Below are 140,948 nucleotides of genomic sequence, written 5' to 3'. Positions count from 1 at the left end.
GCAAAGAGCAGCTAATGAACAAAAAGAGTTATGACTGTATACTCAGTGAGATGTAGAGCACTTTGGAACCAGTGGAACAAGTGTATGGAGCTCAGGGAGGGAGGGAACAGAAAAGACAATGATAGACCATCAGCCAAGTTGCGTACCATAACATGGCAAGGTGGAGGAAAGTAGAATGTGTCCTGACAGCTGTTCAAAAGAGGGTCGTGGGAGGTACAGGGGGAAGGGATAATAAGGGAAAGGGATGAACAGACAAAAGTAAGGCACTCCCACAGAGGGAATACAGGGAGTAACCACTTTGAACATAAACATGAATATTAATTTTATACAAGGAGGAAAGTAATTGGGTAGCAGGTGTTTTGGGCTGCTTCGCTAGTTGGAGGTGTGAAGGCATCCTAGGAGATTAAGGGGACCATATATGGTACATGGGCTTCATATTTATATATGATGCAGAAGTAAAAAAAAGTCCTTCAATTGCTTCCAGTGTCCTGGGGAGAATCCTGATGAGTAGCTATTATGGGTGTCGTGTAAATTGTGCACAGTATGAAATTAATAGGAATCGTTAGTAGGAATCGCCTCCTGGACAATGTATATATCTTACTACAATATTTATAAAAATTATTTCGTTGAATCCCTTTATGTGTATGGATTTGGGGGAATAATGAGTGGAAGGGAGAACAGCTTTGACTCATGCATCTTAGGGGATCAGGACAGATTTACACTAAATTCAGGGATAGAAAACAGAAGTTTCTCTAGGATGAGGTTAGAAGAGATAGTGGGGATACCGCAGAGTTGGTGGGAAGGGGCGCTCCATCCAACTGGGGTCGTTATCACCACAACCTTTCACAACCCATGCAAATACATGGCCAGCAAGAATGTTAAGGGTATTGATCTCCATGTTTCTCTTCTGACCTGCTTTATGGGAAGTGTTACACCCTGTTTTTTGTGCATGAGGAATGAAGAAAAAGGGCAAACCTGACCATCAAAGACAAGAGTTTGCATGTGGATGACAAGTTCATTAACACAGGATGCCAAAGGAGCTCAGCCACAGTGTGAGGTAAGGCTACCCACATGGGTGAGGTGTTCACATATCTGCATGAAGAGGACCTGGTGGCAGTATTCAGTCCTAAACTGTGTTTGGTGGTGGTTGGAAAAAATCATTCCTCACAATACATAACAGCGAACACGTTCCGAGATGGCATGTCACTGTTCCAAATCCTTTGTGTCCTAAGAAACACGGAGATTGAAAGTGAGAGAGTTTGTCATGGAAGGTGATAGAGAGAGACAGAGAGAGTGACAGAGAGAGAAAGAGAGAGTGACAGAGAGAGAAAGAGAGAGTGACAGAGAGAGAAAGAGAGCAAGAGAGATAAATGAGAAGAGAAAAAGAGGAGACGAGAGAGTAGACAAGAGAGGTATATTTAGAGAGGAATAAAAGAAGGAAGGAATGAATATGAAAGTGAGCACTCTATGCCCTAGTGTGTGAATCTCCTTCCCCTAGGAAGACATACACTGATGGATGTGATGGATGAGTCCAAGTTTTATGAAGTCATTCAAGCTTTCCTACCCTTTGATATTAACACTCCAGTCTACCTTTTAACATAGGGCTGCCTTTTATGAATTTGTAGGGACATTAATCAGCACACAACACCAAAGAGAAGATTTTGAGTACAGTGTATATATTTTGTGGGTCAAGGAGAAAAAGAAGATCATATGGGAAATGGTAACTGTCTCGTATCTACTGCCTACACCCAGTACACGTTAAAGAGGCAAAGTCACTTCTAATTTATTGCCACAGTGAGAACATGAGGGAAGACAAACATGGGAACAGAGAAGGGACATCACTGGTGCAGCTGCGATGTAGGAGAGCAGAGAGAATCTATTAAGTCAAAAAGGAAGTGTGTAGGTTTTCCATCCTTCCATTGCTTCTTGTCTGATATTCAGGACTCTGTGAGTCTCGTGAGCCTCTTAGAGTCCAGGCCCGTGTTCCCTGCATCAATGAAGTGCCCTCACTGTTGTCCCTCACACACCTAAACACCCGTTTTTCCACTGTAGTCACAGAGCTCAGCTGTGGGAAGATGTGTTGCGTGGATGACTAACTCTCGTGGAGTATCAACTCGTCAGGGATGGGTTGTATTCAAAGTTCCCCCTCTATAGGCATGTCCTGTAAAGTGCAGCTCCTACCCTGAATTATGGAAGATACAACTGATGGCAGATCATCTAGCACTTTTGACGGAGTCCCCAGAGAATGCACAACAGAAGGACAGGGTGTAGGAGGGCTTCACCAGGCCAGGATCTGATAACTACATCTGCACTTCAGAGAGGGCTTCTGGGGACAGAGAGCCCCAGTCAGTAGTGAGTTCACATGCATGTTCCCCATGTCATCGAGCCTGAATCCCTGAGGCTTTCATATTTACAAGCCAGCAGCAGGAAACAAGGACACTCAAGTGTGTCAAGTTCCTATGGATGCCGTCGAGACTCTCCCAGAAAATTCCCAAAGTTTAAAAGAGTCGGAACCGAAATTTTTGGGCAGCTTCTCTGCTGATGTATTTGGCTATTTGAAGGGGTGATGTACCCCGCATATGAGTACACAGGAAGGAGTGCACTGTTTCCTGTTACCTGTCTCCTTTGGGAAGAGGCTGGTGGCTGCTCTTTGGAGAGCTCAGCCCTATCTCTCCTTCCAGCTGTACCATAGCCATGGTCGTGATCTGCTAGGAAGGAAGTGCACTTAAGGACATGAGCATACAGCCCGACAGGCACAAAACAAAACCATATACACATTGTAATACAGAGAAACACAATCAAATGTATACCCACATACAAACACATACACGTTTTAAACAGTTGGGCAGAGTGAAGGGGTCATAACTCCTAGGTTAATTTTCTGTAGTTGAAATCTAGGCCTGGAAATATGTCTCAAGTATATGGCATAAAATCCTCATGACCATGAGACCCTTAGTTGTGTCCCCAGTACCACTGAAAAAGGTGCAACTCATTCTGCACAGCTTTGTGTATTTCATTGACCGTCCTTTAACCATTAGTTGTTTATTGATTCGTTTGGGTTTTTTTTTTAATAAAGACATATTAGTAAGAGTGAAAATAGATTTAAGTTTCTTCTAGTGGTTAGAGTTGGTAAAGAGAAGTCACACAAGTTTTGATGTGAGACATTATGTTACGTGAGGTTTATGGATAAAGATGAGTGGATTGGGTGATGTCTGCAATCACAGGAGTCAGGTGAAGCTACATAAAAGTTTTGGGGAGTCACCATTCTCACTTACCTTTCCTCAGGCAACCAGGAATCTGCATCCTGTGTGAAACTGTGTGTCTACAATTTGTCAGGTTGAAATCATGCTGGCAGACACAATGAAGCCACATGAATTCATATTCAGTACTTTTTCCAGTTTGTTTTCAAAAACATGGCTCAGACTGGAGTAGAGCGGGAGGAGTATGGGGATATGTATGTGTAGGTTCTAAGTGGAATATTATTTTGTCTGACCTAGGCATGGTGGGGCACGGCTGAAACCCCAGCTCTTTGGAGTTTGAGGCAGATCGATTGGAAGTAGAGACCTTCGTGGGCTACCAAGAGACAGCAAGAAAACCTTGGGGGACAGAGTTAGACCTTTGGTAAGAAACCCACTACAACAGCATTAAAAGCCCCAGTTATCCTAAGTAACTCAGTTATGGAGTCATTTTGTAAAGTAGAGAAACTCGTGAGTTCCATCACAATGTGTAAAACAAGAAATGAAATGGTTTATTGAAACTAAGATAGCATTTTACAGGCCACAAAGGATTCACACTAAGCCTTACATACTTTGCCTTTTGCTTTTCTTTGCTCAGTTGTAGAAGTTATGGTTTGGATTGCACATTATTGTCAAATGTCTTTTCAACTGTACTCGTGACATTTCTGAAACATGTATCAAAGGTCTTGAAGGATAGGGCTTGGGTTATGGCTAAAGGAAGAGAAATAAATGCTGTGGAACTGACCAAAGTTAACTACAACCCAGCAGGATACTTCAACTTCGAAATTCAGTATAAACTACATAACTGTAAAATAGATAATGCATGTGGTAGGGTGTAAGTGTGGGACAAGGTATGGTAAAGGAGGGGATTCAGGCAAGAGAATGTGGTCCGTGGAATTAAAAAGCATTAGGAACGATAAGAAGGAAACATGCTGCAATTGCTCCAAGTTGACTAGGAAGGAGTTGAGCTAGACAAAACCTGGGGTAATGTAAGAGGCAAAATGAAAACATGCATGGAACTGTCAAAATGAATACCCTGTGTCCAAGGAATGTATCCTAATTTAAACATAAACCAACAAACAAATAAATCAATCAATAAGTAACTAAATAAATGGTTTGGGGGGAAATTGAAATCGGCATATGCGTGCTGAAGATTAATGTCCAGAATATTTCCGTTGGGAATCTTGTAGTCCTCTTGCCAAGAAAGCAAAAGTTCTCAGTCCAGTAGGCTCAAAAACACGAAAGAGAGCAAATATTCAGGTATTTCTTTGCGTTGGTGCTTTCCCTGTTCAGATTCAGAACTGTTCATTTTGTGCTTTTTTTTTCTATTTTTGTTTTGTCTTACTAAATCCATATGAGTAGAGAAAGGAGGTAGACACCCATGCCTTGAAATGATAGAACTGCCACAACACCACATTACCATTTGAAGCTGAAAGATTAGGAGATTGACGATGTTTCCCTTAGGTGGGATGCATAATGGTGATCATGTGACACTGCTGGGCCTCTTCAAAGTCCCTGGGGAGATGACTTTGCCCACGTGAATTTTCTCCAGTATCCTGGAAGGAAATGCAAATAAGAGTTGCTTTCTTTTCAATGCTATGGTGGAACTCCAGATGTCCAAGAAGAAAGGAAAACGTTCTAACTAATCTACATGTACTGTCTTGTGGGTGTTTTTTCCAGTGATTTTGTGGGGGGTTATTTCTTTGAGAGACAGTCTACCTATGCCATTACAAGTTTCTCTGAAGTCTTTAATGCAATCATCCTAATCCTATCAGATAGAATCTCATAATCTCTGAGATGGAAAGTTTGTGTGACAAGTTTCTTCACAGGTTTACTTGGACCAATTTAAAAGTACTTCCCAACTTGAAGAATTTATGTTCATTAAATACAGAGATAGAGAAACAACTAAGTGAAAAGAACCCCTTAACAATGGGTTCAGAAATATCTCAGAAACTCATAAAAGCTTGTCTATATGTGTTTGATGGTTTGGGGTTTGAAGTCAGGGCCCTGAGCTGAATATGCAGAGGCTTGGCCATGTGCCCAGCCTTAGAATTTCTTTCTTTCTCATATCATTCATAGTATTTTTTGCTAGTGCCCATTAATTGTACAATATGAGTGGTTTCACTATGATATCTGCATACATGCATATAATGTACTTTGCTTCCTCTGTCTCTCTTTACACAACTCAACTAAAATCTGCTTCAAATTTTGACTGCTTTTTGAAAAATAACTCTTTCTGTGTTTCAATAAGACTTTTTCTTTTGTGTATTCAATAGTCAAAAACTATTGTACATTTTCTCTTTGATGGTATTGGGGCTTTACATCAAGACCTTTTCATTTTTCTGCAGCTGCTTCACAATATTCCCAGACTTAGATTTCCCATAATTAACACAAACCTATATGAGTATGGCAATGTCACAGTTCCACCAGCTTATTTAATGGTTTATTTCATCTTTGCATTTTTTCCTTTCTTTATTGTACTATTTTTGTTTACTGTGTGGCATTGGGTTTGCCAACTGTATGGGCTTCCTTTGTAAATTCCATAATTTGCCCCATACTCTTTCCAGTAGAAGGAAATGCAACTGATTGGTTTTTCTCATTGTGATCTGGGCGTGAGGTCCGTAAACCATTGTGTCTCCCCTTGATCGTGTTTGTTGATATAGAAATTGGGGAAGGGACAACCTTGAAGTCTCAGGGATAAGGAAAGACCAAGCCCTTTGAAGCAGATAACATTGAGTTCTGGAAGGTGATTGGTGGAACTTGTGTGAACTGATGGGGCGTGGCAAATGGGGATAGAAAAAGGCCAAGCGCTCCAAAGGTCAGTCATTGGAGACTTCCTCAGAGGGAAAAAGGACTCCTCAGTTACTGGAAGTTCCAGCTAGAAAAATTGGGGATTCTTGCTCCTGCAGAAATGGAGGCTGCTCAACACCACTGGAGAGGTAAGTCTGAGTCTTATGTGTTTCCAAAACAGATTCTCTACTTTCAATTGTCCTGTTGCTAAAAGTCCTTTTGTGTGTTTTTGACCTTTAGCCCAGGGGGTGCCCTCTTGGGAAGATGCAGATGTTAATAAGCATGAGAGTGTGTTGGCAACAGACAAAGCTCCCAAGGAGAAATTCTGTGTGACTTGGAAGCAACCTTATGTGGTTGGTGCTGGGCTGCAGAACCTGGGGAACACCTGCTACATGAATGCCACACTGCAGTGTCTGACATACACAGCCCCTCTTGCCAACTATATGCTGTCCCAGGAGCACTCCCAGACCTGTTGTCCACTGAACACCTGCATGATTTGTATTTTGCAAGCTCACATGATAAGAGCTCTCCAGCACTCTGGGAAGGTGATCCAGCCTTTGAGGGCCCTGGTGACTGGTTTCCATAAATATAAGCAGGAAGATGCCCATGAGTTTCTGATGTTCGTTTTGGGTGCAATGCAGAATTCATGCCTGCCTGGGCACAAGGATTTGGATCCTCAGGCTGAGAACACCAGCCTAGTCTGTCAGCTCTTTGGAGGATACTGGAGGTCTCAAATCAAGTGCCTCCGGTGCCATGGCATTTCTGATACCTTTGACCCCTATCTGGATATAAGTCTGGATATCAAGGCAGCTCAGAGTGTCCAGGAAGCATTAAAATGTTTAGTAAAGCCTGAAAATCTGGATGGGGAAGAGGCCTATGATTGTGCTACTTGTTTAAGTAGAGTGCCTGCTACCAAGACACTGACTTTGAAAACGGTCCCCAAGGTTCTTATCCTTGTGTTGAAAAGGTTCTGTGATTTCACGGGTGTTAAAATCGGCAGGGTCGTGCAATACCCAGAGTGTATTGATATGCAACCGTATATGTCTCACCAGAACACAGAACCACTTGTGTATGTCCTGTATGCTGTACTGGTCCATGCTGGGTTGAGCTGCCACAGCGGGCACTACTTGTGTTACATAAAAGCTGGCAACGGACACTGATATGAAATGGATGATGCCAAGGTAACTCCCTGTGGCATTACATCTGTGCGGAATAGGCAAGCTTATGTTCTCTTTTATGTTCAGAAGAGTGAGCTCAATGGACACAGTATTGGTTTCTCTCATTGTGAGGAACAAAGTCTCCTGGAGGTGGCAGACCAGGACATGGGAGCGCAACAAAGAGAGCTTCACAGACCGTCCAACATGCAAGTTGGAGAATCCTGCGGGCACAAGGAAGATTCAGCAACAAAAGAAATCACCTTAGACCAGTGGAAAATCCTCCAACAACAAAACCGGCCAAAGTCTGAATTCAACATCCGGAAAATAGAAGGCACCCTGCCTTCCAATGGAATCATGATTCACCCGTCAAAGTACAGGGTGGGCATGAGAAAAAATCACACTGAAAAGGAAATTTACCTGCCTGCCCAGTGTTCCAAGGACACTGGCCACCTTCCTTGTGTGGGTGTGTGCCCCAGAGCTAACAAGAGGAAGAACAAGCAGCGCAAGAAGTCTCTCCTTGTATTCTCATGATTTCACTTCATGAACTGCTCTCCTTCAGGGGAAGAGACAACTGAACAGGGTCAGAGTGCTCCAGAGAGGGCAAGTGGGATTTGTGAGCATGATCTCTGTAAATGAGAAGCATTTATGTAAAGATCATGTGAAAACACATTACCAATTGTTTCAGAAAATAGACCTTTTGGTTTGATGTCTCGGGTTTCTTTTTCAATATCCTGTGGTGTGTAATTTTCTGTAGAGAATAGGCCCTGAGAAACGGCCCATTTTTAGTATATGTCTTTGAATGCTATAAAATTGTCAAAAGATACTGGTCAGTGAGAGCCTTGCATTGGATGAGTTCACTCAACATAAATTGATTAAAGTTTAAGAAGCTGATAGGAGTGCAGCAGATTTACATAAAAGGTATTTGGGTTCAGAAAACTTACTAATTTGTAGGATGTTTTCATTTTTTGTATTGCAGTTTTAAGTTCTTCCTTTTCTTTTTGTCTCACCAAATAAAGATTACAAAAAGATAATCCTTCCTGTGTACTTGCCTAAATACTGAGACCCATGTGCACACCCACTCTGCTTTGCCAACATGAGATGCTGACAGCAACATCTGGATATCCACTGAGCAGTTGCAGGTGAGCTGAGAGAAGTGCCCTGTGGTCAGCATTTGCCAGGGACACACAGGATGCAGTGCTGCCTGCAGTGATCCTGTGTGGACTGCAATCATATGTATGAAGGATTACAGGCACTGACGGGTGTGAGGGAAATGCTCTGGCTTATCCATGCAGTGATGTACACAGGAAATGTGTTTTTGCCAATGAATCTTGGTTTCTGCATTGATGGGCATCTTTTGTCTCATAAGAAGAAGATGAGTGCAAAGAGCAGCTAATGAACAAAAAGAGTTATGACTGTATACTCAGTGAGATGTAGAGCACTTTGGAACCAGTGGAACAAGTGTATGGAGCTCAGGGAAGGAGGGAACAGAAAAGACAATGATAGACCATCAGCCAAGTTGCGTACCATAACATGGCAAGGTGGAGGAAAGTAGAATGTGTCCTGACAGCTGTTCAAAAGAGGGTCGTGGGAGGTACAGGGGGAAGGGATAATAAGGGAAAGGGATGAACAGACAAAAGTAAGGCACTCCCACAGAGGGAATACAGGGAGTTACCACTTTGAACATAAACATGAATATTAATTTTATACAAGGAGGAAAGTAATTGGGTAGCAGGTGTTTTGGGCTGCTTCGCTAGTTGGAGGTGTGAAGGCATCCTAGGAGATTAAGGGGACCATATATGGTACATGGGCTTCATATTTATATATGATGCAGAAGTAAAAAAAAGTCCTTCAATTGCTTCCAGTGTCCTGGGGAGAATCCTGATGAGTAGCTATTATGGGTGTCGTGTAAATTGTGCACAGTATGAAATTAATAGGAATCGTTAGTAGGAATCGCCTCCTGGACAATGTGTATATCTTACTACAATATTTATAAAAATTATTTCGTTGAATCCCTTTATGTGCATGGATTTGGGGGAATAATGAGTGGAAGGGAGAACAGCTTTGACTCATGCATCTTAGGGGATCAGGACAGATTTACCCTAAATTCAGGGATAGGAAACAGAAGTTTCTCTAGGGTGAGGTTAGAAGAGATAGTGGGGATACCGCAGAGTTGGTGGGAAGGGGCGCTCCATCCAACTGGGGTCGTTATCACCACAACCTTTCACAACCCATGCAAATACATGGCCAGCAAGAATGTTAAGGGTATTGATCTCCATGTTTCTCTTCTGACCTGCTTTATGGGAAGTGTTACACCCTGTTTTTTGTGCATGAGGAATGAAGAAAAAGGGCAAACCTGACCATCAAAGACAAGAGTTTGCATGTGGATGACAAGTTCATTAACACAGGATGCCAAAGGAGCTCAGCCACAGTGTGAGGTAAGGCTACCCACATGGGTGAGGTGTTCACATATCTGCATGAAGAGGACCTGGTGGCAGTATTCAGTCCTAAACTGTGTTTGGTGGTGGTTGGAAAAAATCATTCCTCACAATACATAACAGCGAACACGTTCCGAGATGGCATGTCACTGTTCCAAATCATTTGTGTCCTAAGAAACACGGAGATTGAAAGTGAGAGAGTTTGTCATGGAAGGTGATAGAGAGAGACAGAGAGAGTGACAGAGAGAGAAAGAGAGAGTGACAGAGAGAGAAAGAGAGCAAGAGAGATAAATGAGAAGAGAAAAAGAGGAGACGAGAGAGTAGACAAGAGAGGTATATTTAGAGAGGAATAAAAGAAGGAAGGAATGAATATGAAAGTGAGCACTCTATGCCCTAGTGTGTGAATCTCCTTCCCCTAGGAAGACATACACTGGTGGATGTGATGGATGAGTCCAAGTTTTATGAAGTCATTCAAGCTTTCCTACCCTTTGATATTAACACTCCAGTCTACCTTTTAACATAGGGCTGCCTTTTATGAATTTGTAGGGACATTAATCAGCACACAACACCAAAGAGAAGATTTTGAGTACAGTGTATATATTTTGTGGGTCAAGGAGAAAAAGAAGATCATATGGGAAATGGTAACTGTCTCGTATCTACTGCCTACACCCAGTACACGTTAAAGAGGCAAAGTCACTTCTAATTTATTGCCACAGTGAGAACATGAGGGAAGACAAACATGGGAACAGAGAAGGGCCATCACTGGTGCAGCTGCGATGTAGGAGAGGAGAGAGAATCTATTAAGTCAAAAAGGAAGTGTGTAGGTTTTCCATCCTTCCATTGCTTCTTGTCTGATATTCAGGACTCTGTGAGTCTCGTGAGCCTCTTAGAGTCCAGGCCCGTGTTCCCTGCATCAATGAAGTGCCCTCACTGTTGTCCCTCACACACCTAAACACCCGTTTTTCCACTGTAGTCACAGAGCTCAGCTGTGGGAAGATGTGTTGCGTGGATGACTAACTCTCGTGGAGTATCAACTCGTCAGGGATGGGTTGTATTCAAAGTTCCCCCTCTATAGGCATGTCCTGTAAAGTGCAGCTCCTACCCTGAATTATGGAAGATACAACTGATGGCAGATCATCTAGCACTTTTGACGGAGTCCCCAGAGAATGCACAACAGAAGGACAGGGTGTAGGAGGGCTTCACCAGGCCAGGATCTGATAACTACATCTGCACTTCAGAGAGGGCTTCTGGGGACAGAGAGCCCCAGTCAGTAGTGAGTTCACATGCATGTTCCCCATGTCATCGAGCCTGAATCCCTGAGGCTTTCATATTTACAAGCCAGCAGCAGGAAACAAGGACACTCAAGTGTGTCAAGTTCCTATGGATGCCGTCGAGACTCTCCCAGAAAATTCCCAAAGTGTAAAAGAGTCGGAACCGAAATTTTTGGGCAGCTTCTCTGCTGATGTATTTGGCTATTTGAAGGGGTGATGTACCCCGCATATGAGTACACAGGAAGGAGTGCACTGTTTCCTGTTACCTGTCTCCTTTGGGAAGAGGCTGGTGGCTGCTCTTTGGAGAGCTCAGCCCTATCTCTCCTTCCAGCTGTACCATAGCCATGGTCGTGATCTGCTAGGAAGGAAGTGCACTTAAGGACATGAGCATACAGCCCGACAGGCACAAAACAAAACCATATACACATTGTAATACAGAGAAACACAATCAAATGTATACCCACATACAAACACATACACGTTTTAAACAGTTGGGCAGAGTGAAGGGGTCATAACTCCTAGGTTAATTTTCTGTAGTTGAAATCTAGGCCTGGAAATATGTCTCAAGTATATGGCATAAAATCCTCATGACCATGAGACCCTTAGTTGTGTCCCCAGTACCACTGAAAAAGGTGCAACTCATTCTGCACAGCTTTGTGTATTTCATTGACCGTCCTTTAACCATTAGTTGTTTATTGATTCGTTTGGGTTTTTTTTTTAATAAAGACATATTAGTAAGAGTGAAAATAGATTTAAGTTTCTTCTAGTGGTTAGAGTTGGTAAAGAGAAGTCACACAAGTTTTGATGTGAGACATTATGTTACGTGAGGTTTATGGATAAAGATGAGTGGATTGGGTGATGTCTGCAATCACAGGAGTCAGGTGAAGCTACATAAAAGTTTTGGGGAGTCACCATTCTCACTTACCTTTCCTCAGGCAACCAGGAATCTGCATCCTGTGTGAAACTGTGTGTCTACAATTTGTCAGGTTGAAATCATGCTGGCAGACACAATGAAGCCACATGAATTCATATTCAGTACTTTTTCCAGTTTGTTTTCAAAAACATGGCTCAGACTGGAGTAGAGCGGGAGGAGTATGGGGATATGTATGTGTAGGTTCTAAGTGGAATATTATTTTGTCTGACCTAGGCATGGTGGGGCACGGCTGAAACCCCAGCTCTTTGGAGTTTGAGGCAGATCGATTGGAAGTAGAGACCTTCGTGGGCTACCAAGAGACAGCAAGAAAACCTTGGGGGACAGAGTTAGACCTTTGGTAAGAAACCCACTACAACAGCATTAAAAGCCCCAGTTATCCTAAGTAACTCAGTTATGGAGTCATTTTGTAAAGTAGAGAAACTCGTGAGTTCCATCACAATGTGTAAAACAAGAAATGAAATGGTTTATTGAAACTAAGATAGCATTTCACAGGCCACAAAGGATTCACACTAAGCCTTACATACTTTGCCTTTTGCTTTTCTTTGCTCAGTTGTAGAAGTTATGGTTTGGATTGCACATTATTGTCAAATGTCTTTTCAACTGTACTCGTGACATTTCTGAAACATGTATCAAAGGTCTTGAAGGATAGGGCTTGGGTTATGGCTAAAGGAAGAGAAATAAATGCTGTGGAACTGACCAAAGTTAACTACAACCCAGCAGGATACTTCAACTTCGAAATTCAGTATAAAATACATAACTGTAAAATAGATAATGCATGTGGTAGGGTGTAAGTGTGGGACAAGGTATGGTAAAGGAGGGGATTCAAGCAAGAGAATGTGGTCCGTGGAATTAAAAAGCATTAGGAACGATAAGAAGGAAACATGCTGCAATTGCTCCAAGTTGACTAGGAAGGAGTTGAGCTAGACAAAACCTGGGGTAATGTAAGAGGCAAAATGAAAACATGCATGGAACTGTCAAAATGAATACCCTGTGTCCAAGGAATGTATCCTAATTTAAACATAAACCAACAAACAAATAAATCAATCAATAAGTAACTAAATAAATGGTTTGGGGGGAAATTGAAATCGGCATATGCGTGCTGAAGATTAATGTCCAGAATATTTCCGTTGGGAATCTTGTAGTCCTCTTGCCAAGAAAGCAAAAGTTCTCAGTCCAGTAGGCTCAAAAACACGAAAGAGAGCAAATATTCAGGTATTTCTTTGCGTTGGTGTTTTCCCTGTTCAGATTCAGAACTGTTCATTTTGTGCTTTTTTTTTCTATTTTTGTTTTGTCTTACTAAATCCATATGAGTAGAGAAGGGAGGTAGACACCCATGCCTTGAAATGATAGAACTGCCACAACACCACATTACCATTTGAAGCTGAAAGATTAGGAGATTGACGATGTTTCCCTTAGGTGGGATGCATAATGGTGATCATGTGACACTGCTGGGCCTCTTCAAAGTCCCTGGGGAGATGACTTTGCCCACGTGAATTTTCTCCAGTATCCTGGAAGGAAATGCAAATAAGAGTTGCTTTCTTTTCAATGCTATGGTGGAACTCCAGATGTCCAAGAAGAAAGGAAAACGTTCTAACTAATCTACATGTACTGTCTTGTGGGTGTTTTTTCCAGTGATTTTGTGGGGGGTTATTTCTTTGAGAGACAGTCTACCTATGCCATTACAAGTTTCTCTGAAGTCTTTAATGCAATCATCCTAATCCTATCAGATAGAATCTCATAATCTCTGAGATGGAAAGTTTGTGTGACAAGTTTCTTCACAGGTTTACTTGGACCAATTTAAAAGTACTTACCAACTTGAAGAATTTATGTTCATTAAATACAGAGATAGAGAAACAACTAAGTGAAAAGAACCCCTTAACAATGGGTTCAGAAATATCCCAGAAACTCATAAAAGCTTGTCTATATGTGTTTGATGGTTTGGGGTTTGAAGTCAGGGCCCTGAGCTGAATATGCAGAGGCTTGGCCATGTGCCCAGCCTTAGAATTTCTTTCTTTCTCATATCATTCATAGTATTTTTTGCTAGTGCCCATTAATTGTACAATATGAGTGGTTTCACTATGATATCTGCATACATGCATATAATGTACTTTGCTTCCTCTGTCTCTCTTTACACAACTCAACTAAAATCTGCTTCAAATTTTGACTGCTTTTTGAAAAATAACTCTTTCTGTGTTTCAATAAGACTTTTTCTTTTGTGTATTCAATAGTCAAAAACTATTGTACATTTTCTCTTTGATGGTATTGGGGCTTTACATCAAGACCTTTTCATTTTTCTGCAGCTGCTTCACAATATTCCCAGACTTAGATTTCCCATAATTAACACAAACCTATATGAGTATGGCAATGTCACAGTTCCACCAGCTTATTTAATGGTTTATTTCATCTTTGCATTTTTTCCTTTCTTTATTGTACTATTTTTGTTTACTGTGTGGCATTGGGTTTGCCAACTGTATGGGCTTCCTTTGTAAATTCCATAATTTGCCCCATACTCTTTCCAGTAGAAGGAAATGCAACTGATTGGTTTTTCTCATTGTGATCTGGGCGTGAGGTCCGTAAACCATTGTGTCTCCCCTTGATTGTGTTTGTTGATATAGAAATTGGGGAAGGGACAACCTTGAAGTCTCAGGGATAAGGAAAGACCAAGCCCTTTGAAGCAGATAACATTGAGTTCTGGAAGGTGATTGGTGGAACTTGTGTGAACTGATGGGGCGTGGCAAATGGGGATAGAAAAAGGCCAAGCGCTCCAAAGGTCAGTCATTGGAGACTTCCTCAGAGGGAAAAAGGACTCCTCAGTTACTGGAAGTTCCAGCTAGAAAAATTGGGGATTCTTGCTCCTGCAGAAATGGAGGCTGCTCAACACCACTGGAGAGGTAAGTCTGAGTCTTATGTGTTTCCAAAACAGATTCTCTACTTTCAATTGTCCTGTTGCTAAAAGTCCTTTTGTGTGTTTTTGACCTTTAGCCCAGGGGGTGCCCTCTTGGGAAGATGCAGATGTTAATAAGCATGAGAGTGTGTTGGCAACAGACAAAGCTCCCAAGGAGAAATTCTGTGTGACTTGGAAGCAACCTTATGTGGTTGGTGCTGGGCTGCAGAACCTGGGGAACACCTGCTACATGAATGCCACACTGCAGTGTCTGACATACACAGCCCCTCTTGCCAACTATATGCTGTCCCAGGAGCACTCCCAGACCTGTTGTCCACTGAACACCTGCATGATTTGTATTTTGCAAGCTCACATGATAAGAGCTCTCCAGCACTCTGGGAAGGTGATCCAGCCTTTGAGGGCCCTGGTGACTGGTTTCCATAAATATAAGCAGGAAGATGCCCATGAGTTTCTGATGTTCGTTTTGGGTGCAATGCAGAATTCATGCCTGCCTGGGCACAAGGATTTGGATCCTCAGGCTGAGAACACCAGCCTAGTCTGTCAGCTCTTTGGAGGATACTGGAGGTCTCAAATCAAGTGCCTCCGGTGCCATGGCATTTCTGATACCTTTGACCCCTATCTGGATATAAGTCTGGATATCAAGGCAGCTCAGAGTGTCCAGGAAGCATTAAAATGTTTAGTAAAGCCTGAAAATCTGGATGGGGAAGAGGCCTATGATTGTGCTACTTGTTTAAGTAGAGTGCCTGCTACCAAGACACTGACTTTGAAAACGGTCCCCAAGGTTCTTATCCTTGTGTTGAAAAGGTTCTGTGATTTCACGGGTGTTAAAATCGGCAGGGTCGTGCAATACCCAGAGTGTATTGATATGCAACCGTATATGTCTCACCAGAACACAGAACCACTTGTGTATGTCCTGTATGCTGTACTGGTCCATGCTGGGTTGAGCTGCCACAGCGGGCACTACTTGTGTTACATAAAAGCTGGCAACGGACACTGATATGAAATGGATGATGCCAAGGTAACTCCCTGTGGCATTACATCTGTGCGGAATAGGCAAGCTTATGTTCTCTTTTATGTTCAGAAGAGTGAGCTCAATGGACACAGTATTGGTTTCTCTCATTGTGAGGAACAAAGTCTCCTGGAGGTGGCAGACCAGGACATGGGAGCGCAACAAAGAGAGCTTCACAGACCGTCCAACATGCAAGTTGGAGAATCCTGCGGGCACAAGGAAGATTCAGCAACAAAAGAAATCACCTTAGACCAGTGGAAAATCCTCCAACAACAAAACCGGCCAAAGTCTGAATTCAACATCCGGAAAATAGAAGGCACCCTGCCTTCCAATGGAATCATGATTCACCCGTCAAAGTACAGGGTGGGCATGAGAAAAAATCACACTGAAAAGGAAATTTACCTGCCTGCCCAGTGTTCCAAGGACACTGGCCACCTTCCTTGTGTGGGTGTGTGCCCCAGAGCTAACAAGAGGAAGAACAAGCAGCGCAAGAAGTCTCTCCTTGTATTCTCATGATTTCACTTCATGAACTGCTCTCCTTCAGGGGAAGAGACAACTGAACAGGGTCAGAGTGCTCCAGAGAGGGCAAGTGGGATTTGTGAGCATGATCTCTGTAAATGAGAAGCATTTATGTAAAGATCATGTGAAAACACATTACCAATTGTTTCAGAAAATAGACCTTTTGGTTTGATGTCTCGGGTTTCTTTTTCAATATCCTGTGGTGTGTAATTTTCTGTAGAGAATAGGCCCTGAGAAACGGCCCATTTTTAGTATATGTCTTTGAATGCTATAAAATTGTCAAAAGATACTGGTCAGTGAGAGCCTTGCATTGGATGAGTTCACTCAACATAAATTGATTAAAGTTTAAGAAGCTGATAGGAGTGCAGCAGATTTACATAAAAGGTATTTGGGTTCAGAAAACTTACTAATTTGTAGGATGTTTTCATTTTTTGTATTGCAGTTTTAAGTTCTTCCTTTTCTTTTTGTCTCACCAAATAAAGATTACAAAAAGATAATCCTTCCTGTGTACTTGCCTAAATACTGAGACCCATGTGCACACCCACTCTGCTTTGCCAACATGAGATGCTGACAGCAACATCTGGATATCCACTGAGCAGTTGCAGGTGAGCTGAGAGAAGTGCCCTGTGGTCAGCATTTGCCAGGGACACACAGGATGCAGTGCTGCCTGCAGTGATCCTGTGTGGACTGCAATCATATGTATGAAGGATTACAGGCACTGACGGGTGTGAGGGAAATGCTCTGGCTTATCCATGCAGTGATGTACACAGGAAATGTGTTTTTGCCAATGAATCTTGGTTTCTGCATTGATGGGCATCTTTTGTCTCATAAGAAGAAGATGAGTGCAAAGAGCAGCTAATGAACAAAAAGAGTTATGACTGTATACTCAGTGAGATGTAGAGCACTTTGGAACCAGTGGAACAAGTGTATGGAGCTCAGGGAAGGAGGGAACAGAAAAGACAATGATAGACCATCAGCCAAGTTGCGTACCATAACATGGCAAGGTGGAGGAAAGTAGAATGTGTCCTGACAGCTGTTCAAAAGAGGGTCGTGGGAGGTACAGGGGGAAGGGATAATAAGGGAAAGGGATGAACAGACAAAAGTAAGGCACTCCCACAGAGGGAATACAGGGAGTTACCACTTTGAACATAAACATGAATATTAATTTTATACAAGGAGGAAAGTAATTGGGTAGCAGGTGTTTTGGGCTGCTTCGCTAGTTGGAGGTGTGAAGGCATCCTAGGAGATTAAGGGGACCATATATGGTACATGGGCTTCATATTTATATATGATGCAGAAGTAAAAAAAAGTCCTTCAATTGCTTCCAGTGTCCTGGGGAGAATCCTGATGAGTAGCTATTATGGGTGTCGTGTAAATTGTGCACAGTATGAAATTAATAGGAATCGTTAGTAGGAATCGCCTCCTGGACAATGTGTATATCTTACTACAATATTTATAAAAATTATTTCGTTGAATCCCTTTATGTGCATGGATTTGGGGGAATAATGAGTGGAAGGGAGAACAGCTTTGACTCATGCATCTTAGGGGATCAGGACAGATTTACACTAAATTCAGGGATAGAAAACAGAAGTTTCTCTAGGATGAGGTTAGAAGAGATAGTGGGGATACCGCAGAGTTGGTGGGAAGGGGCGCTCCATCCAACTGGGGTCGTTATCACCACAACCTTTCACAACCCATGCAAATACATGGCCAGCAAGAATGTTAAGGGTATTGATCTCCATGTTTCTCTTCTGACCTGCTTTATGGGAAGTGTTACACCCTGTTTTTTGTGCATGAGGAATGAAGAAAAAGGGCAAACCTGACCATCAAAGACAAGAGTTTGCATGTGGATGACAAGTTCATTAACACAGGATGCCAAAGGAGCTCAGCCACAGTGTGAGGTAAGGCTACCCACATGGGTGAGGTGTTCACATATCTGCATGAAGAGGACCTGGTGGCAGTATTCAGTCCTAAACTGTGTTTGGTGGTGGTTGGAAAAAATCATTCCTCACAATACATAACAGCGAACACGTTCCGAGATGGCATGTCACTGTTCCAAATCATTTGTGTCCTAAGAAACACGGAGATTGAAAGTGAGAGAGTTTGTCATGGAAGGTGATAGAGAGAGACAGAGAGAGTGACAGAGAGAGAAAGAGAGAGTGACAGAGAGAGAAAGAGAGCAAGAGAGATAAATGAGAAGAGAAAAAGAGGAGACGAGAGAGTAGACAAGAGAGGTATATTTAGAGAGGAATAAAAGAAGGAAGGAATGAATATGAAAGTGAGCACTCTATGCCCTAGTGTGTGAATCTCCTTCCCCTAGGAAGACATACACTGGTGGATGTGATGGATGAGTCCAAGTTTTATGAAGTCATTCAAGCTTTCCTACCCTTTGATATTAACACTCCAGTCTACCTTTTAACATAGGGCTGCCTTTTATGAATTTGTAGGGACATTAATCAGCACACAACACCAAAGAGAAGATTTTGAGTACAGTGTATATATTTTGTGGGTCAAGGAGAAAAAGAAGATCATATGGGAAATGGTAACTGTCTCGTATCTACTGCCTACACCCAGTACACGTTAAAGAGGCAAAGTCACTTCTAATTTATTGCCACAGTGAGAACATGAGGGAAGACAAACATGGGAACAGAGAAGGGCCATCACTGGTGCAGCTGCGGTGTAGGAGAGGAGAGAGAATCTATTAAGTCAAAAAGGAAGTGTGTAGGTTTTCCATCCTTCCATTGCTTCTTGTCTGATATTCAGGACTCTGTGAGTCTCGTGAGCCTCTTAGAGTCCAGGCCCGTGTTCCCTGCATCAATGAAGTGCCCTCACTGTTGTCCCTCACACACCTAAACACCCGTTTTTCCACTGTAGTCACAGAGCTCAGCTGTGGGAAGATGTGTTGCGTGGATGACTAACTCTCGTGGAGTATCAACTCGTCAGGGATGGGTTGTATTCAAAGTTCCCCCTCTATAGGCATGTCCTGTAAAGTGCAGCTCCTACCCTGAATTATGGAAGATACAACTGATGGCAGATCATCTAGCACTTTTGACGGAGTCCCCAGAGAATGCACAACAGAAGGACAGGGTGTAGGAGGGCTTCACCAGGCCAGGATCTGATAACTACATCTGCACTTCAGAGAGGGCTTCTGGGGACAGAGAGCCCCAGTCAGTAGTGAGTTCACATGCATGTTCCCCATGTCATCGAGCCTGAATCCCTGAGGCTTTCATATTTACAAGCCAGCAGCAGGAAACAAGGACACTCAAGTGTGTCAAGTTCCTATGGATGCCGTCGAGACTCTCCCAGAAAATTCCCAAAGTGTAAAAGAGTCGGAACCGAAATTTTTGGGCAGCTTCTCTGCTGATGTATTTGGCTATTTGAAGGGGTGATGTACCCCGCATATGAGTACACAGGAAGGAGTGCACTGTTTCCTGTTACCTGTCTCCTTTGGGAAGAGGCTGGTGGCTGCTCTTTGGAGAGCTCAGCCCTATCTCTCCTTCCAGCTGTACCATAGCCATGGTCGTGATCTGCTAGGAAGGAAGTGCACTTAAGGACATGAGCATACAGCCCGACAGGCACAAAACAAAACCATATACACATTGTAATACAGAGAAACACAATCAAATGTATACCCACATACAAACACATACACGTTTTAAACAGTTGGGCAGAGTGAAGGGGTCATAACTCCTAGGTTAATTTTCTGTAGTTGAAATCTAGGCCTGGAAATATGTCTCAAGTATATGGCATAAAATCCTCATGACCATGAGACCCTTAGTTGTGTCCCCAGTACCACTGAAAAAGGTGCAACTCATTCTGCACAGCTTTGTGTATTTCATTGACCGTCCTTTAACCATTAGTTGTTTATTGATTCGTTTGGGTTTTTTTTTTAATAAAGACATATTAGTAAGAGTGAAAATAGATTTAAGTTTCTTCTAGTGGTTAGAGTTGGTAAAGAGAAGTCACACAAGTTTTGATGTGAGACATTATGTTACGTGAGGTTTATGGATAAAGATGAGTGGATTGGGTGATGTCTGCAATCACAGGAGTCAGGTGAAGCTACATAAAAGTTTTGGGGAGTCACCATTCTCACTTACCTTTCCTCAGGCAACCAGGAATCTGCATCCTGTGTGAAACTGTGTGTCTACAATTTGTCAGGTTGAAATCATGCTGGCAGACACAATGAAGCCACATGAATTCATATTCAGTACTTTTTCCAGTTTGTTTTCAAAAACATGGCTCAGACTGGAGTAGAGCGGGAGGAGTATGGGGATATGTATGTGTAGGTTCTAAGTGGAATATTATTTTGTCTGACCTAGGCATGGTGGGGCACGGCTGAAACCCCAGCTCTTTGGAGTTTGAGGCAGATCGATTGGAAGTAGAGACCTTCGTGGGCTACCAAGAGACAGCAAGAAAACCTTGGGGGACAGAGTTAGACCTTTGGTAAGAAACCCACTACAACAGCATTAAAAGCCCCAGTTATCCTAAGTAACTCAGTTATGGAGTCATTTTGTAAAGTAGAGAAACTCGTGAGTTCCATCACAATGTGTAAAACAAGAAATGAAATGGTTTATTGAAACTAAGATAGCATTTCACAGGCCACAAAGGATTCACACTAAGCCTTACATACTTTGCCTTTTGCTTTTCTTTGCTCAGTTGTAGAAGTTATGGTTTGGATTGCACATTATTGTCAAATGTCTTTTCAACTGTACTCGTGACATTTCTGAAACATGTATCAAAGGTCTTGAAGGATAGGGCTTGGGTTATGGCTAAAGGAAGAGAAATAAATGCTGTGGAACTGACCAAAGTTAACTACAACCCAGCAGGATACTTCAACTTAGAAATTCAGTATAAACTACATAACTGTAAAATAGATAATGCATGTGGTAGGGTGTAAGTGTGGGACAAGGTATGGTAAAGGAGGGGATTCAGGCAAGAGAATGTGGTCCGTGGAATTAAAAAGCATTAGGAACGATAAGAAGGAAACATGCTGCAATTGCTCCAAGTTGACTAGGAAGGAGTTGAGCTAGACAAAACCTGGGGTAATGTAAGAGGCAAAATGAAAACATGCATGGAACTGTCAAAATGAATACCCTGTGTCCAAGGAATGTATCCTAATTTAAACATAAACCAACAAACAAATAAATCAATCAATAAGTAAGTAAATAAATGGTTTGGGGGGAAATTGAAATCGGCATATGCGTGCTGAAGATTAATGTCCAGAATATTTCCGTTGGGAATCTTGTAGTCCTCTTGCCAAGAAAGCAAAAGTTCTCAGTCCAGTAGCCTCAAAAACACGAAAGAGAGCAAATATTCAGGTATTTCTTTGCGTTGGTGTTTTCCCTGCTCAGATTCAGAACTGTTCATTTTGTGCTTTTTTTTTTCTATTTTTGTTTTGTCTTACTAAATCCATATGAGTAGAGAAGGGAGGTAGACACCCATGCCTTGAAATGATAGAACTGCCACAACACCACATTACCATTTGCAGCTGAAAGATTAGGAGATTGACGATGTTTCCCTTAGGTGGGATGCATAATGGTGATCATGTGACACTGCTGGGCCTCTTCAAAGTCCCTGGGGAGATGACTTTGCCCACGTGAATTTTCTCCAGTATCCTGGAGGAAATGCAAATAAGAGTTGCTTTCTTTTCAATGCTATGGTGGAACTCCAGATGTCCAAGAAGAAAGGAAAACGTTCTAACTAATCTACATGTACTGTCTTGTGGGTGTTTTTTCCAGTGATTTTGTGGGGGGTTATTTCTTTGAGAGACAGTCTACCTATGCCATTACAAGTTTCTCTGAAGTCTTTAATGCAATCATCCTAATCCTATCAGATAGAATCTCATAATCTCTGAGATGGAAAGTTTGTGTGACAAGTTTCTTCACAGGTTTACTTGGACCAATTTAAAAGTACTTCCCAACTTGAAGAATTTATGTTCATTAAATACAGAGATAGAGAAACAACTAAGTGAAAAGAACCCCTTAACAATGGGTTCAGAAATATCTCAGAAACTCATAAAAGCTTGTCTATATGTGTTTGATGGTTTGGGGTTTGAAGTCAGGGCCCTGAGCTGAATATGCAGAGGCTTGGCCATGTGCCCAGCCTTAGAATTTCTTTCTTTCTCATATCATTCATAGTATTTTTTACTAGTGCCCATTAATTGTACAATATGAGTGGTTTCACTATGATATCTGCATACATGCATATAATGTACTTTGCTTCCTCTGTCTCTCTTTACACAACTCAACTAAAATCTGCTTCAAATTTTGACTGCTTTTTGAAAAATAACTCTTTCTGTGTTTCAATAAGACTTTTTCTTTTGTGTATTCAATAGTCAAAAACTATTGTACATTTTCTCTTTGATGGTATTGGGGCTTTACATCAAGACCTTTTCATTTTTCTGCAGCTGCTTCACAATATTCCCAGACTTAGATTTCCCATAATTAACACAAACCTATATGAGTATGGCAATGTCACAGTTCCATCAGCTTATTTAATGGTTTATTTCATCTTTGCATTTTTTCATTTCTTTATTGTACTATTTTTGTTTACTGTGTGGCATTGGGTTTGCCAACTGTATGGGCTTCCTTTGTAAATTCCATAATTTGCCCCATACTCTTTCCAGTAGAAGGAAATGCAACTGATTGGTTTTTCTCATTGTGATCTGGGCGTGAGGTCCGTAAACTATTGTGTCTCCCCTTGATCGTGTTTGTTGATATAGAAATTGGGGAAGGGACAACCTTGAAGTCTCAGGGATAAGGAAAGACCAAGCCCTTTGAAGCAGATAACATTGAGTTCTGGAAGGTGATTGGTGGAACTTGTGTGAACTGATGGGGCGTGGCAAATGGGGATAGAAAAAGGCCAAGCGCTCCAAAGGTCAGTCATTGAAGACTTCCTCAGAGGGAAAAAGGACTCCTCAGTTACTGGAAGTTCCAGCTAGAAAAATTGGGGATTCTTGCTCCTGCAGAAATGGAGGCTGCTCAACACCACTGGAGAGGTAAGTCTGAGTCTTATGTGTTTCCAAAACAGATTCTCTACTTTCAATTGTCCTGTTGCTAAAAGTCCTTTTGTGTGTTTTTGACCTTTAGCCCAGGGGGTGCCCTCTTGGGAAGATGCAGATGTTAATAAGCATGAGAGTGTGTTGGCAACAGACAAAGCTCCCAAGGAGAAATTCTGTGTGACTTGGAAGCAACCTTATGTGGTTGGTGCTGGGCTGCAGAACCTGGGGAACACCTGCTACATGAATGCCACACTGCAGTGTCTGACATACACAGCCCCTCTTGCCAACTATATGCTGTCCCAGGAGCACTCCCAGACCTGTTGTCCACTGAACACCTGCATGATTTGTATTTTGCAAGCTCACATGATAAGAGCTCTCCAGCACTCTGGGAAGGTGATCCAGCCTTTGAGGGCCCTGGTGACTGGTTTCCATAAATATAAGCAGGAAGATGCCCATGAGTTTCTGATGTTCGTTTTGGGTGCAATGCAGAATTCATGCCTGCCTGGGCACAAGGATTTGGATCCTCAGGCTGAGAACACCAGCCTAGTCTGTCAGCTCTTTGGAGGATACTGGAGGTCTCAAATCAAGTGCCTCCGGTGCCATGGCATTTCTGATACCTTTGACCCCTATCTGGATATAAGTCTGGATATCAAGGCAGCTCAGAGTGTCCAGGAAGCATTAAAATGTTTAGTAAAGCCTGAAAATCTGGATGGGGAAGAGGCCTATGATTGTGCTACTTGTTTAAGTAGAGTGCCTGCTACCAAGACACTGACTTTGAAAACGGTCCCCAAGGTTCTTATCCTTGTGTTGAAAAGGTTCTGTGATTTCACGGGTGTTAAAATCGGCAGGGTCGTGCAATACCCAGAGTGTATTGATATGCAACCGTATATGTCTCACCAGAACACAGAACCACTTGTGTATGTCCTGTATGCTGTACTGGTCCATGCTGGGTTGAGCTGCCACAGCGGGCACTACTTGTGTTACATAAAAGCTGGCAACGGACACTGATATGAAATGGATGATGCCAAGGTAACTCAATGTGGCATTACATCTGTGCTGAATAGGCAAGCTTATGTCCTCTTTTATGTTCAGAAGAGTGAGCTCAATGGACACAGTATTGGTTTCTCTCATTGTGAGGAACAAAGTCTCCTGGAGGTGGCAGACCAGGACATGGGAGCGCAGCAAAGAGAGCTTCACAGACCGTCCAACATGCAAGTTGGAGAATCCTGCGGGCACAAGGAAGATTCAGCAACAAAAGAAATCACCTTAGACCAGTGGAAAATCCTCCAACAACAAAACCGGCCAAAGTCTGAATTCAACATCCGGAAAATAGAAGGCACCCTGCCTTCCAATGGAATCATGATTCACCCGTCAAAGTACAGGGTGGGCATGAGAAAAAATCACACTGAAAAGGAAATTTACCTGCCTGCCCAGTGTTCCAAGGACACTGGCCACCTTCCTTGTGTGGGTGTGTGCCCCAGAGCTAACAAGAGGAAGAACAAGCAGCGCAAGAAGTCTCTCCTTGTTTTCTCATGATTTCACTTCATGAACTGCTCTCCTTCAGGGGAAGAGACAACTGAACAGGGTCAGAGTGCTCCAGAGAGGGCAAGTGGGATTTGTGAGCATGATCTCTGTAAAGGAGAAGCATTTATGTAAAGATCATGTGAAAACACATTACCAATTGTTTCAGAAAATAGACCTTTTGGTTTGATGTCTCGGGTTTCTTTTTCAATATCCTGTGGTGTGTAATTTTCTGTAGAGAATAGGCCCTGAGAAACGGCCCATTTTTAGTATATGTCTTTGAATGCTATAAAATTGTCAAAAGATACTGGTCAGTGAGAGCCTTGCATTGGATGAGTTCACTCAACATAAATCGATTAAAGTTTAAGAAGCTGATAGGAGTGCAGCAGATTTACATAAAAGGTATTTGGGTTCAGAAAACTTACTAATTTGTAGGATGTTTTCATTTTTTGTATTGCAGTTTTAAGTTCTTCCTTTTCTTTTTGTCTCACCAAATAAAGATTACAAAAAGATAATCCTTCCTGTCTACTTGCATAAATACTGAGACCCATGTGCACACCCACTCTGCTTTGCCAACATGAGATGCTGACAGCAACATCTGGATATCCACTGAGCAGTTGCAGGTGAGCTGAGAGAAGTGCCCTGTGGTCAGCGTTTGCCAGGGACACACAGGATGCAGTGCTGCCTGCAGTGATCCTGTGTGGACTGCAATCATATGTATGAAGGATCACAGGCACTGACGGGTGTGAGGGAAATGCTCTGGCTTATCCATGCAGTGATGTACACAGGAAATGTGTTTTTGCCAATGAATCTTGGTTTCTGCCTTGATGGGCATCTTTTGTCTCATAAGAAGAAGATGAGTGCAAAGAGCAGCTAATGAACAAAAAGAGTTATGACTATATACTCAGTGAGATGTAGAGCACTTTGGAACCAGTGGAACAAGTGTATGGAACTCAGGGAGGGAGGGAACAGAAAAGACAATGATAGACCATCAGCAAAGTTGCGTACCATAACATGGCAAGGTGGAGGAAAGTAGAATGTGTCCTGACAGCTGTTCAAAAGAGGGTCGTGGGAGGTACAGGGGGAAGGGATAATAAGGGAAAGGGATGAACAGACAAAAGTAAGGCACTCCCACAGAGGGAATACAGGGAGTTACCACTTTGAACATAAACATGAATATTAATTTTATACAAGGAGGAAAGTAATTTTGTAGCAGGTGTTTTGGGCTGCTTCGCTAGTTGGAGGTGTGAAGTCAACCTAGGAGATTAAGGAGACCATATATGGTACATGGGCTTCATATTTATATATGATGCAGAAGTAAAAAAAAGTCCTTCAATTGCTTCCAGTGTCCTGGGGAGAATCCTGATGAGTAGCTAATATGGGTGCCGTGTAAATTGTGCACAGTATGAAATTAATAGGAATCATTAGTAGGAATCGCCTCCTGGACAACGTATATATCTTACTACAATATTTATAACAATTATTTCGTTGAATCTCTTTATGTGCATGGATTTGGGGGAATAATGAGTGGAAGGGAGAACAGCTTTGACTCATGCATCTTAGGGGATCAGGACAGATTTACACTAAATTCAGGGATAGAAAACAGAAGTTTCTCTAGGGTGAGGTTAGAAGAGATAGTGGGGATACCGCAGAGTTGGTGGGAAGGGGCGCTCCATCCTACTGGGGTCGTTATCACCACAACCTTTCACAACCCATGCAAATACATGGCCAGCAAGAATGTTAAGGGTATTGATCTCCATGTTTCTCTTCTGACCTGCTTTATGGGAAGTGTTACACCCTGTTTTTTGTGCATGAGGAATGAAGAAAAAGGGCAAACCTGACCATCAAAGACAAGAGTTTGCATGTGGATGACAAGTTCATTAACACAGGATGCCAAAGGAGCTCAGCCACAGTGTGAGGTAAGGCTACCCACATGGGTGAGGTGTTCACATATCTGCGTGAAGAGGACCTGGTGGCAGTATTCAGTCCTAAACTGTGTTTGGTGGTGGTTGGAAAAAATCATTCCTCACAATACATAACAGCGAACACGTTCCGAGATGGCATGTCACTGTTCCAAATCATTTGTGTCCTAAGAAACACGGAGATTGAAAGTGAGAGAGTTTGTCATGGAAGGTGATAGAGAGAGACAGAGAGAGACAGAGAGAGTGACAGAGAGAGAAAGAGAGAGAGAAAGAGAGCAAGAGAGATGAATGAGAAGAGAAAAAGAGGAGACGAGAGAGTAGACAAGAGAGGTATATTTAGAGAGGAATAAAAGAAGGAAGGAATGAAGGAATGAATATGAAAGTGAGCACTCTATGCCCTAGTGTGTGAATCTCCTTCCCCTAGGAAGACATACACTGATGGATGTGATGGATGAGTCCAAGTTTTATGAAGTCATTCAAGCTTTCCTACCCTTTGATATTAACACTCCAATTAGTCTACCTTTTAACATAGGGCTGCCTTTTATGAATTTGTAGGGACATTAATCAGCACACAACACCAAAGAGAAGATTTTGAGTACAGTGTATATATTTTGTGGGTCAAGGAGAAAAAGAAGATCATATGGGAAATGGTAACTGTCTCGTATCTACTGCCTACACCCAGTACACGTTAAAGAGGCAAAGTCACTTCTAATTTATTGCCACAGTGAGAACATGAGGGAAGACAAACATGGGAACAGAGAAGGGCCATCACTGGTGCAGCTGCGATGTAGGAGAGGAGAGAGAATCTATTAAGTCAAACAGGAAGTGTGTAGGTTTTCCATCCTTCCATTGCTTCTTGTCTGATATTCAGGACTCTGTGAGTCTTGTGAGCCTCTTAGAGTCCAGGCCCGTGTTCCCTGCATCAATGAAGTGCCCTCACTGTGTCCCTCACACACCTAAACACCCGTTTTTCCACTGTAGTCACAGAGCTCAGCTGTGGGAAGATGTGTTGCGTGGATGACTAACTCTCGTGGAGTATCAACTCGTCAGGGATGGGTTGTATTCAAAGTTCCCCCTCTATAGGCATGTCCTATAAAGTGCAGCTCCTACCCTGAATTATGGAAGATACAACTGATGGCAGATCATCTAGCACTTTTGACGGAGTCCCCAGAGAATGCACAACAGAAGGACAGGGTGTAGGAGGGCTTCACCAGGCCAGGATCTGATAACTACATCTGCACTTCAGAGAGGGCTTCTGGGGACAGAGAGCCCCAGTCAGTAGTGAGTTCACATGCATGTTCCCCATGTCATCGAGCCTGAATCCCTGAGGCTTTCATATTTACAAGCCAGCAGCAGGAAACAAGGACACTCAAGTGTGTGAAGTTCCTATGGATGCCGTCGAGACTCTCCCAGAAAATTCCCAAAGTGTAAAAGAGTCGGAACCGAAATTTTTGGGCAGCTTCTCTGCTGATGTATTTGGCTATTTGAAGGGGTGATGTACCCCGCATATGAGTACACAGGAAGGAGTGCACTGTTTCCTGTTACCTGTCTCCTTTGGGAAGAGGCTGGTGGCTGCTCTTTGGAGAGCTCAGACCTATCTCTCCTTCCAGCTGTACCATAGCCATGGTCGTGATCTGCTAGGAAGGAAGTGCACTTAAGGACATGAGCATACAGCCCGACAGGCACAAAACAAAACCATATACACATTGTAATACAGAGAAACACAATCAAATGTATACCCACATACAAACACATACACGTTTTAAACAGTTGGGCAGAGTGAAGGGGTCATAACTCGTAGGTTAATTTTCTGCAGTTGAAATCTAGGCCTGGAAATATGTCTCAAGTATATGGCATAAAATCCTCATGACCATGAGACCCTGAGTTGTGTCCCCAGTACCACTGAAAAAGGTGCAACTCATTCTGCACAGCTTTGTGTATTTCATTGACCGTCCTTTAACAGTTAGTTGTTTATTGATTCGTTTGGGTTTTTTTTTAATAAAGACATATTAGTAAGAGTGAAAATAGATTTAAGTTTCTTCTAGTGGTTAGAGTTGGTAAAGAGAAGTCACACAAGTTTTGATGTGAGACATTATGTTACGTGAGGTTTATGGATGAAGATGAGTGGATTGGGTGATGTCTGCAATCACAGGAGTCAGGTGAAGCTACATAAAAGTTTTGGGGAGTCACCATTCTCACTTACCTTTCCTCAGGCAACCAGGAATCTGCATCCTGTGTGAAACTGTGTGTCTACAATTTGTCAGGTTGAAATCATGCTGGCAGACACAATGAAGCCACATGAATTCATATTCAGTACTTTTTCCAGTTTGTTTTCAAAAACATGGCTCAGATTGGAGTAGAGTGGGAGGAGTATGGGGATATGTATGTGTAGGTTCTGAGTGGAATATTATTTTGTCTGACCTAGGCATGGTGGGGCACGGCTGAAACCCCAGCTCTTTGGAGTTTGAGGCAGATCGATTGGAAGTAGAGACTTTCGTGGGCTTCCAAGAGACAGCAAGAAAACCTTGGGGGACAGAGTTAGACCTTTGGTAAGAAACCCACTACAACAGCATTAAAAGCCCCAGTTATCATAAGTAACTCAGTTATGGAGTCATTTTGTAAAGTAGACAAAGTCCTGAGTTCCATCACAATGTGTAAAACAAGAAATGAAATGGTTTATTGAAACTAAGATAGCATTTCACAGGCCACAAAGAATTCACACTAAGCCTTACATAATTTGCTTTTTGCTTTTCTTTGCTCAGTTGTAGAAGTTATGGTTTGGATTGCACATTATTGTCAAATGTCTTTTCAACTGTACTCGTGACATTTCTGAAACATGTATCAAAGGTCTTGAAGGATAGGGCTTGGGTTATGGCTAAAGGAAGAGAAATAAATGCTGTGGAACTGACAAAAGTTAACTACAACCCAGGAGGATACTTCAACTTAGAAATTCAGTATAAACTACATAACTGTAAAATAGATAATGCATGTGGTAGGGTGTAAGTGTGGGACAAGGTATGGTAAAGGAGGGGATTCAGGCAAGAGAATGTGGTCCGTGGAATTAAAAAGCATTAGGAACGATAAGAAGGAAACACGCTGCAATTGCCCCAAGTTGACTAGGAAGGAGTTGAGCTACACAAAACCTGGGGTAATGTAAGAGGCAAAATGAAAACATGCATGGAACTGTCAAAATGAATACCCTGTGTCCAAGGAATGTATCCTAATTTAAACATAAACCAACAAACAAATAAATCAGTCAATAAGTAAGTAAATAAATGATTTTGGGGGAAATTGAAATCGTCATATGCGTGCTGAAGATTCCTGTCTAGAATATTTCCGTTGGGAATCTTGTAGTCCTCTTTCCAAGAAAGCAAAAGTTCTCAGTCCAGTAGCCTCAAAAACACGAAAGAGAGCAAATATTCAGGTATTTCTTTGCGTTGGTGTTTTCCCTGCTCAGATTCAGAACTGTTCATTTTGTACTTTTTTTTTTCTATTTTTGTTTTGTCTTACTAAATCCATATGAGTAGAGAAGGGAGGTAGACACCCATGCCTTGAAATGATAGAACTGCCACAACACCACATTACCATTTGCAGCTGAAAGATTAGGAGATTGACAATGTTTCCCTTAGGTGGGATGCATAATGGTGATCATGTGACACTGCTGGTCCTCTTCAAAGTCCCTGGGGAGATGACTTTGCCCACGTGAATTTTCTCCAGTATCCTGGAAGGAAATGCAAATAAGAGTTGCTTTCTTTTCAATGCTATGGTGGAACTCCAGATGTCCAAGAAGAAAGGAAAACGTTCTAACTAATCTACATGTACTGTCTTGTGGGTGTTTTTTCCAGTGATTTTGTGGGGGGTTATTTCTTTGAGAGACAGTCTACCTATGCCATTACAAGTTTCTCTGAAGTCTTTAATGCAATCATCCTAATCCTATCAGATAGAATCTCATAATCTCTGAGATGGAAAGTTTGTGTGACAAGTTTCTTCACAGGTTTACTTGGACCAATTTAAAAGTACTTCCCAACTTGAAGAATTTATGTTCATTAAATATGGAGATAGAGGAACAACTAAGTGAAAAGAACCCCTTAACAATGGGTTCAGAAATATCTCAGAAACTCATAAAAGCTTGTCTATATGTGTTTGATGGTTTGGGGTTTGAAGTCAAGGCCTTGAGCTGAATATGCAGAGGCTTGGCCATGTGCCCAGCCTTAGAATTTCTTTCTTTCTCATATCATTCATAGTATTTTTTACTAGTGCCCATTAATTGTACAATATGAGTGGTTTCATTATGATATCTGCATACATGCATATAATGTACTTTGCTTCCTCTGTCTCTCTTTACACAACCCAACTAAAATCTGCTTCAAATTTTGACTGCTTTTTGAAAAATAACTCTTTCTGTGTTTCAATAAGACTTTTTCTTTTGTGTATTCAATAGTCAAAAAGTATTGTACATTTTCTCTTTGATGGTATTGGGGCTTTATATCAAGACCTTTTCATTTTTCTGCAGCTGCTTCACAATATTCCCAGACTTAGATTTCCCATAATTAACACAAACCTATATGAGTATGGCAATGTCACAGTTCCACCAGCTTATTTAATGGTTTATTTCGTCTTTGCATTTTTTCCTTTCTTTATTGTACTATTTTTGTTTACTGTGTGGCATTGGGTTTGCCAACTGTATGGGCTTCCTTTGTAAATTCCATAATTTGCCCCATACTCTTTCCAGTAGAAGGAAATGCAACTGATTGGTTTTTCTCATTGTGATCTGGGCGTGAGGTCCGTAAACCATTGTGTCTCCCCTTGATCGTGTTTGTTGATATAGAAATTGGGGAAGGGACAACCTTGAAGTCTCAGGGATAAGGAAAGACCAAGCCCTTTAAAGCAGATGACATTAAGTTCTGGAAGGTGATTGGTGGAACTTGTGTGAACTGATGGGGCGTGGCAAATGGGGATAGAAAAAGGCCAAGCGCTCCAAAGGTCAGTCATTGGAGACTTCCTCAGAGGGAAAAAGGACTCCTCAGTTACTGGAAGTTCCAGCTAGAAAAATTGGGGATTCTTGCTCCTGCAGAAATGGAGGCTGCTCAACACCACTGGAGAGGTAAGTCTGAGTCTTATGTGTTTCCAAAACAGATTCTCTACTTTCAATTGTCCTGTTGCTAAAAGTCCTTTTGTGTGTTTTTGACCTTTAGCCCAGGGGGTGCCCTCTTGGGAAGATGCAGATGTTAATAAGCATGAGAGTGTGTTGGAAACAGACAAAGCTCCCAAGGAGAAATTCTGTGTGACTTGGAAGCAACCTTATGTGGTTGGTGCTGGGCTGCAGAACCTGGGGAAGACCTGCTACATGAATGCCACACTGCAGTGTCTGACATACACAGCCCCTCTTGCCAACTATATGCTGTCCCAGGAGCACTCCCAGACCTGTTGTCCACTGAACACCTGCATGATTTGTATTTTGCAAGCTCACATGATAAGAGCTCTCCAGCACTCTGGGAAGGTGATCCAGCCTTTGAGGGCCCTGGTGACTGGTTTCCATAAATATAAGCAGGAAGATGCCCATGAGTTTCTGATGTTCGTTTTGGGTGCAATGCAGAATTCATGCCTGCCTGGGCACAAGGATTTGGATCCTCAGGCTGAGAACACCAGCCTAGTCTGTCAGCTCTTTGGAGGATACTGGAGGTCTCAAATCAAGTGCCTCCGGTGCCATGGCATTTCTGATACCTTTGACCCCTATCTGGATATAAGTCTGGATATCAAGGCAGCTCAGAGTGTCCAGGAAGCATTAAAATGTTTAGTAAAGCCTGAAAATCTGGATGGGGAAGAGGCCTATGATTGTGCTACTTGTTTAAGTAGAGTGCCTGCTACCAAGACACTGACTTTGAAAACGGTCCCCAAGGTTCTTATCCTTGTGTTGAAAAGGTTCTGTGATTTCACGGGTGTTAAAATCGGCAGGGTCGTGCAATACCCAGAGTGTATTGATATGCAACCGTATATGTCTCACCAGAACACAGAACCACTTGTGTATGTCCTGTATGCTGTACTGGTCCATGCTGGGTTGAGCTGCCACTGCGGGCACAACTTGTGTTACATAAAAGCTGGCAACAGACACTGGTATGGAATGGATGATGCCAAGGTAACTCCCTGTGGCATTACATCTGTGCTGAATAGGCAAGCTTATGTCCTCTTTTATGTTCAGAAGAGTGAGCTCAATGGACACAGTATTGGTTTCTCTCATTGTGAGGAACAAAGTCTCCTGGAGGTGGCAGACCAGGACATGGGAGCGCAACAAAGAGAGCTTCACAGACCGTCCAACATGCAAGTTGGAGAATCCTGCGGGCACAAGGAAGATTCAGCAACAAAAGAAATCACCTTAGACCAGTGGAAAATCCTCCAACAACAAAACCGGCCAAAGTCTGAATTCAACATCCGGAAAATAGAAGGCACCCTGCCTTCCAATGGAATCATGATTCACCCGTCAAAGTACAGGGTGGGCATGAGAAAAAATCACACTGAAAAGGAAATTTACCTCCCTGCCCAATGTTCCAAGGACACTGGCCACCTTCCTTGTGTGGGTGTGTGCCCCAGAGCTAACAAGAGGAAGAACAAGCAGCGCAAGAAGTCTCTCCTTGTATTCTCATGATTTCACTTCATGAACTGCTCTCCTTCAGGGGAAGAGACAACTGAACAGGGTCAGAGTGCTCCAGAGAGGGCAAGTGGGATTTGTGAGCATGATCTCTGTAAAGGAGAAGCATTTATGTAAAGATCATGTGAAAACACATTACCAATTGTTTCAGAAAATAGACCTTTTGTTTTGATGTCTCGGGTTTCTTTTTCAATATCCTGTGCTGTGTAATTTTCTGTAGAGAATAGGCCCTGAGAAACGGCCCATTTTTAGTATATGTCTTTGAATGCTATAAAATTGTCAAAAGATACTGGTCAGTGAGAGCCTTGCATTGGATGAGTTCACTCAACATAAATTGATTAAAGTTTAAGAAGCTGATAGGAGTGCAGCAGATTTACATAAAAGGTATTTGGGTTCAGAAAACTTACTAATTTGTAGGATGTTTTCATTTTTTGTATTGCAGTTTTAAGTTCTTCCTTTTCTTTTTGTCTCACCAAATAAAGATTACAAAAAGATAATCCTTCCTGTGTACTTGCCTAAATACTGAGACCCATGTGCACACCCACTCTGCTTTGCCAACATGAGATGCTGACAGCAACATCTGGATATCCACTGAGCAGTTGCAGGTGAGCTGAGAGAAGTGCCCTGTGGTCAGCATTTGCCAGGGACACACAGGATGCAGTGCTGCCTGCAGTGATCCTGTGTGGACTGCAATCATATGTATGAAGGATCACAGGCACTGACGGGTGTGAGGGAAATGCTCTGGCTTATCCATGCAGTGATGTACACAGGAAATGTGTTTTTGCCAATGAATCTTGGTTTCTGCATTGATGGGCATCTTTTGTCTCATAAGAAGAAGATGAGTGCAAAGAGCAGCTAATGAACAAAAAGAGTTATGACTATATACTCAGTGAGATGTAGAGCACTTTGGAACCAGTGGAACAAGTGTATGGAACTCAGGGAGGGAGGGAACAGAAAAGACAATGATAGACCATCAGCAAAGTTGCGTACCATAACATGGCAAGGTGGAGGAAAGTAGAATGTGTCCTGACAGCTGTTCAAAAGAGGGTCGTGGGAGGTACAGGGGGAAGGGATAATAAGGGAAAGGGATGAACAGACAAAAGTAAGGCACTCCCACAGAGGGAATACAGGGAGTTACCACTTTGAACATAAACATGAATATTAATTTTATACAAGGAGGAAAGTAATTGGGTAGCAGGTGTTTTGGGCTGCTTCGCTAGTTGGAGGTGTGAAGTCAACCTAGGAGATTAAGGAGACCATATATGGTACATGGGCTTCATATTTATATATGATGCAGAAGTAAAAAAAAGTCCTTCAATTGCTTCCAGTGTCCTGGGGAGAATCCTGATGAGTAGCTAATATGGGTGCCGTGTAAATTGTGCACAGTATGAAATTAATAGGAATCATTAGTAGGAATCGCCTCCTGGACAACGTATATATCTTACTACAATATTTATAAAAATTATTTCGTTGAATCTCTTTATGTGCATGGATTTGGGGGAATAATGAGTGGAAGGGAGAACAGCTTTGACTCATGCATCTTAGGGGATCAGGACAGATTTACACTAAATTCAGGGATAGAAAACAGAAGTTTCTCTAGGGTGAGGTTAGAAGAGATAGTGGGGATACCGCAGAGTTGGTGGGAAGGGGCGCTCCATCCTACTGGGGTCGTTATCACCACAACCTTTCACAACCCATGCAAATACATGGCCAGCAAGAATGTTAAGGGTATTGATCTCCATGTTTCTCTTCTGACCTGCTTTATGGGAAGTGTTACACCCTGTTTTTTGTGCATGAGGAATGAAGAAAAAGGGCAAACCTGACCATCAAAGACAAGAGTTTGCATGTGGATGACAAGTTCATTAACACAGGATGCCAAAGGAGCTCAGCCACAGTGTGAGGTAAGGCTACCCACATGGGTGAGGTGTTCACATATCTGCGTGAAGAGGACCTGGTGGCAGTATTCAGTCCTAAACTGTGTTTGGTGGTGGTTGGAAAAAATCATTCCTCACAATACATAACAGCGAACACGTTCCGAGATGGCATGTCACTGTTCCAAATCATTTGTGTCCTAAGAAACACGGAGATTGAAAGTGAGAGAGTTTGTCATGGAAGGTGATAGAGAGAGACAGAGAGAGTGACAGAGAGAGAAAGAGAGAGAGAAAGAGAGCAAGAGAGATAAATGAGAAGAGAAAAAGAGGAGACGAGAGAGTAGACAAGAGAGGTATATTTAGAGAGGAATAAAAGAAGGAAGGAATGAAGGAATGAATATGAAAGTGAGCACTCTATGCCCTAGTGTGTGAATCTCCTTCCCCTAGGAAGACATACACTGATGGATGTGATGGATGAGTCCAAGTTTTATGAAGTCATTCAAGCTTTCCTACCCTTTGATATTAACACTCCAATTAGTCTACCTTTTAACATAGGGCTGCCTTTTATGAATTTGTAGGGACATTAATCAGCACACAACACCAAAGAGAAGATTTTGAGTACAGTGTATATATTTTGTGGGTCAAGGAGAAAAAGAAGATCATATGGGAAATGGTAACTGTCTCATATCTACTGCCTACACCCAGTACACGTTAAAGAGGCAAAGTCACTTCTAATTTATTGCCACAGTGAGAACATGAGGGAAGACAAACATGGGAACAGAGAAGGGACATCACTGGTGCAGCTGCGATGTAGGAGAGGAGAGAGAATCTATTAAGTCAAACAGGAAGTGTGTAGGTTTTCCATCCTTCCATTGCTTCTTGTCTGATATTCAGGACTCTGTGAGTCTTGTGAGCCTCTTAGAGTCCAGGCCCGTGTTCCCTGCATCAATGAAGTGCCCTCACTGTGTCCCTCACACACCTAAACACCCGTTTTTCCACTGTAGTCACAGAGCTCAGCTGTGGGAAGATGTGTTGCGTGGATGACTAACTCTCGTGGAGTATCAACTCCTCAGGGATGGGTTGTATTCAAAGTTCCCCCTCTATAGGCATGTCCTATAAAGTGCAGCTCCTACCCTGAATTATGGAAGATACAACTGATGGCAGATCATCTAGCACTTTTGACGGAGTCCCCAGAGAATGCACAACAGAAGGACAGGGTGTAGGAAGGCTTCACCAGGCCAGGATCTGATAACTACATCTGCACTTCAGAGAGGGCTTCTGGGGACAGAGAGCCCCAGTCAGTAGTGAGTTCACATGCATGTTCCCCATGTCATCGAGCCTGAATCCCTGAGGCTTTCATATTTACAAGCCAGCAGCAGGAAACAAGGACACTCAAGTGTATCAAGTTCCTATGGATGCCGTCAAGACTCTCCCAGAAAATTCCCAAAGTGTAAAAGAGTCGGAACCGAAATTTTTGGGCAGCTTCTCTGCTGATGTATTTGGCTATTTGAAGGGGTGATGTACCCTGCATATGAGTACACAGGAAGGAGTGCACTGTTTCCTGTTACCTGTCTCCTTTGGGAAGAGGCTGGTGGCTGCTCTTTGGAGAGCTCAGCCCTATCTCTCCTTCCAGCTGTACCATAGCCATGGTCGTGATCTGCTAGGAAGGAAGTGCACTTAAGGACATGAGCATACAGCCCGACAGGCACAAAACAAAACCATATACACATTGTAATACAGAGAAACACAATCAAAAGTATACCCACATACAAACACATACACGTTTTAAACAGTTGGGCAGAGTGAAGGGGTCATAACTCCTAGGTTAATTTTCTGTAGTTGAAATCTAGGCCTGGAAATATGTCTCAAGTATATGGCATAAAATCCTCATGACCATGAGACCCTGAGTTGTGTCCCCAGTACCACTGAAAAAGGTGCAACTCATTCTGCACAGCTTTGTGTATATCATTGACCGTCCTTTAACCATTAGTTGTTTATTGATTCGTTTGGGTTTTTTTTTAATAAAGACATATTAGTAAGAGTGAAAATAGATTTAAGTTTCTTCTAGTGGTTAGAGTTGGTAAAGAGAAGTCACACAAGTTTTGATGTGAGACATTATGTTACGTGAGGTTTATGGATGAAGATGAGTGGATTGGGTGATGTCTGCAATCACAGGAGTCAGGTGAAGCTACATAAAAGTTTTGGGGAGTCACCATTCTCACTTACCTTTCCACAGGCAACCAGGAATCTGCATCCTGTGTGAAACTGTGTGTCTACAATTTGTCAGGTTGAAATCATGCTGGCAGACACAATGAAGCCACATGAATTCATATTCAGTACTTTTTCCAGTTTGTTTTCAAAAACATGGCTCAGACTGGAGTAGAGTGGGAGGAGTATGGGGATATGTATGTGTAGGTTCTAAGTGGAATATTATTTTGTCTTACCGAGGCATGGTGGGGCACGGCTGAAACCCCAGCTCTTTGGAGTTTGAGGCAGATCGATTGGAAGTAGAGACCTTCGTGGGCTACCAAGAGACAGCAAGAAAACCTTGGGGGACAGAGTTAGACCTTTGGTAAGAAACCCACTACAACAGCATTAAAAGCCCCAGTTATCATAAGTAACTCAGTTATGGAGTCATTTTGTAAAGTAGACAAAGTCCTGAGTTCCATCACAATGTGTAAAACAAGAAATGAAATGGTTTATTGAAACTAAGATAGCATTTCACAGGCCACAAAGAATTCACACTAAGCCTTACATACTTTGCTTTTTGCTTTTCTTTGCTCAGTTGTAGAAGTTATGGTTTGGATTGCACATTATTGTCAAATGTCTTTTCAACTGTACTCGTGACATTTCTGAAACATGTATCAAAGGTCTTGAAGGATAGGGCTTGGGTTATAGCTAAAGGAAGAGAAATAAATGCTGTGGAACTGACAAAAGTTAACTACAACCCAGCAGGATACTTCAACTTAGAAATTCAGTATAAACTACATAACTGTAAAATAGATAATGCATGTGGTAGGGTGTAAGTGTGGGACAAGGTATGGTAAAGGAGGGGATTCAAGCAAGAGAATGTGGTCCGTGGAATTAAAAAGCATTAGGAACGATAAGAAGGAAACATGCTGCAATTGCCCCAAGTTGACTAGGAAGGAGATGAGCTACACAAAACCTGGGGTAATGTAAGAGGCAAAATGAAAACATGCATGGAACTGTCAAAATGAATACCCTGTGTCCAAGGAATGTATCCTAATTTAAACATAAACCAACAAACAAATAAATCAATCAATAAGTAAGTAAATAAATGGTTTGGGGGGAAATTGAAATCGTCATATGCGTGCTGAAGATTCCTGTCTAGAATATTTCCGTTGGGAATCTTGTAGTCCTCTTGCCAAGAAAGCAAAAGTTCTCAGTCCAGTAGCCTCAAAAACACGAAAGAGAGCAAATATTCAGGTATTTCTTTGCGTTGGTGTTTTCCCTGTTCAGATTCAGAACTGTTCATTTTGTGCTTTTTTTTTTTCTATTTTTGTTTTGTCTTACTAAATCCATATGAGTAGAGAAGGGAGGTAGACACCCATGCCTTGAAATGATAGAACTGCCACAACACCACATTACCATTTGCAGCTGAAAGATTAGGAGATTGACGATGTTTCCCTTAGGTGGGATGCGTAATGGTGATCATGTGACACTGCTGGGCCTCTTCAAAGTCCCTGGGGAGATGACTTTGCCCACGTGAATTTTCTCCAGTATCCTGGAAGGAAATGCAAATAAGAGTTGCTTTCTTTTCAATGCTATGGTGGAACTCCAGATGTCCAAGAAGAAAGGAAAACGTTCTAACTAATCTACATGTACTGTTTTGTGGGTGTTTTTTCCAGTGATTTTGTGGGGGGTTATTTCTTTTAGAGACAGTCTACCTATGCCATTACAAGTTTCTCTGAAGTCTTTAATGCAATCATCCTAATCCTATCAGATAGAATCTCATAATCTCTGAGATGGAAAGTTTGTGTGACAAGTTTCTTCACAGGTTTACTTGGACCAATTTAAAAGTACTTCCCATCTTGAAGAATTTATGTTCATTAAATACGGAGATAGAGAAACAACTAAGTGAAAAGAACCCCTTAACAATGGGTTCAGAAATATCTCAGAAACTCATAAAAGCTTGTCTATATGTGTTTGATGGTTTGGGGTTTGAAGTCAAGGCCTTGAGCTGAATATGCAGAGGCTTGGCCATGTGCCCAGCCTTAGAATTTCTTTCTTTTTCATATCATTCATAGTATTTTTTACTAGTGCCCATTAATTGTACAATATGAGTGGTTTCATTATGATATCTGCATACATGCATATAATGTACTTTGCTTCCTGTGTCTCTCTTTACACAACCCAACTAAAATCTGCTTCAAATTTTGACTGCTTTTTGAAAAATAACTCTTTCTGTGTTTCAATAAGACTTTTTCTTTTGTGTATTCAATAGTCAAAAAGTATTGTACATTTTCTCTTTGATGGTATTGGGGCTTTATATCAAGACCTTTTCATTTTTCTGCAGCTGCTTCACAATATTCCCAGACTTAGATTTCCCATAATTAACACAAACCTATATGAGTATGGCAATGTCACAGTTCCACCAGCTTATTTAATGGTTTATTTCGTCTTTGCATTTTTTCCTTTCTTTATTGTACTATTTTTGTTTACTGTGTGGCATTGGGTTTGCCAACTCTATGGGCTTCCTTTGTAAATTCCATAATTTGCCCCATACTCTTTCCAGTAGAAGGAAATGCAACTGATTGGTTTTTCTCATTGTGATCTGGGCGTGAGGTCCGTAAACCATTGTGTCTCCCCTTGATCGTGTTTGTTGATATAGAAATTGGGGAAGGGACAACCTTGAAGTCTCAGGGATAAGGAAAGACCAAGCCCTTTAAAGCAGATGACATTGAGTTCTGGAAGGTGATTGGTGGAACTTGTGTGAACTGATGGGGCGTGGCAAATGGGGATAGAAAAAGGCCAAGCGCTCCAAAGGTCAGTCATTGGAGACTTCCTCAGAGGGAAAAAGGACTCCTCAGTTACTGGAAGTTCCAGCTAGAAAAATTGGGGATTCTTGCTCCTGCAGAAATGGAGGCTGCTCAACACCACTGGAGAGGTAAGTCTGAGTCTTATGTGTTTCCAAAACAGATTCTCTACTTTCAATTGTCCTGTTGCTAAAAGTCCTTTTGTGTGTTTTTGACCTTTAGCCCAGGGGGTGCCCTCTTGGGAAGATGCAGATGTTAATAAGCATGAGAGTGTGTTGGCAACAGACAAAGCTCCCAAGGAGAAATTCTGTGTGACTAGGAAGCAACCTTATGTGGTTGGTGCTGGGCTGCAGAACCTGGGGAACACCTGCTACATGAATGCCACACTGCAGTGTCTGACATACACAGCCCCTCTTGCCAACTATATGCTGTCCCAGGAGCACTCCCAGACCTGTTGTCCACTGAACACCTGCATGATTTGTATTTTGCAAGCTCACATGATAAGAGCTCTCCAGCACTCTGGGAAGGTGATCCAGCCTTTGAGGGCCCTGGTGACTGGTTTCCATAAATATAAGCAGGAAGATGCCCATGAGTTTCTGATGTTCGTTTTGGGTGCAATGCAGAATTCATGCCTGCCTGGGCACAAGGATTTGGATCCTCAGGCTGAGAACACCAGCCTAGTCTGTCAGCTCTTTGGAGGATACTGGAGGTCTCAAATCAAGTGCCTCCGGTGCCATGGCATTTCTGATACCTTTGACCCCTATCTGGATATAAGTCTGGATATCAAGGCAGCTCAGAGTGTCCAGGAAGCATTAAAATGTTTAGTAAAGCCTGAAAATCTGGATGGGGAAGAGGCCTATGATTGTGCTACTTGTTTAAGTAGAGTGCCTGCTACCAAGACACTGACTTTGAAAACGGTCCCCAAGATTCTTATCCTTGTGTTGAAAAGGTTCTGTGATTTCACGGGTGTTAAAATCGGCAGGGTCGTGCAATACCCAGAGTGTATTGATATGCAACCGTATATGTCTCACCAGAACACAGAACCACTTGTGTATGTCCTGTATGCTGTACTGGTCCATGCTGGGTTGAGCTGCCACAGCGGGCACTACTTGTGTTACATAAAAGCTGGCAACGGACACTGGTATGAAATGGATGATGCCAAGGTAACTCCCTGTGGCATTACATCTGTGCTGAATAGGCAAGCTTATGTCCTCTTTTATGTTCAGAAGAGTGAGCTCAATGGACACAGTATTGGTTTCTCTCATTGTGAGGAACAAAGTCTCCTGGAGGTGGCAGACCAGGACATGGGAGCGCAACAAATAGAGCTTCACAGACCGTCCAACATGCAAGTTGGAGAACCCTGCGGGCACAAGGAAGATTCAGCCACAAAAGAAATCACCTTAGACCAGTGGAAAATCCTCCAACAACAAAACCGGCCAAAGTCTGAATTCAACATCCGGAAAATAGAAGGCACCCTGCCTTCCAATGGAATCATGATTCACCCATCAAAGTACAGGGTGGGCATGAGAAAAAATCACACTGAAAAGGAAATTTACCTGCCTGCCCAGTGTTCCAAGGACACTGGCCACCTTCCTTGTGTGGGTTTGTGCCCCAGAGCTAACAAGAGGAAGAACAAGCAGCGCAAGAAGTCTCTCCTTGTATTCTCATGATTTCACTTCATGAACTGCTCTCCTTCAGGGGAAGAGACAACTGAACAGGGTCAGAGTGCTCCAGAGAGGGCAAGTGGGATTTGTGAGCATGATCTCTGTAAAGGAGAAGCATTTATGTAAAGATCATGTGAAAACACATTACCAATTGTTTCAGAAAATAGACCTTTTGTTTTGATGTCTCGGGTTTCTTTTTCAATATCCTGTGCTGTGTAATTTTCTGTAGAGAATAGGCCCTGAGAAACGGCCCATTTTTAGTATATGTCTTTGAATGCTATAAAATTGTCAAAAGATAATGGTCAGTGAGAGCGTTGCATTGGATGAGTTCACTCAACATAAATCGATTAAAGTTTAAGAAGCTGATAGGAGTGCAGCAGATTTACATAAAAGGTATTTGGGTTCAGAAAACTTACTAATTTGTAGGATGTTTTCATTTTTGGTATTGCAGTTTTAAGTTCTTCCTTTTCTTTTTGTCTCACCAAATAAAGATTACAAAAAGATAATCCTTCCTGTGTACTTGCCTAAATACTGAGACCCATGTGCACACCCACTCTGCTTTGCCAACATGAGATGCTGACAGCAACATCTGGATATCCACTGAGCAGTTGCAGGTGAGCTGAGAGAAGTGCCCTGTGGTCAGCATTTGCCAGGGACACACAGGATGCAGTGCTGCCTGCAGTGATCCTGTGTGGACTGCAATCATATGTATGAAGGATCACAGGCACTGACGGGTGTGAGGGAAATGCTCTGGCTTATCCATGCAGTGATGTACACAGGAAATGTGTTTTTGCCAATGAATCTTGGTTTCTGCATTGATGGGCATCTTTTGTCTCATAAGAAGAAGATGAGTGCAAAGAGCAGCTAATGAACAAAAAGAGTTATGACTATATACTCAGTGAGATGTAGAGCACTTTGGAACCAGTGGAACAAGTGTATGGAACTCAGGGAGAGAGGGAACAGAAAAGACAATGATAGACCATCAGCCAAGTTGCGTACCATAACATGGCAAGGTGGAGGAAAGTAGAATGTGTCCTGACAGCTGTTCAAAATAGGGTCGTGGGAGGTACAGGGGGAAGGGATAATAAGGGAAAGGGATGAACAGACAAAAGTAAGGCACTCCCACAGAGGGAATACAGGGAGTTACCACTTTGAACATAAACATGAATATTAATTTTATACAAGGAGGAAAGTAATTGGGTAGCAGGTGTTTTGGGCTGCTTCGCTAGTTGGAGGTGTGAAGGCATCTTAGGAGATTAAGGGGACCATATATGGTACATGGGCTTCATATTTATATATGATGCATAAGTAAAAAAAATTCCTTCAATTGCTTCCAGTGTCCTGGGGAGAATCCTGATGAGTAGCTAATATGGGTGCCGTGTAAATTGTGCACAGTATGAAATTAATAGGAATCATTAGTAGGAATCGCCTCCTGGACAACGTATATATCTTACTACAATATTTATAAAAATTATTTCGTTGAATCTCTTTATGTGCATGGATTTGGGGGAATAATGAGTGGAAGGGAGAACAGCTTTGACTCATGCATCTTAGGGGATCAGGACAGATTTACACTAAATTCAGGGATAGAAAACAGAAGTTTCTCTAGGGTGAGGTTAGAAGAGATAGTGGGGATACCGCAGAGTTGGTGGGAAGGGGCGCTCCATCCTACTGGGGTCGTTATCACCACAACCTTTCACAACCCATGCAAATACATGGCCAGCAAGAATGTTAAGGGTATTGATCTCCATGTTTCTCTTCTGACCTGCTTTATGGGAAGTGTTACACCCTGTTTTTTGTGCATGAGGAATGAAGAAAAAGGGCAAACCTGACCATCAAAGACAAGAGTTTGCATGTGGATGACAAGTTCATTAACACAGGATGCCAAAGGAGCTCAGCCACAGTGTGAGGTAAGGCTACCCACATGGGTGAGGTGTTCACATATCTGCGTGAAGAGGACCTGGTGGCAGTATTCAGTCCTAAACTGTGTTTGGTGGTGGTTGGAAAAAATCATTCCTCACAATACATAACAGCGAACACGTTCCGAGATGGCATGTCACTGTTCCAAATCATTTGTGTCCTAAGAAACACGGAGATTGAAAGTGAGAGAGTTTGTCATGGAAGGTGATAGAGAGAGACAGAGAGAGTGACAGAGAGAGAAAGAGAGAGAGAAAGAGAGCAAGAGAGATAAATGAGAAGAGAAAAAGAGGAGACGAGAGAGTAGACAAGAGAGGTATATTTAGAGAGGAATAAAAGAAGGAAGGAATGAAGGAATGAATATGAAAGTGAGCACTCTATGCCCTAGTGTGTGAATCTCCTTCCCCTAGGAAGACATACACTGATGGATGTGATGGATGAGTCCAAGTTTTATGAAGTCATTCAAGCTTTCCTACCCTTTGATATTAACACTCCAATTAGTCTACCTTTTAACATAGGGCTGCCTTTTATGAATTTGTAGGGACATTAATCAGCACACAACACCAAAGAGAAGATTTTGAGTACAGTGTATATATTTTGTGGGTCAAGGAGAAAAAGAAGATCATATGGGAAATGGTAACTGTCTCATATCTACTGCCTACACCCAGTACACGTTAAAGAGGCAAAGTCACTTCTAATTTATTGCCACAGTGAGAACATGAGGGAAGACAAACATGGGAACAGAGAAGGGACATCACTGGTGCAGCTGCGATGTAGGAGAGGAGAGAGAATCTATTAAGTCAAACAGGAAGTGTGTAGGTTTTCCATCCTTCCATTGCTTCTTGTCTGATATTCAGGACTCTGTGAGTCTTGTGAGCCTCTTAGAGTCCAGGCCCGTGTTCCCTGCATCAATGAAGTGCCCTCACTGTGTCCCTCACACACCTAAACACCCGTTTTTCCACTGTAGTCACAGAGCTCAGCTGTGGGAAGATGTGTTGCGTGGATGACTAACTCTCGTGGAGTATCAACTCCTCAGGGATGGGTTGTATTCAAAGTTCCCCCTCTATAGGCATGTCCTATAAAGTGCAGCTCCTACCCTGAATTATGGAAGATACAACTGATGGCAGATCATCTAGCACTTTTGACGGAGTCCCCAGAGAATGCACAACAGAAGGACAGGGTGTAGGAAGGCTTCACCAGGCCAGGATCTGATAACTACATCTGCACTTCAGAGAGGGCTTCTGGGGACAGAGAGCCCCAGTCAGTAGTGAGTTCACATGCATGTTCCCCATGTCATCGAGCCTGAATCCCTGAGGCTTTCATATTTACAAGCCAGCAGCAGGAAACAAGGACACTCAAGTGTATCAAGTTCCTATGGATGCCGTCAAGACTCTCCCAGAAAATTCCCAAAGTGTAAAAGAGTCGGAACCGAAATTTTTGGGCAGCTTCTCTGCTGATGTATTTGGCTATTTGAAGGGGTGATGTACCCTGCATATGAGTACACAGGAAGGAGTGCACTGTTTCCTGTTACCTGTCTCCTTTGGGAAGAGGCTGGTGGCTGCTCTTTGGAGAGCTCAGCCCTATCTCTCCTTCCAGCTGTACCATAGCCATGGTCGTGATCTGCTAGGAAGGAAGTGCACTTAAGGACATGAGCATACAGCCCGACAGGCACAAAACAAAACCATATACACATTGTAATACAGAGAAACACAATCAAAAGTATACCCACATACAAACACATACACGTTTTAAACAGTTGGGCAGAGTGAAGGGGTCATAACTCCTAGGTTAATTTTCTGTAGTTGAAATCTAGGCCTGGAAATATGTCTCAAGTATATGGCATAAAATCCTCATGACCATGAGACCCTGAGTTGTGTCCCCAGTACCACTGAAAAAGGTGCAACTCATTCTGCACAGCTTTGTGTATATCATTGACCGTCCTTTAACCATTAGTTGTTTATTGATTCGTTTGGGTTTTTTTTTAATAAAGACATATTAGTAAGAGTGAAAATAGATTTAAGTTTCTTCTAGTGGTTAGAGTTGGTAAAGAGAAGTCACACAAGTTTTGATGTGAGACATTATGTTACGTGAGGTTTATGGATGAAGATGAGTGGATTGGGTGATGTCTGCAATCACAGGAGTCAGGTGAAGCTACATAAAAGTTTTGGGGAGTCACCATTCTCACTTACCTTTCCACAGGCAACCAGGAATCTGCATCCTGTGTGAAACTGTGTGTCTACAATTTGTCAGGTTGAAATCATGCTGGCAGACACAATGAAGCCACATGAATTCATATTCAGTACTTTTTCCAGTTTGTTTTCAAAAACATGGCTCAGACTGGAGTAGAGTGGGAGGAGTATGGGGATATGTATGTGTAGGTTCTAAGTGGAATATTATTTTGTCTTACCGAGGCATGGTGGGGCACGGCTGAAACCCCAGCTCTTTGGAGTTTGAGGCAGATCGATTGGAAGTAGAGACCTTCGTGGGCTACCAAGAGACAGCAAGAAAACCTTGGGGGACAGAGTTAGACCTTTGGTAAGAAACCCACTACAACAGCATTAAAAGCCCCAGTTATCATAAGTAACTCAGTTATGGAGTCATTTTGTAAAGTAGACAAAGTCCTGAGTTCCATCACAATGTGTAAAACAAGAAATGAAATGGTTTATTGAAACTAAGATAGCATTTCACAGGCCACAAAGAATTCACACTAAGCCTTACATACTTTGCTTTTTGCTTTTCTTTGCTCAGTTGTAGAAGTTATGGTTTGGATTGCACATTATTGTCAAATGTCTTTTCAACTGTACTCGTGACATTTCTGAAACATGTATCAAAGGTCTTGAAGGATAGGGCTTGGGTTATAGCTAAAGGAAGAGAAATAAATGCTGTGGAACTGACAAAAGTTAACTACAACCCAGCAGGATACTTCAACTTAGAAATTCAGTATAAACTACATAACTGTAAAATAGATAATGCATGTGGTAGGGTGTAAGTGTGGGACAAGGTATGGTAAAGGAGGGGATTCAAGCAAGAGAATGTGGTCCGTGGAATTAAAAAGCATTAGGAACGATAAGAAGGAAACATGCTGCAATTGCCCCAAGTTGACTAGGAAGGAGATGAGCTACACAAAACCTGGGGTAATGTAAGAGGCAAAATGAAAACATGCATGGAACTGTCAAAATGAATACCCTGTGTCCAAGGAATGTATCCTAATTTAAACATAAACCAACAAACAAATAAATCAATCAATAAGTAAGTAAATAAATGGTTTGGGGGGAAATTGAAATCGTCATATGCGTGCTGAAGATTCCTGTGTAGAATATTTCCGTTGGGAATCTTGTAGTCCTCTTGCCAAGAAAGCAAAAGTTCTCAGTCCAGTAGCCTCAAAAACACGAAAGAGAGCAAATATTCAGGTATTTCTTTGCGTTGGTGTTTTCCCTGTTCAGATTCAGAACTGTTCATTTTGTGCTTTTTTTTTTTCTATTTTTGTTTTGTCTTACTAAATCCATATGAGTAGAGAAGGGAGGTAGACACCCATGCCTTGAAATGATAGAACTGCCACAACACCACATTACCATTTGCAGCTGAAAGATTAGGAGATTGACGATGTTTCCCTTAGGTGGGATGCGTAATGGTGATCATGTGACACTGCTGGGCCTCTTCAAAGTCCCTGGGGAGATGACTTTGCCCACGTGAATTTTCTCCAGTATCCTGGAAGGAAATGCAAATAAGAGTTGCTTTCTTTTCAATGCTATGGTGGAACTCCAGATGTCCAAGAAGAAAGGAAAACGTTCTAACTAATCTACATGTACTGTTTTGTGGGTGTTTTTTCCAGTGATTTTGTGGGGGGTTATTTCTTTTAGAGACAGTCTACCTATGCCATTACAAGTTTCTCTGAAGTCTTTAATGCAATCATCCTAATCCTATCAGATAGAATCTCATAATCTCTGAGATGGAAAGTTTGTGTGACAAGTTTCTTCACAGGTTTACTTGGACCAATTTAAAAGTACTTCCCATCTTGAAGAATTTATGTTCATTAAATACGGAGATAGAGAAACAACTAAGTGAAAAGAACCCCTTAACAATGGGTTCAGAAATATCTCAGAAACTCATAAAAGCTTGTCTATATGTGTTTGATGGTTTGGGGTTTGAAGTCAAGGCCTTGAGCTGAATATGCAGAGGCTTGGCCATGTGCCCAGCCTTAGAATTTCTTTCTTTTTCATATCATTCATAGTATTTTTTACTAGTGCCCATTAATTGTACAATATGAGTGGTTTCATTATGATATCTGCATACATGCATATAATGTACTTTGCTTCCTGTGTCTCTCTTTACACAACCCAACTAAAATCTGCTTCAAATTTTGACTGCTTTTTGAAAAATAACTCTTTCTGTGTTTCAATAAGACTTTTTCTTTTGTGTATTCAATAGTCAAAAAGTATTGTACATTTTCTCTTTGATGGTATTGGGGCTTTATATCAAGACCTTTTCATTTTTCTGCAGCTGCTTCACAATATTCCCAGACTTAGATTTCCCATAATTAACACAAACCTATATGAGTATGGCAATGTCACAGTTCCACCAGCTTATTTAATGGTTTATTTCGTCTTTGCATTTTTTCCTTTCTTTATTGTACTATTTTTGTTTACTGTGTGGCATTGGGTTTGCCAACTCTATGGGCTTCCTTTGTAAATTCCATAATTTGCCCCATACTCTTTCCAGTAGAAGGAAATGCAACTGATTGGTTTTTCTCATTGTGATCTGGGCGTGAGGTCCGTAAACCATTGTGTCTCCCCTTGATCGTGTTTGTTGATATAGAAATTGGGGAAGGGACAACCTTGAAGTCTCAGGGATAAGGAAAGACCAAGCCCTTTAAAGCAGATGACATTGAGTTCTGGAAGGTGATTGGTGGAACTTGTGTGAACTGATGGGGCGTGGCAAATGGGGATAGAAAAAGGCCAAGCGCTCCAAAGGTCAGTCATTGGAGACTTCCTCAGAGGGAAAAAGGACTCCTCAGTTACTGGAAGTTCCAGCTAGAAAAATTGGGGATTCTTGCTCCTGCAGAAATGGAGGCTGCTCAACACCACTGGAGAGGTAAGTCTGAGTCTTATGTGTTTCCAAAACAGATTCTCTACTTTCAATTGTCCTGTTGCTAAAAGTCCTTTGGTGTGTTTTTGACCTTTAGCCCAGGGGGTGCCCTCTTGGGAAGATGCAGATGTTAATAAGCATGAGAGTGTGTTGGCAACAGACAAAGCTCCCAAGGAGAAATTCTGTGTGACTAGGAAGCAACCTTATGTGGTTGGTGCTGGGCTGCAGAACCTGGGGAACACCTGCTACATGAATGCCACACTGCAGTGTCTGACATACACAGCCCCTCTTGCCAACTATATGCTGTCCCAGGAGCACTCCCAGACCTGTTGTCCACTGAACACCTGCATGATTTGTATTTTGCAAGCTCACGTGATAAGATCTCTCCAGCACTCTGGGAAGGTGATCCAGCCTTTGAGGGCCCTGGTGACTGGTTTCCATAAATATAAGCAGGAAGATGCCCATGAGTTTCTGATGTTCGTTTTGGGTGCAATGCAGAATTCATGCCTGCCTGGGCACAAGGATTTGGATCCTCAGGCTGAGAACACCAGCCTAGTCTGTCAGCTCTTTGGAGGATACTGGAGGTCTCAAATCAAGTGCCTCCGGTGCCATGGCATTTCTGATACCTTTGACCCCTATCTGGATATAAGTCTGGATATCAAGGCAGCTCAGAGTGTCCAGGAAGCATTAAAATGTTTAGTAAAGCCTGAAAATCTGGATGGGGAAGAGGCCTATGATTGTGCTACTTGTTTAAGTAGAGTGCCTGCTACCAAGACACTGACTTTGAAAACCGTCCCCAAGGTTCTTATCCTTGTGTTGAAAAGGTTCTCTGATTTCACGGGTGTTAAAATCAGCAGGGTCGTGCAATACCCAGAGTGTATTGATATGCAACCGTATATGTCTCACCAGAACACAGAACCACTTGTGTATGTCCTGTATGCTGTACTGGTCCATGCTGGGTTGAGCTGCCACAGCGGGCACTACTTGTGTTACATAAAAGCTGGCAACGGACACTGGTATGAAATGGATGATGCCAAGGTAACTCCCTGTGGCATTACATCTGTGCTGAATAGGCAAGCTTATGTCCTCTTTTATGTTCAGAAGAGTGAGCTCAATGGACACAGTATTGGTTTCTCTCATTGTGAGGAACAAAGTCTCCTGGAGGTGGCAGACCAGGACATGGGAGCGCAACAAAGAGAGCTTCACAGACCGTCCAACATGCAAGTTGGAGAACCCTGCGGGCACAAGGAAGATTCAGCAACAAAAGAAATCACCTTAGACCAGTGGAAAATCCTCCAACAACAAAACCGGCCAAAGTCTGAATTCAACATCCGGAAAATAGAAGGCACCCTGCCTTCCAATGGAATCATGATTCACCCATCAAAGTACAGGGTGGGCATGAGAAAAAATCACACTGAAAAGGAAATTTACCTGCCTGCCCAGTGTTCCAAGGACACTGGCCACCTTCCTTGTGTGGGTGTGTGCCCCAGAGCTAACAAGAGGAAGAACAAGCAGCGCAAGAAGTCTCTCCTTGTATTCTCATGATTTCACTTCATGAACTGCTCTCCTTCAGGGGAAGAGACAACTGAACAGGGTCAGAGTGCTCCAGAGAGGGCAAGTGGGATTTGTGAGCATGATCTCTGTAAATGAGAAGCATTTATGTAAAGATCATGTGAAAACACATTACCAATTGTTTCAGAAAATAGACCTTTTGTTTTGATGTCTCGGGTTTCTTTTTCAATATCCTGTGCTGTGTAATTTTCTGTAGAGAATAGGCCCTGAGAAACGGCCCATTTTTAGTATATGTCTTTGAATGCTATAAAATTGTCAAAAGATAATGGTCAGTGAGAGCGTTGCATTGGATGAGTTCACTCAACATAAATCGATTAAAGTTTAAGAAGCTGATAGGAGTGCAGCAGATTTACATAAAAGGTATTTGGGTTCAGAAAACTTACTAATTTGTAGGATGTTTTCATTTTTGGTATTGCAGTTTTAAGTTCTTCCTTTTCTTTTTGTCTCACCAAATAAAGATTACAAAAAGATAATCCTTCCTGTGTACTTGCCTAAATACTGAGACCCATGTGCACACCCACTCTGCTTTGCCAACATGAGATGCTGACAGCAACATCTGGATATCCACTGAGCAGTTGCAGGTGAGCTGAGAGAAGTGCCCTGTGGTCAGCATTTGCCAGGGACACACAGGATGCAGTGCTGCCTGCAGTGATCCTGTGTGGACTGCAATCATATGTATGAAGGATCACAGGCACTGACGGGTGTGAGGGAAATGCTCTGGCTTATCCATGCAGTGATGTACACAGGAAATGTGTTTTTGCCAATGAATCTTGGTTTCTGCATTGATGGGCATCTTTTGTCTCATAAGAAGAAGATGAGTGCAAAGAGCAGCTAATGAACAAAAAGAGTTATGACTATATACTCAGTGAGATGTAGAGCACTTTGGAACCAGTGGAACAAGTGTATGGAACTCAGGGAGAGAGGGAACAGAAAAGACAATGATAGACCATCAGGCAAGTTGCGTACCACAACATGGCAAGGTGGAGGAAAGTAGAATGTGTCCTGACAGCTGTTCAAAATAGGGTCGTGGGAGGTACAGGGGGAAGGGATAATAAGGGAAAGGGATGAACAGACAAAAGTAAGGCACTCCCACAGAGGGAATACAGGGAGTTACCACTTTGAACATAAACATGAATATTAATTTTATACAAGGAGGAAAGTAATTGGGTAGCAGGTGTTTTGGGCTGCTTCGCTAGTTGGAGGTGTGAAGGCATCCTAGGAGATTAAGGGGACCATATATGGTACATGGGCTTCATATTTATATATGATGCAGAAGTAAAAAAAAGTCCTTCAATTGCTTCCAGTGTCCTGGGGAGAACCCTGATGAGTAGCTAATATGGGTGCCGTGTAAATTGTGCACAGTATGAAATTAATAGGAATCATTAGTAGGAATCGCCTCCTGGACAATGTATATATCTTACTACAATATTTATAAAAATTATTTCGTTGAATCTCTTTATGTGCATGGATTTGGGGGAATAATGAGTGGAAGGGAGAACAGCTTTGACTCATGCATCTTAGGGGATCAGGACAGATTTACACTAAATTCAGGGATAGAAAACAGAAGTTTCTCTAGGGTGATGTTAGAAGAGATAGTGGGGATACCGCAGAGTTGGTGGGAAGGGGCGCTCCATCCTACTGGGGTCGTTATCACCACAACCTTTCACAACCCATGCAAATACATGGCCAGCAAGAATGTTAAGGGTATTGATCTCCATGTTTCTCTTCTGACCTGCTTTATGGGAAGTGTTACACCCTGTTTTTTGTGCATGAGGAATGAAGAAAAAGGGCAAACCTGACCATCAAAGACAAGAGTTTGCATGTGGATGACAAGTTCATTAACACAGGATGCCAAAGGAGCTCAGCCACAGTGTGAGGTAAGGCTACCCACATGGGTGAGGTGTTCACATATCTGCGTGAAGAGGACCTGGTGGCAGTATTCAGTCCTAAACTGTGTTTGGTGGTGGTTGGAAAAAATCATTCCTCACAATACATAACAGCGAACACGTTTCGAGATGGCATGTCACTGTTCCAAATCATTTGTGTCCTAAGAAACACGGAGATTGAAAGTGAGAGAGTTTGTCATGGAAGGTGATAGAGAGAGACAGAGAGAGTGACAGAGAGAGAAAGAGAGAGAGAAAGAGAGCAAGAGAGATGAATGAGAAGAGAAAAAGAGGAGACGAGAGAGTAGACAAGAGAGGTATATTTAGAGAGGAATAAAAGAAGGAAGGAATGAAGGAATGAATATGAAAGTGAGCACTCTATGCCCTAGTGTGTGAATCTCCTTCCCCTAGGAAGACATACACTGATGGATGTGATGGATGAGTCCAAGTTTTATGAAGTCATTCAAGCTTTCCTACCCTTTGATATTAACACTCCAATTAGTCTACCTTTTAACATAGGGCTGCCTTTTATGAATTTGTAGGGACATTAATCAGCACACAACACCAAAGAGAAGATTTTGAGTACAGTGTATATATTTTGTGGGTCAAGGAGAAAAAGAAGATCATATGGGAAATGGTAACTGTCTCATATCTACTGCCTACACCCAGTACACGTTAAAGAGGCAAAGTCACTTCTAATTTATTGCCACAGTGAGAACATGAGGGAAGACAAACATGGGAACAGAGAAGGGACATCACTGGTGCAGCTGCGATGTAGGAGAGGAGAGAGAATCTATTAAGTCAAACAGGAAGTGTGTAGGTTTTCCATCCTTCCATTGCTTCTTGTCTGATATTCAGGACTCTGTGAGTCTTGTGAGCCTCTTAGAGTCCAGGCCCGTGTTCCCTGCATCAATGAAGTGCCCTCACTGTGTCCCTCACACACCTAAACACCCGTTTTTCCACTGTAGTCACAGAGCTCAGCTGTGGGAAGATGTGTTGCGTGGATGACTAACTCTCGTGGAGTATCAACTCCTCAGGGATGGGTTGTATTCAAAGTTCCCCCTCTATAGGCATGTCCTATAAAGTGCAGCTCCTACCCTGAATTATGGAAGATACAACTGATGGCAGATCATCTAGCACTTTTGACGGAGTCCCCAGAGAATGCACAACAGAAGGACAGGGTGTAGGAAGTTTTCACCAGGCCAGGATCTGATAACTACATCTGCACTTCAGAGAGGGCTTCTGGGGACAGAGAGCCCCAGTCAGTAGTGAGTTCACATGCATGTTCCCCATGTCATCGAGCCTGAAAACCTGAGGCTTTCATATTTACAAGCCAGCAGCAGGAAACAAGGACACTCAAGTGTGTCATGTTACTATGGATGCCGTCGAGACTCTCCCAGAAAATTCCCAAAGTGTAAAAGAGTCGGAACCGAAATTTTTGGGCAGCTTCTCTGCTGATGTATTTGGCTATTTGAAGGGGTGATGTACCCCGCATATGAGTACACAGGAAGGAGTGCACTGTTTCCTGTTACCTGTCTCCTTTGGGAAGAGGCTGGTGGCTACTCTTTGGAGAGCTCAGCCCTATCTCTCCTTCCAGCTGTACCATAGCCATGGTCGTGATCTGCTAGGAAGGAAGTGCACTTAAGGACATGAGCATACAGCCCGACAGGCACAAAACAAAACCATATACACATTGTAATACAGAGAAACACAATCAAATGTATACCCACATACAAACACATACACGTTTTAAACAGTTGGGCAGAGTGAAGGGGTCATAACTCCTAGGTTAATTTTCTGTAGTTGAAATCTAGGGCTGGAAATATGTCTCAAGTATATGGCATAAAATCCTCATGACCATGAGACCCTGAGTTGTGTCCCCAGTACCACTGAAAAGGGTGCAACTCATTCTGCACAGCTTTGTGTATTTCATTGACCGTCCTTTAACCATTAGTTGTTTATTGATTCGTTTGGGTTTTTTTTTTAATAAAGACATATTAGTAAGAGTGAAAATAGATTTAAGTTTCTTCTAGTGGTTAGAGTTGGTAAAGAGAAGTCACACAAGTTTTGATGTGAGACATTATGTTACGTGAGGCTTATGGATGAAGATGAGTGGATTGGGTGATGTCTGCAATCACAGGAGTCAGGGGAAGCTACATAAAAGTTTTGGGGAGTGACCATTCTCACTTACCTTTCCACAGGCAACCAGGAATCTGCATCCTGTGTGAAACTGTGTGTCTACAATTTGTCAGGTTGAAATCATGCTGGCAGACACAATGAAGCCACATGAATTCATATTCAGTACTTTTTCCAGTTTGTTTTCAAAAACATGGCTCAGACTGGAGTAGAGTGGGAGGAGTATGGGGATATGTATGTGTAGGTTCTAAGTGGAATATTATTTTGTCTGACCTAGGCATGGTGGGGCACGGCTGAAACCCCAGCTCTTTGGAGTTTGAGGCAGATCGATTGGAAGTAGAGACCTTCATGGGCTACCAAGAGACAGCAAGAAAACCTTGGGGGACAGAGTTAGACCTTTGGTAAGAAACCCACTACAACAGCATTAAAAGCCCCAGTTATCATAAGTAACTCAGTTATGGAGTCATTTTGTAAAGTAGACAAAGTCCTGAGTTCCATCACAATGTGTAAAACAAGAAATGAAATGGTTTATTGAAACTAAGATAGCATTTCACAGGCCACAAAGAATTCACACTAAGCCTTACATACTTTGCTTTTTGCTTTTCTTTGCTCAGTTGTAGAAGTTATGGTTTGGATTGCACATTATTGTCAAATGTCTTTTCAAGTGTACTCGTGACATTTCTGAAACATGTATCAAAGGTCTTGAAGGATAGGGCTTGGGTTATGGCTAAAGGAAGAGAAATAAATGCTGTGGAACTGACAAAAGTTAACTACAACCCAGCAGGATACTTCAACTTAGAAATTCAGTATAAACTACATAACTGTAAAATAGATAATGCATGTGGTAGGGTGTAAGTGTGGGACAAGGTATGGTAAAGGAGGGGATTCAAGCAAGAGAATGTGGTCCGTGGAATTAAAAAGCATTAGGAACGATAAGAAGGAAACATGCTGCAATTGCCGCAAGTTGACTAGGAAGGAGATGAGCTACACAAAACCTGGGGTAATGTAAGAGGCAAAATGAAAACATGCATGGAACTGTCAAAATGAATACCCTGTGTCCAAGGAATGTATCCTAATTTAAACATAAACCAACAAACAAATAAATCAATCAATAAGTAAGTAAATAAATGGTTTGGGGGGAAATTGAAATCGTCATATGCGTGCTGAAGATTCCTGTCTAGAATATTTCCGTTGGGAATCTTGTAGTCCTCTTGCCAAGAAAGCAAAAGTTCTCAGTCCAGTAGCCTCAAAAACACGAAAGAGAGCAAATATTCAGGTATTTCTTTGCGTTGGTGTTTTCCCTGTACAGATTCAGAACTGTTCATTTTGTGCTTTTTTTTTTTCTATTTTTGTTTTGTCTTACTAAATCCATATGAGTAGAGAAGGGAGGTAGACACCCATGCCTTGAAATGATAGAACTGCCACAACACCACATTACCATTTGCAGCTGAAAGATTAGGAGATTGACGATGTTTCCCGTAGGTGGGATGCGTAATGGTGATCATGTGACACTGCTGGGCCTCTTCAAAGTCCCTGGGGAGATGACTTTGCCCACGTGAATTTTCTCCAGTATCCTGGAAGGAAATGCAAATAAGAGTTGCTTTCTTTTCAATGCTATGGTGGAACTCCAGATGTCCAAGAAGAAAGGAAAACGTTCTAACTAATCTACATGTACTGTTTTGTGGGTGTTTTTTCCAGTGATTTTGTGGGGGGTTATTTCTTTTAGAGACAGTCTACCTATGCCATTACAAGTTTCTCTGAAGTCTTTAATGCAATCATCCTAATCCTATCAGATAGAATCTCATAATCTCTGAGATGGAAAGTTTGTGTGACAAGTTTCTTCACAGGTTTACTTGGACCAATTTAAAAGTACTTCCCATCTTGAAGAATTTATGTTCATTAAATACGGAGATAGAGAAACAACTAAGTGAAAAGAACCCCTTAACAATGGGTTCAGAAATATCTCAGAAACTCATAAAAGCTTGTCTATATGTGTTTGATGGTTTGGGGTTTGAAGTCAAGGCCTTGAGCTGAATATGCAGAGGCTTGGCCATGTGCCCAGCCTTAGAATTTCTTTCTTTCTCATATCATTCATAGTATTTTTTACTAGTGCCCATTAATTGTACAATATGAGTGGTTTCATTATGATATCTGCATACATGCATATAATGTACTTTGCTTCCTCTGTCTCTCTTTACACAACCCAACTAAAATCTGCTTCAAATTTTGACTGCTTTTTGAAAAATAACTCTTTCTGTGTTTCAATAAGACTTTTTCTTTTGTGTATTCAATAGTCAAAAACTATTGTACATTTTCTCTTTGATGGTATTGGGGCTTTACATCAAGACCTTTTCATTTTTCTGCAGCTGCTTCACAATATTCCCAGACTTAGATTTCCCATAATTAACACAAACCTATATGAGTATGGCAATGTCACAGTTCCACCAGCTTATTTAATGGTTTATTTCGTCTTTGCATTTTTTCCTTTCTTTATTGTACTATTTTTGTTTACTGTGTGGCATTGGGTTTGCCAACTGTATGGGCTTCCTTTGTAAATTCCATAATTTGCCCCATACTCTTTCCAGTAGAAGGAAATGCAACTGATTGGTTTTTCTCATTGTGATCTGGGCGTGAGGTCCGTAAACCATTGTGTCTCCCCTTGATCGTGTTTGTTGATATAGAAATTGGGGAAGGGACAACCTTGAAGTCTCAGGGATAAGGAAAGACCAAGCCCTTTAAAGCAGATGACATTGAGTTCTGGAAGGTGATTGGTGGAACTTGTGTGAACTGATGGGGCGTGGCAAATGGGGATAGAAAAAGGCCAAGCGCTCCAAAGGTCAGTCATTGGAGACTTCCTCAGAGGGAAAAAGGACTCCTCAGTTACTGGAAGTTCCAGCTAGAAAAATTGGGGATTCTTGCTCCTGCAGAAATGGAGGCTGCTCAACACCACTGGAGAGGTAAGTCTGAGTCTTATGTGTTTCCAAAACAGATTCTCTACTTTCAATTGTCCTGTTGCTAAAAGTCCTTTTGTGTGTTTTTGACCTTTAGCCCAGGGGGTGCCCTCTTGGGAGGATGCAGATGTTAATAAGCATGAGAGTGTGTTGGCAACAGAAAAAGCTCCCAAGGAGAAATTCTGTGTGACTTGGAAGCAACCTTATGTGGTTGGTGCTGGGCTGCAGAACCTGGGGAACACCTGCTACATGAATGCCACACTGCAGTGTCTGACATACACAGCCCCTCTTGCCAACTATATGCTGTCCCAGGAGCACTCCCAGACCTGTTGTCCACTGAACACCTGCATGATTTGTATTTTGCAAGCTCACATGATAAGAGCTCTCCAGCACTCTGGGAAGGTGATCCAGCCTTTGAGGGCCCTGGTGACTGGTTTCCATAAATATAAGCAGGAAGATGCCCATGAGTTTCTGATGTTCGTTTTGGGTGCAATGCAGAATTCATGCCTGCCTGGGCACAAGGATTTGGATCCTCAGGCTGAGAACACCAGCCTAGTCTGTCAGCTCTTTGGAGGATACTGGAGGTCTCAAATCAAGTGCCTCCGGTGCCATGGCATTTCTGATACCTTTGACCCCTATCTGGATATAAGTCTGGATATCAAGGCAGCTCAGAGTGTCCAGGAAGCATTAAAATGTTTAGTAAAGCCTGAAAATCTGGATGGGGAAGAGGCCTATGATTGTGCTACTTGTTTAAGTAGAGTGCCTGCTACCAAGACACTGACTTTGAAAACGGTCCCCAAGGTTCTTATCCTTGTGTTGAAAAGGTTCTGTGATTTCACGGGTGTTAAAATCGGCAGGGTCGTGCAATACCCAGAGTGTATTGATATGCAACCGTATATGTCTCACCAGAACACAGAACCACTTGTGTATGTCCTGTATGCTGTACTGGTCCATGCTGGGTTGAGCTGCCACAGCGGGCACTACTTGTGTTACATAAAAGCTGGCAACGGACACTGGTATGAAATGGATGATGCCAAGGTAACTCCCTGTGGCATTACATCTGTGCTGAATAGGCAAGCTTATGTCCTCTTTTATGTTCAGAAGAGTGAGCTCAATGGACACAGTATTGGTTTCTCTCATTGTGAGGAACAAAGTCTCCTGGAGGTGGCAGACCAGGACATGGGAGCGCAACAAAGAGAGCTTCACAGACCGTCCAACATGCAAGTTGGAGAACCCTGCGGGCACAAGGAAGATTCAGCAACAAAAGAAATCACCTTAGACCAGTGGAAAATCCTCCAACAACAAAACCGGCCAAAGTCTGAATTCAACATCCGGAAAATAGAAGGCACCCTGCCTTCCAATGGAATCATGATTCACCCATCAAAGTACAGGGTGGGCATGAGAAAAAATCACACTGAAAAGGAAATTTACCTGCCTGCCCAGTGTTCCAAGGACACTGGCCACCTTCCTTGTGTGGGTGTGTGCCCCAGAGCTAACAAGAGGAAGAACAAGCAGCGCAAGAAGTCTCTCCTTGTATTCTCATGATTTCACTTCATGAACTGCTCTCCTTCAGGGGAAGAGACAACTGAACAGGGTCAGAGTGCTCCAGAGAGGGCAAGTGGGATTTGTGAGCATGATCTCTGTAAATGAGAAGCATTTATGTAAAGATCATGTGAAAACACATTACCAATTGTTTCAGAAAATAGACCTTTTGTTTTGATGTCTCGGGTTTCTTTTTCAATATCCTGTGCTGTGTAATTTTCTGTAGAGAATAGGCCCTGAGAAACGGCCCATTTTTAGTATATGTCTTTGAATGCTATAAAATTGTCAAAAGATAATGGTCAGTGAGAGCGTTGCATTGGATGAGTTCACTCAACATAAATCGATTAAAGTTTAAGAAGCTGATAGGAGTGCAGCAGATTTACATAAAAGGTATTTGGGTTCAGAAAACTTACTAATTTGTAGGATGTTTTCATTTTTGGTATTGCAGTTTTAAGTTCTTCCTTTTCTTTTTGTCTCACCAAATAAAGATTACAAAAAGATAATCCTTCCTGTCTACTTGCCTAAATACTGAGACCCATGTGCACACCCACTCTGCTTTGCCAACATGAGATGCTGACAGCAACATCTGGATATCCACTGAGCAGTTGCAGGTGAGCTGAGAGAAGTGCCCTGTGGTCAGCATTTGCCAGGGACACACAGGATGCAGTGCTGCCTGCAGTGATCCTGTGTGGACTGCAATCATATGTATGAAGGATCACAGGCACTGACGGGTGTGAGGGAAATGCTCTGGCTTATCCATGCAGTGATGTACACAGGAAATGTGTTTTTGCCAATGAATCTTGGTTTCTGCATTGATGGGCATCTTTTGTCTCATAAGAAGAAGATGAGTGCAAAGAGCAGCTAATGAACAAAAAGAGTTATGACTATATACTCAGTGAGATGTAGAGCACTTTGGAACCAGTGGAACAAGTGTATGGAACTCAGGGAGGGAGGGAACAGAAAAGACAATGAAAGACCATCAGCCAAGTTGCGTAGCATAACATGGCAAGGTGGAGGAAAGTAGAATGTGTCCTGACAGCTGTTCAAAAGAGGGTCGTGGGAGGTACAGGGGGAAGGGATAATAAGGGAAAGGGATGAACAGACAAAAGTAAGGCACTCCCACAGAGGGAATACCGGGAGTTACCACTTTGAACATAAACACGAATATTAATTTTATACAAGGAGGAAAGTAATTGGGTAGCAGGTGTTTTGGGCTGCTTCGCTAGTTGGAGGTGTGAAGGCATGCTAGGAGATTAAGGGGACCATATATGGTACATGGGCTTCATATTTATATATGATGCAGAAGTAAAAAAAAGTCCTTCAATTGCTTCCAGTGTCCTGGTGAGAATCCTGATGAGTAGCTAATATGGGTGCCGTGTAAATTGTGCCCAGTATGAAATTAATAGGAATCGTTAGTAGGAATCGCCTCCTGGACAATGTATATATCTTACTACAATATTTATAAAAATTATTTCGTTGAATCTCTTTATGTGCATGGATTTGGGGGAATAATGAGTGGAAGGGAGAACAGCTTTGACTCATGCATCTTAGGGGATCAGGACAGATTTACACTAAATTCAGGGATAGAAAACAGAAGTTTCTCTAGGGTGAGGTTAGAAGAGATAGTGTTGATAACGCAGAGTTGGTGGGAAGGGGCGCTCCATCCAACTGGGGTCGTTATCACCACAACCTTTCACAACCCATGCAAATACATGGCCAGCAAGAATGTTAAGGGTATTGATCTCCATGTTTCTCTTCTGACCTGCTTTATGGGAAGTGTTACACCCTGTTTTTTGTGCATGAGGAATGAAGAAAAAGGGCAAACCTGACCATCAAAGACAAGAGTTTGCATGTGGATGACAAGTTCATTAACACAGGATGCCAAAGGAGCTCAGCCACAGTGTGAGGTAAGGCTACCCACATGGGTGAGGTGTTCACATATCTGCGTGAAGAGGACCTGGTGGCAGTATTCAGTCCTAAACTGTGTTTGGTGGTGCTTGGAAAAAATCATTCCTCACAATACATAACAGCGAACACGTTCCGAGATGGCATGTCACTGTTCCAAATCATTTGTGTCCTAAGAAACACGGAGATTGAAAGTGAGAGAGTTTGTCATGGAAGGTGATAGAGAGAGACAGAGAGAGACAGAGAGAGTGACAGAGAGAGAAAGAGAGAGAGAAAGAGAGCAAGAGAGATGAATGAAAAGAGAAAAAGAGGAGACGAGAGAGTAGACAAGAGAGGTATATTTAGAGAGGAATAAAAGAAGGAAGGAATGAAGGAATGAATATGAAAGTGAGCACTCTATGCCCTAGTGTGTGAATCTCCTTCCCCTAGGAAGACATACACTGATGGATGTGATGGATGAGTCCAAGTTTTATGAAGTCATTCAAGCTTTCCTACCCTTTGATATTAACACTCCAATTAGTCTACCTTTTAACATAGGGCTGCCTTTTATGAATTTGTAGGGACATTAATCAGCACACAACACCAAAGAGAAGATTTTGAGTACAGTGTATATATTTTGGGGGTCAAGGAGAAAAAGAAGATCATATGAGAAATGGTAACTGTCTCGTATCTACTGCCTACACCCAGTACACGTTAAAGAGGCAAAGTCACTTCTAATTTATTGCCACAGTGAGAACATGAGGGAAGACAAACATGGGAACAGAGAAGGGACATCACTGGTGCAGCTGCGATGTAGGAGAGGAGAGAGAATCTATTAAGTCAAACAGGAAGTGTGTAGGTTTTCCATCCTTCCATTGCTTCTTGTCTGATATTCAGGACTCTGTGAGTCTTGTGAGCCTCTTAGAGTCCAGGCCCGTGTTCCCTGCATCAATGAAGTGCCCTCACTGTGTCCCTCACACACCTAAACACCTGTTTTTCCACTGTAGTCACAGAGCTCAGCTGTGGGAAGATGTGTTGCGTGGATGACTAACTCGTGGAGTATCAACTCATCAGGGATGGGTTGTATTCAAAGTTCCCCCTCTGTAGGCATGTCCTATAAAGTGCAGCTCCTACCCTGAATTATGGAAGATACAACTGATGGCAGATCATCTAGCACTTTTGACGGAGTCCCCAGAGAATGCACAACAGAAGGACAGGGTGTAGGAGGGCTTCACCAGGCCAGGATCTGATAACTACATCTGCACTTCAGAGAGGGCTTCTGGGGACAGAGAGCCCCAGTCAGTAGTGAGTTCACATGCATGTTCCCCATGTCATCGAGCCTGAATCCCTGAGGCTTTCATATTTACAAGCCAGCAGCAGGAAACAAGGACACTCAAGTGTGTCAAGTTCCTATGGATGCCGTCGAAACTCTCCCAGAAAATTCCCAAAGTGTAAAAGAGTCGGAACCGAAATTTTTGGGCAGCTTCTCTGCTGATGTATTTGGCTATTTGAAGGGGTGATGTACCCCGCATATGAGTACACAGGAAGGAGTGCACTGTTTCCTGTTACCTGTCTCCTTTGGGAAGAGGCTGGTGGCTGCTCTTTGGAGAGCTCAGCCCTATCTCTCCTTCCAGCTGTACCATAGCCATGGTCGTGATCTGCTAGGAAGGAAGTGCACTTAAGGACATGAGCATACAGCCCGACAGGCACAAAACAAAACCATATACACATTGTAATACAGAGAAACACAATCAAATGTATACCCACATACAAACACATACACGTTTTAAACAGTTGGGCAGAGTGAAGGGGTCATAACTCCTAGGTTAATTTTCTGTAGTTGAAATCTAGGGCTGGAAATATGTCTCAAGTATATGGCATAAAATCCTCATGACCATGAGACCCTGAGTTGTGTCCCCAGTACCACTGAAAAAGGTGCAACTCATTCTGCACAGCTTTGTGTATTTCATTGACTGTCCTTTAACCATTGGTTGTTTATTGATTCGTTTGGGTTTTTTTTAATAAAGACATATTAGTAAGAGTGAAAATAGATTTAAGTTTCTTCTAGTGGTTAGAGTTGGTAAAGAGAAGTCACACAAGTTTTGATGTGAGACATTATGTTACGTGAGGTTTATGGATGAAGATGAGTGGATTGGGTGATGTCTCCAATCACAGGAGTCAGGTGAAGCTACATAAAAGTTTTGGGGAGTCACCATTCTCACTTACCTTTCCACAGGCAACCAGGAATCTGCATCCTGTGTGAAACTGTGTGTCTACAATTTGTCAGGTTGAAATCATGCTGGCAGACACAATGAAGCCACATGAATTCATATTCAGTACTTTTTCCAGTTTGTTTTCAAAAACATGGCTCAGACTGGAGTAGAGTGGGAGGAGTATGGGGATATGTCTGTGTAGGTTCTAAGTGGAATATTATTTTGTCTGACCTAGGCATGGTGGGGCACGGCTGAAACCCCAGCTCTTTGGAGTTTGAGGCAGATCGATTGGAAGTAGAGACCTTCGTGGGCTACCAAGAGACAGCAAGAAAACCTTGGGGGACAGAGTTAGACCTTTGGTAAGAAACCCACTACAACAGCATTAAAAGCCCCAGTTATCATAAGTAACTCAGTTATGGAGTCATTTTGTAAAGTAGACAAAGTCCTGAGTTCCATCACAATGTGTAAAACAAGAAATGAAATGGTTTATTGAAACTAAGATAGCATTTCACAGGCCACAAAGAATTCACACTAAGCCTTACATACTTTGCTTTTTGCTTTTCTTTGCTCAGTTGTAGAAGTTATGGTTTGGATTGCACATTATTGTCAAATGTCTTTTCAACTGTACTCGTGACATTTCTGAAACATGTATCAAAGGTCTTGAAGGATAGGGCTTGGGTTATGGCTAAAGGAAGAGAAATAAATGCTGTGGAACTGACCAAAGTTAACTACAACCCAGCAGGATACTTCAACTTAGAAATTCAGTATAAACTACATAACTGTAAAATAGATAATGCATGTGGTAGGGTGTAAGTGTGGGACAAGGTATGGTAAAGGAGGGGATTCAAGCAAGAGAATGTGGTCCGTGGAATTAAAAAGCATTAGGAACGATAAGAAGGAAACATGCTGCAATTGCCCCAAGTTGACTAGGAAGGAGTTGAGCTAGACAAAACCTGGGGTAATGTAAGAGGCAAAATGAAAACATGCATGGAACTGTCAAAATGAATACCCTGTGTCCAAGGAATGTATCCTAATTTAAACATAAACCAACAAACAAATAAATCAATCAATAAGTAAGTAAATAAATGGTTTGGGGGGAAATTGAAATCGTCATATGCGTGCTGAAGATTCCTGTCTAGAATATTTCCGTTGGGAATCTTGTAGTCCTCTTGCCAAGAAAGCAAAAGTTCTCAGTCCAGTAGCCTCAAAAACACGAAAGAGAGCAAATATTCAGGTATTTCTTTGCGTTGGTGTTTTCCCTGTTCAGATTCAGAACTGTTCATTTTGTGCTTTTTTTTTTCTATTTTTGTTTTGTCTTACTAAATCCATATGAGTAGAGAAGGGAGGTAGACACCCATGCCTTGAAATGATAGAACTGCCACAACACCACATTACCATTTGCAGCTGAAAGATTAGGAGATTGACGATGTTTCCCTTAGGTGGGATGCGTAATGGTGATCATGTGACACTGCTGGGCCTCTTCAAAGTCCCTGGGGAGATGACTTTGCCCACGTGAATTTTCTCCAGTATCCTGGAAGGAAATGCAAATAAGAGTTGCTTTCTTTTCAATGCTATGGTGGAACTCCAGATGTCCAAGAAGAAAGGAAAACGTTCTAACTAATCTACATGTACTGTCTTGTGGGTGTTTTTTCCAGTGATTTTGTGGGGGGTTATTTCTTTTAGAGACAGTCTACCTATGCCATTACAAGTTTCTCTGAAGTCTTTAATGCAATCATCCTAATCCTATCAGATAGAATCTCATAATCTCTGAGATGGAAAGTTTGTGTGACAAGTTTCTTCACAGGTTTACTTGGACCAATTTAAAAGTACTTCCCATCTTGAAGAATTTATGTTCATTAAATACGGAGATAGAGAAACAACTAAGTGAAAAGAACCCCTTAACAATGGGTTCAGAAATATCTCAGAAACTCATAAAAGCTTGTCTATATGTGTTTGATGGTTTGGGGTTTGAAGTCAAGGCCTTGAGCTGAATATGCAGAGGCTTGGCCATGTGCCCAGCCTTAGAATTTCTTTCTTTCTCATATCATTCATAGTATTTTTTACTAGTGCCCATTAATTGTACAATATGAGTGGTTTCATTATGATATCTGCATACATGCATATAATGTACTTTGCTTCCTCTGTCTCACTTTACACAACCCAACTAAAATCTGCTTCAAATTTTGACTGCTTTTTGAAAAATAACTCTTTCTGTGTTTCAATAAGACTTTTTCTTTTGTGTATTCAATAGTCAAAAAGTATTGTACATTTTCTCTTTGATGGTATTGGGGCTTTATATCAAGACCTTTTCATTTTTCTGCAGCTGCTTCACAATATTCCCAGACTTAGATTTCCCATAATTAACACAAACCTATATGAGTATGGCAATGTCACAGTTCCACCAGCTTATTTAATGGTTTATTTCGTCTTTGCATTTTTTCCTTTCTTTATTGTACTATTTTTGTTTACTGTGTGGCATTGGGTTTGCCAACTCTATGGGCTTCCTTTGTAAATTCCATAATTTGCCCCATACTCTTTCCAGTAGAAGGAAATGCAACTGATTGGTTTTTCTCATTGTGATCTGGGCGTGAGGTCCGTAAACCATTGTGTCTCCCCTTGATCGTGTTTGTTGATATAGAAATTGGGGAAGGGACAACCTTGAAGTCTCAGGGATAAGGAAAGACCAAGCCCTTTAAAGCAGATGACATTGAGTTCTGGAAGGTGATTGGTGGAACTTGTGTGAACTGATGGGGCGTGGCAAATGGGGATAGAAAAAGGCCAAGCGCTCCAAAGGTCAGTCATTGGAGACTTCCTCAGAGGGAAAAAGGACTCCTCAGTTACTGGAAGTTCCAGCTAGAAAAATTGGGGATTCTTGCTCCTGCAGAAATGGAGGCTGCTCAACACCACTGGAGAGGTAAGTCTGAGTCTTATGTGTTTCCAAAACAGATTCTCTACTTTCAATTGTCCTGTTGCTAAAAGTCCTTTGGTGTGTTTTTGACCTTTAGCCCAGGGGGTGCCCTCTTGGGAAGATGCAGATGTTAATAAGCATGAGAGTGTGTTGGCAACAGACAAAGCTCCCAAGGAGAAATTCTGTGTGACTAGGAAGCAACCTTATGTGGTTGGTGCTGGGCTGCAGAACCTGGGGAACACCTGCTACATGAATGCCACACTGCAGTGTCTGACATACACAGCCCCTCTTGCCAACTATATGCTGTCCCAGGAGCACTCCCAGACCTGTTGTCCACTGAACACCTGCATGATTTGTATTTTGCAAGCTCACATGATAAGAGCTCTCCAGCACTCTGGGAAGGTGATCCAGCCTTTGAGGGCCCTGGTGACTGGTTTCCATAAATATAAGCAGGAAGATGCCCATGAGTTTCTGATGTTCGTTTTGGGTGCAATGCAGAATTCATGCCTGCCTGGGCACAAGGATTTGGATCCTCAGGCTGAGAACACCAGCCTAGTCTGTCAGCTCTTTGGAGGATACTGGAGGTCTCAAATCAAGTGCCTCCGGTGCCATGGCATTTCTGATACCTTTGACCCCTATCTGGATATAAGTCTGGATATCAAGGCAGCTCAGAGTGTCCAGGAAGCATTAAAATGTTTAGTAAAGCCTGAAAATCTGGATGGGGAAGAGGCCTATGATTGTGCTACTTGTTTAAGTAGAGTGCCTGCTACCAAGACACTGACTTTGAAAACGGTCCCCAAGGTTCTTATCCTTGTGTTGAAAAGGTTCTGTGATTTCACGGGTGTTAAAATCGGCAGGGTCGTGCAATACCCAGAGTGTATTGATATGCAACCGTATATGTCTCACCAGAACACAGAACCACTTGTGTATGTCCTGTATGCTGTACTGGTCCATGCTGGGTTGAGCTGCCACAGCGGGCACTACTTGTGTTACATAAAAGCTGGCAACGGACACTGGTATGAAATGGATGATGCCAAGGTAACTCCCTGTGGCATTACATCTGTGCTGAATAGGCAAGCTTATGTCCTCTTTTATGTTCAGAAGAGTGAGCTCAATGGACACAGTATTGGTTTCTCTCATTGTGAGGAACAAAGTCTCCTGGAGGTGGCAGACCAGGACATGGGAGCGCAACAAAGAGAGCTTCACAGACCGTCCAACATGCAAGTTGGAGAACCCTGCGGGCACAAGGAAGATTCAGCAACAAAAGAAATCACCTTAGACCAGTGGAAAATCCTCCAACAACAAAACCGGCCAAAGTCTGAATTCAACATCCGGAAAATAGAAGGCACCCTGCCTTCCAATGGAATCATGATTCACCCATCAAAGTACAGGGTGGGCATGAGAAAAAATCACACTGAAAAGGAAATTTACCTGCCTGCCCAGTGTTCCAAGGACACTGGCCACCTTCCTTGTGTGGGAGTGTGCCCCAGAGCTAACAAGAGGAAGAACAAGCAGCGCAAGAAGTCTCTCCTTGTATTCTCATGATTTCACTTCATGAACTGCTCTCCTTCAGGGGAAGAGACAACTGAACAGGGTCAGAGTGCTCCAGAGAGGGCAAGTGGGATTTGAGAGCATGATCTCTGTAAATGAGAAGCATTTATGTAAAGATCATGTGAAAACACATTACCAATTGTTTCAGAAAATAGACCTTTTGTTTTGATGTCTCGGGTTTCTTTTTCAATATCCTGTGCTGTGTAATTTTCTGTAGAGAATAGGCCCTGAGAAACGGCCCATTTTTAGTATATGTCTTTGAATGCTATAAAATTGTCAAAAGATAATGGTCAGTGAGAGCGTTGCATTGGATGAGTTCACTCAACATAAATCGATTAAAGTTTAAGAAGCTGATAGGAGTGCAGCAGATTTACATAAAAGGTATTTGGGTTCAGAAAACTTACTAATTTGTAGGATGCTTTCATTTTTTGTATTGCAGTTTTAAGTTCTTCCTTTTCTTTTTGTCTCACCAAATAAAGATTACAAAAAGATAATCCTTCCTGTGTACTTGCCTAAATACTGAGACCCATGTGCACACCCACTCTGCTTTGCCAACATGAGATGCTGACAGCAACATCTGGATATCCACTGAGCAGTTGCAGGTGAGCTGAGAGAAGTGCCCTGTGGTCAGCATTTGCCAGGGACACACAGGATGCAGTGCTGCCTGCAGTGATCCTGTGTGGACTGCAATCATATGTATGAAGGATCACAGGCACTGACGGGTGTGAGGGAAATGCTCTGGCTTATCCATGCAGTGATGTACACAGGAAATGTGTTTTTGCCAATGAATCTTGGTTTCTGCATTGATGGGCATCTTTTGTCTCATAAGAAGAAGATGAGTGCAAAGAGCAGCTAATGAACAAAAGGAGTTATGACTATATACTCAGTGAGATGTAGAGCACTTTGGAACCAGTGGAACAAGTGTATGGAACTCAGGGAGGGAGGGAACAGAAAAGACAATGAAAGACCATCAGCAAAGTTGCGTAGCATAACATGGCAAGGTGGAGGAAAGTAGAATGTGTCCTGACAGCTGTTCAAAAGAGGGTCGTGGGAGGTACAGGGGGAAGGGATAATAAGGGAAAGGGATGAACAGACAAAAGTAAGGCACTCCCACAGAGGGAATACCGGGAGTTACCACTTTGAACATAAACACGAATATTAATTTTATACAATAGGAAAGTAATTGGGTAGCAGGTGTTTTGGGCTGCTTCGCTAGTTGGAGGTGTGAAGGCATCCTAGGAGATTAAGGGGACCATATATGGTACATGGGCTTCATATTTATATATGATGCAGAAGTAAAAAAAAGTCCTTCAATTGCTTCCAGTGTCCTGGGGAGAATCCTGATGAGTAGCTAATATGGGTGCCGTGTAAATTGTGCCCAGTATGAAATTAATAGGAATCGTTAGTAGGAATCGCCTCCTGGACAATGTATATATCTTACTACAATATTTATAAAAATTATTTCGTTGAATCTCTTTATGTGCATGGATTTGGGGGAATAATGAGTGGAAGGGAGAACAGCTTTGACTCATGAATCTTAGGGGATCAGGACAGATTTACACTAAATTCAGGGATAGAAAACAGAAGTTTCTCTAGGGTGATGTTAGAAGAGATAGTGTTGATAACGCAGAGTTGGTGGGAAGGGGCGCTCCATCCAACTGGGGTCGTTATCACCACAACCTTTCACAACCCATGCAAATACATGGCCAGCAAGAATGTTAAGGGTATTGATCTCCATGTTTCTCTTCTGACCTGCTTTATGGGCAGTGTTACACCCTGTTTTTTGTGCATGAGGAATGAAGAAAAAGGGCAAACCTGACCATCAAAGACAAGAGTTTGCATGTGGATGACAAGTTCATTAACACAGGATGCCAAAGGAGCTCAGCCACAGTGTGAGGTAAGGCTACCCACATGGGTGAGGTGTTCACATATCTGCGTGAAGAGGACCTGGTGGCAGTATTCAGTCCTAAACTGTGTTTGGTGGTGCTTGGAAAAAATCATTCCTCACAATACGTAACAGCGAACACGTTCCGAGATGGCATGTCACTGTTCCAAATCATTTGTGTCCTAAGAAACACGGAGATTGAAAGTGAGAGAGTTTGTCATGGAAGGTGATAGAGAGAGACAGAGAGAGACAGAGAGAGTGACAGAGAGAGAAAGAGAGAGAGAAAGAGAGCAAGAGAGATGAATGAGAAGAGAAAAAGAGGAGACGAGAGAGTAGACAAGAGAGGTATATTTAGAGAGGAATAAAAGAAGGAAGGAATGAAGGAATGAATATGAAAGTGAGCACTCTATGCCCTAGTGTGTGAATCTCCTTCCCCTAGGAAGACATACACTGATGGATGTGATGGATGAGTCCAAGTTTTATGAAGTCATTCAAGCTTTCCTACCCTTTGATATTAACACTCCAATTAGTCTACCTTTTAACATAGGGCTGCCTTTTATGAATTTGTAGGGACATTAATCAGCACACAACACCAAAGAGAAGATTTTGAGTACAGTGTATATATTTTGGGGGTCAAGGAGAAAAAGAAGATCATATGAGAAATGGTAACTGTCTCGTATCTACTGCCTACACCCAGTACACGTTAAAGAGGCAAAGTCACTTCTAATTTATTGCCACAGTGAGAACATGAGGGAAGACAAACATGGGAACAGAGAAGGGACATCACTGGTGCAGCTGCGATGTAGGAGAGGAGAGAGAATCTATTAAGTCAAACAGGAAGTGTGTAGGTTTTCCATCCTTCCATTGCTTCTTGTCTGATATTCAGGACTCTGTGAGTCTTGTGAGCCTCTTAGAGTCCAGGCCCGTGTTCCCTGCATCAATGAAGTGCCCTCACTGTGTCCCTCACACACCTAAACACCTGTTTTTCCACTGTAGTCACAGAGCTCAGCTGTGGGAAGATGTGTTGCGTGGATGACTAACTCGTGGAGTATCAACTCGTCAGGGATGGGTTGTATTCAAAGTTCCCCCTCTATAGGCATGTCCTATAAAGTGCAGCTCCTACCCTGAATTATGGAAGATACAACTGATGGCAGATCATCTAGCACTTTTGACGGAGTCCCCAGAGAATGCACAACAGAAGGACAGGGTGTAGGAGGGCTTCACCAGGCCAGGATCTGATAACTACATCTGCACTTCAGAGAGGGCTTCTGGGGACAGAGAGCCCCAGTCAGTAGTGAGTTCACATGCATGTTTCCCATGTCATCGAGCCTGAATCCCTGAGGCTTTCATATTTACAAGCCAGCAGCAGGAAACAAGGACACTCAAGTGTGTCAAGTTCCTATGGATGCCATCGAGACTCTCCCAGAAAATTCCCAAAGTGTAAAAGAGTCGGAACCGAAATTTTTGGGCAGCTTCTCTGCTGATGTATTTGGCTATTTGAAGGGGTGATGTACCCCGCATATGAGTACACAGGAAGGAGTGCACTGTTTCCTGTTACCTGTCTCCTTTGGGAAGAGGCTGGTGGCTGCTCTTTGGAGAGCTCAGCCCTATCTCTCCTTCCAGCTGTACCATAGCCATGGTCGTGATCTGCTAGGAAGGAAGTGCACTTAAGGACATGAGCATACAGCCCGACAGGCACAAAACAAAACCATATACACAGTGTAATACAGAGAAACACAATCAAATGTATACCCACATACAAACACATACACGTTTTAAACAGTTGGGCAGAGTGAAGGGGTCATAACTCCTAGGTTAATTTTCTGTAGTTGAAATCTAGGGCTGGAAATATGTCTCAAGTATATGGCATAAAATCCTCATGACCATGAGACCCTGAGTTGTGTCCCCAGTACCACTGAAAAAGGTGCAACTCATTCTACACAGCTTTGTGTATTTCATTGACCGTCCTTTAACCATTAGTTGTTTATTGATTCGTTTGGGTTTTTTTTTTAATAAAGACATATTAGTAAGAGTGAAAATAGATTTAAGTTTCTTCTAGTGGTTAGAGTTGGTAAAGAGAAGTCACACAAGTTTTGATGTGAGACATTATGTTACGTGAGGTTTATGGATGAAGATGAGTGGATTGGGTGATGTCTCCAATCACAGGAGTCAGGTGAAGCTACATAAAAGTTTTGGGGAGTCACCATTCTCACTTACCTTTCCACAGGCAACCAGGAATCTGCATCCTGTGTGAAACTGTGTGTCTACAATTTGTCAGGTTGAAATCATGCTGGCAGACACAATGAAGCCACATGAATTCATATTCAGTACTTTTTCCAGTTTGTTTTCAAAAACATGGCTCAGACTGGAGTAGAGTGGGAGGAGTATGGGGATATGTATGTGTAGGTTCTAAGTGGAATATTATTTTGTCTGACCTAGGCATGGTGGGGCACGGCTGAAACCCCAGCTCTTTGGAGTTTGAGGCAGATCGATTGGAAGTAGAGACCTTCGTGGGCTACCAAGAGACAGCAAGAAAACCTTGGGGGACAGAGTTAGACCTTTGGTAAGAAACCCACTACAACAGCATTAAAAGCCCCAGTTATCATAAGTAACTCAGTTATGGAGTCATTTTGTAAAGTAGACAAACTCCTGAGTTCCATCACAATGTGTAAAACAAGAAATGAAATGGTTTATTGAAACTAAGATAGCATTTCACAGGCCACAAAGAATTCACACTAAGCCTTACATACTTTGCTTTTTGCTTTGCTTTGCTCAGTTGTAGAAGTTATGGTTTGGATTGCACATTATTGTCAAATGACTTTTCAACTGTACTTGTGACATTTCTGAAACATGTATCAAAGGTCTTGAAGGATAGGGCTTGGGTTATGGCTAAAGGAAGAGAAATAAATGCTGTGGAACTGACCAAAGTTAACTACAACCCAGCAGGATACTTCAACTTAGAAATTCAGTATAAACTACATAACTGTAAAATAGATAATGCATGTGGTAGGGTGTAAGTGTGGGACAAGGTATGGTAAAGGAGGGGATTCAAGCAAGAGAATGTGGTCCGTGGAATTAAAAAGCATTAGGAACGATAAGAAGGAAACATGCTGCAATTGCCCCAAGTTGACTAGGAAGGAGTTGAGCTAGACAAAACCTGGGGTAATGTAAGAGGCAAAATGAAAACATGCATGGAACTGTCAAAATGAATACCCTGTGTCCAAGGAATGTATCCTAATTTAAACATAAACCAACAAACAAATAAATCAATCAATAAGTAAGTAAATAAATGGTTTGGGGGGAAATTGAAATCGTCATATGCGTGCTGAAGATTCCTGTGTAGAATATTTCCGTTGGGAATCTTGTAGTCCTCTTGCCAAGAAAGCAAAAGTTCTCAGTCCAGTAGCCTCAAAAACACGAAAGAGAGCAAATATTCAGGTATTTCTTTGCGTTGGTGTTTTCCCTGTTCAGATTCAGAACTGTTCATTTTGTGCTTTTTTTTTTCTATTTTTGTTTTGTCTTACTAAATCCATATGAGTAGAGAAGGGAGGTAGACACCCATGCCTTGAAATGATAGAACTGCCACAACACCACATTACCATTTGCAGCTGAAAGATTAGGAGATTGACGATGTTTCCCTTAGGTGGGATGCGTAATGGTGATCATGTGACACTGCTGGGCCTCTTCAAAGTCCCTGGGGAGATGACTTTGCCCACGTGAATTTTCTCCAGTATCCTGGAAGGAAATGCAAATAAGAGTTGCTTTCTTTTCAATGCTATGGTGGAACTCCAGATGTCCAAGAAGAAAGGAAAACGTTCTAACTAATCTACATGTACTGTCTTGTGGGTGTTTTTTCCAGTGATTTTGTGGGGGGTTATTTCTTTTAGAGACAGTCTACCTATGCCATTACAAGTTTCTCTGAAGTCTTTAATGCAATCATCCTAATCCTATCAGATAGAATCTCATAATCTCTGAGATGGAAAGTTTGTGTGACAAGTTTCTTCACAGGTTTACTTGGACCAATTTAAAAGTACTTCCCATCTTGAAGAATTTATGTTCATTAAATACGGAGATAGAGAAACAACTAAGTGAAAAGAACCCCTTAACAATGGGTTCAGAAATATCTCAGAAACTCATAAAAGCTTGTCTATATGTGTTTGATGGTTTGGGGTTTGAAGTCAAGGCCTTGAGCTGAATATGCAGAGGCTTGGCCATGTGCCCAGCCTTAGAATTTCTTTCTTTCTCATATCATTCATAGTATTTTTTACTAGTGCCCATTAATTGTACAATATGAGTGGTTTCATTATGATATCTGCATACATGCATATAATGTACTTTGCTTCCTCTGTCTCACTTTACACAACCCAACTAAAATCTGCTTCAAATTTTGACTGCTTTTTGAAAAATAACTCTTTCTGTGTTTCAATAAGACTTTTTCTTTTGTGTATTCAATAGTCAAAAAGTATTGTACATTTTCTCTTTGATGGTATTGGGGCTTTATATCAAGACCTTTTCATTTTTCTGCAGCTGCTTCACAATATTCCCAGACTTAGATTTCCCATAATTAACACAAACCTATATGAGTATGGCAATGTCACAGTTCCACCAGCTTATTTAATGGTTTATTTCGTCTTTGCATTTTTTCCTTTCTTTATTGTACTATTTTTGTTTACTGTGTGGCATTGGGTTTGCCAACTCTATGGGCTTCCTTTGTAAATTCCATAATTTGCCCCATACTCTTTCCAGTAGAAGGAAATGCAACTGATTGGTTTTTCTCATTGTGATCTGGGCGTGAGGTCCGTAAACCATTGTGTCTCCCCTTGATCGTGTTTGTTGATATAGAAATTGGGGAAGGGACAACCTTGAAGTCTCAGGGATAAGGAAAGACCAAGCCCTTTAAAGCAGATGACATTGAGTTCTGGAAGGTGATTGGTGGAACTTGTGTGAACTGATGGGGCGTGGCAAATGGGGATAGAAAAAGGCCAAGCGCTCCAAAGGTCAGTCATTGGAGACTTCCTCAGAGGGAAAAAGGACTCCTCAGTTACTGGAAGTTCCAGCTAGAAAAATTGGGGATTCTTGCTCCTGCAGAAATGGAGGCTGCTCAACACCACTGGAGAGGTAAGTCTGAGTCTTATGTGTTTCCAAAACAGATTCTCTACTTTCAATTGTCCTGTTGCTAAAAGTCCTTTGGTGTGTTTTTGACCTTTAGCCCAGGGGGTGCCCTCTTGGGAAGATGCAGATGTTAATAAGCATGAGAGTGTGTTGGCAACAGACAAAGCTCCCAAGGAGAAATTCTGTGTGACTAGGAAGCAACCTTATGTGGTTGGTGCTGGGCTGCAGAACCTGGGGAACACCTGCTACATGAATGCCACACTGCAGTGTCTGACATACACAGCCCCTCTTGCCAACTATATGCTGTCCCAGGAGCACTCCCAGACCTGTTGTCCACTGAACACCTGCATGATTTGTATTTTGCAAGCTCACATGATAAGAGCTCTCCAGCACTCTGGGAAGGTGATCCAGCCTTTGAGGGCCCTGGTGACTGGTTTCCATAAATATAAGCAGGAAGATGCCCATGAGTTTCTGATGTTCGTTTTGGGTGCAATGCAGAATTCATGCCTGCCTGGGCACAAGGATTTGGATCCTCAGGCTGAGAACACCAGCCTAGTCTGTCAGCTCTTTGGAGGATACTGGAGGTCTCAAATCAAGTGCCTCCGGTGCCATGGCATTTCTGATACCTTTGACCCCTATCTGGATATAAGTCTGGATATCAAGGCAGCTCAGAGTGTCCAGGAAGCATTAAAATGTTTAGTAAAGCCTGAAAATCTGGATGGGGAAGAGGCCTATGATTGTGCTACTTGTTTAAGTAGAGTGCCTGCTACCAAGACACTGACTTTGAAAACGGTCCCCAAGGTTCTTATCCTTGTGTTGAAAAGGTTCTGTGATTTCACGGGTGTTAAAATCGGCAGGGTCGTGCAATACCCAGAGTGTATTGATATGCAACCGTATATGTCTCACCAGAACACAGAACCACTTGTGTATGTCCTGTATGCTGTACTGGTCCATGCTGGGTTGAGCTGCCACAGCGGGCACTACTTGTGTTACATAAAAGCTGGCAACGGACACTGGTATGAAATGGATGATGCCAAGGTAACTCCCTGTGGCATTACATCTGTGCTGAATAGGCAAGCTTATGTCCTCTTTTATGTTCAGAAGAGTGAGCTCAATGGACACAGTATTGGTTTCTCTCATTGTGAGGAACAAAGTCTCCTGGAGGTGGCAGACCAGGACATGGGAGCGCAACAAAGAGAGCTTCACAGACCGTCCAACATGCAAGTTGGAGAACCCTGCGGGCACAAGGAAGATTCAGCAACAAAAGAAATCACCTTAGACCAGTGGAAAATCCTCCAACAACAAAACCGGCCAAAGTCTGAATTCAACATCCGGAAAATAGAAGGCACCCTGCCTTCCAATGGAATCATGATTCACCCATCAAAGTACAGGGTGGGCATGAGAAAAAATCACACTGAAAAGGAAATTTACCTGCCTGCCCAGTGTTCCAAGGACACTGGCCACCTTCCTTGTGTGGGAGTGTGCCCCAGAGCTAACAAGAGGAAGAACAAGCAGCGCAAGAAGTCTCTCCTTGTATTCTCATGATTTCACTTCATGAACTGCTCTCCTTCAGGGGAAGAGACAACTGAACAGGGTCAGAGTGCTCCAGAGAGGGCAAGTGGGATTTGAGAGCATGATCTCTGTAAATGAGAAGCATTTATGTAAAGATCATGTGAAAACACATTACCAATTGTTTCAGAAAATAGACCTTTTGTTTTGATGTCTCGGGTTTCTTTTTCAATATCCTGTGCTGTGTAATTTTCTGTAGAGAATAGGCCCTGAGAAACGGCCCATTTTTAGTATATGTCTTTGAATGCTATAAAATTGTCAAAAGATAATGGTCAGTGAGAGCCTTGCATTGGATGAGTTCACTCAACATAAATCGATTAAAGTTTAAGAAGCTGATAGGAGTGCAGCAGATTTACATAAAAGGTATTTGGGTTCAGAAAACTTACTAATTTGTAGGATGCTTTCATTTTTTGTATTGCAGTTTTAAGTTCTTCCTTTTCTTTTTGTCTCACCAAATAAAGATTACAAAAAGATAATCCTTCCTGTGTACTTGCCTAAATACTGAGACCCATGTGCACACCCACTCTGCTTTGCCAACATGAGATGCTGACAGCAACATCTGGATATCCACTGAGCAGTTGCAGGTGAGCTGAGAGAAGTGCCCTGTGGTCAGCATTTGCCAGGGACACACAGGATGCAGTGCTGCCTGCAGTGATCCTGTGTGGACTGCAATCATATGTATGAAGGATCACAGGCACTGACGGGTGTGAGGGAAATGCTCTGGCTTATCCATGCAGTGATGTACACAGGAAATGTGTTTTTGCCAATGAATCTTGGTTTCTGCATTGATGGGCATCTTTTGTCTCATAAGAAGAAGATGAGTGCAAAGAGCAGCTAATGAACAAAAGGAGTTATGACTATATACTCAGTGAGATGTAGAGCACTTTGGAACCAGTGGAACAAGTGTATGGAACTCAGGGAGGGAGGGAACAGAAAAGACAATGAAAGACCATCAGCAAAGTTGCGTAGCATAACATGGCAAGGTGGAGGAAAGTAGAATGTGTCCTGACAGCTGTTCAAAAGAGGGTCGTGGGAGGTACAGGGGGAAGGGATAATAAGGGAAAGGGATGAACAGACAAAAGTAAGGCACTCCCACAGAGGGAATACCGGGAGTTACCACTTTGAACATAAACACGAATATTAATTTTATACAATAGGAAAGTAATTGGGTAGCAGGTGTTTTGGGCTGCTTCGCTAGTTGGAGGTGTGAAGGCATCCTAGGAGATTAAGGGGACCATATATGGTACATGGGCTTCATATTTATATATGATGCAGAAGTAAAAAAAAGTCCTTCAATTGCTTCCAGTGTCCTGGGGAGAATCCTGATGAGTAGCTAATATGGGTGCCGTGTAAATTGTGCCCAGTATGAAATTAATAGGAATCGTTAGTAGGAATCGCCTCCTGGACAATGTATATATCTTACTACAATATTTATAAAAATTATTTCGTTGAATCTCTTTATGTGCATGGATTTGGGGGAATAATGAGTGGAAGGGAGAACAGCTTTGACTCATGAATCTTAGGGGATCAGGACAGATTTACACTAAATTCAGGGATAGAAAACAGAAGTTTCTCTAGGGTGATGTTAGAAGAGATAGTGTTGATAACGCAGAGTTGGTGGGAAGGGGCGCTCCATCCAACTGGGGTCGTTATCACCACAACCTTTCACAACCCATGCAAATACATGGCCAGCAAGAATGTTAAGGGTATTGATCTCCATGTTTCTCTTCTGACCTGCTTTATGGGCAGTGTTACACCCTGTTTTTTGTGCATGAGGAATGAAGAAAAAGGGCAAACCTGACCATCAAAGACAAGAGTTTGCATGTGGATGACAAGTTCATTAACACAGGATGCCAAAGGAGCTCAGCCACAGTGTGAGGTAAGGCTACCCACATGGGTGAGGTGTTCACATATCTGCGTGAAGAGGACCTGGTGGCAGTATTCAGTCCTAAACTGTGTTTGGTGGTGCTTGGAAAAAATCATTCCTCACAATACGTAACAGCGAACACGTTCCGAGATGGCATGTCACTGTTCCAAATCATTTGTGTCCTAAGAAACACGGAGATTGAAAGTGAGAGAGTTTGTCATGGAAGGTGATAGAGAGAGACAGAGAGAGACAGAGAGAGTGACAGAGAGAGAAAGAGAGAGAGAAAGAGAGCAAGAGAGATGAATGAGAAGAGAAAAAGAGGAGACGAGAGAGTAGACAAGAGAGGTATATTTAGAGAGGAATAAAAGAAGGAAGGAATGAAGGAATGAATATGAAAGTGAGCACTCTATGCCCTAGTGTGTGAATCTCCTTCCCCTAGGAAGACATACACTGATGGATGTGATGGATGAGTCCAAGTTTTATGAAGTCATTCAAGCTTTCCTACCCTTTGATATTAACACTCCAATTAGTCTACCTTTTAACATAGGGCTGCCTTTTATGAATTTGTAGGGACATTAATCAGCACACAACACCAAAGAGAAGATTTTGAGTACAGTGTATATATTTTGGGGGTCAAGGAGAAAAAGAAGATCATATGAGAAATGGTAACTGTCTCGTATCTACTGCCTACACCCAGTACACGTTAAAGAGGCAAAGTCACTTCTAATTTATTGCCACAGTGAGAACATGAGGGAAGACAAACATGGGAACAGAGAAGGGACATCACTGGTGCAGCTGCGATGTAGGAGAGGAGAGAGAATCTATTAAGTCAAACAGGAAGTGTGTAGGTTTTCCATCCTTCCATTGCTTCTTGTCTGATATTCAGGACTCTGTGAGTCTTGTGAGCCTCTTAGAGTCCAGGCCCGTGTTCCCTGCATCAATGAAGTGCCCTCACTGTGTCCCTCACACACCTAAACACCTGTTTTTCCACTGTAGTCACAGAGCTCAGCTGTGGGAAGATGTGTTGCGTGGATGACTAACTCGTGGAGTATCAACTCGTCAGGGATGGGTTGTATTCAAAGTTCCCCCTCTATAGGCATGTCCTATAAAGTGCAGCTCCTACCCTGAATTATGGAAGATACAACTGATGGCAGATCATCTAGCACTTTTGACGGAGTCCCCAGAGAATGCACAACAGAAGGACAGGGTGTAGGAGGGCTTCACCAGGCCAGGATCTGATAACTACATCTGCACTTCAGAGAGGGCTTCTGGGGACAGAGAGCCCCAGTCAGTAGTGAGTTCACATGCATGTTTCCCATGTCATCGAGCCTGAATCCCTGAGGCTTTCATATTTACAAGCCAGCAGCAGGAAACAAGGACACTCAAGTGTGTCAAGTTCCTATGGATGCCATCGAGACTCTCCCAGAAAATTCCCAAAGTGTAAAAGAGTCGGAACCGAAATTTTTGGGCAGCTTCTCTGCTGATGTATTTGGCTATTTGAAGGGGTGATGTACCCCGCATATGAGTACACAGGAAGGAGTGCACTGTTTCCTGTTACCTGTCTCCTTTGGGAAGAGGCTGGTGGCTGCTCTTTGGAGAGCTCAGCCCTATCTCTCCTTCCAGCTGTACCATAGCCATGGTCGTGATCTGCTAGGAAGGAAGTGCACTTAAGGACATGAGCATACAGCCCGACAGGCACAAAACAAAACCATATACACAGTGTAATACAGAGAAACACAATCAAATGTATACCCACATACAAACACATACACGTTTTAAACAGTTGGGCAGAGTGAAGGGGTCATAACTCCTAGGTTAATTTTCTGTAGTTGAAATCTAGGGCTGGAAATATGTCTCAAGTATATGGCATAAAATCCTCATGACCATGAGACCCTGAGTTGTGTCCCCAGTACCACTGAAAAAGGTGCAACTCATTCTACACAGCTTTGTGTATTTCATTGACCGTCCTTTAACCATTAGTTGTTTATTGATTCGTTTGGGTTTTTTTTTTAATAAAGACATATTAGTAAGAGTGAAAATAGATTTAAGTTTCTTCTAGTGGTTAGAGTTGGTAAAGAGAAGTCACACAAGTTTTGATGTGAGACATTATGTTACGTGAGGTTTATGGATGAAGATGAGTGGATTGGGTGATGTCTCCAATCACAGGAGTCAGGTGAAGCTACATAAAAGTTTTGGGGAGTCACCATTCTCACTTACCTTTCCACAGGCAACCAGGAATCTGCATCCTGTGTGAAACTGTGTGTCTACAATTTGTCAGGTTGAAATCATGCTGGCAGACACAATGAAGCCACATGAATTCATATTCAGTACTTTTTCCAGTTTGTTTTCAAAAACATGGCTCAGACTGGAGTAGAGTGGGAGGAGTATGGGGATATGTATGTGTAGGTTCTAAGTGGAATATTATTTTGTCTGACCTAGGCATGGTGGGGCACGGCTGAAACCCCAGCTCTTTGGAGTTTGAGGCAGATCGATTGGAAGTAGAGACCTTCGTGGGCTACCAAGAGACAGCAAGAAAACCTTGGGGGACAGAGTTAGACCTTTGGTAAGAAACCCACTACAACAGCATTAAAAGCCCCAGTTATCATAAGTAACTCAGTTATGGAGTCATTTTGTAAAGTAGACAAACTCCTGAGTTCCATCACAATGTGTAAAACAAGAAATGAAATGGTTTATTGAAACTAAGATAGCATTTCACAGGCCACAAAGAATTCACACTAAGCCTTACATACTTTGCTTTTTGCTTTGCTTTGCTCAGTTGTAGAAGTTATGGTTTGGATTGCACATTATTGTCAAATGACTTTTCAACTGTACTTGTGACATTTCTGAAACATGTATCAAAGGTCTTGAAGGATAGGGCTTGGGTTATGGCTAAAGGAAGAGAAATAAATGCTGTGGAACTGACCAAAGTTAACTACAACCCAGCAGGATACTTCAACTTAGAAATTCAGTATAAACTACATAACTGTAAAATAGATAATGCATGTGGTAGGGTGTAAGTGTGGGACAAGGTATGGTAAAGGAGGGGATTCAAGCAAGAGAATGTGGTCCGTGGAATTAAAAAGCATTAGGAACGATAAGAAGGAAACATGCTGCAATTGCCCCAAGTTGACTAGGAAGGAGTTGAGCTAGACAAAACCTGGGGTAATGTAAGAGGCAAAATGAAAACATGCATGGAACTGTCAAAATGAATACCCTGTGTCCAAGGAATGTATCCTAATTTAAACATAAACCAACAAACAAATAAATCAATCAATAAGTAAGTAAATAAATGGTTTGGGGGGAAATTGAAATCGTCATATGCGTGCTGAAGATTCCTGTGTAGAATATTTCCGTTGGGAATCTTGTAGTCCTCTTGCCAAGAAAGCAAAAGTTCTCAGTCCAGTAGCCTCAAAAACACGAAAGAGAGCAAATATTCAGGTATTTCTTTGCGTTGGTGTTTTCCCTGTTCAGATTCAGAACTGTTCATTTTGTGCTTTTTTTTTTCTATTTTTGTTTTGTCTTACTAAATCCATATGAGTAGAGAAGGGAGGTAGACACCCATGCCTTGAAATGATAGAACTGCCACAACACCACATTACCATTTGCAGCTGAAAGATTAGGAGATTGACGATGTTTCCCTTAGGTGGGATGCGTAATGGTGATCATGTGACACTGCTGGGCCTCTTCAAAGTCCCTGGGGAGATGACTTTGCCCACGTGAATTTTCTCCAGTATCCTGGAAGGAAATGCAAATAAGAGTTGCTTTCTTTTCAATGCTATGGTGGAACTCCAGATGTCCAAGAAGAAAGGAAAACGTTCTAACTAATCTACATGTACTGTTTTGTGGGTATTTTTTCCAGTGATTTTGTGGGGGGTTATTTCTTTTAGAGACAGTCTACCTATGCCATTACAAGTTTCTCTGAAGTCTTTAATGCAATCATCCTAATCCTATCAGATAGAATCTCATAATCTCTGAGATGGAAAGTTTGTGTGACAAGTTTCTTCACAGGTTTACTTGGACCAATTTAAAAGTACTTCCCATCTTGAAGAATTTATGTTCATTAAATACGGAGATAGAGAAACAACTAAGTGAAAAGAACCCCTTAACAATGGGTTCAGAAATATCTCAGAAACTCATAAAAGCTTGTCTATATGTGTTTGATGGTTTGGGGTTTGAAGTCAAGGCCTTGAGCTGAATATGCAGAGGCTTGGCCATGTGCCCAGCCTTAGAATTTCTTTCTTTCTCTTATCATTCATAGTATTTTTACTAGTGCCCATTAATTGTACAATATGAGTGGTTTCATTATGATATCTGCATACATGCATATAATGTACTTTGCTTCCTCTGTCTCACTTTACACAACCCAACTAAAATCTGCTTCAAATTTTGACTGCTTTTTGAAAAATAACTCTTTCTGTGTTTCAATAAGACTTTTTCTTTTGTGTATTCAATAGTCAAAAAGTATTGTACATTTTCTCTTTGATGGTATTGGGGCTTTATATCAAGACCTTTTCATTTTTCTGCAGCTGCTTCACAATATTCCCAGACTTAGATTTCCCATAATTAACACAAACCTATATGAGTATGGCAATGTCACAGTTCCACCAGCTTATTTAATGGTTTATTTCGTCTTTGCATTTTTTCCTTTCTTTATTGTACTATTTTTGTTTACTGTGTGGCATTGGTTTTGCCAACTCTATGGGCTTCCTTTGTAAATTCCATAATTTGCCCCATATTCTTTCCAGTAGAAGGAAATGCAACTGATTGGTTTTTCTCATTGTGATCTGGGCGTGAGGTCCGTAAACCATTGTGTCTCCCCTTGATCGTGTTTGTTGATATAGAAATTGGGGAAGGGACAACCTTGAAGTCTCAGGGATAAGGAAAGACCAAGCCCTTTAAAGCAGATGACATTGAGTTCTGGAAGGTGATTGGTGGAACTTGTGTGAACTGATGGGGCGTGGCAAATGGGGATAGAAAAAGGCCAAGCGCTCCAAAGGTCAGTCATTGGAGACTTCCTCAGAGGGAAAAAGGACTCCTCAGTTACTGGAAGTTCCAGCTAGAAAAATTGGGGATTCTTGCTCCTGCAGAAATGGAGGCTGCTCAACACCACTGGAGAGGTAAGTCTGAGTCTTATGTGTTTCCAAAACAGATTCTCTACTTTCAATTGTCCTGTTGCTAAAAGTCCTTTTGTGTGTTTTTGACCTTTAGCCCAGGGGGTGCCCTCTTGGGAAGATGCAGATGTTAATAAGCATGAGAGTGTGTTGGCAACAGACAAAGCTCCCAAGGAGAAATTCTGTGTGACTTGGAAGCAACCTTATGTGGTTGGTGCTGGGCTGCAGAACCTGGGGAACACCTGCTACATGAATGCCACACTGCAGTGTCTGACATACACAGCCCCTCTTGCCAACTATATGCTGTCCCAGGAGCACTCCCAGACCTGTTGTCCACTGAACACCTGCATGATTTGTATTTTGCAAGCTCACATGATAAGAGCTCTCCAGCACTCTGGGAAGGTGATCCAGCCTTTGAGGGCCCTGGTGACTGGTTTCCATAAATATAAGCAGGAAGATGCCCATGAGTTTCTGATGTTCGTTTTGGGTGCAATGCAGAATTCATGCCTGCCTGGGCACAAGGATTTGGATCCTCAGGCTGAGAACACCAGCCTAGTCTGTCAGCTCTTTGGAGGATACTGGAGGTCTCAAATCAAGTGCCTCCGGTGCCATGGCATTTCTGATACCTTTGACCCCTATCTGGATATAAGTCTGGATATCAAGGCAGCTCAGAGTGTCCAGGAAGCATTAAAATGTTTAGTAAAGCCTGAAAATCTGGATGGGGAAGAGGCCTATGATTGTGCTACTTGTTTAAGTAGAGTGCCTGCTACCAAGACACTGACTTTGAAAACGGTCCACAAGGTTCTTATCCTTGTGTTGAAAAGGTTCTGTGATTTCACGGGTGTTAAAATCGGCAGGGTCGTGCAATACCCAGAGTGTATTGATATGCAACCGTATATGTCTCACCAGAACACAGAACCACTTGTGTATGTCCTGTATGCTGTACTGGTCCATGCTGGGTTGAGCTGCCACAGCGGGCACTACTTGTGTTACATAAAAGCTGGCAACGGACACTGGTATGAAATGGATGATGCCAAGGTAACTCCCTGTGGCATTACATCTGTGCTGAATAGGCAAGCTTATGTCCTCTTTTATGTTCAGAAGAGTGAGCTCAATGGACACAGTATTGGTTTCTCTCATTGTGAGGAACAAAGTCTCCTGGAGGTGGCAGACCAGGACATGGGAGCGCAACAAAGAGAGCTTCACAGACCGTCCAACATGCAAGTTGGAGAACCCTGCGGGCACAAGGAAGATTCAGCAACAAAAGAAATCACCTTAGACCAGTGGAAAATCCTCCAACAACAAAACCGGCCAAAGTCTGAATTCAACATCCGGAAAATAGAAGGCACCCTGCCTTCCAATGGAATCATGATTCACCCATCAAAGTACAGGGTGGGCATGAGAAAAAATCACACTGAAAAGGAAATTTACCTGCCTGCCCAGTGTTCCAAGGACACTGGCCACCTTCCTTGTGTGGGTGTGTGCCCCAGAGCTAACAAGAGGAAGAACAAGCAGCGCAAGAAGTCTCTCCTTGTATTCTCATGATTTCACTTCATGAACTGCTCTCCTTCAGGGGAAGAGACAACTGAACAGGGTCAGAGTGCTCCAGAGAGGGCAAGTGGGATTTGTGAGCATGATCTCTGTAAATGAGAAGCATTTATGTAAAGATCATGTGAAAACACATTACCAATTGTTTGAGAAAATAGACCTTTTGTTTTGATGTCTCGTGTTTCTTTTTCAATATCCTGTGCTGTGTAATTTTCTGTAGAGAATAGGCCCTGAGAAACGGCCCATTTTTAGTATATGTCTTTGAATGCTATAAAATTGTCAAAAGATAATGGTCAGTGAGAGCCTTGCATTGGATGAGTTCACTCAACATAAATCGATTAAAGTTTAAGAAGCTGATAGGAGTGCAGCAGATTTACATAAAAGGTATTTGGGTTCAGAAAACTTACTAATTTGTAGGATGCTTTCATTTTTTGTATTGCAGTTTTAAGTTCTTCCTTTTCTTTTTGTCTCACCAAATAAAGATTACAAAAAGATAATCCTTCCTGTGTACTTGCCTAAATACTGAGACCCATGTGCACACCCACTCTGCTTTGCCAACATGAGATGCTGACAGCAACATCTGGATATCCACTGAGCAGTTGCAGGTGAGCTGAGAGAAGTGCCCTGTGGTCAGCATTTGCCAGGGACACACAGGATGCAGTGCTGCCTGCAGTGATCCTGTGTGGACTGCAATCATATGTATGAAGGATCACAGGCACTGACGGGTGTGAGGGAAATGCTCTGGCTTATCCATGCAGTGATGTACACAGGAAATGTGTTTTTGCCAATGAATCTTGGTTTCTGCATTGATGGGCATCTTTTGTCTCATAAGAAGAAGATGAGTGCAAAGAGCAGCTAATGAACAAAAAGAGTTATGACTATATACTCAGTGAGATGTAGAGCACTTTGGAATCAGTGGAACAAGTGTATGGAACTCAGGGAGGGAGGGAACAGAAAAGACAATGAAAGACCATCAGCCAAGTTGCGTAGCATAACATGGCAAGGTGGAGGAAAGTAGAATGTGTCCTGACAGCTGTTCAAAAGAGGGTCGTGGGAGGTACAGGGGGAAGGGGTAATAAGGGAAAGGGATGAACAGACAAAAGTAAGGCACTCCCACAGAGGGAATACAGGGAGTTACCACTTTGAACATAAACACGAATATTAATTTTATACAAGGAGGAAAGTAATTGGGTAGCAGGTGTTTTGGGCTGCTTCGCTAGTTGGAGGTGTGAAGGCATCCTAGGAGATTAAGGGGACCATATATGGTACATGGGCTTCATATTTATATATGATGCAGAAGTAAAAAAAAGTCCTTCAATTGCTTCCAGTGTCCTGGGGAGAATCCTGATGAGTAGCTAATATGGGTGCCGTGTAAATTGTGCCCAGTAAGAAATTAATAGGAATCGTTAGTAGGAATCGCCTCCTGGACAATGTATATATCTTACTACAATATTTATAAAAATTATTTCGTTGAATCTCTTTATGTGCATGGATTTGGGGGAATAATGAGTGGAAGGGAGAACAGCTTTGACTCATGCATCTTAGGGGATCAGGACAGATTTACACTAAATTCAGGGATAGAAAACAGAAGTTTCTCTAGGGTGAGGTTAAAAGAGATAGTGGGGATACCGCAGAGTTGGTGGGAAGGGGCGCTCCATCCAACTGGGGTCGTTATCACCACAACCTTTCACAACCCATGCAAATACATGGCCAGCAAGAATGTTAAGGGTATTGATCTCCATGTTTCTCTTCTGACCTGCTTTATGGGAAGTGTTACACCCTGTTTTTTGTGCATGAGGAATGAAGAAAAAGGGCAAACCTGACCATCAAAGACAAGAGTTTGCATGTGGATGACAAGTTCATTAACACAGGATGCCAAAGGAGCTCAGCCACAGTGTGAGGTAAGGCTACCCACATGGGTGAGGTGTTCACATATCTGCGTGAAGAGGACCTGGTGGCAGTATTCAGTCCTAAACTGTGTTTGGTGGTGGTTGGAAAAAATCATTCCTCACAATACATAACAGCGAACACGTTCCGAGATGGCATGTCACTGTTCCAAATCATTTGTGTCCTAAGAAACACGGAGATTGAAAGTGAGAGAGTTTGTCATGGAAGGTGATAGAGAGAGACAGAGAGAGACAGAGAGAGTGACAGAGAGAGAAAGAGAGAGAGAAAGAGAGCAAGAGAGATGAATGAGAAGAGAAAAAGAGGAGACGAGAGAGTAGACAAGAGAGGTATATTTAGAGAGGAATAAAAGAAGGAAGGAATGAAGGAATGAATATGAAAGTGAGCACTCTATGCCCTAGTGTGTGAATCTCCTTCCCCTAGGAAGACATACACTGATGGATGTGATGGATGAGTCCAAGTTTTATGAAGTCATTCAAGCTTTCCTACCCTTTGATATTAACACTCCAATTAGTCTACCTTTTAACATAGGGCTGCCTTTTATGAATTTGTAGGGACATTAATCAGCACACAACACCAAAGAGAAGATTTTGAGTACAGTGTATATATTTTGGGGGTCAAGGAGAAAAAGAAGATCATATGAGAAGTGGTAACTGTCTCGTATCTACTGCCTAAACCCAGTACACGTTAAAGAGGCAAAGTCACTTCTAATTTATTGCCACAGTGAGAACATGAGGGAAGACAAACATGGGAACAGAGAAGGGACATCACTGGTGCAGCTGCGATGTAGGAGAGGAGAGAGAATCTATTAAGTCAAACAGGAAGTGTGTAGGTTTTCCATCCTTCCATTGCTTCTTGTCTGATATTCAGGACTCTGTGAGTCTTGTGAGCCTCTTAGAGTCCAGGCCCGTGTTCCCTGCATCAATGAAGTGCCCTCACTGTGTCCCTCACACACCTAAACACCTGTTTTTCCACTGTAGTCACAGAGCTCAGCTGTGGGAAGATGTGTTGCGTGGATGACTAACTCGTGGAGTATCAACTCGTCAGGGATGGGTTGTATTCAAAGTTCCCCCTCTGTAGGCATGTCCTATAAAGTGCAGCTCCTACCCTGAATTATGGAAGATACAACTGATGGCAGATCATCTAGCACTTTTGACGGAGTCCCCAGAGAATGCACAACAGAAGGACAGGGTGTAGGAGGGCTTCACCAGGCCAGGATCTGATAACTACATCTGCACTTCAGAGAGGGCTTCTGGGGACAGAGAGCCCCAGTCAGTAGTGAGTTCACATGCATGTTCCCCATGTCATCGAGCCTGAATCCCTGAGGCTTTCATATTTACAAGCCAGCAGCAGGAAACAAGGACACTCAAGTGTGTCAAGTTCCTATGGATGCCGTCGAAACTCTCCCAGAAAATTCCCAAAGTGTAAAAGAGTCGGAACCGAAATTTTTGGGCAGCTTCTCTGCTGATGTATTTGGCTATTTGAAGGGGTGATGTACCCCGCATATGAGTACACAGGAAGGAGTGCACTGTTTCCTGTTACCTGTCTCCTTTGGGAAGAGGCTGGTGGCTGCTCTTTGGAGAGCTCAGCCCTATCTCTCCTTCCAGCTGTACCATAGCCATGGTCGTGATCTGCTAGGAAGGAAGTGCACTTAAGGACATGAGCATACAGCCCGACAGGCACAAAACAAAACCATATACACATTGTAATACAGAGAAACACAATCAAATGTATACCCACATACAAACACATACACGTTTTAAACAGTTGGGCAGAGTGAAGGGGTCATAACTCCTAGGTTAATTTTCTGTAGTTGAAATCTAGGGCTGGAAATATGTCTCAAGTATATGGCATAAAATCCTCATGACCATGAGACCCTGAGTTGTGTCCCCAGTACCACTGAAAAAGGTGCAACTCATTCTGCACAGCTTTGTGTATTTCATTGACTGTCCTTTAACCATTGGTTGTTTATTGATTCGTTTGGGTTTTTTTTTAATAAAGACATATTAGTAAGAGTGAAAATAGATTTAAGTTTCTTCTAGTGGTTAGAGTTGGTAAAGAGAAGTCACACAAGTTTTGATGTGAGACATTATGTTACGTGAGGTTTATGGATGAAGATGAGTGGATTGGGTGATGTCTCCAATCACAGGAGTCAGGTGAAGCTACATAAAAGTTTTGGGGAGTCACCATTCTCACTTACCTTTCCACAGGCTACCAGGAATCTGCATCCTGTGTGAAACTGTGTGTCTACAATTTGTCAGGTTGAAATCATGCTGGCAGACACAATGAAGCCACATGAATTCATATTCAGTACTTTTTCCAGTTTGTTTTCAAAAACATGGCTCAGACTGGAGTAGAGTGGGAGGAGTATGGGGATATGTCTGTGTAGGTTCTAAGTGGAATATTATTTTGTCTGACCTAGGCATGGTGGGGCACGGCTGAAACCCCAGCTCTTTGGAGTTTGAGGCAGATCGATTGGAAGTAGAGACCTTCGTGGGCTACCAAGAGACAGCAAGAAAACCTTGGGGGACAGAGTTAGACCTTTGGTAAGAAACCCACTACAACAGCATTAAAAGCCCCAGTTATCATAAGTAACTCAGTTATGGAGTCATTTTGTAAAGTAGACAAAGTCCTGAGTTCCATCACAATGTGTAAAACAAGAAATGAAATGGTTTATTGAAACTAAGATAGCATTTCACAGGCCACAAAGAATTCACACTAAGCCTTACATACTTTGCTTTTTGCTTTTCTTTGCTCAGTTGTAGAAGTTATGGTTTGGATTGCACATTATTGTCAAATGTCTTTTCAACTGTACTCGTGACATTTCTGAAACATGTATCAAAGGTCTTGAAGGATAGGGCTTGGGTTATGGCTAAAGGAAGAGAAATAAATGCTGTGGAACTGACCAAAGTTAACTACAACCCAGCAGGATACTTCAACTTAGAAATTCAGTATAAACTACATAACTGTAAAATAGATAATGCATGTGGTAGGGTGTAAGTGTGGGACAAGGTATGGTAAAGGAGGGGATTCAAGCAAGAGAATGTGGTCCGTGGAATTAAAAAGCATTAGGAACGATAAGAAGGAAACATGCTGCAATTGCCCCAAGTTGACTAGGAAGGAGTTGAGCTAGACAAAACCTGGGGTAATGTAAGAGGCAAAATGAAAACATGCATGGAACTGTCAAAATGAATACCCTGTGTCCAAGGAATGTATCCTAATTTAAACATAAACCAACAAACAAATAAATCAATCAATAAGTAAGTAAATAAATGGTTTGGGGGGAAATTGAAATCGTCATATGCGTGCTGAAGATTCCTGTCTAGAATATTTCCGTTGGGAATCTTGTAGTCCTCTTGCCAAGAAAGCAAAAGTTCTCAGTCCAGTAGCCTCAAAAACACGAAAGAGAGCAAATATTCAGGTATTTCTTTGCGTTGGTGTTTTCCCTGTTCAGATTCAGAACTGTTCATTTTGTGCTTTTTTTTTTCTATTTTTGTTTTGTCTTACTAAATCCATATGAGTAGAGAAGGGAGGTAGACACCCATGCCTTGAAATGATAGAACTGCCACAACACCACATTACCATTTGCAGCTGAAAGATTAGGAGATTGACGATGTTTCCCTTAGGTGGGATGCGTAATGGTGATCATGTGACACTGCTGGGCCTCTTCAAAGTCCCTGGGGAGATGACTTTGCCCACGTGAATTTTCTCCAGTATCCTGGAAGGAAATGCAAATAAGAGTTGCTTTCTTTTCAATGCTATGGTGGAACTCCAGATGTCCAAGAAGAAAGGAAAACGTTCTAACTAATCTACATGTACTGTCTTGTGGGTGTTTTTTCCAGTGATTTTGTGGGGGGTTATTTCTTTTAGAGACAGTCTACCTATGCCATTACAAGTTTCTCTGAAGTCTTTAATGCAATCATCCTAATCCTATCAGATAGAATCTCATAATCTCTGAGATGGAAAGTTTGTGTGACAAGTTTCTTCACAGGTTTACTTGGACCAATTTAAAAGTACTTCCCATCTTGAAGAATTTATGTTCATTAAATACGGAGATAGAGAAACAACTAAGTGAAAAGAACCCCTTAACAATGGGTTCAGAAATATCTCAGAAACTCATAAAAGCTTGTCTATATGTGTTTGATGGTTTGGGGTTTGAAGTCAAGGCCTTGAGCTGAATATGCAGAGGCTTGGCCATGTGCCCAGCCTTAGAATTTCTTTCTTTCTCATATCATTCATAGTATTTTTTACTAGTGCCCATTAATTGTACAATATGAGTGGTTTCATTATGATATCTGCATACATGCATATAATGTACTTTGCTTCCTCTGTCTCTCTTTACACAACCCAACTAAAATCTGCTTCAAATTTTGACTGCTTTTTGAAAAATAACTCTTTCTGTGTTTCAATAAGACTTTTTCTTTTGTGTATTCAATAGTCAAAAAGTATTGTACATTTTCTCTTTGATGGTATTGGGGCTTTATATCAAGACCTTTTCATTTTTCTGCAGCTGCTTCACAATATTCCCAGACTTAGATTTCCCATAATTAACACAAACCTATATGAGTATGGCAATGTCACAGTTCCACCAGCTTATTTAATGGTTTATTTCGTCTTTGCATTTTTTCCTTTCTTTATTGTACTATTTTTGTTTACTGTGTGGCATTGGGTTTGCCAACTCTATGGGCTTCCTTTGTAAATTCCATAATTTGCCCCATACTCTTTCCAGTAGAAGGAAATGCAACTGATTGGTTTTTCTCATTGTGATCTGGGCGTGAGGTCCGTAAACCATTGTGTCTCCCCTTGATCGTGTTTGTTGATATAGAAATTGGGGAAGGGACAACCTTGAAGTCTCAGGGATAAGGAAAGACCAAGCCCTTTAAAGCAGATGACATTGAGTTCTGGAAGGTGATTGGTGGAACTTGTGTGAACTGATGGGGCGTGGCAAATGGGGATAGAAAAAGGCCAAGCGCTCCAAAGGTCAGTCATTGGAGACTTCCTCAGAGGGAAAAAGGACTCCTCAGTTACTGGAAGTTCCAGCTAGAAAAATTGGGGATTCTTGCTCCTGCAGAAATGGAGGCTGCTCAACACCACTGGAGAGGTAAGTCTGAGTCTTATGTGTTTCCAAAACAGATTCTCTACTTTCAATTGTCCTGTTGCTAAAAGTCCTTTGGTGTGTTTTTGACCTTTAGCCCAGGGGGTGCCCTCTTGGGAAGATGCAGATGTTAATAAGCATGAGAGTGTGTTGGCAACAGACAAAGCTCCCAAGGAGAAATTCTGTGTGACTAGGAAGCAACCTTATGTGGTTGGTGCTGGGCTGCAGAACCTGGGGAACACCTGCTACATGAATGCCACACTGCAGTGTCTGACATACACAGCCCCTCTTGCCAACTATATGCTGTCCCAGGAGCACTCCCAGACCTGTTGTCCACTGAACACCTGCATGATTTGTATTTTGCAAGCTCACATGATAAGAGCTCTCCAGCACTCTGGGAAGGTGATCCAGCCTTTGAGGGCCCTGGTGACTGGTTTCCATAAATATAAGCAGGAAGATGCCCATGAGTTTCTGATGTTCGTTTTGGGTGCAATGCAGAATTCATGCCTGCCTGGGCACAAGGATTTGGATCCTCAGGCTGAGAACACCAGCCTAGTCTGTCAGCTCTTTGGAGGATACTGGAGGTCTCAAATCAAGTGCCTCCGGTGCCATGGCATTTCTGATACCTTTGACCCCTATCTGGATATAAGTCTGGATATCAAGGCAGCTCAGAGTGTCCAGGAAGCATTAAAATGTTTAGTAAAGCCTGAAAATCTGGATGGGGAAGAGGCCTATGATTGTGCTACTTGTTTAAGTAGAGTGCCTGCTACCAAGACACTGACTTTGAAAACGGTCCCCAAGGTTCTTATCCTTGTGTTGAAAAGGTTCTGTGATTTCACGGGTGTTAAAATCGGCAGGGTCGTGCAATACCCAGAGTGTATTGATATGCAACCGTATATGTCTCACCAGAACACAGAACCACTTGTGTATGTCCTGTATGCTGTACTGGTCCATGCTGGGTTGAGCTGCCACAGCGGGCACTACTTGTGTTACATAAAAGCTGGCAACGGACACTGGTATGAAATGGATGATGCCAAGGTAACTCCCTGTGGCATTACATCTGTGCTGAATAGGCAAGCTTATGTCCTCTTTTATGTTCAGAAGAGTGAGCTCAATGGACACAGTATTGGTTTCTCTCATTGTGAGGAACAAAGTCTCCTGGAGGTGGCAGACCAGGACATGGGAGCGCAACAAAGAGAGCTTCACAGACCGTCCAACATGCAAGTTGGAGAACCCTGCGGGCACAAGGAAGATTCAGCAACAAAAGAAATCACCTTAGACCAGTGGAAAATCCTCCAACAACAAAACCGGCCAAAGTCTGAATTCAACATCCGGAAAATAGAAGGCACCCTGCCTTCCAATGGAATCATGATTCACCCATCAAAGTACAGGGTGGGCATGAGAAAAAATCACACTGAAAAGGAAATTTACCTGCCTGCCCAGTGTTCCAAGGACACTGGCCACCTTCCTTGTGTGGGTGTGTGCCCCAGAGCTAACAAGAGGAAGAACAAGCAGCGCAAGAAGTCTCTCCTTGTATTCTCATGATTTCACTTCATGAACTGCTCTCCTTCAGGGGAAGAGACAACTGAACAGGGTCAGAGTGCTCCAGAGAGGGCAAGTGGGATTTGTGAGCATGATCTCTGTAAATGAGAAGCATTTATGTAAAGATCATGTGAAAACACATTACCAATTGTTTGAGAAAATAGACCTTTTGTTTTGATGTCTCGTGTTTCTTTTTCAATATCCTGTGCTGTGTAATTTTCTGTAGAGAATAGGCCCTGAGAAACGGCCCATTTTTAGTATATGTCTTTGAATGCTATAAAATTGTCAAAAGATAATGGTCAGTGAGAGCCTTGCATTGGATGAGTTCACTCAACATAAATCGATTAAAGTTTAAGAAGCTGATAGGAGTGCAGCAGATTTACATAAAAGGTATTTGGGTTCAGAAAACTTACTAATTTGTAGGATGCTTTCATTTTTTGTATTGCAGTTTTAAGTTCTTCCTTTTCTTTTTGTCTCACCAAATAAAGATTACAAAAAGATAATCCTTCCTGTGTACTTGCCTAAATACTGAGACCCATGTGCACACCCACTCTGCTTTGCCAACATGAGATGCTGACAGCAACATCTGGATATCCACTGAGCAGTTGCAGGTGAGCTGAGAGAAGTGCCCTGTGGTCAGCATTTGCCAGGGACACACAGGATGCAGTGCTGCCTGCAGTGATCCTGTGTGGACTGCAATCATATGTATGAAGGATCACAGGCACTGACGGGTGTGAGGGAAATGCTCTGGCTTATCCATGCAGTGATGTACACAGGAAATGTGTTTTTGCCAATGAATCTTGGTTTCTGCATTGATGGGCATCTTTTGTCTCATAAGAAGAAGATGAGTGCAAAGAGCAGCTAATGAACAAAAAGAGTTATGACTATATACTCAGTGAGATGTAGAGCACTTTGGAACCAGTGGAACAAGTGTATGGAACTCAGGGAGGGAGGGAACAGAAAAGACAATGAAAGACCATCAGCCAAGTTGCGTAGCATAACATGGCAAGGTGGAGGAAAGTAGAATGTGTCCTGACAGCTGTTCAAAAGAGGGTCGTGGGAGGTACAGGGGGAAGGGGTAATAAGGGAAAGGGATGAACAGACAAAAGTAAGGCACTCCCACAGAGGGAATACAGGGAGTTACCACTTTGAACATAAACACGAATATTAATTTTATACAAGGAGGAAAGTAATTGGGTAGCAGGTGTTTTGGGCTGCTTCGCTAGTTGGAGGTGTGAAGGCATCCTAGGAGATTAAGGGGACCATATATGGTACATGGGCTTCATATTTATATATGATGCAGAAGTAAAAAAAAGTCCTTCAATTGCTTCCAGTGTCCTGGGGAGAATCCTGATGAGTAGCTAATATGGGTGCCGTGTAAATTGTGCCCAGTATGAAATTAATAGGAATCGTTAGTAGGAATCGCCTCCTGGACAATGTATATATCTTACTACAATATTTATAAAAATTATTTCGTTGAATCTCTTTATGTGCATGGATTTGGGGGAATAATGAGTGGAAGGGAGAACAGCTTTGACTCATGCATCTTAGGGGATCAGGACAGATTTACACTAAATTCAGGGATAGAAAACAGAAGTTTCTCTAGGGTGAGGTTAAAAGAGATAGTGGGGATACCGCAGAGTTGGTGGGAAGGGGCGCTCCATCCAACTGGGGTCGTTATCACCACAACCTTTCACAACCCATGCAAATACATGGCCAGCAAGAATGTTAAGGGTATTGATCTCCATGTTTCTCTTCTGACCTGCTTTATGGGAAGTGTTACACCCTGTTTTTTGTGCATGAGGAATGAAGAAAAAGGGCAAACCTGACCATCAAAGACAAGAGTTTGCATGTGGATGACAAGTTCATTAACACAGGATGCCAAAGGAGCTCAGCCACAGTGTGAGGTAAGGCTACCCACATGGGTGAGGTGTTCACATATCTGCGTGAAGAGGACCTGGTGGCAGTATTCAGTCCTAAACTGTGTTTGGTGGTGGTTGGAAAAAATCATTCCTCACAATACATAACAGCGAACACGTTCCGAGATGGCATGTCACTGTTCCAAATCATTTGTGTCCTAAGAAACACGGAGATTGAAAGTGAGAGAGTTTGTCATGGAAGGTGATAGAGAGAGACAGAGAGAGACAGAGAGAGTGACAGAGAGAGAAAGAGAGAGAGAAAGAGAGCAAGAGAGATGAATGAGAAGAGAAAAAGAGGAGACGAGAGAGTAGACAAGAGAGGTATATTTAGAGAGGAATAAAAGAAGGAAGGAATGAAGGAATGAATATGAAAGTGAGCACTCTATGCCCTAGTGTGTGAATCTCCTTCCCCTAGGAAGACATACACTGATGGATGTGATGGATGAGTCCAAGTTTTATGAAGTCATTCAAGCTTTCCTACCCTTTGATATTAACACTCCAATTAGTCTACCTTTTAACATAGGGCTGCCTTTTATGAATTTGTAGGGACATTAATCAGCACACAACACCAAAGAGAAGATTTTGAGTACAGTGTATATATTTTGGGGGTCAAGGAGAAAAAGAAGATCATATGAGAAGTGGTAACTGTCTCGTATCTACTGCCTACACCCAGTACACGTTAAAGAGGCAAAGTCACTTCTAATTTATTGCCACAGTGAGAACATGAGGGAAGACAAACATGGGAACAGAGAAGGGACATCACTGGTGCAGCTGCGATGTAGGAGAGGAGAGAGAATCTATTAAGTCAAACAGGAAGTGTGTAGGTTTTCCATCCTTCCATTGCTTCTTGTCTGATATTCAGGACTCTGTGAGTCTTGTGAGCCTCTTAGAGTCCAGGCCCGTGTTCCCTGCATCAATGAAGTGCCCTCACTGTGTCCCTCACACACCTAAACACCTGTTTTTCCACTGTAGTCACAGAGCTCAGCTGTGGGAAGATGTGTTGCGTGGATGACTAACTCGTGGAGAATCAACTCGTCAGGGATGGGTTGTATTCAAAGTTCCCCCTCTGTAGGCATGTCCTATAAAGTGCAGCTCCTACCCTGAATTATGGAAGATACAACTGATGGCAGATCATCTAGCACTTTTGACGGAGTCCCCAGAGAATGCACAACAGAAGGACAGGGTGTAGGAGGGCTTCACCAGGCCAGGATCTGATAACTACATCTGCACTTCAGAGAGGGCTTCTGGGGACAGAGAGCCCCAGTCAGTAGTGAGTTCACATGCATGTTCCCCATGTCATCGAGCCTGAATCCCTGAGGCTTTCATATTTACAAGCCAGCAGCAGGAAACAAGGACACTCAAGTGTGTCAAGTTCCTATGGATGCCGTCGAAACTCTCCCAGAAAATTCCCAAAGTGTAAAAGAGTCGGAACCGAAATTTTTGGGCAGCTTCTCTGCTGATGTATTTGGCTATTTGAAGGGGTGATGTACCCCGCATATGAGTACACAGGAAGGAGTGCACTGTTTCCTGTTACCTGTCTCCTTTGGGAAGAGGCTGGTGGCTGCTCTTTGGAGAGCTCAGCCCTATCTCTCCTTCAAGCTGTACCATAGCCATGGTCGTGATCTGCTAGGAAGGAAGTGCACTTAAGGACATGAGCATACAGCCCGACAGGCACAAAACAAAACCATATACACATTGTAATACAGAGAAACACAATCAAATGTATACCCACATACAAACACATACACGTTTTAAACAGTTGGGCAGAGTGAAGGGGTCATAACTCCTAGGTTAATTTTCTGTAGTTGAAATCTAGGGCTGGAAATATGTCTCAAGTATATGGCATAAAATCCTCATGACCATGAGACCCTGAGTTGTGTCCCCAGTACCACTGAAAAAGGTGCAACTCATTCTGCACAGCTTTGTGTATTTCATTGACTGTCCTTTAACCATTGGTTGTTTATTGATTCGTTTGGGTTTTTTTTTAATAAAGACATATTAGTAAGAGTGAAAATAGATTTAAGTTTCTTCTAGTGGTTAGAGTTGGTAAAGAGAAGTCACACAAGTTTTGATGTGAGACATTATGTTACGTGAGGTTTATGGATGAAGATGAGTGGATTGGGTGATGTCTCCAATCACAGGAGTCAGGTGAAGCTACATAAAAGTTTTGGGGAGTCACCATTCTCACTTACCTTTCCACAGGCAACCAGGAATCTGCATCCTGTGTGAAACTGTGTGTCTACAATTTGTCAGGTTGAAATCATGCTGGCAGACACAATGAAGCCACATGAATTCATATTCAGTACTTTTTCCAGTTTGTTTTCAAAAACATGGCTCAGACTGGAGTAGAGTGGGAGGAGTATGGGGATATGTCTGTGTAGGTTCTAAGTGGAATATTATTTTGTCTGACCTAGGCATGGTGGGGCACGGCTGAAACCCCAGCTCTTTGGAGTTTGAGGCAGATCGATTGGAAGTAGAGACCTTCGTGGGCTACCAAGAGACAGCAAGAAAACCTTGGGGGACAGAGTTAGACCTTTGGTAAGAAACCCACTACAACAGCATTAAAAGCCCCAGTTATCATAAGTAACTCAGTTATGGAGTCATTTTGTAAAGTAGACAAAGTCCTGAGTTCCATCACAATGTGTAAAACAAGAAATGAAATGGTTTATTGAAACTAAGATAGCATTTCACAGGCCACAAAGAATTCACACTAAGCCTTACATACTTTGCTTTTTGCTTTTCTTTGCTCAGTTGTAGAAGTTATGGTTTGGATTGCACATTATTGTCAAATGTCTTTTCAACTGTACTCGTGACATTTCTGAAACATGTATCAAAGGTCTTGAAGGATAGGGCTTGGGTTATGGCTAAAGGAAGAGAAATAAATGCTGTGGAACTGACCAAAGTTAACTACAACCCAGCAGGATACTTCAACTTAGAAATTCAGTATAAACTACATAACTGTAAAATAGATAATGCATGTGGTAGGGTGTAAGTGTGGGACAAGGTATGGTAAAGGAGGGGATTCAAGCAAGAGAATGTGGTCCGTGGAATTAAAAAGCATTAGGAACGATAAGAAGGAAACATGCTGCAATTGCCCCAAGTTGACTAGGAAGGAGTTGAGCTAGACAAAACCTGGGGTAATGTAAGAGGCAAAATGAAAACATGCATGGAACTGTCAAAATGAATACCCTGTGTCCAAGGAATGTATCCTAATTTAAACATAAACCAACAAACAAATAAATCAATCAATAAGTAAGTAAATAAATGGTTTGGGGGGAAATTGAAATCGTCATATGCGTGCTGAAGATTCCTGTCTAGAATATTTCCGTTGGGAATCTTGTAGTCCTCTTGCCAAGAAAGCAAAAGTTCTCAGTCCAGTAGCCTCAAAAACACGAAAGAGAGCAAATATTCAGGTATTTCTTTGCGTTGGTGTTTTCCCTGTTCAGATTCAGAACTGTTCATTTTGTGCTTTTTTTTTTCTATTTTTGTTTTGTCTTACTAAATCCATATGAGTAGAGAAGGGAGGTAGACACCCATGCCTTGAAATGATAGAACTGCCACAACACCACATTACCATTTGCAGCTGAAAGATTAGGAGATTGACGATGTTTCCCTTAGGTGGGATGCGTAATGGTGATCATGTGACACTGCTGGGCCTCTTCAAAGTCCCTGGGGAGATGACTTTGCCCACGTGAATTTTCTCCAGTATCCTGGAAGGAAATGCAAATAAGAGTTGCTTTCTTTTCAATGCTATGGTGGAACTCCAGATGTCCAAGAAGAAAGGAAAACGTTCTAACTAATCTACATGTACTGTCTTGTGGGTGTTTTTTCCAGTGATTTTGTGGGGGGTTATTTCTTTTAGAGACAGTCTACCTATGCCATTACAAGTTTCTCTGAAGTCTTTAATGCAATCATCCTAATCCTATCAGATAGAATCTCATAATCTCTGAGATGGAAAGTTTGTGTGACAAGTTTCTTCACAGGTTTACTTGGACCAATTTAAAAGTACTTCCCATCTTGAAGAATTTATGTTCATTAAATACGGAGATAGAGAAACAACTAAGTGAAAAGAACCCCTTAACAATGGGTTCAGAAATATCTCAGAAACTCATAAAAGCTTGTCTATATGTGTTTGATGGTTTGGGGTTTGAAGTCAAGGCCTTGAGCTGAATATGCAGAGGCTTGGCCATGTGCCCAGCCTTAGAATTTCTTTCTTTCTCATATCATTCATAGTATTTTTTACTAGTGCCCATTAATTGTACAATATGAGTGGTTTCATTATGATATCTGCATACATGCATATAATGTACTTTGCTTCCTCTGTCTCTCTTTACACAACCCAACTAAAATCTGCTTCAAATTTTGACTGCTTTTTGAAAAATAACTCTTTCTGTGTTTCAATAAGACTTTTTCTTTTGTGTATTCAATAGTCAAAAAGTATTGTACATTTTCTCTTTGATGGTATTGGGGCTTTATATCAAGACCTTTTCATTTTTCTGCAGCTGCTTCACAATATTCCCAGACTTAGATTTCCCATAATTAACACAAACCTATATGAGTATGGCAATGTCACAGTTCCACCAGCTTATTTAATGGTTTATTTCGTCTTTGCATTTTTTCCTTTCTTTATTGTACTATTTTTGTTTACTGTGTGGCATTGGGTTTGCCAACTCTATGGGCTTCCTTTGTAAATTCCATAATTTGCCCCATACTCTTTCCAGTAGAAGGAAATGCAACTGATTGGTTTTTCTCATTGTGATCTGGGCGTGAGGTCCGTAAACCATTGTGTCTCCCCTTGATCGTGTTTGTTGATATAGAAATTGGGGAAGGGACAACCTTGAAGTCTCAGGGATAAGGAAAGACCAAGCCCTTTAAAGCAGATGACATTGAGTTCTGGAAGGTGATTGGTGGAACTTGTGTGAACTGATGGGGCGTGGCAAATGGGGATAGAAAAAGGCCAAGCGCTCCAAAGGTCAGTCATTGGAGACTTCCTCAGAGGGAAAAAGGACTCCTCAGTTACTGGAAGTTCCAGCTAGAAAAATTGGGGATTCTTGCTCCTGCAGAAATGGAGGCTGCTCAACACCACTGGAGAGGTAAGTCTGAGTCTTATGTGTTTCCAAAACAGATTCTCTACTTTCAATTGTCCTGTTGCTAAAAGTCCTTTGGTGTGTTTTTGACCTTTAGCCCAGGGGGTGCCCTCTTGGGAAGATGCAGATGTTAATAAGCATGAGAGTGTGTTGGCAACAGACAAAGCTCCCAAGGAGAAATTCTGTGTGACTAGGAAGCAACCTTATGTGGTTGGTGCTGGGCTGCAGAACCTGGGGAACACCTGCTACATGAATGCCACACTGCAGTGTCTGACATACACAGCCCCTCTTGCCAACTATATGCTGTCCCAGGAGCACTCCCAGACCTGTTGTCCACTGAACACCTGCATGATTTGTATTTTGCAAGCTCACATGATAAGAGCTCTCCAGCACTCTGGGAAGGTGATCCAGCCTTTGAGGGCCCTGGTGACTGGTTTCCATAAATATAAGCAGGAAGATGCCCATGAGTTTCTGATGTTCGTTTTGGGTGCAATGCAGAATTCATGCCTGCCTGGGCACAAGGATTTGGATCCTCAGGCTGAGAACACCAGCCTAGTCTGTCAGCTCTTTGGAGGATACTGGAGGTCTCAAATCAAGTGCCTCCGGTGCCATGGCATTTCTGATACCTTTGACCCCTATCTGGATATAAGTCTGGATATCAAGGCAGCTCAGAGTGTCCAGGAAGCATTAAAATGTTTAGTAAAGCCTGAAAATCTGGATGGGGAAGAGGCCTATGATTGTGCTACTTGTTTAAGTAGAGTGCCTGCTACCAAGACACTGACTTTGAAAACGGTCCCCAAGGTTCTTATCCTTGTGTTGAAAAGGTTCTGTGATTTCACGGGTGTTAAAATCGGCAGGGTCGTGCAATACCCAGAGTGTATTGATATGCAACCGTATATGTCTCACCAGAACACAGAACCACTTGTGTATGTCCTGTATGCTGTACTGGTCCATGCTGGGTTGAGCTGCCACAGCGGGCACTACTTGTGTTACATAAAAGCTGGCAACGGACACTGGTATGAAATGGATGATGCCAAGGTAACTCCCTGTGGCATTACATCTGTGCTGAATAGGCAAGCTTATGTCCTCTTTTATGTTCAGAAGAGTGAGCTCAATGGACACAGTATTGGTTTCTCTCATTGTGAGGAACAAAGTCTCCTGGAGGTGGCAGACCAGGACATGGGAGCGCAACAAAGAGAGCTTCACAGACCGTCCAACATGCAAGTTGGAGAACCCTGCGGGCACAAGGAAGATTCAGCAACAAAAGAAATCACCTTAGACCAGTGGAAAATCCTCCAACAACAAAACCGGCCAAAGTCTGAATTCAACATCCGGAAAATAGAAGGCACCCTGCCTTCCAATGGAATCATGATTCACCCATCAAAGTACAGGGTGGGCATGAGAAAAAATCACACTGAAAAGGAAATTTACCTGCCTGCCCAGTGTTCCAAGGACACTGGCCACCTTCCTTGTGTGGGTATGTGCCCCAGAGCTAACAAGAGGAAGAACAAGCAGCGCAAGAAGTCTCTCCTTGTATTCTCATGATTTCACTTCATGAACTGCTCTCCTTCAGGGGAAGAGACAACTGAACAGGGTCAGAGTGCTCCAGAGAGGGCAAGTGGGATTTGTGAGCATGATCTCTGTAAATGAGAAGCATTTATGTAAAGATCATGTGAAAACACATTACCAATTGTTTGAGAAAATAGACCTTTTGTTTTGATGTCTCGGGTTTCTTTTTCAATATCCTGTGCTGTGTAATTTTCTGTAGAGAATAGGCCCTGAGAAACGGCCCATTTTTAGTATATGTCTTTGAATGCTATAAAATTGTCAAAAGATAATGGTCAGTGAGAGCCTTGCATTGGATGAGTTCACTCAACATAAATCGATTAAAGTTTAAGAAGCTGATAGGAGTGCAGCAGATTTACATAAAAGGTATTTGGGTTCAGAAAACTTACTAATTTGTAGGATGCTTTCATTTTTTGTATTGCAGTTTTAAGTTCTTCCTTTTCTTTTTGTCTCACCAAATAAAGATTACAAAAAGATAATCCTTCCTGTGTACTTGCCTAAATACTGAGACCCATGTGCACACCCACTCTGCTTTGCCAACATGAGATGCTGACAGCAACATCTGGATATCCACTGAGCAGTTGCAGGTGAGCTGAGAGAAGTGCCCTGTGGTCAGCATTTGCCAGGGACACACAGGATGCAGTGCTGCCTGCAGTGATCCTGTGTGGACTGCAATCATATGTATGAAGGATCACAGGCACTGACGGGTGTGAGGGAAATGCTCTGGCTTATCCATGCAGTGATGTACACAGGAAATGTGTTTTTGCCAATGAATCTTGGTTTCTGCATTGATGGGCATCTTTTGTCTCATAAGAAGAAGATGAGTGCAAAGAGCAGCTAATGAACAAAAAGAGTTATGACTATATACTCAGTGAGATGTAGAGCACTTTGGAACCAGTGGAACAAGTGTATGGAACTCAGGGAGGGAGGGAACAGAAAAGACAATGAAAGACCATCAGCAAAGTTGCGTAGCCTAACATGGCAAGGTGGAGGAAAGTAGAATGTGTCCTGACAGCTGTTCAAAAGAGGGTCGTGGGAGGTACAGGGGGAAGGGATAATAAGGGAAAGGGATGAACAGACAAAAGTAAGGCACTCCCACAGAGGGAATACAGGGAGTTACCACTTTGAACATAAACACGAATATTAATTTTATACAAGGAGGAAAGTAATTGGGTAGCAGGTGTTTTGGGCTGCTTCGCTAGTTGGAGGTGTGAAGGCATCCTAGGAGATTAAGGGGACCATATATGGTACATGGGCTTCATATTTATATATGATGCAGAAGTAAAAAAAAGTCCTTCAATTGCTTCCAGTGTCCTGGGGAGAATCCTGATGAGTAGCTAATATGGGTGCCGTGTAAATTGTGCACAGTATGAAATTAATAGGAATCGTTAGTAGGAATCGCCTCCTGGACAATGTATATATCTTACTACAATATTTATAAAAATTATTTCGTTGAATCTCTTTATGTGCATGGATTTGGGGGAATAATGAGTGGAAGGGAGAACAGCTTTGACGCATGCATCTTAGGGGATCAGGACAGATTTACACTAAATTCAGGGATAGAAAACAGAAGTTTCTCTAGGGTGAGGTTAGAAGAGATAGTGGGGATACCGCAGAGTTGGTGGGAAGGGGCGCTCCATCCAACTGGGGTCGTTATCACCACAACCTTTCACAACCCATGCAAATACATGGCCAGCAAGAATGTTAAGGGTATTGATCTCCATGTTTCTCTTCTGACCTGCTTTATGGGAAGTGTTACACCCTGTTTTTTGTGCATGAGGAATGAAGAAAAAGGGCAAACCTGACCATCAAAGACAAGAGTTTGCATGTGGATGACAAGTTCATTAACACAGGATGCCAAAGGAGCTCAGCCACAGTGTGAGGTAAGGCTACCCACATGGGTGAGGTGTTCACATATCTGCGTGAAGAGGACCTGGTGGCAGTATTCAGTCCTAAACTGTGTTTGGTGGTGCTTGGAAAAAATCATTCCTCACAATACATAACAGCGAACACGTTCCGAGATGGCATGTCACTGTTCCAAATCATGTGTGTCCTAAGAAACACGGAGATTGAAAGTGAGAGAGTTTGTCATGGAAGGTGATAGAGAGAGACAGAGAGAGACAGAGAGAGTGACAGAGAGAGAAAGAGAGAGAGAAAGAGAGCAAGAGAGATGAATGAGAAGAGAAAAAGAGGAGACGAGAGAGTAGACAAGAGAGGTATATTTAGAGAGGAATAAAAGAAGGAAGGAATGAAGGAATGAATATGAAAGTGAGCACTCTATGCCCTAGTGTGTGAATCTCCTTCCCCTAGGAAGACATACACTGATGGATGTGATGGATGAGTCCAAGTTTTATGAAGTCATTCAAGCTTTCCTACCCTTTGATATTAACACTCCAATTAGTCTACCTTTTAACATAGGGCTGCCTTTTATGAATTTGTAGGGACATTAATCAGCACACAACACCAAAGAGAAGATTTTGAGTACAGTGTATATATTTTGGGGGTCAAGGAGAAAAAGAAGATCATATGAGAAATGGTAACTGTCTCGTATCTACTGCCTACACCCAGTACACGTTAAAGAGGCAAAGTCACTTCTAATTTATTGCCACAGTGAGAACATGAGGGAAGACAAACATGGGAACAGAGAAGGGACATCACTGGTGCAGCTGCGATGTAGGAGAGGAGAGAGAATCTATTAAGTCAAACAGGAAGTGTGTAGGTTTTCCATCCTTCCATTGCTTCTTGTCTGATATTCAGGACTCTGTGAGTCTTGTGAGCCTCTTAGAGTCCAGGCCCGTGTTCCCTGCATCAATGAAGTGCCCTCACTGTGTCCCTCACACACCTAAACACCTGTTTTTCCACTGTAGTCACAGAGCTCAGCTGTGGGAAGATGTGTTGCGTGTATGACTAACTCTCGTGGAGTATCAACTCGTCAGGGATGGGTTGTATTCAAAGTTCCCCCTCTATAGGCATGTCCTATAAAGTGCAGCTCCTACCCTGAATTATGGAAGATACAACTGATGGCAGATCATCTAGCACTTTTGACGGAGTCCCCAGAGAATGCACAACAGAAGGACAGGGTGTAGGAGGGCTTCACCAGGCCAGGATCTGATAACTACATCTGCACTTCAGAGAGGGCTTCTGGGGACAGAGAGCCCCAGTCAGTAGTGAGTTCACATGCATGTTCCCCATGTCATCGAGCCTGAATCCCTGAGGCTTTCATATTTACAAGCCAGCAGCAGGAAACAAGGACACTCAAGTGTGTCAAGTTCCTATGGATGCCGTCGAGACTCTCCCAGAAAATTCCCAAAGTTTAAAAGAGTCGGAACCGAAATTTTTGGGCAGCTTCTCTGCTGATGTATTTGGCTATTTGAAGGGGTGATGTACCCCGCATATGAGTACACAGGAAGGAGTGCACTGTTTCCTGTTACCTGTCTCCTTTGGGAAGAGGCTGGTGGCTGCTCTTTGGAGAGCTCAGCCCTATCTCTCCTTCCAGCTGTACCATAGCCATGGTCGTGATCTGCTAGGAAGGAAGTGCACTTAAGGACATGAGCATACAGCCCGACAGGCACAAAACAAAACCATATACACATTGTAATACAGAGAAACACAATCAAATGTATACCCACATACAAACACATACACGTTTTAAACAGTTGGGCAGAGTGAAGGGGTCATAACTCCTAGGTTAATTTTCTGTAGTTGAAATCTAGGGCTGGAAATATGTCTCAAGTATATGGCATAAAATCCTCATGACCATGAGACCCTGAGTTGTGTCCCCAGTACCACTGAAAAAGGTGCAACTCATTCTGCACAGCTTTGTGTATTTCACTGACTGTCCTTTAACCATTAGTTGTTTATTGATTCGTTTGGGTTTTTTTTTTAATAAAGACATATTAGTAAGAGTGAAAATAGATTTAAGTTTCTTCTAGTGGTTAGAGTTGGTAAAGAGAAGTCACACAAGTTTTGATGTGAGACATTATGTTACGTGAGGTTTATGGATGAAGATGAGTGGATTGGGTGATGTCTCCAATCACAGGAGTCAGGTGAAGCTACATAAAAGTTTTGGGGAGTCACCATTCTCACTTACCTTTCCACAGGCAACCAGGAATCTGCATCCTGTGTGAAACTGTGTGTCTACAATTTGTCAGGTTGAAATCATGCTGGCAGACACAATGAAGCCACATGAATTCATATTCAGTACTTTTTCCAGTTTGTTTTCAAAAACATGGCTCAGACTGGAGTAGAGTGGGAGGAGTATGGGGATATGTCTGTGTAGGTTCTAAGTGGAATATTATTTTGTCTGACCTAGGCATGGTGGGGCACGGCTGAAACCCCAGCTCTTTGGAGTTTGAGGCAGATCGATTGGAAGTAGAGACCTTCGTGGGCTACCAAGAGACAGCAAGAAAACCTTGGGGGACAGAGTTAGACCTTTGGTAAGAAACCCACTACAACAGCATTAAAAGCCCCAGTTATCATAAGTAACTCAGTTATGGAGTCATTTTGTAAAGTAGACAAAGTCCTGAGTTCCATCACAATGTGTAAAACAAGAAATGAAATGGTTTATTGAAATTAAGATAGCATTTCACAGGCCACAAAGAATTCACACTAAGCCTTACATACTTTGCTTTTTGCTTTTCTTTGCTCAGTTGTAGAAGTTATGGTTTGGATTGCACATTATTGTCAAATGTCTTTTCAACTGTACTCGTGACATTTCTGAAACATGTATCAAAGGTCTTGAAGGATAGGGCTTGGGTTATGGCTAAAGGAAGAGAAATAAATGCTGTGGAACTGACCAAAGTTAACTACAACCCAGCAGGATACTTCAACTTAGAAATTCAGTATAAACTACATAACTGTAAAATAGATAATGCATGTGGTAGGGTGTAAGTGTGGGACAAGGTATGATGAAGGAGGGGATTCAAGCAAGAGAATGTGGTCCGTGGAATTAAAAAGCATTAGGAACGATAAGAAGGAAACATGCTGCAATTGCCCCAAGTTGACTAGGAAGGAGTTGAGCTACACAAAACCTGGGGTAATGTAAGAGGCAAAATGAAAACATGCATGGAACTGTCAAAATGAATACCCTGTGTCCAAGGAATGTATCCTAATTTAAACATAAACCAACAAACAAATAAATCAATCAATAAGTAAGTAAATAAATGGTTTGGGGGGAAATTGAAATCGTCATATGCGTGCTGAAGATTCCTGTCTAGAATATTTCCGTTGGGAATCTTGTAGTCCTCTTGCCAAGAAGCAAAAGTTCTCAGTCCAGTAGCCTCAAAAACACGAAAGAGAGCAAATATTCAGGTATTTCTTTGCGTTGGTGTTTTCCCTGTTCAGATTCAGAACTGTTCATTTTGTGCTTTTTTTTTCTATTTTTGTTTTGTCTTACTAAATCCATATGAGTAGAGAAGGGAGGTAGACACCCATGCCTTGAAATGATAGAACTGCCACAACACTACATTACCATTTGCAGCTGAAAGATTAGGAGAATGACGATGTTTCCCTTAGGTGGGATGCGTAATGGTGATCATGTGACACTGCTGGGCCTCTTCAAAGTCCCTGGGGAGATGACTTTGCCCACGTGAATTTTCTCCAGTATCCTGGAAGGAAATGCAAATAAGAGTTGCTTTCTTTTCAATGCTATGGTGGAACTCCAGATGTCCAAGAAGAAAGGAAAACGTTCTAACTAATCTACATGTACTGTCTTGTGGGTGTTTTTTCCAGTGATTTTGTGGGGGGTTATTTCTTTTAGAGACAGTCTACCTATGCCATTACAAGTTTCTCTGAAGTCTTTAATGCAATCATCCTAATCCTATCAGATAGAATCTCATAATCTCTGAGATGGAAAGTTTGTGTGACAAGTTTCTTCACAGGTTTACTTGGACCAATTTAAAAGTACTTCCCATCTTGAAGAATTTATGTTCATTAAATACGGAGATAGAGAAACAACTAAGTGAAAAGAACCCCTTAACAATGGGTTCAGAAATATCTCAGAAACTCATAAAAGCTTGTCTATATGTGTTTGATGGTTTGGGGTTTGAAGTCAAGGCCTTGAGCTGAATATGCAGAGGCTTGGCCATGTGCCCAGCCTTAGAATTTCTTTCTTTCTCATATCATTCATAGTATTTTTTACTAGTGCCCATTAATTGTACAATATGAGTGGTTTCATTATGATATCTGCATACATGCATATAATGTACTTTGCTTCCTCTGTCTCTCTTTACACAACCCAACTAAAATCTGCTTCAAATTTTGACTGCTTTTTGATAAATAACTCTTTCTGTGTTTCAATAAGACTTTTTCTTTTGTGTATTCAATAGTCAAAAAGTATTGTACATTTTCTCTTTGATGGTATTGGGGCTTTATATCAAGACCTTTTCATTTTTCTGCAGCTGCTTCACAATATTCCCAGACTTAGATTTCCCATAATTAACACAAACCTATATGAGTATGGCAATGTCACAGTTCCACCAGCTTATTTAATGGTTTATTTCGTCTTTGCATTTTTTCCTTTCTTTATTGTACTATTTTTGTTTACTGTGTGGCATTGGGTTTGCCAACTGTATGGGCTTCCTTTGTAAATTCCATAATTTGCCCCATACTCTTTCCAGTAGAAGGAAATGCAACTGATTGGTTTTTCTCATTGTGATCTGGGCGTGAGGTCCGTAAACCATTGTGTCTCCCCTTGATCGTGTTTGTTGATATAGAAATTGGGGAAGGGACAACCTTGAAGTCTCAGGGATAAGGAAAGACCAAGCCCTTTAAAGCAGATGACATTGAGTTCTGGAAGGTGATTGGTGGAACTTGTGTGAACTGATGGGGCGTGGCAAATGGGGATAGAAAAAGGCCAAGCGCTCCAAAGGTCAGTCATTGGAGACTTCCTCAGAGGGAAAAAGGACTCCTCAGTTACTGGAAGTTCCAGCTAGAAAAATTGGGGATTCTTGCTCCTGCAGAAATGGAGGCTGCTCAACACCACTGGAGAGGTAAGTCTGAGTCTTATGTGTTTCCAAAACAGATTCTCTACTTTCAATTGTCCTGTTGCTAAAAGTCCTTTGGTGTGTTTTTGACCTTTAGCCCAGGGGGTGCCCTCTTCGGAAGATGCAGATGTTAATAAGCATGAGAGTGTGTTGGCAACAGACAAAGCTCCCAAGGAGAAATTCTGTGTGACTTGGAAGCAACCTTATGTGGTTGGTGCTGGGCTGCAGAACCTGGGGAACACCTGCTACATGAATGCCACACTGCAGTGTCTGACATACACAGCCCCTCTTGCCAACTATATGCTGTCCCAGGAGCACTCCCAGACCTGTTGTCCACTGAACACCTGCATGATTTGTATTTTGCAAGCTCACATGATAAGAGCTCTCCAGCACTCTGGGAAGGTGATCCAGCCTTTGAGGGCCCTGGTGACTGGTTTCCATAAATATAAGCAGGAAGATGCCCATGAGTTTCTGATGTTCGTTTTGGGTGCAATGCAGAATTCATGCCTGCCTGGGCACAAGGATTTGGATCCTCAGGCTGAGAACACCAGCCTAGTCTGTCAGCTCTTTGGAGGATACTGGAGGTCTCAAATCAAGTGCCTCCGGTGCCATGGCATTTCTGATACCTTTGACCCCTATCTGGATATAAGTCTGGATATCAAGGCAGCTCAGAGTGTCCAGGAAGCATTAAAATGTTTAGTAAAGCCTGAAAATCTGGATGGGGAAGAGGCCTATGATTGTGCTACTTGTTTAAGTAGAGTGCCTGCTACCAAGACACTGACTTTGAAAACGGTCCCCAAGGTTCTTATCCTTGTGTTGAAAAGGTTCTGTGATTTCACGGGTGTTAAAATCGGCAGGGTCGTGCAATACCCAGAGTGTATTGATATGCAACCGTATATGTCTCACCAGAACACAGAACCACTTGTGTATGTCCTGTATGCTGTACTGGTCCATGCTGGGTTGAGCTGCCACAGCGGGCACTACTTGTGTTACATAAAAGCTGGCAACGGACACTGGTATGAAATGGATGATGCCAAGGTAACTCCCTGTGGCATTACATCTGTGCTGAATAGGCAAGCTTATGTCCTCTTTTATGTTCAGAAGAGTGAGCTCAATGGACACAGTATTGGTTTCTCTCATTGTGAGGAACAAAGTCTCCTGGAGGTGGCAGACCAGGACATGGGAGCGCAACAAAGAGAGCTTCACAGACCGTCCAACATGCAAGTTGGAGAACCCTGCGGGCACAAGGAAGATTCAGCCACAAAAGAAATCACCTTAGACCAGTGGAAAATCCAACAACAACAAAACCGGCCAAAGTCTGAATTCAACATCCGGAAAATAGAAGGCACCCTGCCTTCCAATGGAATCATGATTCACCCATCAAAGTACAGGGTGGGCATGAGAAAAAATCACACTGAAAAGGAAATTTACCTGCCTGCCCAGTGTTCCAAGGACACTGGCCACCTTCCTTGTGTGGGTGTGTGCCCCAGAGCTAACAAGAGGAAGAACAAGCAGCGCAAGAAGTCTCTCCTTGTATTCTCATGATTTCACTTCATGAACTGCTCTCCTTCAGGGGAAGAGACAACTGAACAGGGTCAGAGTGCTCCAGAGAGGGCAAGTGGGATTTGTGAGCATGATCTCTGTAAATGAGAAGCATTTATGTAAAGATCATGTGAAAACACATTACCAATTGTTTCAGAAAATAGACCTTTTGTTTTGATGTCTCGGGTTTCTTTTTCAATATCCTGTGGTGTGTAATTTTCTGTAGAGAATAGGCCCTGAGAAACGGCCCATTTTTAGTATATGTCTTTGAATGCTATAAAATTGTCAAAAGATAATGGTCAGTGAGAGCCTTGCATTGGATGAGTTCACTCAACATAAATCGATTAAAGTTTAAGAAGCTGATAGGAGTGCAGCAGATTTACATAAAAGGTATTTGGGTTCAGAAAACTTACTAATTTGTAGGATGCTTTCATTTTTTGTATTGCAGTTTTAAGTTCTTCCTTTTCTTTTTGTCTCACCAAATAAAGAGTACAAAAAGATAATCCTTCCTGTCTACTTGCCTAAATACTGAGACCCATGTGCACACCCACTCTGCTTTGCCAACATGAGATGCTGACAGCAACATCTGGATATCCACTGAGCAGTTGCAGGTGAGCTGAGAGAAGTGCCCTGTGGTCAGCATTTGCCAGGGACACACAGGATGCAGTGCTGCCTGCAGTGATCCTGTGTGGACTGCAATCATATGTATGAAGGATCACAGGCACTGACGGGTGTGAGGGAAATGCTCTGGCTTATCCATGCAGTGATGTACACAGGAAATGTGTTTTTGCCAATGAATCTTGGTTTCTGCATTGATGGGCATCTTTTGTCTCATAAGAAGAAGATGAGTGCAAAGAGCAGCTAATGAACAAAAAGAGTTATGACTATATACTCAGTGAGATGTAGAGCACTTTGGAACCAGTGGAACAAGTGTATGGAACTCAGGGAGGGAGGGAACAGAAAAGACAATGAAAGACCATCAGCAAAGTTGCGTAGCATAACATGGCAAGGTGGAGGAAAGTAGAATGTGTCCTGACAGCTGTTCAAAAGAGGGTCGTGGGAGGTACAGGGGGAAGGGGTAATAAGGGAAAGGGAAGAACAGACAAAAGTAAGGCACTCCCACAGAGGGAATACAGGGAGTTACCACTTTGAACATAAACACGAATATTAATTTTATACAAGGAGGAAAGTAATTGGGTAGCAGGTGTTTTGGGCTGCTTCGCTAGTTGGAGGTGTGAAGGCATCCTAGGAGATTAAGGGGACCATATATGGTACATGGGCTTCATATTTATATATGATGCAGAAGTAAAAAAAAGTCCTTCAATTGCTTCCAGTGTCCTGGGGAGAATCCTGATGAGTAGCTAATATGGGTGCCGTGTAAATTGTGCCCAGTATGAAATTAATAGGAATCGTTAGTAGGAATCGCCTCCTGGACAATGTATATATCTTACTACAATATTTATAAAAATTATTTCGTTGAATCTCTTTATGTGCATGGATTTGGGGGAATAATGAGTGGAAGGGAGAACAGCTTTGACTCATGCATCTTAGGGGATCAGGACAGATTTACACTAAATTCAGGGATAGAAAACAGACGTTTCTCTAGGGTGAGGTTAGAAGAGATAGTGGGGATACCGCAGAGTTGGTGGGAAGGGGCGCTCCATCCAACTGGGGTCGTTATCACCACAACCTTTCACAACCCATGCAAATACATGGCCAGCAAGAATGTTAAGGGTATTGATCTCCATGTTTCTCTTCTGACCTGCTTTATGGGAAGTGTTACACCCTGTTTTTTGTGCATGAGGAATGAAGAAAAAGGGCAAACCTGACCATCAAAGACAAGAGTTTGCATGTGGATGACAAGTTCATTAACACAGGATGCCAAAGGAGCTCAGCCACAGTGTGAGGTAAGGCTACCCACATGGGTGAGGTGTTCACATATCTGCGTGAAGAGGACCTGGTGGCAGTATTCAGTCCTAAACTGTGTTTGGTGGTGCTTGGAAAAAATCATTCCTCACAATACATAACAGCGAACACGTTCCGAGATGGCATGTCACTGTTCCAAATCATTTGTGTCCTAAGAAACACGGAGATTGAAAGTGAGAGAGTTTGTCATGGAAGGTGATAGAGAGAGACAGAGAGAGTGACAGAGAGAGAAAGAGAGAGAGAAAGAGAGCAAGAGAGATGAATGAGAAGAGAAAAAGAGGAGACGAGAGAGTAGACAAGAGAGGTATATTTAGAGAGGAATAAAAGAAGGAAGGAATGAAGGAATGAATATGAAAGTGAGCACTCTATGCCCTAGTGTGTGAATCTCCTTCCCCTAGGAAGACATACACTGATGGATGTGATGGATGAGTCCAAGTTTTATGAAGTCATTCAAGCTTTCCTACCCTTTGATATTAACACTCCAATTAGTCTACCTTTTAACATAGGGCTGCCTTTTATGAATTTGTAGGGACATTAATCAGCACACAACACCAAAGAGAAGATTTTGAGTACAGTGTATATATTTTGGGGGTCAAGGAGAAAAAGAAGATCATATGAGAAATGGTAACTGTCTCGTATCTACTGCCTACACCCAGTACACGTTAAAGAGGCAAAGTCACTTCTAATTTATTGCCACAGTGAGAACATGAGGGAAGACAAACATGGGAACAGAGAAGGGACATCACTGGTGCAGCTGCGATGTAGGAGAGGAGAGAGAATCTATTAAGTCAAACAGGAAGTGTGTAGGTTTTCCATCCTTCCATTGCTTCTTGTCTGATATTCAGGACTCTGTGAGTCTTGTGAGCCTCTTAGAGTCCAGGCCCGTGTTCCCTGCATCAATGAAGTGCCCTCACTGTGTCCCTCACACACCTAAACACCCGTTTTTCCACTGTAGTCACAGAGCTCAGCTGTGGGAAGATGTGTTGCGTGGATGACTAACTCTCGTGGAGTATCAACTCGTCAGGGATGGGTTGTATTCAAAGTTCCCCCTCTATAGGCATGTCCTATAAAGTGCAGCTCCTACCCTGAATTATGGAAGATACAACTGATGGCAGATCATCTAGCACTTTTGACGGAGTCCCCAGAGAATGCACAACAGAAGGAAAGGGTGTAGGAGGGCTTCACCAGGCCAGGATCTGATAACTACATCTGCACTTCAGAGAGGGCTTCTGGGGACAGAGAGCCCCAGTCAGTAGTGAGTTCACATGCATGTTCCCCATGTCATCGAGCCTGAATCCCTGAGGCTTTCATATTTACAAGCCAGCAGCAGGAAACAAGGACACTCAAGTGTGTCAAGTTCCTATGGATGCCGTCGAGACTCTCCCAGAAAATTCCCAAAGTTTAAAAGAGTCGGAACCGAAATTTTTGGGCAGCTTCTCTGCTGATGTATTTGGCTATTTGAAGGGGTGATGTACCCCGCATATGAGTACACAGGAAGGAGTGCACTGTTTCCTGTTACCTGTCTCCTTTGGGAAGAGGCTGGTGGCTGCTCTTTGGAGAGCTCAGCCCTATCTCTCCTTCCAGCTGTACCATAGCCATGGTCGTGATCTGCTAGGAAGGAAGTGCACTTAAGGACATGAGCATACAGCCCGACAGGCACAAAACAAAACCATATACAAATTGTAATACAGAGAAACACAATCAAATGTATACCCACATACAAACACATACACGTTTTAAACAGTTGGGCAGAGTGAAGGGGTCATAACTCCTAGGTTAATTTTCTGTAGTTGAAATCTAGGGCTGGAAATATGTCTCAAGTATATGGCATAAAATCCTCATGACCATGAGACCCTGAGTTGTGTCCCCAGTACCACTGAAAAAGGTGCAACTCATTCTGCACAGCTTTGTGTATTTCATTGACTGTCCTTTAACCATTAGTTGTTTATTGATTCGTTTGGGTTTTTTTTTTAATAAAGACATATTAGTAAGAGTGAAAATAGATTTAAGTTTCTTCTAGTGGTTAGAGTTGGTAAAGAGAAGTCACACAAGTTTTGATGTGAGACATTATGTTACGTGAGGTTTATGGATGAAGATGAGTGGATTGGGTGATGTCTCCAATCACAGGAGTCAGGTGAAGCTACATAAAAGTTTTGGGGAGTCACCATTCTCACTTACCTTTCCACAGGCAACCAGGAATCTGCATCCTGTGTGAAACTGTGTGTCTACAATTTGTCAGGTTGAAATCATGCTGGCAGACACAATGAAGCCACATGAATTCATATTCAGTACTTTTTCCAGTTTGTTTTCAAAAACATGGCTCAGACTGGAGTAGAGTGGGAGGAGTATGGGGATATGTCTGTGTAGGTTCTAAGTGGAATATTATTTTGTCTGACCTAGGCATGGTGGGGCACGGCTGAAACCCCAGCTCTTTGGAGTTTGAGGCAGATCGATTGGAAGTAGAGACCTTCGTGGGCTACCAAGAGACAGCAAGAAAACCTTGGGGGACAGAGTTAGACCTTTGGTAAGAAACCCACTACAACAGCATTAAAAGCCCCAGTTATCATAAGTAACTCAGTTATGGAGTCATTTTGTAAAGTAGACAAACTCCTGAGTTCCATCACAATGTGTAAAACAAGAAATGAAATGGTTTATTGAAACTAAGATAGCATTTCACAGGCCACAAAGAATTCACACTAAGCCTTACATACTTTGCTTTTTGCTTTGCTTTGCTCAGTTGTAGAAGTTATGGTTTGGATTTCACATTATTGTCAAATGTCTTTTCAACTGTACTCGTGACATTTCTGAAACATGTATCAAAGGTCTTGAAGGATAGGGCTTGGGTTATGGCTAAAGGAAGAGAAATAAATGCTGTGGAACTGACCAAAGTTAACTACAACCCAGCAGGATACTTCAACTTAGAAATTCAGTATAAACTACATAACTGTAAAATAGATAATGCATGTGGTAGGGTGTAAGTGTGGGACAAGGTATGGTAAAGGAGGGGATTCAAGCAAGAGAATGTGGTCCGTGGAATTAAAAAGCATTAGGAACGATAAGAAGGAAACATGCTGCAATTGCCCCAAGTTGACTAGGAAGGAGTTGAGCTAGACAAAACCTGGGGTAATGTAAGAGGCAAAATGAAAACATGCATGGAACTGTCAAAATGAATACCCTGTGTCCAAGGAATGTATCCTAATTTAAACATAAACCAACAAACAAATAAATCAATCAATAAGTAAGTAAATAAATGGTTTGGGGGGAAATTGAAATCGTCATATGCGTGCTGAAGATTCCTGTCTAGAATATTTCCCTTCGGAATCTTGTAGTCCTCTTGCCAAGAAGCAAAAGTTCTCAGTCCAGTAGCCTCAAAAACACGAAAGAGAGCAAATATTCAGGTATTTCTTTGCGTTGGTGTTTTCCCTGTTCAGATTCAGAACTGTTCATTTTGTGCTTTTTTTTTCTATTTTTGTTTTGTCTTACTAAATCCATATGAGTAGAGAAGGGAGGTAGACACCCATACCTTGAAATGATAGAACTGCCACAACACCACATTACCATTTGCAGCTGAAAGATTAGGAGATTGACGATGTTTCCCTTAGGTGGGATGCGTAATGGTGATCATGTGACACTGCTGGGCCTCTTCAAAGTCCCTGGGGAGATGACTTTGCCCACGTGAATTTTCTCCAGTATCCTGGAAGGAAATGCAAATAAGAGTTGCTTTCTTTTCAATGCTATGGTGGAACTCCAGATGTAAAAGAAGAAAGGAAAACGTCTAATTAATCTACATGTACTGTCTTGTGGGTGTTTTTTCCAGTGATTTTGTGGGGGGTTATTTCTTTTAGAGACAGTCTACCTATGCCATTACAAGTTTCTCTGAAGTCTTTAATGCAATCATCCTAATCCTATCAGATAGAATCTCATAATCTCTGAGATGGAAAGTTTGTGTGACAAGTTTCTTCACAGGTTTACTTGGACCAATTCAAAAGTACTTCCCAACTTGAAGAATTTATGTTCATTAAATACGGAGATAGAGAAACAACTAAGTGAAAAGAACCCCTTAACAATGGGTTCAGAAATATCTCAGAAACTCATAAAAGCTTGTCTATATGTGTTTGATGGTTTGGGGTTTGAAGTCAAGGCCTTGAGCTGAATATGCAGAGGCTTGGCCATGTGCCCAGCCTCAGAATTTCTTTCTTTCTCATATCATTCATAGTATTTTTTACTAGTGCCCATTAATTGTACAATATGAGTGGTTTCATTATGATATCTGCATACATGCATATAATGTATTTTGCTTCCTCTGTCTGTCTTTACACAACCCAACTAAAATCTGCTTCAAATTTTGACTGCTTTTTGAAAAATAACTCTTTCTGTGTTTCAATAAGACTTTTTCTTTTGTGTATTCAACTCAAAAAGTATTGTACATTTTCTCTTTGATGGTATTGGGGCTTTATATCAAGACCTTTTCATTTTTCTGCAGCTGCTTCACAATATTCCCAGACTTAGATTTCCCATAATTAACACAAACCTATATGAGTATGGCAATGTCACAGTTCCACCAGCTTATTTAATGGTTTATTTCGTCTTTGCATTTTTTCCTTTCTTTATTGTACTATTTTTGTTTACTGTGTGGCATTGGGTTTGCCAACTGTATGGGCTTCCTTTGTAAATTCCATAATTTGCCCCATACTCTTTCCAGTAGAAGGAAATGCAACTGATTGGTTTTTCTCATTGTGATCTGGGCGTGAGGTCCGTAAACCATTGTGTCTCCCCTTGATCGTGTTTGTTGATATAGAAACTGGGGAAGGGACAACCTTGAAGTCTCAGGGATAAGGAAAGACCAAGCCCTTTAAAGCAGATGACATTGAGTTCTGGAAGGTGATTGGTGGAACTTGTGTGAACTGATGGGGCGTGGCAAATGGGGATAGAAAAAGGCCAAGCGCTCCAAAGGTCAGTCATTGGAGACTTCCTCAGAGGGAAAAAGGACTCCTCAGTTACTGGAAGTTCCAGCTAGAAAAATTGGGGATTCTTGCTCCTGCAGAAATGGAGGCTGCTCAACACCACTGGAGAGGTAAGTCTGAGTCTTATGTGTTTCCAAAACAGATTCTCTACTTTCAATTGTCCTGTTGCTAAAAGTCCTTTGGTGTGTTTTTGACCTTTAGCCCAGGGGGTGCCCTCTTGGGAAGATGCAGATGTTAATAAGCATGAGAGTGTGTTGGCAACAGACAAAGCTCCCAAGGAGAAATTCTGTGTGACTTGGAAGCAACCTTATGTGGTTGGTGCTGGGCTGCAGAACCTGGGGAACACCTGCTACATGAATGCCACACTGCAGTGTCTGACATACACAGCCCCTCTTGCCAACTATATGCTGTCCCAGGAGCACTCCCAGACCTGTTGTCCACTGAACACCTGCATGATTTGTATTTTGCAAGCTCACATGATAAGAGCTCTCCAGCACTCTGGGAAGGTGATCCAGCCTTTGAGGGCCCTGGTGACTGGTTTCCATAAATATAAGCAGGAAGATGCCCATGAGTTTCTGATGTTCGTTTTGGGTGCAATGCAGAATTCATGCCTGCCTGGGCACAAGGATTTGGATCCTCAGGCTGAGAACACCAGCCTAGTCTGTCAGCTCTTTGGAGGATACTGGAGGTCTCAAATCAAGTGCCTCCGGTGCCATGTCATTTCTGATACCTTTGACCCCTATCTGGATATAAGTCTGGATATCAAGGCAGCTCAGAGTGTCCAGGAAGCATTAAAATGTTTAGTAAAGCCTGAAAATCTGGATGGGGAAGAGGCCTATGATTGTGCTACTTGTTTAAGTAGAGTGCCTGCTACCAAGACACTGACTTTGAAAACGGTCCCCAAGGTTCTTATCCTTGTGTTGAAAAGGTTCTGTGATTTCACGGGTGTTAAAATCGGCAGGGTTGTGCAATACCCAGAGTGTATTGATATGCAACCGTATATGTCTCACCAGAACACAGAACCACTTGTGTATGTCCTGTATGCTGTACTGGTCCATGCTGGGTTGAGCTGCCACAGCGGGCACTACTTGTGTTACATAAAAGCTGGCAACGGACACTGGTATGAAATGGATGATGCCAAGGTAACTCCCTGTGGCATTACATCTGTGCTGAATAGGCAAGCTTATGTCCTCTTTTATGTTCAGAAGAGTGAGCTCATTGGACACAGTATTGGTTTCTCTCATTGTGAGGAACAAAGTCTCCTGGAGGTGGCAGACCAGGACATGGGAGCGCAACAAAGAGAGCTTCACAGACCGCCCAACATGCAAGTTGGAGAACCCTGCGGGCACAAGGAAGATTCAGCAACAAAAGAAATCACCTTAGACCAGTGGAAAATCCTCCAACAACAAAACCGGCCAAAGTCTGAATTCAACATCCGGAAAATAGAAGGCACCCTGCCTTCCAATGGAATCATGATTCACCCATCAAAGTACAGGGTGGGCATGAGAAAAAATCACACTGAAAAGGAAATTTACCTGCCTGCCCAGTGTTCCAAGGACACTGGCCACCTTCCTTGTGTGGGTGTGTGCCCCAGAGCTAACAAGAGGAAGAACAAGCAGCGCAAGAAGTCTCTCCTTGTATTCTCATGATTTCACTTCATGAACTGCTCTCCTTCAGGGGAAGAGACAACTGAACAGGGTCAGAGTGCTCCAGAGAGGGCAAGTGGGATTTGTGAGCATGATCTCTGTAAATGAGAAGCATTTATGTAAAGATCATGTGAAAACACATTACCAATTGTTTCAGAAAATAGACCTTTTGTTTTGATGCCTCGGGTTTCTTTTTCAATATCCTGTGCTGTGTAATTTTCTGTAGAGAATAGGCCCTGAGAAACGGCCCATTTTTAGTATATGTCTTTGAATGCTATAAAATTGTCAAAAGATAATGGTCAGTGAGAGCCTTGCATTGGATGAGTTCACTCAACATAAATCGATTAAAGTTTAAGAAGCTGATAGGAGTGCAGCAGATTTACATAAAAGGTATTTGGGTTCAGAAAACTTACTAATTTGTAGGATGCTTTCATTTTTTGTATTGCAGTTTTAAGTTCTTCCTTTTCTTTTTGCCTCACCAAATAAAGATTACAAAAAGATAATCCTTCCTGTGTACTTGCCTAAATACTGAGACCCATGTGCACACCCACTCTGCTTTGCCAACATGAGATGCTGACAGCAACATCTGGATATCCACTGAGCAGTTGCAGGTGAGCTGAGAGAAGTGCCCTGTGGTCAGCATTTGCCAGGGACACACAGGATGCAGTGCTGCCTGCAGTGATCCTGTGTGGACTGCAATCATATGTATGAAGGATCACAGGCACTGACGGGTGTGAGGGAAATGCTCTGGCTTATCCATGCAGTGATGTACACAGGAAATGTGTTTTTGCCAATGAATCTTGGTTTCTGCATTGATGGGCATCTTTTGTCTCATAAGAAGAAGATGAGTGCAAAGAGCAGCTAATGAACAAAAAGAGTTATGACTATATACTCAGTGAGATGTAGAGCACTTTGGAACCAGTGGAACAAGTGTATGGAACTCAGGGAGGGAGGGAACAGAAAAGACAATGAAAGACCATCAGCAAAGTTGCGTAGCATAGCATGGCAAGGTGGAGGAAAGTAGAATGTGTCCTGACAGCTGTTCAAAAGAGGGTCGTGGGAGGTACAGGGGGAAGGGGTAATAAGGGAAAGGGATGAACAGACAAAAGTAAGGCACTCCCACAGAGGGAATACAGGGAGTTACCACTTTGAACATAAACACGAATATTAATTTTATACAAGGAGGAAAGTAATTGGGTACCAGGTGTTTTGGGCTGCTTCGCTAGTTGGAGGTGTGAAGGCATCCTAGGAGATTAAGGGGACCATATATGGTACATGGGCTTCATATTTATATATGATGCAGAAGTAAAAAAAAGTCCTTCAATTGCTTCCAGTGTCCTGGGGAGAATCCTGATGAGTAGCTAATATGGGTGCCGTGTAAATTGTGCCCAGTATGAAATTAATAGGAATCGTTAGTAGGAATCGCCTCCTGGACAATGTATATATCTTACTACAATATTTATAAAAATTATTTCGTTGAATCTCTTTATGTGCATGGATTTGGGGGAATAATGAGTGGAAGGGAGAACAGCTTTGACTCATGCATCTTAGGGGATCAGAACAGATTTACACTAAATTCAGGGATAGAAAACAGAAGTTTCTCTAGGGTGAGGTTAGAAGAGATAGTGGGGATACCGCAGAGTTGGTGGGAAGGGGCGCTCCATCCAACTGGGGTCGTTATCACCACAACCTTTCACAACCCATGCAAATACATGGCCAGCAAGAATGTTAAGGGTATTGATCTCCATGTTTCTCTTCTGACCTGCTTTATGGGAAGTGTTACACCCTGTTTTTTGTGCATGAGGAATGAAGAAAAAGGGCAAACCTGACCATCAAAGACAAGAGTTTGCATGTGGATGACAAGTTCATTAACACAGGATGCCAAAGGAGCTCAGCCACAGTGTGAGGTAAGGCTACCCACATGGGTGAGGTGTTCACATATCTGCGTGAAGAGGACCTGGTGGCAGTATTCAGTCCTAAACTGTGTTTGGTGGTGCTTGGAAAAAATCATTCCTCACAATACATAACAGCGAACACGTTCCGAGATGGCATGTCACTGTTCCAAATCATTTGTGTCCTAAGAAACACGGAGATTGAAAGTGAGAGAGTTTGTCATGGAAGGTGATAGAGAGAGACAGAGAGAGACAGAGAGAGTGACAGAGAGAGAAAGAGAGAGAGAAAGAGAGCAAGAGAGATGAATGAGAAGAGAAAAAGAGGAGACGAGAGAGTAGACAAGAGAGGTATATTTAGAGAGGAATAAAAGAAGGAAGGAATGAAGGAATGAATATGAAAGTGAGCACTCTATGCCCTAGTGTGTGAATCTCCTTCCCCTAGGAAGACATACACTGATGGATGTGATGGATGAGTCCAAGTTTTATGAAGTCATTCAAGCTTTCCTACCCTTTGATATTAACACTCCAATTAGTCTACCTTTTAACATAGGGCTGCCTTTTATGAATTTGTAGGGACATTAATCAGCACACAACACCAAAGAGAAGATTTTGAGTACAGTGTATATATTTTGGGGGTCAAGGAGAAAAAGAAGATCATATGAGAAATGGTAACTGTCTCGTATCTACTGCCTACACCCAGTACACGTTAAAGAGGCAAAGTCACTTCTAATTTATTGCCACAGTGAGAACATGAGGGAAGACAAACATGGGAACAGAGAAGGGACATCACTGGTGCAGCTGCGATGTAGGAGAGGAGAGAGAATCTATTAAGTCAAACAGGAAGTGTGTAGGTTTTCCATCCTTCCATTGCTTCTTGTCTGATATTCAGGACTCTGTGAGTCTTGTGAGCCTCTTAGAGTCCAGGCCCGTGTTCCCTGCATCAATGAAGTGCCCTCACTGTGTCCCTCACACACCTAAACACCTGTTTTTCCACTGTAGTCACAGAGCTCAGCTGTGGGAAGATGTGTTGCGTGGATGACTAACTCTCGTGGAGTATCAACTCGTCAGGGATGGGTTGTATTCAAAGTTCCCCCTCTATAGGCATGTCCTATAAAGTGCAGCTCCTACCCTGAATTATGGAAGATACAACTGATGGCAGATCATCTAGCACTTTTGACGGAGTCCCCAGAGAATGCACAACAGAAGGACAGGGTGTAGGAGGGCTTCACCAGGCCAGGATCTGATAACTACATCTGCACTTCAGAGAGGGCTTCTGGGGACAGAGAGCCCCAGTCAGTAGTGAGTTCACATGCATGTTCCCCATGTCATCGAGCCTGAATCCCTGAGGCTTTCATATTTACAAGCCAGCAGCAGGAAACAAGGACACTCAAGTGTGTCAAGTTCCTATGGATGCCGTCGAGACTCTCCCAGAAAATTCCCAAAGTGTAAAAGAGTCGGAACCGAAATTTTTGGGCAGCTTCTCTGCTGATGTATTTGGCTATTTGAAGGGGTGATGTACCCCGCATATGAGTACACAGGAAGGAGTGCACTGTTTCCTGTTACCTGTCTCCTTTGGGAAGAGGCTGGTGGCTGCTCTTTGGAGAGCTCAGCCCTATCTCTCCTTCCAGCTGTACCATAGCCATGGTCGTGATCTGCTAGGAAGGAAGTGCACTTAAGGACATGAGCATACAGCCCGACAGGCACAAAACAAAACCATATACACAGTGTAATACAGAGAAACACAATCAAATGTATACCCACATACAAACACATACACGTTTTAAACAGTTGGGCAGAGTGAAGGGGTCATAACTCCTAGGTTAATTTTCTGTAGTTGAAATCTAGGGCTGGAAATATGTCTCAAGTATATGGCATAAAATCCTCATGACCATGAGACCCTGAGTTGTGTCCCCAGTACCACTGAAAAAGGTGCAACTCATTCTGCACAGCTTTGTGTATTTCATTGACCGTCCTTTAACCATTAGTTGTTTATTGATTCGTTTGGGTTTTTTTTTTAATAAAGACATATTAGTAAGAGTGAAAATAGATTTAAGTTTCTTCTAGTGGTTAGAGTTGGTAAAGAGAAGTCACACAAGTTTTGATGTGAGACATTATGTTACGTGAGGTTTATGGATGAAGATGAGTGGATTGGGTGATGTCTGCAATCACAGGAGTCAGGTGAAGCTACATAAAAGTTTTGGGGAGTCACCATTCTCACTTACCTTTCCTCAGGCAACCAGGAATCTGCATCCTGTGTGAAACTGTGTGTCTACAATTTGTCAGGTTGAAATCATGCTGGCAGACACAATGAAGCCACATGAATTCATATTCAGTACTTTTTCCAGTTTGTTTTCAAAAACATGGCTCAGACTGGAGTAGAGTGGGAGGAGTATGGGGATATGTATGTGTAGGTTCTAAGTGGAATATTATTTTGTCTGACCTAGGCATGGTGGGGCACGGCTGAAACCCCAGCTCTTTGGAGTTTGAGGCAGGTCGATTGGAAGTAGAGACCTTCGTGGGCTACCAAGAGACAGCAAGAAAACCTTGGGGGACAGAGTTAGACCTTTGGTAAGAAACCCACTACAACAGCATTAAAAGCCCCAGTTATCCTAAGTAACTCAGTTATGGAGTCATTTTATAAAGTAGACAAAGTCCTGAGTTCCATCACAATGTGTAAAACAAGAAATGAAATGGTTTATTGAAACTAAGATAGCATTTCACAGGCCACAAAGGATTCACACTAAGCCTTACATACTTTGCCTTTTGCTTTTCTTTGCTCAGTTGTAGAAGTTATGGTTTGGATTGCACATTATTGTCAAATGTCTTTTCAACTGTACTCGTGACATTTCTGAAACATGTATCAAAGGTCTTGAAGGATAGGGCTTGGGTTATGGCTAAAGGAAGAGAAATAAATGCTGTGGAACTGACAAAAGTTAACTACAACCCAGCAGGATACTTCAACTTAGAAATTCAGTATAAACTACATAACTGTAAAATAGATAATGCATGTGGTAGGGTGTAAGTGTGGGACAAGGTATGGTAAAGGAGGGGATTCAAGCAAGAGAATGTGGTCCGTGGAATTAAAAAGCATTAGGAACGATAAGAAGGAAACATGCTGCAATTGCCCCAAGTTGACTAGGAAGGAGTTGAGCTACACAAAACCTGGGGTAATGTAAGAGGCAAAATGAAAACATGCATGGAACTGTCAAAATGAATACCCTGTGTCCAAGGAATGTATCCTAATTTAAACATAAACCAACAAACAAATAAATCAATCAATAAGTAAGTAAATAAATGGTTTGGGGGGAAATTGAAATCGTCATATGCGTGCTGAAGATTCCTGTCTAGAATATTTCCGTTGGGAATCTTGTAGTCCTCTTGCCAAGAAAGCAAAAGTTCTCAGTCCAGTAGCCTCAAAAACACGAAAGAGAGCAAATATTCAGGTATTTCTTTGCGTTGGTGTTTTCCCTGTTCAGATTCAGAACTGTTCATTTTGTGCTTTTTTTTTTCTATTTTTGTTTTGTCTTACTAAATCCATATGAGTAGAGAAGGGAGGTAGACACCCATGCCTTGAAATGATAGAACTGCCACAACACCACATTACCATTTGCAGCTGAAAGATTAGGAGATTGACGATGTTTCCCTTAGGTGGGATGCGTAATGGTGATCATGTGACACTGCTGGGCCTCTTCAAAGTCCCTGGGGAGATGACTTTGCCCACGTGAATTTTCTCCAGTATCCTGGAAGGAAATGCAAATAAGAGTTGCTTTCTTTTCAATGCTATGGTGGAACTCCAGATGTCCAAGAAGAAAGGAAAACGTTCTAACTAATCTACATGTACTGTCTTGTGGGTGTTTTTTCCAGTGATTTTGTGGGGGGTTATTTCTTTTAGAGACAGTCTACCTATGCCATTACAAGTTTCTCTGAAGTCTTTAATGCAATCATCCTAATCCTATCAGATAGAATCTCATAATCTCTGAGATGGAAAGTTTGTGTGACAAGTTTCTTCACAGGTTTACTTGGACCAATTTAAAAGTACTTCCCAACTTGAAGAATTTATGTTCATTAAATACGGAGATAGAGAAACAACTAAGTGAAAAGAACCCCTTAACAATGGGTTCAGAAATATCTCAGAAACTCATAAAAGCTTGTCTATATGTGTTTGATGGTTTGGGGTTTGAAGTCAAGGCCTTGAGCTGAATATGCAGAGGCTTGGCCATGTGCCCAGCCTTAGAATTTCTTTCTTTCTCATATCATTCATAGTATTTTTTACTAGTGCCCATTAATTGTACAATATGAGTGGTTTCATTATGATATCTGCATACATGCATATAATGTACTTTGCTTCCTCTGTCTCTCTTTACACAACCCAACTAAAATCTGCTTCAAATTTTGACTGCTTTTTGAAAAATAACTCTTTCTGTGTTTCAATAAGACTTTTTCTTTTGTGTATTCAATAGTCAAAAAGTATTGTACATTTTCTCTTTGATGGTATTGGGGCTTTATATCAAGACCTTTTCATTTTTCTGCAGCTGCTTCACAATATTCCCAGACTTAGATTTCCCATAATTAACACAAACCTATATGAGTATGGCAATGTCACAGTTCCACCAGCTTATTTAATGGTTTATTTCGTCTTTGCATTTTTTCCTTTCTTTATTGTACTATTTTTGTTTACTGTGTGGCATTGGGTTTGCCAACTGTATGGGCTTCCTTTGTAAATTCCATAATTTGCCCCATACTCTTTCCAGTAGAAGGAAATGCAACTGATTGGTTTTTCTCATTGTGATCTGGGCGTGAGGTCCGTAAACCATTGTGTCTCCCCTTGATCGTGTTTGTTGATATAGAAATTGGGGAAGGGACAACCTTGAAGTCTCAGGGATAAGGAAAGACCAAGCCCTTTAAAGCAGATGACATTGAGTTCTGGAAGGTGATTGGTGGAACCTGTGTGAACTGATGGGGCGTGGCAAATGGGGATAGAAAAAGGCCAAGCACTCCAAAGGTCAGTCATTGGAGACTTCCTCAGAGGGAAAAAGGACTCCTCAGTTACTGGAAGTTCCAGCTAGAAAAATTGGGGATTCTTGCTCCTGCAGAAATGGAGGCTGCTCAACACCACTGGAGAGGTAAGTCTGAGTCTTATGTGTTTCCAAAACAGATTCTCTACTTTCAATTGTCCTGTTGCTAAAAGTCCTTTTGTGTGTTTTTGACCTTTAGCCCAGGGGGTGCCCTCTTGGGAAGATGCAGATGTTAATAAGCATGAGAGTGTGTTGGCAACAGACAAAGCTCCCAAGGAGAAATTCTGTGTGACTTGGAAGCAACCTTATGTGGTTGGTGCTGGGCTGCAGAACCTGGGGAACACCTGCTACATGAATGCCACACTGCAGTGTCTGACATACACAGCCCCTCTTGCCAACTATATGCTGTCCCAGGAGCACTCCCAGACCTGTTGTCCACTGAACACCTGCATGATTTGTATTTTGCAAGCTCACATGATAAGAGCTCTCCAGCACTCTGGGAAGGTGATCCAGCCTTTGAGGGCCCTGGTGACTGGTTTCCATAAATATAAGCAGGAAGATGCCCATGAGTTTCTGATGTTCGTTTTGGGTGCAATGCAGAATTCATGCCTGCCTGGGCACAAGGATTTGGATCCTCAGGCTGAGAACACCAGCCTAGTCTGTCAGCTCTTTGGAGGATACTGGAGGTCTCAAATCAAGTGCCTCCGGTGCCATGGCATTTCTGATACCTTTGACCCCTATCTGGATATAAGTCTGGATATCAAGGCAGCTCAGAGTGTCCAGGAAGCATTAAAATGTTTAGTAAAGCCTGAAAATCTGGATGGGGAAGAGGCCTATGATTGTGCTACTTGTTTAAGTAGAGTGCCTGCTACCAAGACACTGACTTTGAAAACGGTCCCCAAGGTTCTTATCCTTGTGTTGAAAAGGTTCTGTGATTTCACGGGTGTTAAAATCGGCAGGGTCGTGCAATACCCAGAGTGTATTGATATGCAACCGTATATGTCTCACCAGAACACAGAACCACTTGTGTATGTCCTGTATGCTGTACTGGTCCATGCTGGGTTGAGCTGCCACAGCGGGCACTACTTGTGTTACATAAAAGCTGGCAACGGACACTGGTATGAAATGGATGATGCCAAGGTAACTCCCTGTGGCATTACATCTGTGCTGAATAGGCAAGCTTATGTCCTCTTTTATGTTCAGAAGAGTGAGCTCAATGGACACAGTATTGGTTTCTCTCATTGTGAGGAACAAAGTCTCCTGGAGGTGGCAGACCAGGACATGGGAGCGAAACAAAGAGAGCTTCACAGACCGTCCAACATGCAAGTTGGAGAACCCTGCGGGCACAAGGAAGATTCAGCAACAAAAGAAATCACCTTAGACCAGTGGAAAATCCTCCAACAACAAAACCAGCCAAAGTCTGAATTCAACATCCGGAAAATAGAAGGCACCCTGCCTTCCAATGGAATCATGATTCACCCATCAAAGTACAGGGTGGGCATGAGAAAAAATCACACTGAAAAGGAAATTTACCTGCCTGCCCAGTGTTCCAAGGACACTGGCCACCTTCCTTGTGTGGGTGTGTGCCCCAGAGCTAACAAGAGGAAGAACAAGCAGCGCAAGAAGTCTCTCCTTGTATTCTCATGATTTCACTTCATGAACTGCTCTCCTTCAGGGGAAGAGACAACTGAACAGGGTCAGAGTGCTCCAGAGAGGGCAAGTGGGATTTGTGAGCATGATCTCTGTAAATGAGAAGCATTTATGTAAAGATCATGTGAAAACACATTAAAAATTGTTTCAGAAAATAGACCTTTTGTTTTGATGTCTCGGGTTTCTTTTTCAACATCCTGTGGTGTGTAATTTTCTGTAGAGAATAGGCCCTGAGAAACGGCCCATTTTTAGTATATGTCTTTGAATGCTATAAAATTGTCAAAAGATAATGGTCAGTGAGAGCCTTGCATTGGATGAGTTCACTCAACATAAATCGATTAAAGTTTAAGAAGCTGATAGGAGTGCAGCAGATTTACATAAAAGGTATTTGGGTTCAGAAAACTTACTAATTTGTAGGATGTTTTCATTTTTTGTATTGCAGTTTTAAGTTCTTCCTTTTCTTTTTGTCTCACCAAATAAAGATTACAAAAATATAATCCTTCCTGTGTACTTGCCTAAATACTGAGACCCATGTGCACACCCACTCTGCTTTGCCAACATGAGATGCTGACAGCAACATCTGGATATCCACTGAGCAGTTGCAGGTGAGCTGAGAGAAGTGCCCTGTGGTCAGCATTTGCCAGGGACACACAGGATGCAGTGCTGCCTGCAGTGATCCTGTGTGGACTGCAATCATATGTATGAAGGATCACAGGCACTGACGGGTGTGAGGGAAATGCTCTGGCTTATCCATGCAGTGATGTACACAGGAAATGTGTTTTTGCCAATGAATCTTGGTTTCTGCATTGATGGGCATCTTTTGTCTCATAAGAAGAAGATGAGTGCAAAGAGCAGCTAATGAACAAAAAGAGTTATGACTATATACTCAGTGAGATGTAGAGCACTTTGGAACCAGCGGAACAAGTGTATGGAACTCAGGGAGGGAGGGAACAGAAAAGACAATGATAGACCATCAGCCAAGTTGCGTAGCATAACATGGCAAGGTGGAGGAAAGTAGAATATGTATTGACAGCTGTTCAAAAGAGGGTCGAGGGAGGTACAGGGGGAAGGGATAATAAGGGAAAGGGATGAACAGACAAAAGTAAGGCACTCCCACAGAGGGAATACAGGGAGTTACCACTTTGAACATAAACATGAATATTAATTTTGTACAAGGAGGAAAGTTATTGGGTAGCAGGTGTTTTGGGCTGCTTCGCTAGTTGGAGGTGTGAAGGCATCCTAGGAGATTAAGGGGACCACATATGGTACATGGGCTTCATATATATATATATGATGCAGAAGTAAAAAAAAGTCCTTCAATTGCTTCCAGTGTCCTGGGGAGAATCCTGATGAGTAGCTAATATGGGTGCCGTGTAAATTGTGCACAGTATGAAATTAATAGGAATCATTAGTAGGAATCGCCTCCTGGACAATGTATATATCTTACTACAATATTTATAAAAATTATTTCGTTGAATCTCTTTATGTGCATGGATTTGGGGGAATAATGAGTGGAAGGGAGAACAGCTTTGACTCATGCATCTTAGGGGATCGGGACAGATTTACACTAAATTCAGGGATAGAAAACAGAAGTTTCTCTAGGGTGAGGTTAGAAGAGATAGTGGGGATACCGCAGAGTTGGTGGGAAGGGGCGCTCCATCCAACTGGGGTCGTTATCACCACAACCTTTCACAACCCATGCAAATACATGGCCAGCAAGAATGTTAAGGGTATTGATCTCCATGTTTCTCTTCTGACCTGCTTTATGGGAAGTGTTACACCCTGGTTTTTGTGCATGAGGAATGAAGAAAAAGGGCAAACCTGACCATCAAAGACAAGAGTTTGCATGTGGATGACAAGTTCATTAACACAGGATGCCAAAGGAGCTCAGCCACAGTGTGAGGTAAGGCTACCCACATGGGTGAGGTGTTCACATACCTGCGTGAAGAGGACCTGGTGGCAGTATTCAGTCCTAAACTGTGTTTGGTGGTGGTTGGAAAAAATCATTCCTCACAATACATAACAGCGAACACGTTCCGAGATGGCATGTCACTGTTCCAAATCATGTGTGTCCTAAGAAACACGGAGATTGAAAGTGACAGAGTTTGTCATGGAAGGTGATATTGAGAGACAGAGAGAGACAGAGAGAGTGACAGAGAGAGAAAGAGAGCAAGAGAGATGAATGAGAAGAGAAAAAGAGGAGACAAGAGAGTAGACAAGAGAGGTATATTTAGAGAGGAATAAAAGAAGGAAGGAATGAAGGAATGAATATGAAAGTGAGCACTCTATGCCCTAGTGTGTGAATCTCCTTCCCCTAGGAAGACATACACTGATGGATGTGATGGATGAGTCCAAGTTTTATGAAGTCATTCAAGCTTTCCTACCCTTTGATATTAACACTCCAATTAGTCTACCTTTTAACATAGGGCTGCCTTTTATGAATTTGTAGGGACATTAATCAGCACACAACACCAAAGAGAAGATTTTGAGTACAGTGTATATATTTTGTGGGTCAAGGAGAAAAAGAAGATCATATGGGAAATGGTAACTGTCTCGTATCTACTGCCTACACCCAGTACACGTTAAAGAGGCAAAGTCACTTCTAATTTATTGCCACAGTGAGAACATGAGGGAAGACAAACATGGGAACAGAGAAGGGACATCACTGGTGCAGCTGCGATGTAGGAGAGGAGAGAGAATCTATTAAGTCAAACAGGAAGTGTGTAGGTTTTCCATCCTTCCATTGCTTCTTGTCTGATATTCAGGACTGTGAGTCTTGTGAGCCTCTTAGAGTCCAGGCCCGTGTTCCCTGCATCAATGAAGTGCCCTCACTGTGTCCCTCACACACCTAAACACCCGTTTTTCCACTGTAGTCACAGAGCTCAGCTGTGGGAAGATGTGTTGCGTGGATGACTAACTCTCGGGGAGTATCAACTCGTCAGGGATGGGTTGTATTCAAAGTTCCCCCTCTATAGGCATGTGCTATAAAGTGCAGCTCCTACCCTGAATTATGGAATATACAACTGATGGCAGATCATCTAGCACTTTTGACGGAGTCCCCAGAGCATGCACAACAGAAGGACAGGGTGTAGGAGGGCTTCACCAGGCCAGGATCTGATAACTACATCTGCACTTCAGAGAGGGCTTCTGGGGACAGAGAGCCCCAGTCAGTAGTGAGTTCACATGCATTTTCCCCATGTCATCGAGCCTGAATCCCTGAGGCTTTCATATTTACAAGCCAGCAGCAGGAAACAAGGACACTCAAGTGTGTCAAGTTCCTATGGATGCCGTCGAGACTCTCCCAGAAAATTCCCAAAGTGTAAAAGAGTCGGAACCGAAATTTTTGGGCAGCTTCTCTGCTGATGTATTTGGCTATTTGAAGGGGTGATGTACCCCGCATATGAGTACACAGGAAGGAGTGCACTGTTTCCTGTTACCTGTCTCCTTTGGGAAGAGGCTGGTGGCTGCTCTTTGGAGAGCTCAGCCCTATCTCTCCTTCCAGCTGTACCATAGCCATGGTCGTGATCTGCTAGGAAGGAAGTGCACTTAAGGACATGAGCATACAGCCCGACAGGCACAAAACAAAACCATATACACATTGTAATACAGAGAAACACAATCAAATGTATACCCACATACAAACACATACACGTTTTAAACAGTTGGGCAGAGTGAAGGGGTCATAACTCCTAGGTTAATTTTCTGTAGTTGAAATCTAGGGCTGGAAATATGTCTCAAGTATATGGCATAAAATCCTCATGACCATGAGACCCTGAGTTGTGTCCCCAGTACCACTGAAAAAGGTGCAACTCATTCTGCACAGCTTTGTGTATTTCATTGACTGTCCTTTAACCATTAGTTGTTTATTGATTCGTTTGGGTTTTTTTTTTAATAAAGACATATTAGTAAGAGTGAAAATAGATTTAAGTTTCTTCTAGTGGTTAGAGTTGGTAAAGAGAAGTCACACAAGTTTTGATGTGAGACATTATGTTACGTGAGGTTTATGGATGAAGATGAGTGGATTGGGTGATGTCTGCAATCACAGGAGTCAGGTGAAGCTACATAAAAGTTTTGGGGAGTCACCATTCTCACTTACCTTTCCACAGGCAACCAGGAATCTGCATCCTGTGTGAAACTGTGTGTCTACAATTTGTCAGGTTGAAATCATGCTGGCAGACACAATGAAGCCACATGAATTCATATTCAGTACTTTTTCCAGTTTGTTTTCAAAAACATGGCTCAGACTGGAGTAGAGTGGGAGGAGTATGGGGATATGTATGTGTAGGTTCTAAGTGGAATATTATTTTGTCTGACCTAGGCATGGTGTGGCACGGCTGAAACCCCAGCTCTTTGGAGTTTGAGGCAGATCGATTGGAAGTAGAGACCTTCGTGGGCTACCAAGAGACAGCAAGAAAACCTTGGGGGACAGAGTTAGACCTTTGGTAAGAAACCCACTACAACAGCATTAAAAGCCCCAGTTATCATAAGTAACTCAGTTATGGAGTCATTTTGTAAAGTAGACAAAGTCCTGAGTTCCATCACAATGTGTAAAACATGAAATGAAATGGTTTATTGAAACTAAGATAGCATTTGACAGGCCACAAAGAATTCACACTAAGCCTTACATACTTTGCTTTTTGCTTTTCTTTGCTCAGTTGTAGAAGTTATGGTTTGGATTGCACATTATTGTCAAATGTCTTTTCAACTGTACTCGTGACATTTCTGAAACATGTATCAAAGGTCTTGAAGGATAGGGCTTGGGTTATGGCTAAAGGAAGAGAAATAAATGCTGTGGAACTGACCAAAGTTAACTACAACCCAGCAGGATACTTCAACTTAGAAATTCAGTATAAACTACATAACTGTAAAATAGATAATGCATGTGGTAGGGTGTAAGTGTGGGACAAGGTATGGTAAAGGAGGGGATTCAGGCAAGAGAATGTGGTCCGTGGAATTAAAAAGCATTAGGAACGATAAGAAGGAAACATGCTGCAATTGCACCAAGTTGACTAGGAAGGAGTTGAGCTAGACAAAACCTGGGGTAATGTAAGAGGCAAAATGAAAACATGCATGGAACTGTCAAAATGAATACCCTGTGTCCAAGGAATGTATCCTAATTTAAACATAAACCAACAAACAAATAAATCAATCAATAAGTAAGTAAATAAATGATTTTGGGGGAAATTGAAATCGTCATATGCGTGCTGAAGATTCCTGTCTAGAATATTTCCGTTGGGAATCTTGTAGTCCTCTTGCCAAGAAAGCAAAAGTTCTCAGTCCAGTAGCCTCAAAAACACGAAAGAGAGCAAATATTCAGGTATTTCTTTGCGTTGGTGTTTTCCCTGTTCAGATTCAGAACCGTTCATTTTGTGCTTTCTTTTTTCTATTTTTGTTTTGTCTTACTAAATTCATATGAGTAGAGAAGGGAGGTAGACACCCATGCCTTGAAATGATAGAACTGTCACAACACCACATTACCATTTGCAGCTGAAAGATTAGGAGATTGACGATGTTTCCCTTAGGTGGGATGCGTAATGGTGATCATGTGACACTGCTGGGCCTCTTCAAAGTCCCTGGGGAGATGACTTTGCCCACGTGAATTTTCTCCAGTATCCTGGAAGGAAATGCAAATAAGAGTTGCTTTCTTTTCAATGCTATGGTGGAACTCCAGATGTCCAAGAAGAAAGGAAAACGTCTAACTAATCTACATGTACTGTCTTGTGGGTGTTTTTTCCAGTGATTTTGTGGGGGGTTATTTCTTTTAGAGACAGTCTACCTATGCCATTACAAGTTTCTCTGAAGTCTTTAATGCAATCATCCTAATCCTATCAGATAGAATCTCATAATCTCTGAGATGGAAAGTTTGTGTGACAAGTTTCTTCACAGGTTTACTTGGACCAATTTAAAAGTACTTCCCAACTTGAAGAATTTATGTTCATTAAATACGGAGATAGAGAAACAACTAAGTGAAAAGAACCCCTTAACAATGGGTTCAGAAATATCTCAGAAACTCATAAAAGCTTGTCTATATGTGTTTGATGGTTTGGGGTTTGAAGTCAAGGCCTTGAGCTGAATATGCAGAGGCTTGGCCATGTGCCCAGCCTTAGAATTTCTTTCTTTCTCATATCATTCATAGTATTTTTTACTAGTGCCCATTAATTGTACAATATGAGTGGTTTCATTATGATATCTGCATACATGCATATAATGTACTTTGCTTCCTCTGTCTCTCTTTACACAACCCAACTAAATTCTGCTTCAAATTTTGACTGCTTTTTGAAAAATAACTCTTTCTGTGTTTCAATAAGACTTTTTCTTTTGTGTATTCAACAGTCAAAAAGTATTGTACATTTTCTCTTTGATGGTATTGGGGCTTTATATCAAGACCTTTTCATTTTTCTGCAGCTGCTTCACAATATTCCCAGACTTAGATTTCCCATAATTAACACAAACCTATATGAGTATGGCAATGTCACAGTTCCACCAGCTTATTTAATGGTTTATTTCGTCTTTGCATTTTTTCCTTTCTTTATTGTACTATTTTTGTTTACTGTGTGGCATTGGGTTTGCCAACTGTATGGGCTTCCTTTGTAAATTCCATAATTTGCCCCATACTCTTTCCAGTAGAAGGAAATGCAACTGATTGGTTTTTCTCATTGTGATCTGGGCGTGAGGTCCGTAAACCATTGTGTCTCCCCTTGATCGTGTTTGTTGATATAGAAATTGGGGAAGGGACAACCTTGAAGTCTCAGGGATAAGGAAAGACCAAGCCCTTTAAAGCAGATGACATTGAGTTCTGGAAGGTGATTGGTGGAACTTGTGTGAACTGATGGGGCGTGGCAAATGGGGATAGAAAAAGGCCAAGCGCTCCAAAGGTCAGTCATTGGAGACTTCCTCAGAGGGCAAAAGGACTCCTCAGTTACTGGAAGTTCCAGCTAGAAAAATTGGGGATTCTTGCTCCTGCAGAAATGGAGGCTGCTCAACACCACTGGAGAGGTAAGTCTGAGTCTTATGTGTTTCCAAAACAGATTCTCTACTTTCAATTGTCCTGTTGCTAAAAGTCCTTTTGTGTGTTTTTGACCTTTAGCCCAGGGGGTGCCCTCTTGGGAAGATGCAGATGTTAATAAGCATGAGAGTGTGTTGGCAACAGACAAAGCTCCCAAGGAGAAATTCTGTGTGACTTGGAAGCAACCTTATGTGGTTGGTGCTGGGCTGCAGAACCTGGGGAACACCTGCTACATGAATGCCACACTGCAGTGTCTGACATACACAGCCCCTCTTGCCAACTATATGCTGTCCCAGGAGCACTCCCAGACCTGTTGTCCACTGAACACCTGCATGATTTGTATTTTGCAAGCTCACATGATAAGAGCTCTCCAGCACTCTGGGAAGGTGATCCAGCCTTTGAGGGCCCTGGTGACTGGTTTCCATAAATATAAGCAGGAAGATGCCCATGAGTTTCTGATGTTCGTTTTGGGTGCAATGCAGAATTCATGCCTGCCTGGGCACAAGGATTTGGATCCTCAGGCTGAGAACACCAGCCTAGTCTGTCAGCTCTTTGGAGGATACTGGAGGTCTCAAATCAAGTGCCTCCAGTGCCATGGCATTTCTGATACCTTTGACCCCTATCTGGATATAAGTCTGGATATCAAGGCAGCTCAGAGTGTCCAGGAAGCATTAAAATGTTTAGTAAAGCCTGAAAATCTGGATGGGGAAGAGGCCTATGATTGTGCTACTTGTTTAAGTAGAGTGCCTGCTACCAAGACACTGACTTTGAAAACGGTCCCCAAGGTTCTTATCCTTGTGTTGAAAAGGTTCTGTGATTTCACGGGTGTTAAAATCGGCAGGGTCGTGCAATACCCAGAGTGTATTGATATGCAACCGTATATGTCTCACCAGAACACAGAACCACTTGTGTATGTCCTGTATGCTGTACTGGTCCATGCTGGGTTGAGCTGCCACAGCGGGCACTACTTGTGTTACATAAAAGCTGGCAACGGACACTGGTATGAAATGGATGATGCCAAGGTAACTCCCTGTGGCATTACATCTGTGCTGAATAGGCAAGCTTATGTCCTCTTTTATGTTCAGAAGAGTGAGCTCAATGGACACAGTATTGGTTTCTCTCATTGTGAGGAACAAAGTCTCCTGGAGGTGGCAGACCAGGACATGGGAGCGCAACAAAGAGAGCTTCACAGACCGTCCAACATGCAAGTTGGAGAATCCTGCGGGCACAAGGAAGATTCAGCAACAAAAGAAATCACCTTAGACCAGTGGAAAATCCTCCAACAACAAAACCGGCCAAAGTCTGAATTCAACATCCGGAAAATAAAAGGCACCCTGCCTTCCAATGGAATCATGATTCACCCTTCAAAGTACAGGGTGGGCATGAGAAAAAATCACACTGAAAAGGAAATTTACCTGCCTGCCCAGTGTTCCAAGGACACTGGCCACCTTCCTTGTGTGGGTGTGTGCCCCAGAGCTAACAAGAGGAAGAACAAGCAGCGCAAGAAGTCTCTCCTTGTATTCTCATGATTTCACTTCATGAACTGCTCTCCTTCAGGGGAAGAGACAACTGAACAGGGTCAGAGTGCTCCAGAGAAGGCAAGTGGGATTTGTGAGCATGATCTCTGTAAATGAGAAGCATTTATGTAAAGATCATGTGAAAACACATTACCAATTGTTTCAGAAAATAGACCTTTTGTTTTGATGTCTCGGGTTTCTTTTTCAATATCCTGTGGTGTGTAATTTTCTGTAGAGAATAGGCCCTGAGAAACGGCCCATTTTTAGTATATGACTTTGAATGCTATAAAATTGTCAAAAGATAATGGTCAGTGAGAGCCTTGCATTGGATGAGTTCACTCAACATAAATCGATTAAAGTTTAAGAAGCTGATAGGAGTGCAGCAGATTTACATAAAAGGTATTTGGGTTCAGAAAACTTACTAATTTGTAGGATGTTTTCATTTTTTGTATTGCAGTTTTAAGTTCTTCCTTTTCTTTTTGTCTCACCAAATAAAGATTACAAAAAGATAATCCTTCCTGTGTACTTGCCTAAATACTGAGACCCATGTGCACACCCACTCTGCTTTGCCAACATGAGATGCTGACAGCAACATCTGGATATCCACTGAGCAGTTGCAGGTGAGCTGAGAGAAGTGCCCTGTGGTCAGCATTTGCCAGGGACACACAGGATGCAGTGCTGCCTGCAGTGATCCTGTGTGGACTGCAATCATATGTATGAAGGATCACAGGCACTGACGGGTGTGAGGGAAATGCTCTGGCTTATCCATGCAGTGATGTACACAGGAAATGTGTTTTTGCCAATGAATCTTGGTTTCTGCATTGATGGGCATCTTTTGTCTCATAAGAAGAAGATGAGTGCAAAGAGCAGCTAATGAACAAAAAGAGTTATGACTATATACTCAGTGAGATGTAGAGCACTTTGGAACCAGTGGAACAAGTGTATGGAACTCAGGGAGGGAGGGAACAGAAAAGACAATGATAGACCATCAGCAAAGTTGCGTACCATAACATGGCAAGGTGGAGGAAAGTAGAATGTGTCCTGACAGCTGTTCAAAAGAGGATCGTGGGAGGTACAAGGGGAAGGGATAATAAGGGAAAGGGATGAACAGACAAAAGTAAGGCACTCCCACAGAGGGAATACAGGGAGTTACCACTTTGAACATAAACATGAATATTAATTTTATACAAGGAGGAAAGTAATTGGGTAGCAGGTGTTTTGGGCTGCTTCGCTAGTTGGAGGTGTGAAGGCATCCTAGGAGATTAAGGGGACCATATATGGTACATGGGCTTCATATTTATATATGATGCAGAAGTAAAAAAAGTCCTTCAATTGCTTCCAGTGTCCTGGGGAGAATCCTGATGAGTAGCTAATATGGGTGCCGTGTAAATTGTGCACAGTATGAAATTAATAGGAATCGTTAGTAGGAATCGCCTCCTGGACAATGTATATATCTTACTACAATATTTATAAAAATTATTTCGTTGAATCTCTTTTTGTGCATGGATTTGGGGGAATAATGAGTGGAAGGGAGAACAGCTTTGACTCATGCATCTTAGGGGATCAGGACAGATTTACCCTAAATTCAGGGATAGAAAACAGAACTTTCTCTAGGGTGAGGTTAGAAGAGATAGTGGGGATACCGCAGAGTTGGTGGGAAGGGGCGCTCCATCCAACTGGGGTCGTTATCACCACAACCTTTCACAACCCATGCAAATACATGGCCAGCAAGAATATTAAGGGTATTGATCTCCATGTTTCTCTTCTGACCTGCTTTATGGGAAGTGTTACACCCTGTTTTTTGTGCATGAGGAATGAAGAAAAAGGGCAAACCTGACCATCAAAGACAAGAGTTTGCATGTGGATGAGAAGTTCATTAACACAGGATGCCAAAGGAGCTCAGCCACAGTGTGAGGTAAGGCTACCCACATGGGTGAGGTGTTCACATATCTGCGTGAAGAGGACCTGGTGGCAGTATTCTTTCCTAAACTGTGTTTGGTGGTGGTTGGAAAAAATCATTCCTCACAATACATAACAGCGAACATGTTCCGAGATGGCATGTCACTGTTCCAAATCATTTGTGTCCTAAGAAACACGGAGATTGAAAGTGAGAGAGTTTGTCATGGAAGGTGATAGAGAGAGACAGAGAGAGACAGAGAGAGTGACAGAGAGAGAAAGAGAGCAAGAGAGATAAATGAGAAGAGAAAAAGAGGAGACGAGAGAGTAGACAAGAGAGGTATATTTAGAGAGGAATAAAAGAAGGAAGGAATGAAGGAATGAATATGAAAGTGAGCACTCTATGCCCTAGTGTGTGAATCTCCTTCCCCTAGGAAGACATACACTGATGGATGTGATGGATGAGTCCAAGTTTTATGAAGTCATTCAAGCTTTCCTACCCTTTGATATTAACACTCCAATTAGTCTACCTTTTAACATAGGGCTGCCTTTTATGAATTTGTAGGGACATTAATCAGCACACAACACCAAAGAGAAGATTTTGAGTACAGTGTATATATTTTGTGGGTCAAGGAGAAAAAGAAGATCATATGGGAAATGGTAACTGTCTCGTATCTACTGCCTACACCCAGTACACGTTAAAGAGGCAAAGTCACTTCTAATTTATTGCCACAGTGAGAACATGAGGGAAGACAAACATGGGAACAGAGAAGGGACATCATTGGTGCAGCTGCCATGTAGGAGAGGAGAGAGAATCTATTAAGTCAAACAGGAAGTGTGTAGGTTTTCCATCCTTCCATTGCTTCTTGTCTGATATTCAGGACTCTGTGAGTCTTGTGAGCCTCTTAGAGTCCAGGCCCGTGTTCCCTGCATCAATGAAGTGCCCTCACTGTGTCCCTCACACACCTAAACACCCGTTTTTCCACTGTAGTCACAGAGCTCAGCTGTGGGAAGATGTGTTGCATGGATGACTAACTCTCGTGGAGTATCAACTCGTCAGGGATGGGTTGTATTCAAAGTTCCCCCTCTATAGGCATGTCCTATAAAGTGCAGCTCCTACCCTGAATTATGGAAGATACAACTGATGGCAGATCATCTAGCACTTTTGACGGAGTCCCCAGAGAATGCACAACAGAAGGACAGGGTGTAGGAGGGCTTCACCAGGCCAGGATCTGATAACTACATCTGCACTTCAGAGAGGGCTTCTGGGGACAGAGAGCCCCAGTCAGTAGTGAGTTCACATGCATGTTCCCCATGTCATCGAGCCTGAATCCCTGAGGCTTTCATATTTACAAGCCAGCAGCAGGAAACAAGGACACTCAAGTGTGTCAAGTTCCTATGGATGCCGTCGAGACTCTCCCAGAAAATTCCCAAAGTGTAAAAGAGTCGGAACCGAAATTTTTGGGCAGCTTCTCTGCTGATGTATTTGGCTATTTGAAGGGGTGATGTACCCCGCATATGAGTACACAGGAAGGAGTGCACTGTTTCCTGTTACCTGTCTCCTTTGGGAAGAGGCTGGTGGCTGCTCTTTGGAGAGCTCAGCCCTATCTCTCCTTCCAGCTGTACCATAGCCATGGTCGTGATCTGCTAGGAAGGAAGTGCACTTAAGGACATGAGCATACAGCCCGACAGGCACAAAACAAAACCATATACACATTGTAATACAGAGAAACACAATCAAATGTATACCCACATACAAACACATACACGTTTTAAACAGTTGGGCAGAGTGAAGGGGTCATAACTCGTAGGTTAATTTTCTGTAGTTGAAATCTTGTGCTGGAAATATGTCTGAAGTATATGGCATAAAATCCTCATGACCATGAGACCCTGAGTTGTGTCCCCAGTACCACTGAAAAAGGTGCAACTCATTCTGCACAGCTTTGTGTATTTCATTGACCGTCCTTTAACTTCTGTGACAAATATTTTTCCAGTAGAAATATGAATGTTACTGCATGGTGCTGTCTTTAGTATTCAGAATTTCTTAAATACTGCCCATTTTAAAATGAAATTAGTTTGAAGGTTGAATGTCTTACACTACCCTGAAGTCCTGGATTTTACTCTGAATTTCAAAGGATTACTTCACATCCAGTACCATTTTTAATTTAAATAAAACAATGCTCATTTTTGCTCTTACTGAGACGTACATGTGTACATATACATGTTATATATATGTATATATATGTATATATATATACATATATACTTATTTTATTCCAAATTTCATAGAAAAACAGAACTTAGAATTTTAAACCAACTTAATGAGATAATGAAAGGTCTGGTAGGAGTTTTTTGTCTTGCTTTGAATGTCTTAGTATTTCTCCCATCTTTCCTGGTTTTCATTTGGAATAAAGATTCATTTTACTCACAATTCAGTATCTATTGGTTTAATTTTCAACAAAACATGTTATTGCAAAAGAACAGAAAGTACTTGTAAGTATTACTCTCTGGTAACCAGAAAAAGGCCTGGAACTCGCTCAGTAAGTCACAGGATTATTTCCTTTTGGCTGGATTTCTTTGATAGAAATATTGCCTTACACTGAAATTCGTAGAAATATGAACACCAGGAGGCAGAGCTTACACAGTGCAATTTCTTCCAACATTCATTTCCTTGGTTAATGTACCCTGAAGAAGTGATGTCAGATCAACAGGTGACTGGGACTCCATGTAACCTAATTCCTGCCTTGCGTGGCTGCTATTATCAAACACTGACATTGTGTGCTCAGGGTGACACCCTGAATTCATGACAGCTTATGCAACCCAGTGAGGTGAAGAGAGACCTGTTCTGCTTGGTGAGTTGCAGACCTTAAGTTGCACAAAGGCCTGTGGACAATTCAAACCATAGGGCATGGTAGTTTGGGCTAGCAGTGTATTTTAAATTTCCCAGTCCTGACGAGCTCAGGTCAACCATGTTCTGTTGCTGTGCCTGTCTCCATTTTCCACAGGCCACACTTAACTGAGAAGACTGCCACACAAAGCAGGAGCACCTTCCTCCAGCTTCTTCCATTCCCTGGCTTGGCTGGCATAGCAACAGAACAGGCAGGACCTGCCTAGGACACTCCCAGTTCCTGGTGATGTGGGAACACTGTGACATCACAACCAAGTCTTTTCTGATTGGTCAGACTG

The 140,948-nt window shown here is 42.3% G+C and overlaps 12 protein-coding genes across 12 annotated transcripts; all 12 read left to right on the top strand.

Moving 5' to 3' along the window:
* The first annotated feature begins 26,710 nt into the window (after positions 1 to 26,710).
* LOC141411382 (ubiquitin carboxyl-terminal hydrolase 17-like protein 13) lies at positions 26,711 to 43,740 on the top strand. The gene is made up of 5 exons (XM_074042872.1): positions 26,711 to 26,888; positions 31,919 to 32,496; positions 32,707 to 32,902; positions 40,436 to 41,815; positions 43,685 to 43,740. The coding sequence occupies exons 1-5, from the start codon at positions 26,711 to 26,713 to the stop codon at positions 43,738 to 43,740; spliced, it is 2,388 nt and encodes a 795-aa protein (XP_073898973.1).
* A 61-nt stretch (positions 43,741 to 43,801) lies between these two features.
* LOC141411381 (ubiquitin carboxyl-terminal hydrolase 17-like protein 6) lies at positions 43,802 to 52,281 on the top strand. Its single transcript, XM_074042871.1, has 3 exons — positions 43,802 to 43,979; positions 48,977 to 50,356; positions 52,226 to 52,281. The coding sequence occupies exons 1-3, from the start codon at positions 43,802 to 43,804 to the stop codon at positions 52,279 to 52,281; spliced, it is 1,614 nt and encodes a 537-aa protein (XP_073898972.1).
* A 61-nt stretch (positions 52,282 to 52,342) lies between these two features.
* LOC141411380 (ubiquitin carboxyl-terminal hydrolase 17-like protein 6) lies at positions 52,343 to 60,823 on the top strand. Its single transcript, XM_074042870.1, has 3 exons — positions 52,343 to 52,520; positions 57,519 to 58,898; positions 60,768 to 60,823. Exons 1-3 carry the CDS (start codon positions 52,343 to 52,345, stop codon positions 60,821 to 60,823), a joined length of 1,614 nt encoding a protein of 537 aa, XP_073898971.1.
* A 61-nt stretch (positions 60,824 to 60,884) lies between these two features.
* LOC109680250 (ubiquitin carboxyl-terminal hydrolase 17-like protein 6) lies at positions 60,885 to 67,513 on the top strand. The gene is made up of 2 exons (XM_074042869.1): positions 60,885 to 61,062; positions 66,066 to 67,513. Exons 1-2 carry the CDS (start codon positions 60,885 to 60,887, stop codon positions 67,511 to 67,513), a joined length of 1,626 nt encoding a protein of 541 aa, XP_073898970.1.
* A 1,917-nt stretch (positions 67,514 to 69,430) lies between these two features.
* Positions 69,431 to 76,061, top strand: LOC109680249 (ubiquitin carboxyl-terminal hydrolase 17-like protein 6). The gene is made up of 2 exons (XM_074042868.1): positions 69,431 to 69,608; positions 74,614 to 76,061. The coding sequence occupies exons 1-2, from the start codon at positions 69,431 to 69,433 to the stop codon at positions 76,059 to 76,061; spliced, it is 1,626 nt and encodes a 541-aa protein (XP_073898969.1).
* A 1,917-nt stretch (positions 76,062 to 77,978) lies between these two features.
* On the top strand, positions 77,979 to 86,465 carry LOC109680248 (ubiquitin carboxyl-terminal hydrolase 17-like protein 6). Its single transcript, XM_074042867.1, has 3 exons — positions 77,979 to 78,156; positions 83,161 to 84,540; positions 86,410 to 86,465. Exons 1-3 carry the CDS (start codon positions 77,979 to 77,981, stop codon positions 86,463 to 86,465), a joined length of 1,614 nt encoding a protein of 537 aa, XP_073898968.1.
* Positions 86,466 to 86,526: 61 nt separating this feature from the next.
* Positions 86,527 to 95,013, top strand: LOC141411379 (ubiquitin carboxyl-terminal hydrolase 17-like protein 6). The gene is made up of 3 exons (XM_074042866.1): positions 86,527 to 86,704; positions 91,709 to 93,088; positions 94,958 to 95,013. The coding sequence occupies exons 1-3, from the start codon at positions 86,527 to 86,529 to the stop codon at positions 95,011 to 95,013; spliced, it is 1,614 nt and encodes a 537-aa protein (XP_073898967.1).
* A 61-nt stretch (positions 95,014 to 95,074) lies between these two features.
* LOC141411378 (ubiquitin carboxyl-terminal hydrolase 17-like protein 6) lies at positions 95,075 to 103,561 on the top strand. Its single transcript, XM_074042865.1, has 3 exons — positions 95,075 to 95,252; positions 100,257 to 101,636; positions 103,506 to 103,561. Exons 1-3 carry the CDS (start codon positions 95,075 to 95,077, stop codon positions 103,559 to 103,561), a joined length of 1,614 nt encoding a protein of 537 aa, XP_073898966.1.
* Positions 103,562 to 103,622: 61 nt separating this feature from the next.
* Positions 103,623 to 112,110, top strand: LOC141411377 (ubiquitin carboxyl-terminal hydrolase 17-like protein 6). The gene is made up of 3 exons (XM_074042864.1): positions 103,623 to 103,800; positions 108,806 to 110,185; positions 112,055 to 112,110. Exons 1-3 carry the CDS (start codon positions 103,623 to 103,625, stop codon positions 112,108 to 112,110), a joined length of 1,614 nt encoding a protein of 537 aa, XP_073898965.1.
* A 61-nt stretch (positions 112,111 to 112,171) lies between these two features.
* Positions 112,172 to 120,646, top strand: LOC141411376 (ubiquitin carboxyl-terminal hydrolase 17-like protein 6). Its single transcript, XM_074042863.1, has 3 exons — positions 112,172 to 112,349; positions 117,342 to 118,721; positions 120,591 to 120,646. Exons 1-3 carry the CDS (start codon positions 112,172 to 112,174, stop codon positions 120,644 to 120,646), a joined length of 1,614 nt encoding a protein of 537 aa, XP_073898964.1.
* A 61-nt stretch (positions 120,647 to 120,707) lies between these two features.
* On the top strand, positions 120,708 to 130,260 carry LOC141411375 (ubiquitin carboxyl-terminal hydrolase 17-like protein 6). Its single transcript, XM_074042862.1, has 3 exons — positions 120,708 to 120,885; positions 125,893 to 127,272; positions 130,217 to 130,260. Exons 1-3 carry the CDS (start codon positions 120,708 to 120,710, stop codon positions 130,258 to 130,260), a joined length of 1,602 nt encoding a protein of 533 aa, XP_073898963.1.
* A 4,051-nt stretch (positions 130,261 to 134,311) lies between these two features.
* LOC141411374 (ubiquitin carboxyl-terminal hydrolase 17-like protein 6) lies at positions 134,312 to 135,878 on the top strand. The gene is made up of 2 exons (XM_074042860.1): positions 134,312 to 134,339; positions 134,431 to 135,878. Exons 1-2 carry the CDS (start codon positions 134,312 to 134,314, stop codon positions 135,876 to 135,878), a joined length of 1,476 nt encoding a protein of 491 aa, XP_073898961.1.
* The last annotated feature ends 5,070 nt before the right edge of the window (positions 135,879 to 140,948 follow it).

This window comes from Castor canadensis, chromosome 10, assembly GCF_047511655.1.
Source record: "Castor canadensis chromosome 10, mCasCan1.hap1v2, whole genome shotgun sequence".
Classification (NCBI taxonomy): Eukaryota; Metazoa; Chordata; class Mammalia; order Rodentia; family Castoridae; genus Castor; species Castor canadensis.
Note: the sequence above shows the minus strand (reverse complement) of the source record. Positions and strands in the feature narration are given on the sequence as shown.

Bases quoted from the DNA above. Each gene is read 5' to 3' on its own strand.
- LOC141411382 (XM_074042872.1), top strand. From the start codon at position 26,711: ATGGGTGAGGTGTTCACATATCTGCGTGAAGAGGACCTGGTGGCAGTA. The intron at 32,903-40,435 runs GTGAGCTCAATG...TTTGACCTTTAG, and splicing joins CCTCTTTTATGTTCAGAAGA to CCCAGGGGGTGCCCTCTTGG. The intron at 41,816-43,684 runs GTTTGTGCCCCA...TTTGTGCATGAG, and splicing joins TGGCCACCTTCCTTGTGTGG to GAATGAAGAAAAAGGGCAAA.
- LOC141411381 (XM_074042871.1), top strand. From the start codon at position 43,802: ATGGGTGAGGTGTTCACATATCTGCGTGAAGAGGACCTGGTGGCAGTA. The intron at 43,980-48,976 runs GTGAGAGAGTTT...TTTGACCTTTAG, and splicing joins AAGAAACACGGAGATTGAAA to CCCAGGGGGTGCCCTCTTGG. The intron at 50,357-52,225 runs GTGTGTGCCCCA...TTTGTGCATGAG, and splicing joins TGGCCACCTTCCTTGTGTGG to GAATGAAGAAAAAGGGCAAA.
- LOC141411380 (XM_074042870.1), top strand. From the start codon at position 52,343: ATGGGTGAGGTGTTCACATATCTGCGTGAAGAGGACCTGGTGGCAGTA. The intron at 52,521-57,518 runs GTGAGAGAGTTT...TTTGACCTTTAG, and splicing joins AAGAAACACGGAGATTGAAA to CCCAGGGGGTGCCCTCTTGG. The intron at 58,899-60,767 runs GTGTGTGCCCCA...TTTGTGCATGAG, and splicing joins TGGCCACCTTCCTTGTGTGG to GAATGAAGAAAAAGGGCAAA.
- LOC109680250 (XM_074042869.1), top strand. From the start codon at position 60,885: ATGGGTGAGGTGTTCACATATCTGCGTGAAGAGGACCTGGTGGCAGTA. The intron at 61,063-66,065 runs GTGAGAGAGTTT...TTTGACCTTTAG, and splicing joins AAGAAACACGGAGATTGAAA to CCCAGGGGGTGCCCTCTTGG.
- LOC109680249 (XM_074042868.1), top strand. From the start codon at position 69,431: ATGGGTGAGGTGTTCACATATCTGCGTGAAGAGGACCTGGTGGCAGTA. The intron at 69,609-74,613 runs GTGAGAGAGTTT...TTTGACCTTTAG, and splicing joins AAGAAACACGGAGATTGAAA to CCCAGGGGGTGCCCTCTTGG.
- LOC109680248 (XM_074042867.1), top strand. From the start codon at position 77,979: ATGGGTGAGGTGTTCACATATCTGCGTGAAGAGGACCTGGTGGCAGTA. The intron at 78,157-83,160 runs GTGAGAGAGTTT...TTTGACCTTTAG, and splicing joins AAGAAACACGGAGATTGAAA to CCCAGGGGGTGCCCTCTTGG. The intron at 84,541-86,409 runs GTGTGTGCCCCA...TTTGTGCATGAG, and splicing joins TGGCCACCTTCCTTGTGTGG to GAATGAAGAAAAAGGGCAAA.
- LOC141411379 (XM_074042866.1), top strand. From the start codon at position 86,527: ATGGGTGAGGTGTTCACATATCTGCGTGAAGAGGACCTGGTGGCAGTA. The intron at 86,705-91,708 runs GTGAGAGAGTTT...TTTGACCTTTAG, and splicing joins AAGAAACACGGAGATTGAAA to CCCAGGGGGTGCCCTCTTGG. The intron at 93,089-94,957 runs GTGTGTGCCCCA...TTTGTGCATGAG, and splicing joins TGGCCACCTTCCTTGTGTGG to GAATGAAGAAAAAGGGCAAA.
- LOC141411378 (XM_074042865.1), top strand. From the start codon at position 95,075: ATGGGTGAGGTGTTCACATATCTGCGTGAAGAGGACCTGGTGGCAGTA. The intron at 95,253-100,256 runs GTGAGAGAGTTT...TTTGACCTTTAG, and splicing joins AAGAAACACGGAGATTGAAA to CCCAGGGGGTGCCCTCTTGG. The intron at 101,637-103,505 runs GTATGTGCCCCA...TTTGTGCATGAG, and splicing joins TGGCCACCTTCCTTGTGTGG to GAATGAAGAAAAAGGGCAAA.
- LOC141411377 (XM_074042864.1), top strand. From the start codon at position 103,623: ATGGGTGAGGTGTTCACATATCTGCGTGAAGAGGACCTGGTGGCAGTA. The intron at 103,801-108,805 runs GTGAGAGAGTTT...TTTGACCTTTAG, and splicing joins AAGAAACACGGAGATTGAAA to CCCAGGGGGTGCCCTCTTCG. The intron at 110,186-112,054 runs GTGTGTGCCCCA...TTTGTGCATGAG, and splicing joins TGGCCACCTTCCTTGTGTGG to GAATGAAGAAAAAGGGCAAA.
- LOC141411376 (XM_074042863.1), top strand. From the start codon at position 112,172: ATGGGTGAGGTGTTCACATATCTGCGTGAAGAGGACCTGGTGGCAGTA. The intron at 112,350-117,341 runs GTGAGAGAGTTT...TTTGACCTTTAG, and splicing joins AAGAAACACGGAGATTGAAA to CCCAGGGGGTGCCCTCTTGG. The intron at 118,722-120,590 runs GTGTGTGCCCCA...TTTGTGCATGAG, and splicing joins TGGCCACCTTCCTTGTGTGG to GAATGAAGAAAAAGGGCAAA.
- LOC141411375 (XM_074042862.1), top strand. From the start codon at position 120,708: ATGGGTGAGGTGTTCACATATCTGCGTGAAGAGGACCTGGTGGCAGTA. The intron at 120,886-125,892 runs GTGAGAGAGTTT...TTTGACCTTTAG, and splicing joins AAGAAACACGGAGATTGAAA to CCCAGGGGGTGCCCTCTTGG. The intron at 127,273-130,216 runs GTGTGTGCCCCA...TTTCCACTGTAG, and splicing joins TGGCCACCTTCCTTGTGTGG to TCACAGAGCTCAGCTGTGGG.
- LOC141411374 (XM_074042860.1), top strand. From the start codon at position 134,312: ATGGAGGCTGCTCAACACCACTGGAGAG. The intron at 134,340-134,430 runs GTAAGTCTGAGT...TTTGACCTTTAG, and splicing joins TGCTCAACACCACTGGAGAG to CCCAGGGGGTGCCCTCTTGG.